The following is a 119406-nucleotide window of genomic DNA, read 5'->3' as shown; positions in this document are numbered from 1 at the left end:
CAGGTATGCGGAGCAGCTGAAAAGGGGCGTGTCTGAGGGCATTCCAGGGTGGGGAGGGCAGAAATGCCGGTACGACACATCCAATGTGTCGTACAGCAGCCTCCTCCCCTGTTCCGTCTTCCCACGGCTAGACAGCCACAATTGGCTGTCTAGCTGAAAATGCAGGGCAGGAGAAGTGCAGAGGGAACAATCCCCTCCATGCTTCTCCTGCCCTGCTGCTTTGGATAGGTGGCTGCCTCTGAGTTCGGAGGCGGCTGCCTATCTGGATAGGATTGCGCCCTAATTTAGCTAGCTGGGTGTTTTCGCCCGTCTAGCTGGGGGTGGGGAGGCTGGGGATGTGGCGTAAACCATCCCCTCCCCTCCCACCGGCATGCTCCCTTTCCCTCCTCTCCAAGCTCGTGTTTGTGAGCTCTTAGAGGCAGGTGTTGTGGTTCTCTCTGTGCCAGCTGCATGGGGGAGGGGAGCTTGGACTCCTGGGTCCGAGGTCAGAGCGCTGTCTCCAGTCTTGGATCCAGGAATCTGAAAAATTCCATGGCCCCAAGACACTGTCTAGGGCCATAGGATTGCTCTCTGACTTACTTAATAATGTTGGTTGGACCTATTCTTTGTGAGAACCAGAAACCCGGGCAATGTACTGTTTTCTTTCTAAGAACCAATGGCAGCTAAGTCCTTAACAGGACATTTGTCATGCAGTTCCTGTTGAAAGCATGAGAAATGTTCTTTCACATGCAGCACTTAGCAGAGAAATATTATCACCAAACATTCATAATTTTATATAGCTTATGAAAATCACATTTGCTGTAGCTACATTTTTTTAACTGTGAGATGTCAGTCTTGGACTTGCCCTGTTTCATTGTGTGTGTTTGCTTTTTGCAGGTTTCACAGCCAAATAGCTTTCAAAATATATGTGAGTGGTTTTAATTTTAAAAGTCAAAAAAGTTCTCACAACTCAATGTAAGGCAATTGACATCAACAAGAACAGATTTATTTTCAGAAAATATTTTTGGGAGCTCTCTAGCTGTTCTCTGAAACATTGGAAAAAAGGTTCTTATAAGCAGCTTTTGTACTTTGGCTGCATGCTGCCTGGACTTCAGGCTTCAAATCATTCTCTAAAGCAGGGGTGAGGTACCTGTGGGTCTCCAGATGTTGTATAACAATTCCCATAATCCCTGACTGTTTCCCATGTTGCTGCGGCTGATAGGAGTTAGAGTCCAACAAGATCTGAGGGGCCACAGGGTCCGCGCTCCTGTTCTAAAGCTATGGCAATGGCTTCACTCCACATTTCACTAAATGCCTCTGCTGAATGGCTCATGCTCAGAAACTTACTGATTATTCAAGCATTCACAGATAAACATCCCTGAGACAAGTCACACAGATCTTCTTGTAAATAATACGATATAACTTTAAACAGCTTAAGACTTGTTTTATGAATGTGCAAAAGAAGGGTGCAGAAGTCAAAATCTGATGCTGAATGAAGTCCATGCTCATGCACTACTTTGCCACTTCCTGAGGTAGTATGGTGAATGTCACAAGAATGGCTGGAATTTGTCTTTTTCATAGCATTACAAACAGAAGCTTGGCATGTCTGTTGGGTGCCACAGAGATAATTTAATTCCAAGAATTTCTTTTTTGGGATGTAGTTTCTTTTGAACAGCTATGGATTTAGCACATGCTGTTGATCCAAAGAAGAACAGTGTACAATTTCTCCAGGATACTGGAAAAATAAATAAATACTGTACCTCTGTCTCCTTTTATATATCAATAATATCTAAATAGACCTATGATTGACTGTACAGTGCTTGAGATACTTCCCATATGAGAGCTTGCATACCATTAAGTTTTCCACTCATAGCATTGGCACCATTTTAACCCTGGATAAAATAGTTCCGTATATTAATCCCACACCATGACATCTTCATGTACTGAAATAGACTTTTTAGGAAGTGAGACTGCAGGATGGTAACCAAGAAATCATCTGTATACCATGCCATGTGAATAATGCCTCAAGACAACGTACATTCATTGGTTCTGTTAACCATTATAGAGAAAACATCAGTCTCTCTCACATCCTAGCTTATTCATTCAAGTTCATTTTCTAATGGGAATTATTTCTCTTTGGACTGGCAAATGGGTGCATTTTTTCCTTTGTGGTTAGAGATATACTCAGGCCAAAGTTCCTTGCTGATCTGGGGCTATATTTTAGAGCAGCAGGTAAAAGAGGAGCTTGGTATCAATTGCAATGCTGTGAACTTCTCGTAAAGGAGACTGAAGTCACTTGCCTGCTGCACCATTAGAAGCTAGAGAACTTTCATGTTCTATCCTGATCCTAAACACCTTTAAAATGGAAGCCCTCATTAAATCAGTAGCATCTGCTTTCAAATAAATGGATTTAGAATCAGAAGACATTTTAGTTTCAAAAGATTTGGGATATTATAAAGTGACTAAAACATCTCAGAATGCAGATGTTTCTCTTTTTAAAAAACAACAACCCATGTTTATTTTGCCATCAACCAGATCTGCAGTACAAGTTTTGGCTGTATTGATGAATGTGAAATTAAGGACGCAATTCTACACACACCTACCTCAAAGTAAGCTCCATTGAACTCAATGGAACTTGTTTCTGAGTAGATATGTATAGGATTGTAATCAAAGGCTACACTCCTATGGACAGTTATGTGAGAGTAAGTCCCATTTAACATAATGGGACTTACTTCTGTGCAAACATGGATAGGCTCATGCTGCATGATGTCTGCTTGTTGTTTTTAACCAGCAGGAAGTATGTATTTCTAGCTTCGGCTATTGGGCGGTATAGAAATTAAATAATAATTAAAAAATGAACCCTATTCAGGAGGTCAAAAGTCTTAAGTGTGGAGGAGGGCAGCCCTGCCTTTCTGCCTCCCTACTTTCCCTCTGTTGAACCAGACAGTCTGAAGAGCGATTGTTACAGTGTTCAATGAATGTGGTTACACTCACCGTCAGTTCTGAGAGTGGACAATGGAGGGAGCAGGTCCAGCACATGTCCCCTCCAAGCTTAGACTGGAATGCCTGAATAGGGGCTCCTCAGTCTGGTCATAGACTGCCATCAATAGATCTAAATTCGAATAGGGCTATGTAGACCACCTGATTTGGATTAGTTTGGACAAAAAAGAAAACTTGTTCCCCCCACATCCAATCCATAGAACAGAAAAGTGGGGCATGCATTTCTAAATAAACATAAACAATTTTAATAACCCAACCCTCTCCTCTCCCCTCCCCAATCCAGCCGGAATAAAACCACAGTAAAACCACATGGTATGTTGAATAGATTTTTCAGGATAAAATAAACAGTATTTGAAACTGAGCTGCTAAAGAATGCACTTGAATTGTGAAGTTTTTCTGCAAACAAATATTTTAGAAAGAACTGCTTTTATGCATTCAGAATTCATTTCTACTCTTCCGCTGAATTCAACCTAATTCCAGTCAGGATGCAAGCATGTGAGTTGATAAGGTCACACCCATAAGGTCACACCCTGAAAATGACATCTATCTCTTAAATTAAGCTACCAATTGTTCCTCAGGAGAGAAAGCTCCAGAATGTGGGAGTTCTTTAAATTTATAAAATACTGAGAAACCCAATAGAGCAAGTCAGGAAGCTGTCCTCCGAGATTGTCACACTAGCAATGGGCAAACTTGCCCGAAGTGAATTCATTATTCAGAAAGTAATGTATTTTCCCGTGTGTGTTCAGATGAGAGTTTTCCTTTAATACAAACTCTTGTTCTGTATAATACAGGTTTTTGCACATGCTCAATATTAAGGTGCATCTTGGAAGCTATAGTATGGAATTGTGTAGCGCAGCATGAAGTCATGCATTTACCACATTATGTGCCCCCTTTGTGATATGTTGTTTTCACATGGCATGCCCACGTGATGATGTCATGTGATGTTTTCTTGCAGTCACCAATTGCCAATATGAAAATGGACCCCACTGAATCCTCCTTGTGGAGCCAGAGCTGTGGTAATGATGAGGGAAGCAGCTAAGGAGACTGCTGCAAGAAAGGTTTTGCGGGGTAGGATGGCTGAAATGGGCGGGGGGGGGGGGATCAGCAACTAAAATAAAATGATTTCTTTAAAAAAATTAACAAACCATGTTTTATAATTTCAGTATTTGGCTTGGTTACAAGCAAGATCTATGCTTGCAAGGACAGACCTTGGGACTGGCTGAGGGGAGGCAACCACTGGCAATTTTAGATATAATTGACTAGGAGTTGTAAGTTGAATGGAGGGCCCCCCCCCCCAGCACTAGAAAACTGTAGTATTTTAACCACATTTAGCTGTTTTTAGCCTTGATGAGTAACAAATTGATAATTATTTATTTTTTTGAGCTGCTAAACAGACCACTGCATGACGATCAATGAAGGAGATGGCTTTTGTTGATGCTAGACAGTTGCAATGATGTACCAGTGACACTACAGAGTTCGCTATGTGCTTATTACCTGTGTCTCATGACCTTCTATTGAGTCTTGCTTACTTGGAAATAGATTTCTGTTTTGTAGGTCATGGCCTGTCCCCCCAGTAACCTGAAGTTGAAAGAGTTAGCTGGCTGCTTTGTATGGTATTTATTCCCAAAGTTGTACAAGTATACAATATACTTAAAGTAATTATAAACTCCTTCCCTGTCAAATGACAAAAGAGTTCAGGCTGCAATCCTGTGCACACTTACTGGGGAGCAAGGCCAATTGAACTCAATGAGGCTTAGGTCTGAGTAGACATTCATAGAATTGCACTGTAAGTTAGACTCAGTGTACTTTTTTCATCAGGCTGCATTCAGTTTTCAGTGGGCAGAGCTCTGGTAAACACAGTAGAACAAAAATTTCTTTGAGATTTTAAGAAATTCTGAAACTAGCCTATTCACAATCACCCCTCACATATGTGCATGCACAAGCATAGCTGGACTCTTCAGACCCATGTGACATCCACCCAAGAAGGGGGCTCTGGCTCAGTTTGTAGTTTTGATACTTGGCATCCACATTTATCATCTATACCTACCCCCAAAGTGTGTAACCTGACTGGCAGTTGTGTCTATTCCTTCTGAAATACCTGTGCCAGTCAAAAGATCTATGCTTGCTAAATGTGTAGAAAGTTACTTTATAGATGAATCCTCCAATAAAAATCTGTTTCTTCTCAGGGTAAATTTAAAGATACTCAGTACCAACATACATTTTCTCCCAATGTTCTAAAATTAATAGCTGAAGTTGACTATGACTGTGTTTTATTGAAAGCAATAGGACCTGAGTTAGTCACTGTTAACTTTGGTTTCAATGGTCACAACAGCTGGATTAGGGCCACTACATTTAAAAAAAATTACATTTCATTATTCTTTACTATAAAGGAGATAACCACATCAAGTTTTCCTTTTTAACTTATGAAGTTCTTAATTATTGGGAGGTTGGGGTTGTCGTTTTTAGTAAAGTGCCTGGCTGTTTCACCACACGATGGGGCTGTATTATCAAGTTTTGTCTGACCTGGAACTGAGATAAGAATACAGTTAACCTCTTACATTAGTGGGGCATGTTCGCATCAGTGGTAAGGTGTACATAGACTAGCGCAGCAGCACTAACAAAAACCCTGTCCGATGTAGTAGTGGTCTCTGGCTTGTCTTGCTGGTATTGTCCTGTTTCTAATGACTGCACATCAGCTCGTTTTGGCAACACATTTGATTATTCCAATTTTAAGTGTTCCTTCCGTTTTCTGCATGTACTCTCGCAGCACTTTCCAAGAATATGGAAATGTAAAAGGGAGCAGATGTTGGGATTATTTAGGAAATATTCATGAATGGATGGATAAACTGTTTCTGTTGGTCATCAAAGAACAGACTGTGTTTCAGTTACAAACCTTTAGTCCATTCTGACACTCTTTCCTAGACTGTTTGTGTTTCTAGTTAACATTTCCTCATTCCGTCTCCAGTTCTATCCCTTTGTCACTCTTCCCTTTCGAGCCTGGAGACTTTTTCTTCACATCATACTGGGTGGATTATGCTGAGTGAAAGTTATACTGTGATGTTGTTGTTGTATCGTTATTACGTATTCTATCATTGTACTATATCTAGAAAATATCAATAAACTGTTATAGAAAAAAGAAATCCAGAGTTAACTGTGATACAGCTTCAAGTGTGGCTTGCCACGCACTGCTGTAAAAAATGCCAAACCCAACAATAAATAGCATAATGTTGTGTGTCTGATTTAATATCTGATTTGTGTCTGTTGATCCTCCTGCATAGGGACAGTCCAGTTTGGCCTAAGGAAATGGCAGATGAGCACTGAGTGCACATTACGTTACAAGATGTGAGGGTGAATGGGCCTTTGAAGGTATGGTGTTGCGGCCTGTGATGCACCACTCGAACAGATAAAGGAACAGAGGAGCCACTGGGGTTTGTTGCAGGGGCTAGTTCCTGGGTTTGCATTCCCACTGGATGGTCTATCGTTGCTGGTTAGTAGTTGCTTCAGGTTGGGGAACTTTCCATAAGCGAGGATAGGCCTGTGACAGGTAAGAATCACAGCCTTCCTCAACCTGGTGCCCTCCAGACATTTTCCATGAGCTCTGGCCACCATGGCCAATGGTCAGAGATGATGGGAGTTGTAGTTCCAAACATCCAGAGGGCACCAGTTGGGGAAGGCTGCTGTAGATCACTGATCGTGCATTCAGAGATGAACATCTCCCAAGCTCACTGCAGATTAAATCTCCTAAGATTCCCCTCCCCTCAAAAAAAAATTTAGAATGTCATGGATAATTTTTCTGAGCCAGTCCTCACGGTCCCCCCAAGCATTCCCCACTAGCCCTCACACCAGAACACATTCCCCCATTTCCAATGAAGATCAGAGGGAGGTCTTGCTTTCCCTCCCACTTTCTCTTTTGCCTTTACACATTGTGTAATAGCATACCAGGATGCAAAAGCTCAGAGGATCACGGGAAATGCAGTTCTCCTAGGGAGAGCTGCATCTCCCATAACCTTCTTCACCTTCGTGCCCCAGTACATTGCCAATCAGCATGTCACCATGATGGGAAGTAAGGGAAAATCAAAGCCAGAAAAGGAGTTGTAAAGTTCACCTCTCCTTTGAGGTAGTCTTCTATGAGCTTCTAAAGTTTGTTTCCAAGCCCAAGCTCAGAGGACTTCACCAGCATCCCTAGATGCATTGGAAAAGATTACAGTGAAAGTTGTTGATGACAAGCAGAGGTGTTCAGTTACTTTCTCAGCTGAGCCTGTCCTATAGTAGGTGACTCCTGGATATACATCTGGCCTTGAGCCGTTTCTCCTTGTCAATTTGTTTCTTTACGTTCCTCAGTTTTAGGACAATCCAGTTCTATGAGCTTATTCTTAATGTAGTTCTGTGAGATTCTAGTTCTGAGAGTTCATTCTTAATTCTTTCCTATGTCCTGTACAGGATGCTGATCAGGTGGTTCCACGGTCCATAGTTGATGCAGAATGTGGATTTTTCACATTCTGCTCATTTGGTATCAGGTGTAGCAGGTTGCACTTGGATAGAGTTTTACTTTGATTTAGTTTTTTAAGATTTTTTAATTGTTGTATATGCTGTTTCCTGGATATTCTGAGGGCCACTTTAGCTGAAAATGCAGCATATAAAATACCTGGGAAAAGTATTTATTTTAAAACTATATTGGGTAGATTATTTACAGAGTTCAGTCCAATTGTGATTTAAAAAATCAAGCTTTTGTTATTAGTAAAGTTGTTGGTCCTTATAATTGTAAAGATGTGCTTTAAAGTGTGTGGGCAATGCCTGGTGAAATTTCCAAAGCGCAAGTATTTTGGGAATAAGATTTCCAGTAATGGGGGAGGGGACTCTTCAGCTCCTGACATAAGCTATTTCCCCTGCCCCGCCCGCCCGCCCGCCCACCCGCCCGTCACTAGTAGAAGTATAGCAAAATCTGCTCACCCTGGTGCAGAATTTTGGTACACAGAACCTTACCTACATTCCCAAACCAGTTAGGATTTACTCCAGGATAATTCGACATTCGCTCAAGGGAGGAGTAAAGATGTCATGTCTGCTTCCGAGAGTGGCGCCAGGTTTCTGCAAGACCTTCAGGCGCCTTCACCATGCTTCTACAAGCTGCTGGGCTGGTGCCCTGTAGGCAACTCCTGTGCCTGCAAGGGAGGTGTTTCTAGCCCATGGTCTTCAAATATGCATAACTCTCTTGCTGTGTGTCAAACAATTGTTGCACTGTTTAATTTCTTTTTGAAAGAGAGCAGAGAGCATTCAGCACTAATGTGCGTTGCATACCGGCTGTGCTGCTTCGCACTTTCTCAGCTGTTGGTCCCTGACAGGCAGAAGCATGTGTTTTCTAAAAATAATTTCAAGAATACCCATCATCTTCCCAGTAGGAGAGTGTAAAGTAAAAGTTGTCGTGGTTGTTGCATGCGCAAGAATGCTCATTTTGGAAAATAACTTTGTTTTATTCATTGCCCTAACGAAGCAAACCCTGATCATGTGTAGCCGACCTCCCCCCGCACACCTGCTCATCCCCTGCCCAAAGACACTTGTGTAAGCTGAATAAAGTCTCCCTCAACCACCACTTCCCTATAGAAATACGGTACTAGGTGGGAGGTGCCGAGCCAGTCCATTTATAGAACTGGTCCTCTGGAAGTTGGGAAGGCTTTAAAGAGCAGGAGTGATAAGAGATTTGAGTCACTTGGAACTCTCTGTGTTACAAGCTCGGATGCCTTGACATAACAACAGGAGGCATGGAGACAGTGGAAGTGTTCAGTACTGACAGCAAAGGCAGGGGGCTGAAGGCAGCGAAGGAATTTGGGGCAGGAGATGTCATTTTTGCAGAACGCGCCTACGCTGCTGTAGTATTTGACAGGTAAGGAGGAAAAATGAGTGCATTGCTGTAAATCAGGGAGCGAATGTGTGAGGGAGTTGGGGTGGAACCAGCTGGTTGCAATTCATCACAGCCTGAGCAAGGAGACTGTTAAGACTCACTTATGAGAACATAAGGGAGAGATGCTTTGAGGATAAAGCTCATCTAGAGTAGTGACTAAGGGATTCAGCTGTGAGTCAGGAAGTTCCTGGTTGAAGCCTCATCTCTGTCATGAGCTCACCGAGTGGCTTTAGGCAAGGTATGGCCGCTCAGCCCCCCCGCCCTTGCAAATCTGCAGTATGGGAATAATACCTTACAGGGTTGTTAATAATGATTACAGAGAGAGAGAGTTACAGCTGGTTGGCCACTGTGCAAACAAAATTTTGGACTAGATGGGCCCTTGGTCTGATCCAGCAGGGCTCTTCTTATGTTCTTAGAGTACATGAGGAATGTGTCGCACTCTAAAAGTGCTATGGGAATCCTAAACATTTATTATCCATTGTCTCCCAATGGACATATATGTCAAAGGTGTGCATGTCTCACTTTGGTACTGTCTCACTGAGGCCGTCAAAAGCAGGGCTGTACCTCTGACCCGCCACCTGATAACACACGGCTCCTTCTGCCCCTGCCATCCATCCATTAGCACGAACACCTGAGGCAGGGAAACCAATGTGTGCAGACCTCTATGTGCAAAGCTTTCCCTGGGGCCTGGAGCCCTGAACAATCAGGGTCCAGGGATCTGGGGAGGCCTACACTTTGCCACCTCAGACATCTATGCTAACATGTGGGCTGTGGGGCTGGGGAGTGTCCCTTCACATGACTAGCATATGAAGGTGCTACTTGTGAAGCTCTTTACACCCTGCTTAGCATCTCCTTCCTAACAGGGGCCCTCTTTTGAATGGAGCTACGGTCATGAAGGACTAACAACATTGGCTCCACCCATTGACTTCCCCAGAATCAAGGGACCCGACAAAGGGTGTTTTTAAGCCTCCCCAGCGTGGACACCAACAGAGCCTTTGCCAGAACCCTCCATGTACTGTATTCAGGCACAATGCATTAGCTGTGCACTGTCCCCTTAAGTATAACCTAACCTCCAGAGTTCTCCAGCCCCGTTTCCCTTAGAGTAGAGCAGGGTATACACATCCCCTCCATGCAGCGAGTGAATGTGTGGAGAGGGCCACATGGGCTAGCCCCGTCCACCACACCACTGCCATGCTCCCCCAATGAGCATCTGTTTGATGTCCGTCAAAGGCTCTTCGCACATGCAGCTGCACGTGTACAGAGTTCCTCCATGCAAGGAGGGACCCTTGCCAACTCATGTCCCTCCTCACATGCAGGAGGTCTCCCCGCATTCATCTTCTTCTGAAGAATGTTGAACGGACCTTCTGCAAGGGAGCTTGGCAGCAGTGCATAAAGATGGGGGGGGCCTAGCTCCCACGGCCTTGCGAGTCCCTCCACGCATTCATTCAACATGTTCATTCAACATGTGTTCCCTTTCTGAGAAACCCTGTTGCAGACCTGTGTTAAGAACCTGCCAGGGAGTTGTATATAAGCAATTAAGGGCGTGATCCTACGCATCTTTGGACAGAAAGAAGGCCTACAACTGTCAGCATTCCCCAGCCAGCGGTGCTGGCTGGGGAATGCTGGGAGTTGTAGGCTTTTTTCCTGTCTAAACATGCATAGGATTGCACCCTAAATAACCAAAGCAGGTGGAGACCAAGTGCCACCATCAAGGTTCAACACAGTCCCCGTATTATTGCAACTCAGACTCTTACTTCAGGATATGGACAGAGGACTCCTTAAGTCTCCCTTCCAACGTATCCCAGTTTGAATAGCAATAGAGTTCTTCTCTTGCACGCTTCATCGTCTGAATCCTGTTCACTTGAGATACACAAGGGAAGAACTCAGACAGAGACTCTGATTTTGTCTACACTAAGGTGGTGGCATAAAGGGGCTTTTGCAGGCATCTTGACTCGTGGGAGAAAGTGGCTACGGTGCTGCATGCTAAGAAGGGCGGCCTTGGGATCACAGGTTGTGCCAGGGGCTGAGTGGGGTTGGGAATGGTGCTTGCTTAGAAGAGATTAAGATATTCCTTGGGAGGCGCAGAAGAGATTGAGGGTTTTTTAAATGAAGCAACATATGATATTTTTAAACAGCTATTTAATAACTTATTTGCTTGCTAAAAACTAAACTCACACTCTAGTGTAAAATAAGGGCAAAAATGTTGCTTTAGGTTTATTCACTACTTTCAAAAAGTTTGCTTTTTAAATAAAACTGGAGACAGAACAAATACTCAGCTTAAGAATGAACCTTGAAATCTACCTGGTTAAAGCCCTGGTGTAATTTGAAAAGATGCAGTTTAAAACATTGAAGTGAGTCTAATAAAAATCTATTTTTAGTTCATGTCTTTCATGCCCACTTTGATTTTTTTTTACTCAACAGTTTTATTTCAGGTTTTCTAGATAAATAGGTAAGATATATTTGAATATCACATATAGTATAAGAATGATTGATTGTGTAATTCCTGACCATTATGGTTATAACAACCAGCTGTCTTCTGACAAAAGGGCTATGAGCTGATGAATCTTAAGGTTGTTATATATCCATTGCTTGATTCGGAGTGGTGAATATGCCGATATAATTTTCCTATGCTTCTGTACAATTGTAGAAACTATGGCTGCTTGTTTCTCTCCCCCTTCCTATGCTGAATCCCTGCTTTTGATGAATGGATAATCCGACTCATTTGCTTAATTTGAATTTGAATGGGCTTTCCTTCACTCATTATTTCCTTGGATGTACACTTCAGTTATTTTACGTATACTCCCCAAAATGCAAAATGTAAGTGTAATCAACATGTGTGGTACACTCCAAGAGAGAGAAGGTGAACTGCAGCTCCTGATCAAGTGTATTCTTTAGGACAAACTTGGGTTTGCTGCTGTAGTCAAATTCTGCGTCTGGTATTCTGAATTCTAGCCCTCATTGTGATCATGTAAAACTTTCCCGTTAAGATATTTGTATTGGGAGTTTACATCAATTCATAGGCCCTGTTCAGATGCGCACAGGTGGACGGTGGTTAGGGTAACTACAGGTGTAGTGAAACCACGACATGTGCACCAGTCATGCGACTGGGAACCACACAGCACCACATGTTTCCCATAACCCCCCCCTCCATAGTTACCATAATCATCCTCCCGCCAGCGGTGATCCTAGTGGCCCTCACACTGCGAAAACGTGCGCCAGCCACTCCATCTGTTGCGACACACCAGCAACCATAGATGGAGTCTGCGCCAGCTAGAGCATCGCCGGAAGTGTGGGATGCTCTAGGTTGCTATTGCTATGGTCACGGCCTAGAAACTACCAGGAGCCCATTTTAACCACCGGAGAGCCCACCACATGTAAAGGTAAGCCACCTGGGGCCCCGTAATCCGGCTGCAGGGGGGTGGTTACCCAGGGTGGTTTCGGAACCACGGTTAGCGGTTTTTTCTCCCCCACATGTGACATGCTAAGCCACTGTGGCTAGGGCAAATTCCCTAACCATCATGGTTTGGTGTTACGTGTGAACAGAGCCATCGCTCCTTATCTCAAGATGGCTTTGATATTACCTGCAAATGTCAAAAAGAAACTGAATAAGTCACTCCTCACCCTCTTTTTTGGTGCTTTTGGGTAACGGCCACAATCCAACGCAGGGTGCTTCTAGACATAGGGCTCCTAGCACTAGCAATTGGAAGGCACTCTGCAGTGATTCTGTCTTTTTTTTTAATTAATTTTCTGTGGTAGGAAAATAAATGGAAGAAGTGGTAGGAAAACATGGAAGGGCTATGAGTGGAAGATGATGTCATCTGGACCTGCCATAAAATTCCATGAATGAAGCACAAGGATGGTGAGATAAAAGCCTCCTCTGGAAGCACACTTAAAGAACCTTAGTACTGTACTGAGTTGTGGCCAATGTCAAATGCAACCCCAACAGTTCTCAGAGTAAAAAAGAAAAAAATGAATGAAGTGCAGCAGAAAAAGGTTGAGGCTGTCTCAGAACATTTCCAATGAGGCTATAGGAAGGATGTTTCTATCACGCTCCTCATCCAATGTTTAAGTCAATACCTAATGAGTTTTGCCAAGATACTGAGAGAACATCTTCAGCTGACAAGTTATCTCAATAGCTACTAAATATTAATATGAGTTGGGCCACAATCCTTACTGTTTCGAAGTGATCGGATAGAAAAAAAATGAAGAGATCACATTAGAATGTCCCACACGTTAGTGGCTTTTGAGGAAAGAGCCAGCCATGCATTCCCAAATCTTTTAAAATTGCAAGGTTCTAAAAGCAATCCATGATATGACCACATGTCCCAGTAGTTCAGCCTCTCCACTGAGGGTAGCCAGTCATTTCCAGAATGCAATGTACTGGAAACCTAAGAACACATTCTAATGCTCAGCTCTGTCTCTAACATGTTGGCAACTTATCCTTGCAGCTCACATTACACTCAGGGCGTTTTTGTATGTGCAGTGCTGCTATAGCTGTTTGATGTGATGCAATGAGCTACTGTCCTGTATCCAAGAAAAAACTTGCATAATTGCTTATGGAGATTATGATGAAGAGATCTTTAATGGATTGTTTATTATTTTATTTACTGTATTTTTATACCACCTCTCTGGGACCAACCAAGGGAGTTTACAAAAAGTTCAAAACATAAAAACCATAGTCAAAACATAGCAGAACCTTAAAAACAACAATAAAGCCATCACGATTTAAAAAGCCAAGTTAAAAAGATGTGTCTTGACCCCTTTTCTGAATGCAAAAAGAGTAGGGACCTGTCACAACTCCACAGGGAGTGTGTTCCAGAGTTTGGGGACAACACAGGAGAAATATTACTATTTTGTAAAAATATAATTAAAGTAATATTGTATGTGATTTTTGGAGGTAATGGAAAAAGTTGTAGTATATTGTTTGAGATTAATGTTTATAACTTTTAACCAAAGTACAACTATTTTGTATAACATCAACCCAACTAAAACTAAAGGTTGGGTTTCCAGATGGAAGCAATTGCTCCAAGATATTCTTTGGAAACTTCACACATAATGATAAACTTCAATTCGCTCTTTTGTGAAGGACAGGAAATTCGTGGATTGTAGCAATCCACCTTCACTGGGTTCAGACAACATGGTAAACTGCACTAGCAAGGGTGATTAAGCAAATCTGGCCAGCATGTGACTGGCATGCTCAGCATGGTTAACAAGCCACTGTGGTTTGTTAACTGCCTGGTGATCATACAAACCCGCCCTGTGTCTTTGTCCAATCTGAAATGCAACTGAAATGCTTTTGGATTACATCAGAACCACCTGATTCACATGGTTATTAGCTATACTCAAAACACAGGGGGTGCTGTTTTTCCAAGGGAGGGAAGGTGGTTTGGCCAGAGTAACTTTTCAACCAGCCTCTTTGGTTGGTTGAAGCTAGAAAATGTAGGAAATAGCTGGGAATAGTTTTTCACAGCCTGAAGGCAAACATCACCTGGCAATCGTCACAGATCAAGATGCTCTTAAAGGCAGAGTTACAGAGATCACTTGAAAAGCTGGCAACTTTAACATTATGCCAGATATGGAAAAAAGCCAGGTTTCAGCACTGGGGTCATGCAATATTCATCACTACAAAAGTGGGGTGAGGTAGCCTTGCTGCATGGGACATGGCTGTGGGTCATAGTACAGTCCTATGTATATCTACTCAGAAGTATGCCCTCTTGAGTTCAATGGGACTTACTTGCAGGTGTGTGTATAAGATTGCAGCCTCAGCGGGATTAACCATTTCCTGCATTTTAAAAAACCATAAAAGCTTGGCTGTGTGCTTCATTGTTGAAGAGAAGAGGCACACCTCCAGGAACTAGGATTTAAAGAGGGGGGATGTTCAGAAAATGGTGGGGTTATACTGTGATAGGGTTAGCCTTGCTGTCTGCCAGGCTCCCCACCTCCACCCCAATAATTTAAAAATCTATATGAGCACTTGTGATTATATAGAAAATTTGAATTTTCTATATAACTAAGTGCTCTTTTATTATATTTTGTTAAACTATTAGCCCAAGGTGCTGTGAAGAGATGGCATAGAAGCTGGACGAAATAACATGTATAACATGTATAAGTAGGAAAAGTTCATGTCCCTGAAGTAGTGATCCTGAGCAGCTGAAGAATGATTTCCCCCTTTCAGAAGCTGGTAGTTACTTGGGGAGGGGGGTGTCCCCCATTAATGCCAATGGCGGATTCACACCAATACAAATGCTAGCTTTGGAGGACTGCAGCAGGGGAGGAAAGTGTTATATTCCTCCTCCATACATACTGCAACCCCAATAATGATCACCACCACCATTATTCACATTTTTAAAAAATTCAATGTAAAGGTGCATTTAATGTCATATCTGGCTTTGTCCTTAGCAGCAGAACTTTTGCTGCAATATCAGATGAAAGTTTGTTTGTTTGTGGAGCTGTATGCTACAGGGAAAGAAGAAAAATCCAAGATGTTTCCTACAATACAGCCTGAATTCAAGAGAGCTAAACAAATGACCCCAACCACAATCCCTCCTAGGACGGCTGGTCTGCCTGGATCCTTAGGCTAGTACCCTGGCCTCCTAGGGCTGGGCCATGTTTCTCAGAGTGGGCAGCCCTGGTCTCGGCTCATGTAGTGTCATGTACCTGGGTTGCTGTCTGGAGGAAGGTCAGCCATCCCACTAATGTCCCTCTTACTGCAAGGTGGCATCCCACAGAGTAAGGTTCCTGGGGAGGGGTGAAGTCCTAAATCTGTAAAGCCTGGGAGCTCAGTTAATCACACTGGCTTCCAGAGAATCTGACTGTCCTGCAAGGTACGGCTTCCTGTTATGCTGCCAGCCACAATAAGGGGGCACACACACTGTTTCTTGGGTCAGCTCACATCCTGTTTCTTTCCTCTTGGGTTTCCCTGCCCACAAGCCCATGGTGAGTGCTGGAAACACACACAGAGATGCTGCTTTGGGCCTTGTATGATCTGGGAAACCCTCTTATGATGGTGGTTCCTAATCACAAATATACAATTAATGTGGTAAAAGCCAAATTCCGTTCACAGGTATGGGCCATCCTGGGACGGGTAAAGTAGGGCTAATAATCACACTGTAGTACAGGGGTGAGATGTGACAGATTCATGACTCCCAGTCAGGAAAGTGATGGTCTGGGAGTGTACCCCTGTATCTATGTGATACAGGGCTGCAAACCTGTTGCGTTTAAAGGTATGCCACAGCACAATACATGAAGGTTCATACACTGAACCACCCCATCCCCTATTGCATTTATGATCTAGGAATCATCTGCTATCAAACCCACTCCTTTTCCCTTCTGCTGTTCCAGCTCCTTGCTTCCTGTCCCCCCATGGCTGGAAAATTGCCTTATCACAACTGGCAGCACGACAAGAAGCTGTAGCACCCTACATCTACCCACTTGGCCAGAGTTGCTGGGTTCCCTAGCAACATCTGCTGCCATTTCACTGCACCATCCACACTATTCATCAATTTATTTGTTATATGTATATCCTGCCTTTCCTCCAAGGAGCCCAAGGTGGCTTACATGACCTTCCTCTCCATTTTATCCTCACAACAACCCTGGGAGGTAGGTTAGGCTGAGAGTCAGCAACTGGCTCAGAGTCACCCAGTGAGCTTCATGACTGAGTGAGGAATCAAACCCTGGTTTCTTCAGTCCAACTCTCTAACCACCTAACTATTCATCTTCTAAGCTATGTGTCTGGCAGTTTCTCTACGCCCAAGTAGAAAACCCTGGGGTTGTGGGGTTTTCTTCACCCAAGTGCTTGGATGGATTGAGGGGTGATGGCAGCAAACAATAAGAAAGTTGGAGAGAAGCGATGCTGGCGATCAAGACTTGGCTGTTTGCAAGCAAATACAGGGGGTGACGCAATAGAAAAGTCACGTTGGCAAGCAAACGGTCAAGAACACAGGTTTCAGTCCAAGGAGGTTTAGGCTAAGGCAGGAGTGGTCAAAATCCAGGCAGAGGTTAGAACGCAGGCAGGCAGGCAAGCAAGCAATGAGGATCAGGCAACAGCAGAACTGGTCAAGGTAACAAGAGAGAAGTCAAACATAGTAAATCAGTCAGGTGCGTTATGCAGTTCAGAAGCAGGGGCGTTGAGCAGCCCAAAAGGTCAGGAAACAGCATCAATCACGGCACAATTCAGGAGGCAAGGTGCACAGCAGAGGCTAGATGGACCAAGTCGTTTTAGCAGTGGCTGGGTTTCCAGTGAAGGCTTTTAAGCCCAAAGCCAGCTGGACCAGACCCAGAGCTCAGCTGCAGTAATCAGAGATCCCCTTTCAGAGCCCTGGTCCCGAGTAGGGGTGCACGAAAGTCACTTACCTGGTCTCGCAGCTTGCTTTGCAGTGGGGGGGAGGCGCTTTGCTGCTCCCCCCGAAGTTCAGGCCGGGGGGGGGAGGCTTCCCTCCTCGCCCGGCCGAAATTCAGGCTGGGGGGGGAGGCTTCCCGCCTCGCCGAAATTCAGGCCGGGGAGAAGCGCCCCATCTCCCCGGCCGCGAACTTCAAAAGAAAAAAAAAAATGCCCCTGTGATAGGCTACGTAACGATTAATGTAGCCTATCACGGCTAGATCTGCAAAGTCAGCCGTGATAGGCTACGTTAATCGTCACGTAGCCTATCACGGGTGACTTTGAAAAAAAAAGCGCGTATGGCTAATGGTGGCCCCCATAGGGAGCCGCCATTCGCGTTCCTTATTTGGTCCCTGTAGTCTACGTAAAGATTTACATAGACTATGGCGAAAATAAGGGCAACGCTATTTTTTTTACTTTGCTTGTAATGGCGGTGGCGGCAGCCGGTCGAAAGACCGGCTGCCGCCCCCACCCCTGACGAAGACCTGCTGAACCGCCGCCGGGAGGGACATTTGTGAAAGGTAAGTCCCATCCCGGGGGGGGGGGGCAGAAGTTCTCCCCGAACAACCTTCGGAGGACCGAATGCGTTGGCGCTCGACCCCCCGAAGTTTCGGGGAGAAATTCTCCCTCATCCCTACTCCCGAGGAGTCACTTTCTCCTGAAGAGACCTTTCCTGGAAGCAAGCCCTCTTTCACACAGAAGCCCCACCAGCCTGTTGCGGTGGGCCAGGGGGCTGCTCAGCCCCTGCTTCAGAGGCAGGGCCCCTTTCTCCTGAAAGGGATGGCCCTGCAACCACCTCCCCCAAGGGCTCAGGCTCCTGTGGGTCCAGTGGCAGTCCCTGGTCTGGGGCACGCTGGGCTTCTGGGGCCTCTCGCTCCTCCTCTGAGGACTCCTCAGGGCATGGTCACTTGCTGGCCAGCATCTTTTAATAAGTTGCTTATCTGCAGTTTTTACATGTACCTGTATTAAAAATTAAATTATTTTTCAAAATCTGCTACCTGATTAATCAGGGACACCTTTTGAGTAAAAGTCTCTTTGATTGATGTAACAATTAATTGATTAAACACTGCCGCTTCATTACTCAGCATAGGCAATAGTAGGCCAGACGGGGCCAATGGCCAGACTGTGCATAAGACAGCTTCATTTGTTTCAAGGTGGGTTGCAGCACCATCACCACCATTTTGCTTTGGTTTGTTTATATATGTACATGGTCAAAGAGCGAAAGAGAAAAACAGGTGCACACAGTGAAAGGAAGAAGCCATATACAGTAGGCCAAGAGGGTCTCATGCTGCATATTGTGATATAAAAGGTGGGTCCTTCTGGGATCTGAAAAGATGGAAGAGTGCTGTTGCTGCTGCAGGCAGGCTGGGTAGAAGGACTGTGTCTCTTCTGTTATCCTGGAACTGGATGAATGTTAAATAACAACAGTGGACACTTATTACTAAACTTGTTTCACTCCTTGAGTGCTGACAAGATTGATGGATGGATGCAGTCTATTTTTTCCCTCCCGGGAAGGTGCTGCAGCCAAGACTTGGAGGCGGGCAAGTGGAATCATTGTGGGTTTCACGTCAGGGACTCCAGAAGAGCAGCATTCTTCTGTGCTACCTTTGCTCTTCAAGGCCCCCTCTAGAAAGTTTTTTCTTTCTGGCAGCAGCAAAGATGGTTTGAGCTGCAGTTGTTTTTAACCAGGCATCTGTCTCCTTGTTGCCATATAAGGAGAGCAAACACTGCAGCACCTTTTCACCACACAGACTTGACAGCTGATAGAAACCAGTCAGGTCCTTCTGACAGATGCCCAACTCCTCTGCGTGCCTGGTCATTCCTGCAAGGATGCTGCCACTGGTCTGCTTTGTGCCGCTTCTCCAGAGCAATCTGATCACTCCCACTGTAAATCTGCAAATTTCACCTGAGATTTATACCTTGCATATCATGATCTCATTTGCAGCTACCAGCCTTGCAAACCAGGATTACCTTATCAAGCTTGGACTGCTGGAAGAGAGGGATGGAGATACATATTGCACTAGATTAGGGGGCAAGCTACGTAATAGGCAAGATACGTGTATTTCATCAACCCTTTCTTGTCACCCACTTCTCTCCTCTGCCCCCATTCTTTGAGCATGCTGGAGATGTACTTCTTAAAGCCAGCCTACAGAAACTCGTTAAGGGCAAATGTCTAAGTCCTGTGAAGGATGGAAGGATACACATTCTAAATGGATCCAGCACTAAGGTCTGATGCTGAAGGTAATTGTCAGGCATTTAAGTAATTCAACAGGGATTGCTTCTAGATGGCACTCTGCTTATGGTGAAGAAGTGGTGTGAGGATGAGACTTGAGTCCAGAGTTGGAGCATGCTATTGCAGACTTCCAGAATGTGGCCTGGACAATCACCACAAAATGAGCCCATGACAGAGACATCTCAACCCCCTCACCACAAGCAAAGGGTACAGGTTAAAAGGTTATTTGAGAATGAAGAGAAGTGCCCACCCACAGGGGGGTGGGGGAAGCTGGATCAGCTCTGAGGGAAAAGATGATTGATTCTTTAAAAGGTTTGGTCAAAGGTGCAACCATGGGGGCAGAGGTGGGAAGCTAACAGGTCTAATGTAGCTGGGGTGTGTGTGAGTGTCTTTGTCTTCCCTCCAAATTCTGTAGGGCAAAAGATGTGCCCCATGATATCCTGATGAGCAAACTAGCTCAAAGTGGGCTAGATGAAACAACTATCAGGTGGATCTACAGTTGGCTACAGAATCAGACTCAAAGAGTGCTTATCAATAGTTCTGCACCTAGGAAAAAGAAACCAAATGCACAGTTACAAGATTGGGGATACATGGTTCAACAACACCACAAGAGAGAAGGATCTTGGAATTGTTGTAGATCACAAGCTGAAAATGAGCCAACAATGTGATGTGGCTGCAAAAAAGGCAAATGCGATTTTGGGCTGTATTAACAGAAGTATAGCTTCCAAATCCCGGGAAGTAATAGTTCTCCTCTACTCAGCATTGGTTAGGCCTCATCTGGAGTATTGTGTCCAGTTCTGGGCACCGCACTTTAAGAAGGATGCAGACAAACTGGAGAGAGTTCAGAGGAGGGCAACAAAGATGATCAAGGGACTGGAAATAAAGCCCTATGAGGAGAGATGGCAAGAACTGGGCATGTTTAGCCTGGAGAAGAGAAGACTGAGGGGAGATATGATAGTGCTCTTCAAGTACTTGAAAGGTCACAGAGAGGAAGGCCAGGATCTCTTCTTGATCAGCCCAGAATGCAGGACACGGAAGAATGGGCTCAAGTTAGAGGAAGCCAGATTCTGGCTGAACATCAGGAGAAACTTCCTGACTGTTAGAGCAATACAACAATGGAGCCAATGACCTAGGGAGGTGGTGGGCTCTCCCACACTGGAGGCATTCAAGATGAAGCTGGACAGTCACTTGTCAGGGATGCTCTGACTTGGATTCCTGCATTGAGCAGGGGGTTGGACTCAATGGTCTTATAGGCCCCTTCCAACCCTACTATTCTATGATTCTATGGACCTCCTCAGAACAATCCTGGATTTTAGCTCTGCATCCACAGCTGTTATTAACTGACTCCAGAAGCTTTTGTTGTTTTCATTTTCCAAGCCTCCTCACGCAACATTGACACACACAGCTTTCAACCCTAAATGCCCTCTTGTCTCAGTACCACATTATGTTTGGTACTGGGCCTGTTTAGGTTGTTCAGTATTTGCAAATCAATTACATCCATGAAGGTTTTATCATTGTCCCAACCATTTTGTTGACTGGTGTGTTCCCTATTTCTCATAACTCAAGAATACATTTCATTTGATGGCATTTGAAAGCATTGGATGGGATATGATGGGCTGTTTAAGGCATCAGTTGAATAGTTTATGGTTGCCACAGACATTACAGTTGTTTTTTGGAATGGTTGTATTTTAATGGATAATTGTTGCTGCTGTTTTAAATGTTGTATGTTTCAATCTGTTGTAAGTCCCCTTGAGTCATTTTTTTTAGAAAGGTGTCTAAGGGGGTGTCTCCATGACAATGGAAGGAGAAGCAAATGGTGGCTTATCCGGATTTTTCAAGGAACCAGCTTTGCACAAGGCTCCACAAACAAGTGCATCACACCATTCTAAGTCGCTTCACAGGAACATACTTCCAGGTGGGGTGGGGGGATTGGAATGAACGTCATCAGACTGGCAGGGGCCACTCAACCAATACGAGAGGCTCCCCCTCACATCCAGGCTCTACCCCTGTCTGCTTCCCCTGAAGCTCCCATAATGCGAAGGATCAAAGCCTCACATTAATTCCTTACAGCAACAAAGCAAACGGTAAAGAAACTCATCATGGATATTTAAGGAACAAGCCTCATTGACCACAATGGGAGTTACTTCTGAGGAGACACCTGCTTCCCCAACCTATGCCCAGTTCCACCAATTTTTTAAAAATTTCTTTCCCTCTAAAACTGCATTAGCAAGCACTACCCCCATCTCACTATCGTGCATTTGCCCAGCAATACCTACACCCCCATCTCACTATTGCACAATAGTGAGAGGGGGGGTATAGATATTGCTGGGCAAATGCGCAATAGTGAGATAGTGGGTAAAGGTATTGCTGGACAAAAGCGCTATTTTGCTTTAATGCTTTACTTAAAAAAAAAAAAAGTTAAGAGGCTGCCCAGAGGCCGAGCACACCTATACTTTGCAGTGATGGCCACCAGAATTTAGTGGTAAACAAAGTAAATGCCATGGGGTTGCTGAGAACTCTGATGGCCAGCCCTGAAATTGTGGCAACATCATGGAAACACCCCTTGACAAGGCATCAGTAAGGTCACAGCTGTGAAAGACACCCCCCTGGGCAGGGAAATCATGCTGGGGTAAATGCGGAGGGTTGGTGCACATCACAACAGAAGTGCAGACAAGCTGAACTAAGGAAAATAATCAGACTAAAAGTAGTCTCAGAACAACCAGTTTTTTGGCACGAAGATCTGGGGTGGCAGACATCATGTGGCCCAAACAACCTCCAAACGTAGCAACCTCTCAGTAATTAAAGTGTTTACTTGAAAGTATCACTTGAATACTCAAATGCCATAATTCCAAGTGTAAACCATGTACTATAACAGAATCGGAAAGGAAGGCAGAAGCTGGCTTGCAGCTGTTGTGTCACCTTTAACTAACTATCCCCTGCATTTAAAATGAAATTTATGGAGACAGCTGGTTCTTGTGCAAAGAACAGCTGCAGTCAACCCATTGCCTGTTGACAGAGATGACAAAGATGTTTCAAAGACATCTAAAAAAGTGCCATGTTCACATAAAAGGACAGACTGTTAAAAGTCCTAGAAATGCAGTTTCTTCTGGGGCTAAAAGGTGACTCAGAAATAATTGTATAAATAAAATAAATACCCCATATATTTGTAATATGAATGTATTTGTTTCTTTATTAATTGCTATACCATCCAATAGCCAAAGCTCTCTGGGTGGTTCACAAAACAAAACATAATGTAAAGATGCAATTACTAATTGAACCACTTCCATCGCCCTTGTCGAATACGACTGAAGAGATCAAGACACTATACAACACAGAGGCACTACCTCTTGTCCTGTTCCAGAGCTTATTTGAGAGCATGGAGGGAACAACTCTCTCACCCTCTGCCAGCACTGCCAGTTCTATGCAGAAGACAATAGACATAATCCCTGATCATGGAAGAGTTGCAGTGAGAGTTTAGCCTAAGTATGGGGATCTGGTACCTGTAAGCCAAATCCAATCCCAGTGCAATTCTATCTGTAATCAAGATGCAATGAAGTGATGGTCTACAGATTCAGTGATACAGAAAAGAAAAACTGTTTTCAGTGTAAGAGTCCACACTCTCAAGTTATATCTCTCTTTTGCTTGTTGAATGCAATGTCCTGGCCATGTATGTCCTCTGCGACTCTGAAGGCCTTATAGATGACACCAATTTCATTAGAGACTCTATACTGAGCATCCATTACAAGTTTGGCTTCTGTGGCAAACTCTGCCCATCTGCCTGCATATTAAGATCATCAGAGGAGGCTCTTGTCTATACTCCTTCTATAAGAGAAGTACATTTATCATCGACAAAAGAGAGGGCCTCCTTTATGGTGGGAGGGTGCTGGGTGGGAGGATGCTGTTGTGCTCATGCCCTGCTTGTGGGTTCCTGGCCGACAGCTGGCTGGCTACTGTGTGAACAGAACACTGGACTAGATGGACCCTGGGTCTTATCCAGCAGGGCTCTTCTTATGTTCTTATGTGGTGATGTCCCAACTTTGGAATGCCCGCCTACAGGAGGTGTGTCTGGTACCAATGCTATCCTCTTTTTGCCACCAGATTAAAAATTTTCATTTGTGCAGGCATTTTAAAACAAATGTACACAGTTTTATATTCTAAGATTCAAATTAGTGTCCTTTTTGCTGGTTGAAATAGGTTTATGCCTTTGGATGTTATTGTTTGACAATTAGATTTTAGATTGTTTTTATTGTATTGTATGTAAGCTGTTTTCATTGTACTATTTCAGGTCATTTTATGTACACCACTCTGAAATTATTTTTGGGATGAAGGCATGGTTCAAAATTTCCACTTCGCTATCAGAAGTTGGGGGAAGGGAAGGATTGGGGCAGGGGGGAATGCAAGTGGGAGGGTCTGCAGCAAATGGTAGAATGGGTAGAAGCAAGAGAGGTGGGTCAATGGGAAGAAGTGGGTCTGGAAGGGTTGGAAGGGAGTGGATGGGAGATGAGGGAATAGGAGAGAATCCTTCCCCCCTCTCCATCTAACTTCTCATTCTGCCTGTGATAGTTTCATGGATTGCTAGTTTTTAATAACTGCCCGTAAATGCATGGGTGCAATATTGAGAGGGGTGGCACACAGATGCATAAAACATGGAGTGCTGAGACTATGGGCTTCACCACATCAGGCTTTTTATCCCACAACTTACTGGGGCTTCTACTTCCGGATTCTTTGCAGGATCCTATTTTAATCATTTTTTTTACACAGCCGGTTTTTCTTTTACTGCATAATGCCATTTACATAGGTGGGTGGAGCCTGCCGGGATGTTATCGGATGTCAGCACATGTGCAAGTCAGTATTGTCCTTGTAGAAGCAAGCAGTAACACTTTTCTCATTTGAGTATATAGTGGGAGAGGGGACTGAGTGGAAAGCCATTGCAACATTGCGGGTGTTCAGTGCAGCAGCGGTCTCTGCCATGCTGTACCGATGAAACGCCGGTATACTGTACCTCTGAAGTTCCCACTGTTGTTCCCAGGAGTGGGATGGTGAAGGGTCAAGGGAAGGTGACACACCCCCCCCACCCCTGATCATCATTACTAGATGACGTCAACCCTGCACCTCCCAACACCCTCCTACACAAAGCATGTCATAGTGCGATGTCAGCAATACATGGGCAGGTGATGGCAGATCCATTGCGTGGCTGCAAATAATACCACATTTTCCGTGTACGGAAATATCACAGGGAAAACGGGGAAGGCACAGGACAGCTGCTGCAGGCCGCTGCTGTGAACTGCACATGGGAAATACTGTGAACGAAGTATGACAATTACGCACACGCACACACACACACCCCACGTGAAGGAGCCCTATATCTTGAATGATATTTCCCCATCACAGTTGGCTGGTACATTGTGTTTCATGTTGAATAGTTTGTGGGATGGAGTGGACTTGACACATAGATTTTCTTTCTCCAGCACTAAAATATTTTGGGCAGGGCCCTTCCAAGGCAAACATCTCTTCCATTCTGTTCTTTTTTGGAGGAATCACTGGTCAGTTTGGGAGGCTGTCTGCTGTGGCACCTGGCCAAGTAAGCCTTAGAATGCACTTCTCAGGTGGCTACTCATGATGCCATTTCCCCCTTTTCAGCCTCACTCACCTCGTCTGCCACACTTGCTTTAAGCGGCACGCAAATCTCCACCGCTGTGGCCAGTGCAAGTTTGCCCATTACTGTGATCGGACCTGCCAGAAGGATGCCTGGGTGAACCACAAGAGTGAGTGCTCTGCCATCAAGAAGCATGGGAAAGCACCCAACGAAAATATCCGGTGAGTGGAATAGCATTGACTTAAATAGCTGGCAAGGATGGCTTTGCTCACTGTCTCACTTTCACACAAGCTGAGGCACAGCCAAAGGGTTCTTTAACCCTTTCCTCCCCAGGTCTTAGAATTGGCAGAACCCTTCTGTTACCAACCTGAGTCGTTAGCTCTCATTTGCCTGTGTGTTTTGCCATTCAAACAGAGGAGGTCGACTGCATGTATAATGTGATATTTATTTTATTCTATTTTTATGTCATGATTTATTTTTTATGACATTCGTATGCCACTCCATAATATAAAGTTTTCTGGGCGGCTTACAATAAACCAGGGGTCCCTAAACTTTTTTGGGGCCTGTGGTCGCATGTGATAGTTTGAGAGCATTGTGGGCACTCTCACAGAATGGTTGCCATGGCCAGCGGCGTGGCCATTTCCTCATTAACAAAATGGCTGCAATGGTGGGTGTGGCCAGTCACAAAGCACCTGTTTCTCTGAAGGCAAACTGGTGAGGCTAAAAGTAAAGTAACTTGACCAAGAAGCTGAGGTGGAGCCCATGCCCCAAATGCCAAATCGCATATTTGTCCCCACAGAGCACAACAAAATACTCATTTCACAGAAGGCAAACTGGTGATGAAACACTAACATTCCCCCCACACACATACATTCACCAAAAAGAAAAAAGCCAGGCAACACTCGCATACAAAGTACACGAAAAAGACATCCTCTTGCTCCCCACTCCCTTCTCTAGCCCTCCCCTCAGGAGGCTCCCTACCACCCACCCAGCTTACTTCACACAAACCACTAGGCTGCAGCCACCCTCCATTTCATTTTCTAAGAATGTCTCAGGGACCCATATGGGGCTCAGAAGCATTCTCGGAAATAAAGATGGTGCTGGAAGATGGTGCTTCACTTTGCAGCATGCCAGCCTCCCAGCTATTGTTATTTTTTATTTTTAAAAATCTAACAATAAAAAGAAATCAGGATGGGCAGGGAATCTGGCAGGCACCCAGGAAGTTGTCTGCAGGCACATTTATGCCTACAGACACACATTGGGCCCCAGCGATAAACAAACAAAAACAATTTAGATACAAAACAAAATAAAAGACTGTAAAATCAAAAGCAGAAATACATACAACAATAAAACAAATCAAAACTCACAGCAATCCCAGAATTAAAATAGGATTTTAAAAGTGAGAACCCAAGCTACATGAATTATTTAAAAGGCCCACATGGAGAGAAAGGTCTTTGCCTGGCGCCAAAATCCTGCAAGGATGGTGCCAAGTGAACCTCTCCTCACCCACATTCACTGAGCTCTTCTTCAGAAATGATGGCTGCACCAATCAGCAGCCCACTTTCCCCCTACAAATTCCCCTGGGCTTGAGGCTGCCTCATGGCACAGCATCCTTCTCTGGGGCATTCTATCCCCAGAAATGCAGCTGGGCTGTGAAGAGCAGCCAAGCCAGCCTTTCATTTTAGGGGTGAAAGAAACACATCCTCAGCCACCTCCTGTTTAAAGGTAAGAATGCCACCACCCCTAAAAGTTTGCAGAATTAGCCTGACCCCCTGAAAGACACCAAATATCCCCCCACCTATACAGGGATCTAATAGTGACAGAGGAGGAGAAATGCCACTAGCAAGTGCACAGACTCCGCTTCTGCTGCAATCAAGAAAGACATCTTGATGCTTTCCGGTTTCCATCTTTTGCCTTTACCTTTTGCCTGTAGCTGCCAGGGTCAGCAGCTGGAATGGTGGAAACCAACATCCAGACTGATGCCTCGGGAGAGAAACACGTGTGCTCAACCCTGCTGGAAACAGCACCACCAGGAACCAGCCCACACTACAGCATTAGCTGAAAAAGATAAAGACCTTGAAAAGATGTCTGAGAAAAAAAGGGCTGAAGACTTGCCCCGCTTCCGCTCTATGACAGCCCCATTGATCTGCACCCTGGAGCAGACATCCTCTTTGAGAGCATCTACTCACTTCCTGTCCCCAAATGCAAAATCTTGCAGGAATACTTCCCCCAAAACAGGAATGGGAGTTTAATCTGAATATGTGCTCCTCCAGCTAGGGCACCTATTTTCTTTTTGGCCATAAAAAGGTGCAGTGTTATGCCTGTTATGACCCTGACCACGAGCGGTGGCCTGGATATGGAGGGGCCAGTTATGTGAGCCACTAGCACAGACAAGTGCTGGGCCTGGACCCTGGCAGTGAGCCTGAATCCAGCAACCAGGAGACACCTGCCCCGCCCAAAGGCCCCAGAGACTAGCCAGGATTTACTGAGATGCCAATATCCTCTTGCCCAAGGACCTCACACTCCACAGAGCCCGCTCCATAACACAGGCCAGGCCCCCAACGAGAAATAGGAGGGAGGCACTGGAGTGCTAGTGCTCAGGCCACAAGGTTCTCCCCTTAGGGTTTTCCATTCCACAACAAGAGGGTGGAGCCTCTGAGGGACATTCAGGCCTGGGATGTATTTAAGGGCCCACTGGCTGTTGTCTGCTTCCTGTGCTTTGTCCAGGGTCCCGAAAGATCTGTCTCTTACTGCCTTGTTTTCCATATTCACGATCGTGGAGAGCTCCCTGCATGCTTGTTTCTTGCCTCTCTCCAGCAGCCCCAGAATGCTTATTGGACCTGCGCCTCCTAACCCATCCATGAGCTTGGCCTCACCGAAATTAGACAACATCTCTTATATTGAGTAGTGGGAACTTAATCACCTCTTTATTAACAACTGTATCCCCAATTACGTATTTTTGAACACCTGCAAGGGATCCTAATGATATAGGGTGGGATATTAATGTAATAAATAAATAAATACATGCATACATACATACATACATACCAAGTTGGTTACAGAGGTGGACTTGTGAGGGCCCCACAACCTGGTGTGTATCTAGGATGAGGATGAATGGCAAACCATGTTCTGCTTGTGACATGGGCCATGGCCCTTTTGAGTATGCCATAATGCTGTTTGGTCTATACACAACCCCTGTAACGTCCAGATCTTAATGAACAATGTATTTATGCCTTTCTGAATTGATCTGAGGTTGCTTCTTTAGACAACATTTTGATTTCTACAACCTGGGAAGAGTATGGCCATAGTATATGCTTAATGCCTTCATCCTAGAATGGCTTCAGCAGCACCACCTTTCTTCAACATTAGAGAAATGTGCCTATGACCAGGAAGAGGCAGAATTCCTGTGGTACCTGATCTCTCCCTGTGGACTTTGAGTCCTGAAAGGTGAACAACCATCGCTGCATAGGCTTTGCCCTTAGACAGAGAAGGAATCCAGCACTTGTGGGTGACGGGGTTGCCAACTTGTACTACTGGTTTGGCAGCAACTTCTCTTGTGTCATTTCATCCATCACTGAACTCCTGAAAATGCAGGGCCATTTTCTCTGGAGTATTGCAGCACAGGAGCTGGCCAACCTACTGAGCAATGTCTTTACTTTCACCCTCATTTTGGTCCACCCACACTTTTAGGGCTAAGCCAAGGCAACCATTTGTGGTGTAAGGTGATGCATCGAGTCAGGTTGTGAAGGGTGTCGCATCCCAACACTAAGGGCTCCACAACCTCCTCCACTCACACCCCTTCTACCCCCAAACTGACCCCAGTCCATTTTTAGGTACAGGTCAACAAGCTGTTCTTAATCTTTAAACACTCAAAGAACTTGGGAGCCAGGTACCTCCAACTTCTCCCACATGAACCTGTTCAAACACTGAGATCATTTTCAGAGGTCCTTCTCCATGTCCCTTCCCCAAGCCTTTGGAGGAGAGGTAGGCAGTGACTTGAAATACAGCCATTTAACCATGGTGCCCCTAGAACACCCACCTCAGGAAAGACTGCCTGGGTCTGAGTTTGATGTCTTCGGGGCACCAGCTGAAGGCCTTTTTTTTTTTTTTTTAAATCACCAAGCCATTCTAGATCTTTTCATCCTTCAGTTTTTGTATTGCTTAATTGCTGCTGTTCTACTGTGGTTTATATTAATTGTGTTCATTGTTTTAACTTATTTGTAAGCCCCTCTGAGTGCCCTTCTGGCAAAAGTAGCAAGATATAAATGCCTTAAAGAACAATTGTTAGCCATTATGACTGCTCACTGGATTTAAATTTTGTTTGCCAAGTGATCAGAAAATCGCTGTTGGAGGTAAAGGGCGTAAGTTCCTAAAAAAAAAAAAAAGCTAGGGGATTTTTTTACTTTTCTATTGTCCACCATAATAAGTTATTAAAAAAATATGTAGATCCATATTAGGGTACTACCTTTATTAGGCCAAGTTGTACAGGACTCTTCATGAGGTCAGGTGGTAAACAAAGCAAAAGGGGGCAGGGAGGAAAAAAGTGGCTGGTATTGAAGCCATGTGACTGCATTTAGTCACAGTCTTAAGAGGGACATTTAAATTAGGGTCTACCGGGAGCTGTGAAGGTTTCAGGCTGTGCCTAGGACTGCTGGGATGAAGAACCAAACAATGGTTGCTCCCCCATTTTTAAAAATATAACATCCCGCTGTTACTTGGAACTGTCTCCATCGTTAGGTGAAATACATAGGTTCCTTGGAAAGAGAAGTAGGGAGAAACCAGACAGTTTTTATGTTAACTTTCTTTATGAGCATTATTTTTAAAGAGATTCCTCTGATGCTTAACTCTGAAACAAGTAGATGTTTCAAAAGCTACTTGAGCAAATTAATATTGTGGCAGAGTAAGAAATCAGAGGCAGATAGTTTAAGCCCTAGTCTGGAATTGCCATTTGCTCTCTGTCAGGTTTAGCCACTTCATTTATCAAGCATCCTATTTATAGGAGCCGGGTAAAAATACCCCATTGTGATACATGAGACAGGAAGGTATTGTGAGTTGCAATGGAAAATATGCTTCCAGCTAGAGAATTAGTCCTTCTGGAAGGTTGCCAACTCTGAGTGTATTTGTAGAAAAAATACAGCTGATTTCCCCCCCACTCTCAACCCCATCGAAAAGAAACTGCTTCGTTAGCAGGAGCTGCCCTAGAGATTGTGTCACCCCATGCAGCTGCATCCTACAGTCCAAGAGGTGAACCCTAGCTAAGAACATAAGAACATACGAAGAGCCACGCTGGATCAGACCAAGAGTCTATCTAGTCCAGCATTCTGTTCACACAGTGGCCAATCAGCTGTCAACTGGGAACCCACAAGCAGGGCATGAGAGCAACGGCACCTTCCCACCCATGTTCCCCAGCAACTGGTGTACATAGGCTCACTGCCTCTGGTAGTGGAGGTAGCACATAGCCATCAGCAGGACTAGTAGCCATTGATAGCCTTTTCCTCCAGGAATTTGTCCTACTCCCTTTGAAAGCCATCCAAACTGGTGGCCATCACTACACCCTGTGGTAGCGAATTCCATAGTTTAACTATGCGCTGTGTGAAGAAGGACTTCCTAGGTGTGTATGATCTGAGTGTTCCACCCCTGGATCTTCTGCAACATTGCAAGAGTTCCTGAGGATGCACTTCTCAGATTGTTCAGTGCTTGATTCCAGCACTGTCTGGTTCTGCAGCTAGGTTGTCCCATGAGCCACAGCATGCCATCCCCCCTGCCCCATAGACTGTGTCTACTAGAGCTTGCTTTGTGTTGTGTTTTTGTAGCCAGATCATTCCCAGTATGATCTTTGTTACTGCCCTATCACAAGCGGATAGACACAGAAAAGACAAAGAGCCTCATGGGATGCCATTGGAAGGTGGCTACTTCCTAAAGGGTTTTCCTAAAGGGTTCCTTGCTCCACTGCAAGCAGCAACTCTATTAATAGCTTAGCTGCCATTTTGTGACACCCACAATTCTCCAGACTTGGTATTGTTCTGGGACATTCGGGGCGGGGGGTGGGGATGTCAGCAGATGCACACACATAACCACACACAAAGTGGCAAAATGGCCCTCTTGGAATATAAACATAGGAAGCTGCCTTATACTGAGTTAGACCATTGGTCCATCTAGCCCAGCATTGTCAACACTGACTGGCAGTGGCTCTCCAGGGTTTCAGGCTGGATTGTTTCCTAGCCCTATCTGGAGGAGCTGGAGATTGAATCTGGGACCTTCTGCATACAAAGTAGGAGCCCCACAACTGAGCTACGGCCCCTCCCCACTATTTTGGGCAAGGGGCAAAATAAATGTTTGCATTTTCTCAGAAAAATCTCTTCTGAGAAATATCTAATTAGCTGAGCTCTAAATGATCCATACAAAAACATGAACGCTTCCATTGAAAAGCTCTTTTCTTGCTTTAGGATTAGACAACTTTAAAGAGCAGACAGGTCTATGAAGAACCATGAGCCATAGTCACTAAATGGAAACTCCATGTTCAGAGTAAAACTCTGAATGCCAAATGCTGAGGCCCAACATGAGGGAAGGCCTTTATGATCTGCTTATGGGAGGTATCTTGCTAGCCACATATGGGAAACAGTATGGACATATGCTAAAATCTACAGCTGTCAATCAATTAAAGATGTTTAGTGGATTCAATAATCTTTTAATTTAATACTAGGGATGTACGAAAGTCACTTACCTTTTCGCAGCTTGGCTTCGCGGTGGGGGGGAGGCGCTTCGCTTTCCCCCCCAAAGTTCAGGCGAAGCGGGGGAGGCTTCCCGCCTCGCCCGGCCGAAATTCAGGCCGGGGAGAAGCTCCCCGTCTCCCCGGCCGCGAAACAAAAAGTAAAAAAAAAAAATAAAGACCCCGTGATAGGCTACGTGACGATTTATGTAGCCTATCACGGCTAGATTTCCAAAGTCAGCCGTGATAGGCTACGTAAATCATCACGTAGCCTATCACGGGTGACTTTGAAAAGAGAAGAAAAAAAGCGCGTACGCAAATGGCAGCGGCCCATGGACGCCGCCATTTGCGTTCCTTATTTTGGCACGTCTAGTCTACGTAAAGATTTACGTAGACTATGGCAAAAATAAGGGCAACGCAAATAGCGTGCCCTTATTTTCGCCGTAGTCTACGTAAATCTTTACGTAGACTAGACGTGCCAAAATAAGGAACGCAAATGGCGGCGCCCATGGGCCGCTGCCATTTGCGTACGTGCTTTTTTTTTTTTCAAAGTCACCCGTGATAGGCTACGTGACGATTTACGTAGCCTATCACGGCTGACTTTGGAAATCTAGCCGTGATACGCTACGTAAATTGTTACGTAGCCTATGCACGGGTGGTTTTTTTTTTTTTACTTTAGCTTTTTTTCTTGCAATGGCGGCAGTGGCAGCCGGTCAGGAGACCGGCTGCCGCCCCTGCCCGCACTGAACTGCCGCCGAACCACCGCCGAACTGCCTCCGGGACCTGCCGCCGGGAGGGACATTCGCCAAAGGTAAGTCCCCTCCCGGGGGGGGCGGGGGGCGGAGAATTTCACCACCGATTTCGGGGGGCCGAATGCGTTGGCGCTCGGCCCCCCGAAGATTTGGGGAGAAATTCTCCGCCATCCCTATTTAATACATTTGCAAATTGCCAGATATGTGATTATAGGTGCCATTTTGAGATACGCAGCGAAGTGTAAGATCACTTTTTATATTACATTGTAGATTATCACTCATTGTCAGAAGGAAAGTCCACCTTTAATATTCCCCTTTTCTTTTCAGTCCCTGGGCCGATCTACATTGCGCCTGCCATCGCAATGAATTCGGTGTTCTGTCGGGTTAAACGCTCTCGCATTAAAACGTGATTATTCACACTCACCCATTTTCCCCGTTGCAGTGCTTCATCGAATGCACAAGCTCGGTTCACACTTGAGCGCTGTGCTGTTTTCCTGCTGTTTTCCTGTGCGTGCTTGTCTGATCTCGGATGCTAAGCGGGGTCAGCCCCGGTCAGTAGTTGGATGGGCGACCGCCTGGGAATCAGGCTTCCTGCACTGAGCAGGGGGTTGTTGTATCCCTTCAACTGAGACTAAGTTTTACCCCCTCCTATCCCCCTGCTCCGGATGTTTTTTAAAAAATTAAGGCGTTATCCTCACAGAATTGGGGCTTCTCCACAATGTTTTTTTTTTCTAATTCACGCATGATCGTCCAAGCTTTGACATTGTGAAGCTTCGCAACTTCGAATCTTTGGAAGATCATGCCTGAATTAGGAAAAAAAACATCGCAGAGAAGCCCCGATTCTGTGAGGATAATGCCTTAATTTAAAAAACACACATCCAGAGTGGGGGATGGGAGGAGGTAAAACTTAATCTCATTTGATGGACACTGAGCCCATAGAATCCCAGAGTAGTTCTGATTCTGAGGAAGAGCAGTCGCTCCTGGGAGAGCAGCGTGCTCCTCTTTTCCAGGGCCAACAGCTGATGGAGATTCCTCCCACCAGCATTCCTAGCTTAGATAGCAGTCCTGGGAGTGACAGAGTGCGGGAAGCAGACTTGATGGACGCACGACGCCGACGCAGAGAGCGGCGCCAAATGGAGGGCGCAGAAAGGAGGCGTAGTGCTCGTTTGGCGCGCAAACAACGACTGCGCCCAGAGGATCCAAGGGAAAAGGGGAGGGACTCTCCCTAGTCCTTAAGTTCAGGGGTCTGCCAGTAATTCCCTTTCAAACGGGGACCAACTGTTCCAAACTAGGGCATAGGTACTCTGCTGCTCATATCTAGTTGCTAATGGTAGAGTTGTTAAGTTATAAAAGAGGAATAAAGCTTTGAAAAGAATACCTTTGTCTGTGCCTGGACTTGGCTACTGGATTAGACTGAGAGAGGCCTCCAAGGAGCCCTTGACACCTGATTCCCAGGCAGTCGCCCATCCAACTATTGACTGGGGCCAACCCTGCTTAGCATCCAAGATCAGCCAAGCGCGCGCACATCCAGCCCTTTGCTTGTTGCTGAGGAAACGGGGGCTGCTGAGGAAGCTATGCGATTGGTAGCCAGAAGAAGACATGGGGCCGTCGAGAGCTGTGACTGGACAGGAGGGAAATACAAACACCGCTGCATATGGACAGGCGGGGCAGGGGACTACAACTGGATATGGTAGCGAAGGCAGAAAATCAAAGCACATTAAGGGGAAATACCGGGATATTAGGGTATTGAAAGCAGGAGCGCGGAAGTGGGAACTTCCAGTTCCAGTTTGAGGTGGCTACTGCGTAGTGTGAAAGGTGGGCGGTGAAACCTCATGGGAAGCAAAAAAAGGCAGTAAGTGTAGATCCAGCCTCTGAGTAACCAGGATTCAACAATTACACTCACCAGGCTTGTCATGGCGAGCGTGAGGAGTGAAGAACCTTCCTCCCGATGCTGAAGCTCAGCGGAGATCATCCCGGCAGTGACTTCCAGCCCTGCTCAGCTTCAGGTTGGGCAGCAGGCTCTGACCGCTGCCCCCCAGCATCAGCTTAAGCCCAAGGTCCCCACCCCACCCCCCTAGGGATGATGAGGAGAAGGCTTTCAGCCCCTGCTTGGCACTGTGGCTCAGAGCCCTGGCACAGAGCATCAGCTGAAGCGCCCACTCTCCCTGCCTCTGTTTCACACAGGGAGGGGGAATCTCCTTCAGCTGTTGCTAGGCATCACAGCTTGAAGCCCCTTCATTGAACAACAGCTGAACCCATAATGCTCCCTGCCTGCCTTTCCCTCAGGAAAGGTCTGGGGGGTGCCTTTGCTGTTGGGACCCTGAGAGGAAAGCAAAGAGAACCACAATAGCATCACATTAAAAAAAAAAATTGTGCCCTTAACTTGCAGCCATGCCAATTAAGAAATTCACTTATCAGTTAAACTGTTGGCCCTATCAACAAAAGCAGTAGTTGATCAATCTAGTATTGAAACTTCTTAAAGCTTGTAGTTTTGCTTATTACATAATTGTCCCACTCTTCAGAATAATAGAAAAGTAACCAGTTTTTGTTACTGATTCTCATTGATGCCCAGTGGATAAATATATATTTTTGGCCTACTAGGTTGGCTGCCCGAATCATGTGGAGAATAGAGAAAGAAGGAGGAGGCCTGACAGAAGGCTGTTTAGTCTCCATTGACAACCTGCAGAACCACGTGGAACATTTTGGAGAGGACGAGAAGAAGGAGCTGAGGATTGACCTGGAGAGTTTCCTAGAGTTCTGGCCACCTGAGAGCAAGCCATTTGGCATGCAGTACATCTCTCATATACTGGGTGTGGTATGTCCACCTAGTCATGCAGGCCTGGGCCAATAAAGGAAAAGCTATTTATTAGGGGTGGGGAGCCACAAAGCCCACTTTGTGGGCTCAGATTATGGGTCATCTCACCTCCACGATTTGGGCTGGCTTTGCCCCATTTTCTGAAGTTTCAAGCGTCATCTCTTTTGATTAGAATGAGAACATCTTCCAAATTTCAGACAAATAAGTGCAGGGGGATTTGTGTAATGGAAGCCTTTAAAGTTTGCAGGCTTTTGTTTTTAACAACAACACTGTCTGGGAAATAGAGTTGCCCCTGAGAATGCAGATGCTGGGTGTCCCTAATCTAGAAAACCCCATATCCCCTAATCTGTTTTGCGCTTATATTTTGTGAGAGCAGATAAACTGCAATGGTTTCACCCTGAGTGACCAACGGGGCCTGCAAGCAGTTGGCGTAGGCATTTTCCCCAACCTTTGCCTGGCAAATCATGACTGTTGGCCCAACTGTACTGTCATCTTTAACAACGGCAAGTAAGTACTTTCCTTCTCTGCAACAATCTGATGGAGTAATGTTGTCACTCTGAGCTGAAAGATTGCCTGAATCTGTTGATTGATGTTTAGGAGCTGCATAGAAATACATTTTCAGAGAATATTTAGTGTGAAGACTACTGCCATGGGTGTGAATATTTCTGTTGGTTTATGGCATTTCAGTGGAGCCTATTCTCTGATAATTCCCAGAAACAAAATGTGTTTAAAGATGGAAAACAGCAGGATCTACTGACAGGATCTACCGAGAAAGGGGCAGGATCTACTTGCCTGTATAAAGCGAATGGGAGCTGTCTGAGAGCATTACTGTACAGCTTCCATTTATTTTAATGCAGTTTGTTCCAGGAAACGTCCCTGTGGCTTTTGCTCAAAGTGAGTAATCTGGAGTATCAACAACCCTGCAGAACAATCATGGATCTTGACAGATAATTTAAAAATGGTTAAGTCTGATAATGTGAGCAAGCTCCAAAATGAAGCTACCAAATTTTATCCTTAAATACTTTGACTTGTATTTCCCCACAAAACCCTGTTCAGTTAATCTCTAATAAAATTTAGCTCCCTTTGAGCATGCATTTCTGATTTTGCAGCATTGCTACTCACAAAAACATTTTAAAGGTAAAGGTAAAGGTCGTGTCTGACTCTAGGGTGTGGTGCTCATCTCCATTTCTAAGCCGAAGAGCCAGCGCTGTCCGAAGACGCTTCCGTGGTCATGTGGCCGGCATGACTGAACACCGAGGTGCACGGAACGCTGTTACCTTTCCCGCCGAGGCGGTACCTATTTATCTACTTGCAATTTCTTGCTTTCGAACTGCTAGGTTGGCAGCAGCTGGGACCGAAGACGGGAGCTCACTCCGTCACGTGGCACTCGGGTCTCGAACTGCTGTCCTGCCAACTCGAACTGCTGTCCTGCCGACCTTCCAGTCTGCAGTTCAGCGTCTTAACCACTAAGATAAAGGCCATTGGGAGCTGTGTTCTTCCTAAAAACAGAGACGTGGCAACAATCAGGTTTTGAAAGAGCTGTTGCTAAACAGCCCTGGGACTCATGACAGAGACAGCAGGGTAAAAAAAGCATAACTGAAATGTCACCCTCTAACCCCCACCCCCACAACCCTCTCTTCACAGAGACTAGGCAAGAAGATGGTTGGCAGATAAACAATGCCATCATCAAAATCTCTACAATAAAGAGGAAGATGTTTGCACCTTCAACTTTTTTTTTCTAGAAGTATATTTTTATCCCATTAAGAAATCTCAAAACAGTCAGACTTACAAAAGAATATTACAACAAAAGTGGATCACAATATGAATAGAACAGCAATGGGGAAAAACATACTGGTTCACAAAGTAGACAAATATCGCATATCAAGTGCCAAATAAGGGCATTCGAAACAGCTTGATTTGGCTTGGCGATTCATCTAATTACTGCTATCAGAATATTGGTCCGTCCCAAATAGCACATTTATTAACGTCTTCCCCAGAACCAGAAGAGAACATCCACCAACTAGCATCAAGCCGCAGATCCCAAGTTCACCTTCTGAAGGCCTAGCCAAACGTATCACCCAAATGTGTGATGAAACAATTTGAGCAGCTTCTTTTTATGTGTTTGCTTTTATCAGAAAAGTGGTGTTGGGAGAGGTCTGTGCTGGGGTGATGGTGGTGGTTGCTCAATCCTGCCTACAGCTTCTCCAATCCAAAGTATTCCCAAACTGCTTCCCCCCTTCAAATGCACGTTTACCATCATAAACGCAGGACAGAATCCACAGGGGAGGGGATTTGTAGTGGAGAAGCAGCAGCCAGGGGAAGGGTTAAGGATCCTCTTCCCAGGTTGGTTCTGTGCTCCAAATGACTCTCTCACAAAGCAGCTTTTCTCTTAAAAACAAAAAGGGTGGTCGCCATTTTGTGGCGCACGTTTTTGTGTAACCTTTAGTTAGGCCCTCAACTTCCCTACACACCTCCCCCACAGCCATATTATCTCCTACTTTTTTCATACATATGTTTTTCAAGAGATGTTACCTTACTGGGAAGGTTAAGGTAACCTGAAGAAGATTTTACCAAAACGCATCAAGCATATTATTCTTCCATTAAGAAATATTTCTCAGTACCTTCTTTGTTGTTGCTGCTTCCTTAGTTTGGGCACTGCCCTTCTTTTCCCCTCCAGGTATTTCAGTCAGTCGATCCTTCTTCTAAACTGGGGTTGCCTGGAGGAGAGACCCATCCTTCTCCAGTTTAAGTGTGGAGACTGTCTTCGCAGGCCTGGACTGGAGGAGGGGCCTTTCCCAGTATTTGCTGCCCCCCTTCCCTCAGTGAGAAAGTCTGAAATCAAAGAGACTTGCTTGTAGGGTGATGGGGTAGAATGTAATCATAGCTGCCTGGAAGTAAGTTCCACTGTGATCACCACCACCTTGAGGGCCCTTGTGGTGGAACCGTGGGATCAGAGTAAATCACTGGCCCAGCAAGAGCACATCTGCCCCAAGATGCTCATTCAGGCCTGCTGAACCTGAAGGTTGAAGATCTAAACTGGACACCAGTATGGTGTAATGGTTCAAGTGTTGGACTGGGAGCTGGGAAATCCAGGTTCTAGTCCCCACTCGGCCATGAAGCTCACTGGGTGACTTTGGGCCAGTCATAGACTCTCAGCCCAATCTACTGCACAGGGTTGTTGCTGTGAGGATAAAATGGAGAGGAGGATTATGTATGCCGCCTTGGGTTCCTTGGAGGAAAAAAGGTGGGCTATAAATGCTGTTAAATAAATACATAAACTCGACTGATCTGCTCTTTGAATTGCAAAAGACTTGGATTTCCTCATAAAAGAAAGATGAAAATGAAGGACCACTATTTCTCTAGTAATTTCAAAGGAAAGTTCCCTTTTCACATTCCCCATAATTTTCAAACTTAGTTGTATTTATTATTTGTTTTAGGGGCAAAGGTGGTGAGTTATCCCCTTGACAATTACACAAAACCCAATAAATCATCGCTCTAAGCAAGTTGCTCACTGAATTCCCCCACCCTGCTCTCACTGGCCCTCATGTTTTAACAGCAGCCTGACACATCACACAAAGCAAATACACAGATACAGTTTTCCTAGCAGGACATCTATTTCAGAGCAGAAGGGAGTTTAGCCTGCTTAAATACCTGCAAGTCAGGCTGCTGTTAAAGGCACATTATTATTTTTTTCCACACTGCCTTTTAGGAGAAGCCCCCACAAGGCAGCTTACAATTTAAAAGGTTAAAACCAAAGTAATTGAGCAGAGCTTGCAACATATAATAAAAACAGATAAAATGAAATATAAAGGGCCAGTAATGAAATCAACAAAATGCTTGGCAGAATAAAAATACCTAGGGTCTGCTTAAAGGGAGAGGCACCTCTACAACCCATCAATAGCCTTGTAAGCTATACAGTCATAGAATCATAGAATAGTAGGGTTGGAAGGGGCCTATAAGACCATCTAGTCCAACGCCCTGCTCAATGCAGGAATCTAAGTCAAAGCATCCCTGACAGATGACTGTCCAGCCTCATCTTGAATGCCTCCAGTGTGGGAGAGCCCACTACCTCTCTAGGTCATTGGTTCCATTGTCGTATTGCTGTAACAGTCAGGACGTTTTTCCTGATGTTCAGCCAGAATCTGGCTTCCTTTCACTTGAGCCCATTATTCCGTGTCCTGCATTCTGGGCTGATCGAGAAGAGATCCTGGCCTTCCTCTCTGTGACCTTTCAAGTACTTGAAGAGCGCTATCATATCTCCCCTCAGTCTTCTCTTCTCAAAGCTAAACATGCCTAATACTTTCAGTCTCTCCTTGTAGGGCTTTGTTTCCAGTCCCCTGATCATCTTTGTTGCCCTCCTTTGAACCCTCTCCAGTTTGTCTGCATTCTTCTAAAAGTGTGGTGCCCAGAACTGGGCACAGTACTCCAGATGAGGCCTAACCAGTGCTGAGTAGAGGGGAACTAGTACTTCACGTTCATAAGAGAGAGTGTTCTGTCTTAGGACTCCAATTTGCAATTTGAGACGCATCTTTCCCTGCTGCCTTTGGTTTGGGCATGTCGCTTTAAAGCTGAATGCTAGCATTCGATATACTAAATGTATGGATTCCATTTGCTTTTTTAGTGTTTGTACCTCTGTAAAATTGCAGATGTCTGTTTTTTCTTTCAGTCATGAGGCTGTAAGATCATTGTTCCACACCCAGATGAGGTGGGTTGGTCTTGAAAGCATACTGCTCCCCCTTTGACCGCTCCCCCTCTCATCCTGCATCAACACCAAAGTCCTACAGGCAATAACAACCAAGCTTTAAAGAACCCTGTTAGTGCATCATTTCACTGTTTCTACCACCTCTATGCAAAGTCCCACTAAACCCAACCCTTCATTTTGTAATCCCTGCATTTTGTAGTGTATTACCAGTGGTGCAGGTAGGACTGGGCCTTGGGGCCAAAGTCCAGAGCCCTGCAGCCCAGGGGGGCTCAAATGACCACCCAGAGAACCCAGTGGTGTTGTTGTTCTAACGTATCAGGAATGTTCACTGTAAAGCATAAATAACCGTTGTGGAGATAGAAGATAAATGTTAGTTGTGTGTTTCACAACTGAAATAATACACATGGCCATCTAAAGCCCCCATCACCACCCCGATCATAATGTGCAGGGTCCAAGATTACCTAGCTGCACCACTGTGTATTACAGTTTTTAAAAGGATAATATTAATTATGACAATCATCCCCCTCCTTCTCTGACAAACCTGCCCACACACCTTAATGCCTGTTCCACCTTATCTTTCTGTCCTATCCTTTCAGCATGAGAGTCTATCATGGTAGTAGTTGCAACCCAAGTAAATCCAATGACCTTTTATATCACTAGCAGACATGATTGCCTGACACACTACATACTCTGATTTTGGCTGCATTGAATGCAATGGATTACAATGGCAAACTGTTTGGCACTGATTAAAATGACACATCAAATACTCTAACGGTATTGATTACAAAAGCCCTTGGTGTTGTATTTGAGCAGTACAATACCGGATGATGGTTTAGCTAGTTCCAAACCACAGGGTGGCACCTGTTTTGATTTGATGGCTTCCAAGCAAAGATCATTTTTCTTGGTGGATCCCCTTACTATATTTGGGACACAGTAGGTGTAGATTCCATGGGGACAATCCAGCCAAAGTTATGTACTTTTTTTTTTGGTAACTATCAGTGTTGATGAATTTTACATATTAACCCATAATACAATACATGTTAGCTTCCACTTACTTCAATGGGACATTTCAGCATATGGTTAATTCTCCCATTGAAATGGATGAGTGTGTGCTCATTTTGTATTCCTCTGATAATTGTTTTCACTGAAGAAACAGGGTGTGTACAGATGTATCTAAAAACAGAGGCTAGCATTTTTTTTCCCTCTCGGACTTGATTTTCTCCTGCCTTCACACTGCAGATGGCAGATATATTTGCCTCTGCTGTGAACACGGTTTTCCATTTTGATCCTCCCCACACGCTTCAGGTAGGCTGTTCACTTTTTTAAAAAAAACAAGAAAAAACTAATTGTTTAAGCGCAGTGCGCTTGTATGTTTAAAAAGCTGCATGGTAAGAAAGGATCATGACATCAAAGTCACTAACCAATCAATATGGTGCACAGATGAGTTCTCCTCCAGCTTGCAGAACCATTTTTCCCTAAGCTGTGCCCTGGGAAGGAACAGGTACACCTGATGACAATGTGTGGAGTGGGCTTCCAGCATACATCAACCACGTGTTTTTAACTATGTTTGTATGCACCCTAAGTGATAAATCTGATCATTCTTCATCACTTATTGGGGGCTTTCATTTTGAAAACACTGGAGATTTAAAAAATAATAGCTTTAGAATGTTCAAAGTAGTGCTGTGCCAAAAATTTGTCCCGCATTTTTTTCAACCATTCTCATTCAATTTGAGAGAGAAAAAAAATGCTTCCAAAAAGAAATTCAAAGGAGGAGAAATTTTGGAGACAGTCTCATGGGTTGCGTTTGGGGGTCTTGGGCTTACCTTACTTATGAGGTGGCTGAGAAATGTGCATGAGTGTCCTGTCTGTCATTGTACAGTAATCTCTGTGGCAGCCTATAGCCTCCTTGCCTTCCTGCACTTCAGTTAAAGCCATCGTGAGGAAGATAACATGAGGCAATTCCTCCCATGGGCCTTTTTCAGTTCAGAAAGTGCAGGTGGCCTGGGAGGCTGCAGAGCAATGGAAAGATGTGTAATAGAGAGAGAAAACACACATAGTGCCCTTGACCACCTCACAGTGATTAGGTACGCTCAAAAAAGAAATTCGAAATTCTGCCTCAAAAAAGTAGAAGGCTCAACACAGTTGATGCTGTTGCCACCTACAGAAGCAGTACAATAAACCAAAAACTCTTGGGGAAAAAGAAAGAAGCTGTGCTACAACTCCTGCCAATAGTGAGCCCTATCTGTGAGAAACTGTTGGAGAATTTCTCCTCTCCTAGGAGAAATACAGTGGAATTGCCCCCCCACAAATAGGCTGGAGAATTTTGAGAGGCCATTTGTGCACAGCTCTAGTTCAAAGCACTTCACTTCCACCGTCTCAGTAATCCTTACAAGACTCTTGTAAGGTTGGTCAGTGTTATTATCATCGCCATATTGCAGAAGGGGGCTGAGAGACAGTGGTTTGCCAAAAGCCACCTAGAAAGTTTAGGTGAGATTTGAACCAGGAACTTCCTGCTTCACTTTTCAGTCTCTTAGGGCCTAACTACCCATTACATAGTAGTAGAGTAGCAGTCCCCTTAAAAAAAAAAAAAGTCTTAAAGCCACAGCTGTATGTATGGGAAGAGAAGAGGGGAATAAGATTGTGGCAGTGGCATTGGAGGGAGAGGAATTTAGCCCTTTCCATATGCTTTCTGCAGATAGAAATAGCAGCATCAGGTGAGTGGTCTCAGTTGGGGAAATGGTGTGCGTTGGGGGAAGGGTAACCCCACCTTCAGCCCTGCTGCACTGATCCAATACACCCTCCCTCCCCAATATAGCTGCTCTAAAATAAAATATTACAAGATTGGACAATTCAATCACAGCTCTCCTGTGTAACATGTAGTGTGGCTCTTAGCTGCTACACTGCATTAGATCACAAATAAATAATCACTGTAGTTTAAAAGGGTACAATGTATCCTTGGGAGTTTCATATTCAAAACAAGCAATTTCTCCCAACTTTGAAAGCTGAAATTATGCAGTATTTGCTACCTGGAATAACAATGATTAGTCAAATTCAGTCTTGTTCTGCTTTAATTTGCATGCAGGTTCTTTCTGTTTACTTGTCCTTTGTAAAATAAATTAAGGATTTTATTATTTCATTTAAAGTCTTGTAAAAAAAAAAAAACACCTTCAAGGAACTTCTGATGGCATCCCTTTAAGTAGCAAGAATTATATATTCATACAGTTCTTGCATTTTTTAGATATGTAGAAGAGTGCCAGTAGTTTTGCATGGTTAAAAGAACTGTGTATTTATTTCTTTTTTAAGGACATGCTTTTGAATACCAGGAGATGAATTGAGGGCCAGTTTATATAGTCAGCGGAATCAAGCACCTGCAGCAACAAGTGGTACAGACTAAAGAGGGGATAACTGGCAACAGAGGGGGGCATGCTCTCTCTGTTGCAGGCAGGCCAGTCAGATTGCTTGACTAATTCCACAGCATGAAATTATGTGCTCAGAAGTGTGGTTTCAAGCTGTGGGTTTGTCTGGGCTGGCCAGCCAGCCAGTTTATGGGAGGGAGTGAACCCCACTGCAAATGTAAGGAGTTTTTGATTGCAAAGATATGGGGGAGGGCAGACTGGTAGAGTGGGGCAGGGCAAGAGGGCTATGGAGACTTTCTGGGGTTTTCTGAACATTCCTAGCAAATAGTTGCAACATCCTTGGGATTTGTTTTAGTATTTGCCAGAAAGTTCTCAAAAACCAGATGGCTTAAAGGGAAGCAGGGGGTTGTTTCTACATCTGTAGTACAGGCCAAGAAAAGTTCTGCCCCTTGATTCAGCTGGTTGTCTAAAATGCCCCTTAATGGCAGATATGGCATGGTTGAAAGCTTCTTGAATCAAAGAGTCTTCACAACTGATACTAAGAGCACATTATTGTTTATTTAAGTGTGTGTGTGTGTTTAACTATATTGTAGATATAGTTAATGTGGCATGTAAAGAAACATTCTTTTAAATAAGTTAACTTTCTATTAGAAAGTTGTGGTTGAATTTGATTGCTCTGGCAGATGTGCATTATCTTGTTTCTGTAAATGGACATGACCAGAAAGACGTGCATTATTGGTCTTCCAATCAATGACTAAGGGCCTAATTAATTGTTCTGGGCTAGCACTGCTGAAACTAAGCTGGTACAGATCTGATCAATGCCTGTATAGGCGCTTCATGCATGCTGCTTGGAGCTTTTCAAAGAAAAGCAGATTATCTAAGCATAATTTTTTTAAAGGTATTTGAATGCAACATTGTTGGAAAGACTGCTGCTGAAAATATCTGTCTTCAAACATTCATAATTGGGTTGGTTTTACATCATTCTGCCAACTAGGGGAATTCCAAAACTTAAGTGTCCCTAATGAAATGGCCATAGAGGAGAAGAAGGTTGGAGTGGTAGCACCTATGGGTCTTTGCAGCAACCCAATGATGTGCTAATATTGAAATCTTTACTTTCCAAATCTTTCAAAACACATTCTTGCTTATGGATGATATGATACAAGTGCGTGTTCATATTTTTCTACTTGTTCCGCCCTTGAGCAATGAAAACAATAGCCCAAATGCTGGTACTCCCATCAGGACAATCTTTTGCCTAAGCATTTCACATATGTTATCCCAGGCCTGATTCAGCGGGCCTACAGAATTATCTGAAGGCCCATATGTTAAACTTCTCAAGCTAAAAGGGTCTGTCCCTGAGCAATGCCTGAATAGAGACTACCTGTGAGCCATGTGCAAGCAATTCTGAGCTCCTTGGAGGAGCAGCTGGGCGCTAATATAATAAACTAATGGTATCCTTACGGTGAACCTGTTGCCCAACCCCACAAACAGGTGTGGTATTGGTTCGACTACTTACCATATAATCCATCTGATCCAGATATTACTGTAGGCCTGTGGAGCTCTGACCATATGGAAGTGATTTTTCAGTAATAAGCATGTCACAACACTATCTTCAGCTGAAGTTCTGGTTGAAGGACAATGAGGAAATGATGCTGAAAGTGAAAGGGAAAAATGAGAAACCAAACACTAGGAATTATATATCCATGCCTGTAATATTATAGTGAAGGCTGTGGCTGTGTATGCTATATAGTGCAGCAAAAAAAGAGAAAGCTTTTAAAAAGAAAGGAACAATTATAGCCCTTGTCATTGTGAGAAAGTTGTCAGCTTTCTAAGAATCCCAGCATTCATTAAAAAAAAAAGTTTCTAGCCCTTGTAGTTGTGAGAACTTACTCGAAACTGGGCAATGCATGCAGAAATCTTAGTGGTTGCAGAATAAGATTTCCCACATGGCCAGAGAGCAGGGCTACAGCAATACTCTGTACAGATGTGTGCCTTTCCCCTTGACTAGCAGAAACAGGACAAGCATACAGAATAGGAACACTGTGCACTATAATCATGCAAAATAAGAGAGACAATAAAAAATTACTAGATTTGCATAAATTTATACAGGGTTGTCAAATCCAGCTTTTCTCATTACAAAAGTTACCCCGGTGCAGAATTTTCGTTTTGTGCACAGGATACGCAGTTTTGGGAAGCATCCCCTTAAGTCCAGACATCATTGAAGGCAGATAGACCCTTAAGGGGAGTCATTCCTAATTTTTGTCAGTGGAATCCCATAAGGCAGTCAGTGTTGTTTATCTTGTGCTGCCTCTTTGCTTGTTTGAAACCAGGACAGAGCAGGGATGTGCGAATCAGCAAAACATGAGTTTGCTGAAGTCCTCCAAATTCTGTCTCGAAACCTGTTCCGACTTGAATCCATATCAGATTGTGAGCTTTGTTCTTTTCTTTTCATGTGTGTAATGAGTTGGCTGGTGAGCAGAACATGTGGATTCCACAGTTCCCAAAATGTATTAAGTCTTGTATGTTTAACTTAACCAGCAGTTTATGGTTAAGAAAGCAGGCCTTTAACACAGGTTGGTAATTCACAGCCTGCCTTGAAACTGTTTATGCCAGCTAAATTATGTCATTCTGAAGGAAGAGATGAGGGTGAATGGCCTTGAATCTCACAGAATTGTTGGGAGACTCCCCCACGGGCCCCACCCAAAAGGCAATAAGATTCCCAGGCTAAAAGTTTTGAGAACCTTTGGGGTAGGAGAGAAGCCCCCAGTCTCTTGTGTGTGTGTTGGCCTGTTGGTGAGAGAGAGGAGGGGGAGAGGCATTGCTCATGGGCTAGAAGGAGGCATCTAGCAGAGAAGCTTATAAGATCCAGTTTGCTGGCCTGCCCTTTGGTCTCGCCCAAGGAGGAATATGCATGCTACCGGCCTAGAGAAACTTGTGGTCCTGCGGAACAGCTTCCCCATCTGTCTTGGGGACTCAGATAGACATATCAGCTTGTGACAAGAGTGCCTTCTTTGTCAACTGAGGGGAGGTGTGAACTTTCTTTGTATGTGCATATTCTGCATTCATTTTCTATCAATAAACTGTCATCTTTTTGGACAAGTGGCTTGTTTCATCTTGGTGATCAAAAGAATCTAACTGATGACTGGGACCTGACAGAATCAGAACCCGAACCCAGATCCAACACAGCATGAAAATCTGTGTGTATTTTAATGTGTATGTTTCCAAATGTACACGTCAGTTGTGTGCGCCTTTGAAATGTATACATTCTTCTCCTGTTGATTAAAGCATATTTGTACACATTTTTCAAAAGTATGCATTTTTTCATGCACATTTTTCAAATGTACACATGCTGTTGAATGCATTTTTCTTGGTCCACAAATCACATTGCAAGCTCAGAAATGTGTGGATTTTGACCACAGATTGGATCTGAGTCCATGTTTGGTCCAGAAGATGCATACTGGGTAAATCTTGATCAAAACTGAACTGAAACAAATGTCTCATGCATCCCTAGGATAGAACTGCGTGCATTGGGTAAGATCTCTGCAGGGGAAGAGCTGACTGTTTCCTACGTAGACTTCCTCAACGTCAGTGAAGACAGAAAGCAGTTGTTGAAAAAGCAGTATTATTTTGACTGTACCTGTGAGCACTGTCAGAAAGGAATCAAAGATGACCTGATGTTGGCTGTGAAAGAAGGGAATGAAAAGGTATGTGGTTGACAGTGAAGGCAAGGTGTTGACTCCAGGACATTTCCAAATGTGAGCCTCAGTGGTACACATCCAGTTTCAGTCAGGAATTTGACAAGGAAGTACCAAAATGCAGTCTGCTAGTTTTCTGTGTCTCTGAGCACGTGGCTAGAGTTGCTGATGAAATCCATCCAGGGCTGTCATTTTTAGAGTTTCCACCTTTACTGAACCCTTTCCACTCTGATTTGCTTGCTGAGAAACCTCTGTGCATTACAAAGAACCTAGTTAAGCAACCAGTTTTCCAGGAAAGCTTGTCCATCGTTACTTATCATTTCATTGAGGAAGCCCTGATAAGTTTCCAAGGAAACCAGCGGCTCCCCATTGGCCATGCTGGCTGGGGATGGTGGGAGTTGTAGTCCAACACTTCTGGAGGGTGCCAAGTTGGGGAAGATGGTGTATATAATGGGGAGTGGCACTGATCCCACTAATGTTGATCATATTTTTCCTGACATTTTGCTAATAAGAGGGTAACTGGCCTTGCCAACTGGATGCTTTTGAGGGAGTCTGAAAAGGCAAGAGAAAGAAGCAAAGATCCATTTTTCCCCTTGCCTCTTGCAGCCATCCCAGGAAGTGGTAAAGGGCATCATCCAGTTCTCCAAGGACACCATGGAAAAAATTGAGACAGCTCGTTCAGATGGGATATATCATGAAGTAAGTCACAGAAGGCAGGGCCCTCTGCTTTTCCCCACTTCCTAATGTTTTGAGGGGGTACAGAGCAATCTTTTCCCATGTACATGTCACTTTACAGCTAGGGGACATGGAAGATATATTGGAGTTGTCTCTTTTTAAAATGTTATTTTCACACTGTCAGTTTGTTCACTCTCCCATTTGCCCACCTGAAAGATGGTTCTCATTGACTGGGGGGAAGCAGTGGTAGAATACATGTAAAGGATCACTTAGTGCTCCAGTCCAGTGACAAGTCTGGATCTAGGAACACCCACAAACTATGTACCTGACCTTTAGGGGGAGTGCAGCCCTATCCCAGAACAGGTTTAACTGTACCTGCACTGTTATACAATCCCTGACCAACGGTACCTTGTCTGGATTGACCTTCAGTTTATTGGCTCTCATGCAGACCGTCACCTTATTAAATAAAGCTTATTTAGATGTAAAGGAGAAATAGAGTTGGATGTCAGCAGCAAGTAACAGAAGGTTACGAGGCCCAGAATCAGTATATGTATTGCTCACAACTGGATTGCAGCTATGATGAGCAGCATTTTCCCCAGATGTGGGAAAACACACCTTGAGAGAACCTCTTTTTTTTCCTCCCCAAAATGCCCTTTTGAGGGTGACACTTTTCTTTGGGCCATATGGCCAGTTAGGATCTGGGGGGTCAGGCTTATTTTCACTTGTAGATTTAGTACCAACTAATGAAGAAATTAGCTTTGACGCTGGCCCTTCTAAAACTTCTGGCAATTAACCAAGGTTGGGAAGCAGGAAAGGAATATGTCAAGAGGTGTAAGGGCTTTCAGAAGACAGAGTTATAAGACCTCCTTGATGTACTATGGCTTCCTGAACTGGCATTCATCTAGTGCTGCCTTCCCCAACCTAGTAGCCTCCAGATATATTTTGACTACAATTTCCATCATCTTCAGCCAGCAGCATGCTGGCTGGGGATGATGAGAGCTGTAGTTCAATACATCTAGAGGATGCCATGTTCAGGAAGGCTGATCTAGCATGATCTCATACTGTCTGTTTGGAATGTATAGTTAGTGTATCAACATTGTGCCAAAAAGAACTTTCTTCTTCAGTTATTTCTGATGAGCAGTGGGATATTTTGAATACGTGAAGTACGTGGTTACTGAAACAGGCTATCAAAGTGTCCCCAACTCCCCTGTGAAATTGTATGTTATATCACAGCTCTGCACTGCAGAGACAGACTATTCTGTCATGTTCCTCTCTTTCTTGATTTTGCTCTCTATGCTTGTCCTAGGTTGTAAAGCTGTGTCGAGAGTGTTTGGTGAAGCAGGAACCTGTGCTGGGAGACACAAATCTTCACTTGCTCCGGATCCTCAGCATCTTGTCAGAAGTTCTCTCTTACCTCCAGCTCTTTGATGAGGCAGCCGGTTACTCAAAACGGATGGTGGATGGTTACATGTATGTGACAAAACTCCCATCTTTTCTTGTCTCTTCAGTAATACAATTAGTATATCCAGTAACTCTTATTTTTATTTAAATACACTATCCACAATTGAGACAGGGTGTGTGTGACAGAGAGAGGGAGGGAGGGAGGGAGGGAGAGGCCGACCTTCATTTATATGGAAGAAAGTAACATAGTCTACTCAGGGGCACTAACAGTGTGGGGACTAACCTGTCTCATGCTTCTGGTGACTTCAGAGTCTGGAGTAGGAGGCAGGCTTCCTTCCCCCTCTAACTGCTTCCCAGATTGAAGCCTTTCTACTTAATCCCATACAAATTAATGGGAGCCATTGTTGAAGATTAAGTCTGTCCTCGAATACCCCTGTCTTTTATTCCCTTTTTGTTCATAGTGGTTCCTGCCATAGAAGCCCCATTCCTAGAACTTCCTAGGAAATGTTCTAGGAAAGGACAGTAGCCTTCAGGCACTGCTTCTAAGATGCTCTGGGGATGCTCTAGGAATAAAGCTTCTATGGCAGGAACCATAGAGTCCATTCCTACAGTGTTTTTCCTTTTTCTGTTTTTTTTTTTTTTCCTGGGGGATTTGGGGGCTGCCTGCAGGGCCCACTTTTTGCACCCCTGGTCCAAAGGCATGACATGATGCAGCAATCTCACTGATGGGAGACTATCTGGGAACCCCCATGTATGCCATCTTGTGCTTTATGATTGATGAAAAGTGGGATGTAAACATATTGTTTACATAGGTATTTTCCATTCTGCTGAGCTTAGGTAGAGCTGGACATGAAGGAGCCTCCTGGCCTGCTCTTTGCTCTTCTCACATCAGTGCCCTCAGTGATGAATGTGTGGGGCAAGGGATTGTTATACCATTCCTTCCATGGGTGGAGGAAAGGGTGGTCCAGACCTACTTTTTCAGACCCAGCCCTCCCCAAGCCTGATGAAGCAATGCCTTCAGCTGGCTAGAAATGCAGGCAAAGGCATGTAGAACTTGCAGATGTTGATTTGCAAATGTAAAGTAGCTTCTTTGTCCCCTCAGGAAACTTTACCACCCACACAATGCACAGCTTGGGATGGCTCTCATGAGAGCAGGAGTGACACACTGGCATGCTGGCCTCATTGAAGTGGGGCATGGGATGATTTGCAAAGCCTTTGCTGTTCTCCTGGTGACACATGGCTCCACCCATCCCATTACCAAAGATTTGGAGGTAAGTGGCCACAGTGGTAGGATGAAGATCTAACCGGGGCTTATTTTGCCACATTCAGAGATTATTCCCATGAAGAACAAATGGGGTTGAAGTGCCTTGAATCAGTCTTGCTCCATGGGGCAAATTGTTTGTAAATCATGTCCATCAGCTATAGCTATGCAGCTTTTTTCACATGCATGCCAAGGATTGCTTGGGCTTGCAATCTTTTTAGGGTTATCAAATAGAGCAGTCCTCAGTGCACAAACTGTTCTGTCAGTAAGGTGACTCATGAGATCTCAGCTTTCATTTAAATAAAGTCTTAGAAGCCAGGAATAACTGAATAAGACAGGGATGGGCAACTTGTGGCCCCCCAGATATTTTGACCTACATCTCCCATCAGCCTTAGCCAGCATAGCCAATGGTGAGGGATGGTGGAAGTTGTAGGCAAACACATCTGGAGAGCCACAAGTTGCCCAACCCTGGAATAGGATTTCCAGCAGTAAGAGATGGGCCTTTAGTGCCCTATATAACTCCTTAGCAGAAGCAATATTAAATGAACATAATTGATACGATAGCAGAGTCTGGAAGATATATTGGATATATTGCTTTTTTGTTTGGTTTTTCAAGAGAATACACATCCTATGGTTAAAATGTTAGCAATTTGTGATAAGAATTAGGCTTTGAAGTTGAAGGGCTTCGCCACAGATCAAAAGCAGGATGGGATCCTGACTAGCAGGAACAGAGTTGTATATCTCATGGGGCCCCACCTTGGTTTCTGTCCATTCAGGCAATGCGTGTTCAGTCCGAGATGGAGTTGCGCATGTTCCAGCAGAATGAATTTATGTATTACAAGATGAGAGAGGCAGCTCTGCAGAATCAACAGATCCAGATCATGCCTGAGCCCACCAATGAGATTTCACCTGGCATCTTCCAGAAGAAGCAATAACAGGTTCCTTTGCTAGCCTGGAGATGTATCATCATATGCTTGCAGCAGATACAACATCCGCCCTTTTGGTTCTGAACAGGAAGAAAGTGACATGCCAAGGAAAGTGGAGTTTGGTTCTCAGTGTTTGGCTCTCCTCGGGACAGCTCCAGCAGATACCACTTTTCTACGTGCCCAGCATGTTGATTTAGAAACATTTCACAGAAAGTGTCAAAACCTCTATTCATTAATAACAACAATGAATAAAGTTATTACAATAATACATAGCTTCAACACTTATTTCATTCAGGCGGGGCTGGTTCATATACACAAAAAACATCATTTTACCCCAGTTTATTCATTCATCTGGGGACAGCACTGAAACAGTGTGGTGGGGGACCAGAGCATTCAAAGAGGGCGAAGGTAAGTGTGCACAGTGCAAAAACCCCTCTGCTCCCCCAATCAAATGTCTGGCACCTTCTTGTAGGTTCTGGGTTTTATAGTCTCCCGCCCTGAGGAATACAAGGGGCCGCGGTGGCTTAGTGGTTAAGATGCTGAATTGCAGACCGGAAGCTCAGCAGGACAGCAGTTCGAGACCCGAGTGCTGCATGACAGAGCAAGCTCCCGTCTTCAGTCCCAGCTTCTGCCAACCTAGCAGTTCGAAAGCAAGAAATTGCAAGTAGATAAATAGGTACCGCCTCGGTGGGAAAGGTAACAGCATTCCGTGCACCTCGGTGTTCAGTCATGCCGGCCACATGACCACGGAAGCGTCTTCGGACAGCGCTGGCTCTTCGGCTTAGAAATGGAGATGAGCACCACACCCTAGAGTCAGACACGACTGGTTGGGGACACCTTTACCTTTTTGCCCTGAGGAATACATTTTCTTCAGATTTCCAAACTGTTCTTCATCTTCTTTCCTCCCTCCCTCCCTCCCTCCCTCCCTCCCTTCCTTCCTTCCAAAAATGAGACTTGAGGTTATCAGTAGTCTGCCTATTCATGTTTGATGGCTAGATTTCTTGAGGTCTGGTATGGTTGCAGCCATGCAGCTTTCTAAAGTAATCAGTAAGCTTCTGCTTCCATTAATGAACCACTTAGTTTGCTTTTGGGGAAAAAGAATGGCATTTTTCACATAATTATTTTGCGTGAGAATCTTAGAGGACCACTTAAGTGAATTCTGTCACTGAATATCAAGTTGTGTTGTTACGTGATGTGCTCTAGTTAGACCCATGTACAAACTTGCACACGTGCTAACAAGACTCACACACCTGCTTATAAGGAATCTTTAGACATTGGCAATATAGCGTCTATGGCTAAGAAGGCGATTCCCACCAAAAGAGGTTCACACTCAGACACTGTTGGAGAGGATAACACCACAATGGCACATTTATTGGGTTATACAAAGATTCAAATACACAAGCTGGTCTTGGGGGAATTAGCTGAGCAAATGGATTTAACATTTAGGACCAATTGGGGATGCTCCTGCCTTCACCAAGTTATGCTTTCTTTGGTGGGGAAATTAGCTGCATTCCTGGTGAAGCTGAGCTCCAGGCCTAAAAATAGTTTTCAAGACCTGGAAGGAAGGAGTCTTCCTGAGGCTTGATGTGCGAGCGCGCACACGCACACATATACAAGGGGTGGAGGCTAAGAACTAAGAACATTTTTCTCCCTCTCTCAAAACACTAGAACCCGGGGTCATCCTATGAAGCTGATTGGTGGGAGATTCAGGACAGATAAAAGGAAGGACTTCTTCACACAGCACATAGTTAACTATGGAATTCACTGCCACAGGATGTAGTGATGGCCACCAATTTGGATGGCTTTAAAAGAGGGTTGGACAAATTCCTGGAGGAAAAGGCTATCAATGGCTACTAGTCCTGATGGCCATGTGCTACCTCCAGTACCAGAGGCAGCGAGCTTATGTACACCAGTTGCTGGGAAACATGGGTCAGAGGGTGCTGTTGCACTCATGCCCTGCTTGTGAGTTCCCAGTCAACAGCTGGTTGGTCACTGTGTGAACAGAATGCTGGACTAGATGAACCCTGGGTCTGATCTAGCAGGACTCTTCTTATGTTCTTATGCTCTTAGTTCTTTGGCCCCAGTACAACCTTTACTTGTATACTTCTGGTAATGGATACATATATAGTAATGAAGATATAGATGCAATTACACCAGCCTGACAATTACATATACTTTCTTGGAATATCATGGGCTGGGGAAACAAGTTTTATGATACAGATTTTGCAATTTATCTCCAACAATTTTCTTTGTTTACAGGAAACATGGGCTCATGGAACTAATTTACCATCCCTTCAGGGATTTCATTCATTTTCTGTCCGAGCTGTAAAAATTAGTGTAAAAAGTCATGGTAGTGGTGGTCCTACTATATTTATTTCAGTTGATTTGCAAGCTGATATACAACCATTGAATAGCATTTCTCAGCAGTACATACAGGTCCTTTTTATTAAGGGAAAGGATATACGTTCTTTTATCTGTATAACTGTCTATTTTCCACCTACCCTGTCCAGTGATTTAGGTCCTAATAGCATTTGGAACAGCTGATCTGAAACCCTGACCCTTCTGGAGTTCCAGGATCCCAATATAAGATTTCTGCTATGTGGGGATTTTAATGCAAGCATTGGGGTTGGCCTGTTTAAACAAGTGGATGGCACTAACTATGGAGGAAGCTACCAACATTTACTTACAGAGTTTCCCAGGATAAAACTATAAATAAGTCAGGTTTGAGGTTACTAGAAGTTTTATTTTTGCATAACCTACAATGCTTGCATGGAACCTGTTATGATAAGACTATGGGCACCCATACCTATTTGACTAACAGGGGTGAAAGTACAATAGATTATATTTATTTATTTATTTCTATACCGCCCAATAGCCGAAGCTCTCTGGGCGGTTCACAAAAATTAAAACCAAACAACACACAATAAAACAATTTAAAATATATAGAACATTAAAACCACAATATAACAATACAACCACAATAAAACCTAGCAGCAGTGCAGGAGTTTAAAATACAGATTTAAAACAACAAAGATAAAAATTTAGAAAGCAAAAATGCTAAAATGCCTGGGAAAATAAAAAGGTCTTCACTTGGTGCTGAAAGGAATACAATGTAGGTGCCAGGCGAACCTCACTAGGGAGCTCATTCCAGAGCCGGGGTGCCACAACAGAAAAAGCCCTCCTCCTAGTAGCCACCCGCCTCACTTCCTTTGGCAGGGGCTCACGGAGAAGGGCCGCTGATGATGATCTTAAGGTCCTTAAGGTGTATGGCATTCTTATATGGCAGTTTCTGTCAGTGGATTGCCTGACATATACAGTTTTGAGACTGACAACAGGGTTGAAAGTGATCACTTTCCCTTGTTGCTAACAGTTGATCTCCTAAATCCCTGTCCCCCTTATTCTTCCCAAAACTTGGATGAAGTTCATTTCAGGGAAGGGAGAATATGCTGGTCAATCAACCTCAGGTCCTCTATTTCTCACACACTGGAGAGCATTACTTTTAAATTGCCTCGCCAAGGAATCCTGAACTCTGATTCAGATACTTTACATGCTTATCAAACCATTATCCAAAATCTTAGACCTAAATTGGTTTGTAATAAACAGTTCAATCCTAATAGGTTAGTAATTAATAGATGGTTTGATCAAGAATGCAGAGCTGCCAGAAATATATTAATGAATCGCTCTTGCCAGGCATTTAGGGATAAAGTGATTATCTCTCCAGACTACTTAATGTCTCTGAGGTCATCTTAGAGGGCATTTTTAAAACAAAAAAAGGAGGTATATGCTAAATCGCAATGGCAACAGCTAGGTCTGGCTGTAATGGAAAAGAAGGAGTCCCAGTTCTGGGATATTGTTTCCTTCAGTATGGGTGCGGTTAGATCTTTAATAGTTGGGCAAATATCGGCAAGTGAATGGCATACTTATTTCAGTACACTTTATGGATCCACCCTTGTGGGAATTAACTCCCTCACTGTTACTGAAACCACTAATTTATTTCATTGGCCGCCTGTTACTGTAATTGAGATAAAGAATCTTAATCCCTAACTCTGGGGAAGGCCCCAGGAGAAAACATGATGCCCTCAGAAATATACAAGTATTTCTCTGACGGTTGGCTTCAATATTAGCCAAAGTGTTTGCTCAAATTAACAGTACAGGTATGTTCCCAGTCGGTTGGAAGAGTATTGTTGTCCCAATATATAAGAAGGGTGATAAGCAGGATCCTAATAATTATCGACCAATAAGTCTTTTGACTCTAAGCTATATTGTAAAATGTTATTAAACAAGCTGGAGGATTGGGAGTCTTCTAATGGTATTATCTATTCAGAACAGGCCAGGTTCAGGAAAGGCCAAAGTACTATTGATCTTTGCCCGACTCTTTACTTTTTAGCCCAGCAAGGCATTGCAGGACCTACTAAGCATCTTCACGTTGCCTTTGTCGACTTAGCTGAGGCCTTTGACTCAACTGATAGAGAGCAGTTGTGGCATAAATTGGCCAACACTAATATTGATAAACATCTCTTGTTTTTGATTAAGGAACTCTATTCCAATACAACTGCTAGAGTAACAGTGGGGATTTCTGGTTCATTAACTGAACCCATCCCCACCAACAGAGGGGTTAAACAAGGGTGTCTTTTGGCTCCGCTGCTTTTTAATTTATATTTGAACTATATACTTTTAAAATTATCTGGGTCAGAATTTTTTCCTCCCGCACTTGGGTCAAAAAAAGTTTCTATTCTCCTATATGCTGACGATATAATGTTATTATCACCCACTCATATAGGTTTAAGTAGGCTGCTGTCTAAGCTTAGTGAATATTGCACTACAGAAAGGTTAAATATTAATTATGCTAAAACAAAGGTGATGGTGTTTGGAAAGAGACGTTCCCACTTCCAGTGGTCCATTGATGGCCATTAGATTGATCAGTGCCAGGAGTTTAAATATCTTGGCATTCATTTTACAGAAAATCTTTCCTGGAAAGCTCATGCAGAAGCAACTAAAGTAACAGCCTTAAGAATTATTGGAGCCATACTTAAAAAAATTTGTACTGCAGGAGGTAGTTTAGTTGATCTAGCTCTGAAAAAATTTCAGAGTAAGGTAATTACCCAAATTTTATATGGGGCTGCAGTTTGGGGTTGGGATGACTCTCTAATGGTCAAATTGGAGGACCTTCAAAATAGATTTCCCAGGAAACTTTTAATTTTGCCTCCTGGCACTCCTGCTGCCTTGGTTCGGGCAAAGGTTGGTCTTCCCTCCATTAGAGCTCATATCCACTGTGCCTTAATTACTGCAGAACCCTAAAAGAATCTTCTGTTCGGGTTCTGTCTAATTATGAACAGCTGCTAAATTGTAAATTTTGGAGCTCAAGATATTATAATGTACTACAATCCTATTTCATCTCAGTTGATAAATTTTCTGCTCTGAATTCAAAAGAGAGATGTCGTGAATGTATCTTTGGTCACAGTGTTTCCCTGGACAGACAGGCTATTAATACTCAAAATGTTCAGAATGGTACAGGTTTTACAAATATGACCACCAAAGAGCCACCTATTTGACAAAGCTTACTTTCCCAAAACTTAGGCAAGCTTTTACGTCTCTTTGTTTTCAAGCTATGCCAACAGCAATGATCAATGGCAGATATTCTCACATTCCTCTGGCTCAACATTTATTCATTTGTGATGCTCCAGAGACTGAAGATGTACCACATTATTTGCTGTCCTGCCCTTTATACTGTGAACCAAGGTCTAAATTTCTCAGCTTTATTTTGTCTTGTCTGTACTGTAACTCTGTTCCAGAGAAGATTTTCTATCTTTTGTCTGATACAGATTACACCATAACTCACAAGGTCTCTCTCTTTGCTTTGGCAGCATTGAAAATTCATGCAAAATTCATTTCTGACAACACAGTTGACTGTTTTGGAAATGCCTTGCTTTAATGGTCTTTTATCTGCTTTAACTTTCATATCATAATTATTCATTTAAATGTGGAAACAGTATATTTTTAAATGAATTCAAATGCATTTTAAATAATAATCTGTGAATATATTTTAGTTTTAACCATTTTAGATTTTGAGCTGATGTTGTATATGCCCTAATATGTTTTAGTTGATTACTTGTTCTGTATATGTGAATGGCCTATATGGCCCACTACTAAATAACTGGATTAAACAACTGGCCACAACTTTTATTGGTTAGAGATTAAATAGATTTGGTGGGGGAAAACGGCATGGATAATCAGGCAGCCTGTATGCTGGCTGATGCCACCAACCTGCAGATCGGGAGGCTGGAGTCTTGAGCCCACCATGGCATAAACCATTTTTGTGAGTCCTTCCTGTGCCCTGGGTGTGTGAAAGCCTTGCCAGCCCCCGGGCTGGGTTGGGCCTTGACACCCCCACAAGATTACTTAAGAGGATCCCCACCATTGGGAAGTGGTGAGCCCATTCCTGCTTCCTCTAAAATAAATCCACCCCAGTGCCTCAAATGCTTACGACCATAAACTTGTGATGTAACATACAGCAAGAGTATTTGCCACACAACCTGGTACAGCGGTGATTGGAAGATCTATTATCATCATAATCTAACATTGCTATTCTCACTACCGGAAAGTAAAAAACCCTGCCTGGCCAGGCCTACCGCACCTGAAGGTAAAATTCTTTCTCAGCCCTGCAGCTGCCAGGCTCTGTCCATAGCAAGATGACCTACCCTTTGGGCAGTGGTGGTGAAGTCTTCCCTGACTACTGGGTGCAGCCTGGGCTGCAATTTATAACAGAGTGGCACAGAGAAAGTTCTTCCTCTGGTCTGCCCCTGAAGTCCCACCTCCCACTGAGCCAATCCTTGCCCTGATTGGCTCCCCAGGCCAGCAGCCACGGCAAATTACCATGAATGATGGCGCTCCCACCTCCTGTTCCCCTGCTGCTCATCTGCCCAAATTTGGGGCTCCCAAGTAATTCGGGAGCTTTCACATGAAGTCCTGTCTTTAATTTGTGTAGATCTGGGCAAGATGATTTGCTTTTCCATCTAAATTCAGAAGCTGCTACTAAAGATGAAGGAAGAAAGTCATGCTTCTATTTTGTCTGTGATCTTTTTGAAGCGGGGGGGCAAGGTCATGGTTCATTGCTGATATGAATTACTGACAATGTAAATTGGCAACCACTTGTAACACTTTTGTTGAGTGTTGCTCTTTTTTCTGATGTAGCTCCTGTGTATCAACAGCTACATGTCAAGCAGAAATTTGGTAGGAGAAGCTTTACCCGTCACTGCTTTTCCATGCTAGGAAAAGATTCTCCTGCTGAATTTCAGCTAGTCATGCAGTTGTTACAGGCAAGGACCAAGGTTTGAAACAAAATTAGCAACCAATACAGTGTATGTATGCTGTGGCACATTGCTACCTTGCTGATAGTTTGAAGATGACAAATTTCCTTACTCCAGGACCATGTCTCCACGACAACGGAAGGAGAAGCAAATGGAGGAGTACCGGATTTTTTAAAAGAAATCAGCTTTGCTGCACTTTGGTCCATGCAGGGCTCCTCGAGCGAGTGCTTCGCACCAGTAATAATCACTTCACAGAACATACTTCCTGGTGCGGGTGGGGGTTGGAGTGAATGTCATTTGACTGGCAGGGTCTGCTCAACCAATAAGAGATGCTCCCCTTCCCCCCTGTCTCCTGAAAGTCCAGATGTACCTGCATTTCAGGAGCAAGCCTAATTGAGCACAATGGGAGTTACTTCTGAGTAGACACACATGCTTGTGCTGGGGAAGTGGGGGAACACAGGGATGGGGAACCAGCCCCCTTTCTAATCTCAGGATCTCTATAAGGAAGGTGTGAAGTAGTTACTTTCTAATGTAATAAACCAAACAATGGAGAATCGGAGCCTCGAGATGGCATTTTACAGCATTTAGGGAGTGTGCGCTTTAAACTGTGCCATTTCAACTGCGGGGGATCTCTGTAAATTTTGATGTGGGCATTCAGAGGGCAAGCCTCATTGAGTACAATGTGGGTTACTTCTGAGTACACACACACATACTTGTGCTGGGAAAGGTGGGGGGGGGGACATGGATGGGAAACCAGACCCCTTTCTAATTGCAGGATCTCTATAACAAAGGTGTGAAGTAGTTACTTCCTAAGGCAATAAACCAAGCCATGGAGAATCGCAGGTTTGGTAAAGCGCTTTACAGGCTTCAGGGAAAGTGCTTTAAACTCTGTATTCAATTCAGGGGGATCTCTGTAAATTCTGATGTGAGCATTCAGAGGGCAAGCCTCATTCAGCACAATGGGAGTTACTTCTGAGGAGACACTAATGGGTTCGTTCTGGGAAAGAAAGCAGTAGGCCCCTTCCAACCCTACTATTCTATGAAACACTAGGGATGTACGAAAGTCACTTACCTTTTCGCAGCTTGGATTCGCGGTGGGGGGGAGGCGCTCCGTCCCTCCCCCGGAATCCTCCCTGGGCCAGCTCTGCTCCACGGCAGCTCCGTGGAAGTTCCGGCTGCGGACGGGCTGCTGCAGACGCAAATGGCGGCCACCGTAGCGGCTGCCATTTGCGTCCAGCGAAGCTGCCGTGATAGGCTACGTAAGTATTTACGTAGCCTATCATGGCAAGCCAAAAAAACACACAAAAACCAGCGTACACAAATGGTGGCAGCTACAGCGGCTGCCATTTGCGTTCCCTATTTTTAGCCGTTTTAGCCTACGTAAATATTTACATAGGCTATTACGGCAAAAAAAAGGGGAATGCAAATAGCGTAGTGGGCGCTATTTGCGTTCCTTTCCCCCCCCCCCCGCCGTAATAGCTTACATAAATATTTACGTAGGCTAAAATGGCGGGGAAAAAAGGAACGAAATGGTGCCCACTACGCTATTTGTGTTCCCCTTTTTTTCGCCATAATAGCCTACGTAAATATTTACGTAGGCTAAAACGGCTAAAACTAGGGAACGCAATTGGCGGCCGCCATAGCTGCCGCCATTTGCGTACGCTGCTTTTTTTTTTTTTGGCTTGCCATGATAGGCTACGTAAATATTTACGTAGCCTATCACGGCTATGATGAAGAAGTGAATGGCGGCCGCAGGGCAGCCGCCATTCGCAAATCAGCCCAGACGGCAGCAGGTAAGTGCTCTGTTTCGCACGCCTTTCATGGGTTGGGGGGGCGGGGGCTTCGTTCCGCCACGGATTTCAGGGGGCTGAATGCACTGGCATTCGGCCTCACTGAGATCCGAGGCAGAATTCTCTGACATCCCTAGTAAACACAGGGATGGGGAAACCAGCTCCCATTGTAACCCAGGGCTGTGCAGGATCACTGTAACAGCTGTGATTTGGTTATTTCTGAAGGCAATAAACCAGGCCATGGAGAATCAGAGGTTCGGTAAAGTGCTTTACAGGCTTCAGGGAATCAGCGCTTTAAAATTTGTATTTAAATTCAGGGGGATCTCTGTAAATTCTGATGTGCACAAGTCTCATTGAGCACAACAGGAGTTACTTCTGAGTCGACGCTAATTGGCTTGTGCTGGGGAAAAACGGGGGACAGGAAACACCCCTTGACTGGGGTCATGGTGAAAAGCACACCCCTGGGCAGGGCTAGCTTACCTGAGGTAAATGCAGGGGTTGGGGCACACAACAGCTATACCACAGAGAACCCGACTTAGGGAACAGAATTGGACTTTAAGCGGTCTCAGAAAATCTGGGTTTTCCCTGATAAGCTCCAGGGTGGCTGCTGGATGGTCATGTATCCCTAACGACCTCAACATGCAGCTGGTTCAGAGTAAATTGCTGGTGGAGACACCCCCAACTTTAGTGCACATTGGAAAAACAGTGGCTGTGACAATATCATGAATAGAATATTTAGACTTGCCAGTGAGCAGAACTTCACTTTGGCTATCTTCCTTGCTCCTTGCTTTCCTGTCTGCTCTCCCCTCATTCCAAAGATAAGATGAGCAAAAGGATTTCCTTTTTCTCTTTCTTGTTCTTGGAACAATTGGACAAACACTGCAAATGATTTCTAGATGATCCTTGATACTTCCTATGGCGGCAAATATTTATTAAAGACTTACATATATCCCGCCCTTGAAAAAAAAAAAGTTTTCCCCAGGGTAAATAACAAAGAACGCAAAGGCTAACAAGATCCTTTTGGAGAACTGACACAGTTGCATTCTAATGGCCCACGTTGGACATCCAAAAGGAAAAACAACAGGCCAGTGAGGTAACCATTTGTGCCGCAGTTCTAAACCATGTACCATGACTCCACACTCCAATCAGCTGGATTCCCGGTGTGTCAATCATCACTTTGTAGTAGGTTTGAGGAGATCTACTCCTCAAAATATACCCATGGAGCTTTCTGCCCATCTATATTGAGAAAGCGAGCAGATCCATCTGCCTTATTTGAACTATACATTTCATATCCTCTTAGGACCTGCAGGCTAGATGACAACGAGGATGGCAATGGAAACGTTTGTATAAATGTAACTTTATTGTACTACTTTTACACAATAAAAGTATAGGAGTGTTTAGATTCTCTTACTGATCCTCTTGTAATGAATGTCACCCAGACTCAGTGTCTAGAAAAGAAAAACAAGAGCTTTAATCTTCCAGGATCATGTTCTGCAGATACTCAACATCCACAAATTTGACTTACACATAGAAAAATACCTTCCAAACTGAAATAAACCAACCATATTTCAGATTTAAAAATAAAAATAAAAATGCAAAGTCAGAAATGCACACCAGTGCGGTGTGTGTGAAATACAAAGCCATGCAGTGACTAGAGTCCAGGGTTTGGATCTTGATTAACATCCAGCATCTTTGGATACTGGAGATTAACACCTTTGGTCAACTATGAAATACCTTGGGTGGCCTTGGGCACATTGCTACCCCCATCCCAGCATAACCTATTACACCAGATAAATTATTGCAAACCACTTGGAAACATGAAATAGAGCTAAATAAAAGTACTGTAGAACTTTTGTAGGCTCCCTTAAATGCCCATTTTGGAAAAAGGCAGGCACATAAATACAAAAATCATGTAAACTTTATTGTTGCATTATTATTGTTGAATGTAATGGAACTGAATGCATATTCTTCCTCATTACCCTCACCTCCTTTTCTTTCCCCACCCTCCCTCACTCCCTCCCTCTGTTGCCAATCCTGTCTTGAATTTTAGACTAAAGATCCTTATTCTATAAAATGTAGTGCATATTGATGGTGCTTAACAACAACAACAACAACAATGAATACAATTATTGTTATTATTGATGTTAATACATTATTATTAACAGTAACCGGATACTTCTAAAGCTTGAGCAGAGCTACGCCGCTTTAGAGCAGTTGATGAGGTCTCTGGGTTCTCAAACATGTAGACGGCCTTTGCACTCTGCTTCTTGATTTAAAACATGTATATCCTGCCTTTCCACAGCAGATTGCAAGATGGCTAACCAGAGTAAAATTAAAACAACATAATGAGAAATAAAAACAAAACACAAAAAAAAGCAGAATAAAGAAGCTGCAAGTTACAGCAGCTACTAAAACCTATGCTATCTACCATATGCAAGACGGATGTCCTTGCACCTACCCACCCTGTGCACAGCCCAGCACAGCACAGCCACCGTGCATTCAATATAGTCTCCAGATGGGCAGGTGCATCTGTCTCCCTACGTGCATATGCTGCATACACCTGATCTTTACACCCACAGTCCTGGACCTACTGCACACTAGGTATACACAGATAAGCCAAGAATATTGTTTCACTGGCCATGCTGGCTGAGAACTATGGGAGCAGTAGTCCAGCCAGGCTGGGGAAGGCTGGGGCAGAGCAAACATAATCCACCCTACTGTGCCTTTGGGCTCCTCTTCCCATAACGCTGAAGATATAACCCCGCTCCAAACCCAAAGAACTGAGGCAGGGCCAGAGATAAATGTTTGCTGTCAGGGACAGTATATTCTAACGGGTTATGCCTGCTATCCTCCTCCCTTTTTGCTGCATTTATCTATGAAGAACTATCTGTTCAGTCTGTTCCTATCCATGTTATGGTGGCTTAGGAGGAATGGCCAGGGAAACTGTTGCTCCCCGCTCCCCCGAATCTGGTGACCAGGTGCCCTCTTTTATACGGACAGTCCTCTATTTGAAGGCCTGCCAGAGGACCATCCTCTACTCAAAGGTGCCCTCTATTTGAAGGGCTGTCCCGGCCAATTCCAGTTTAAAGATAAAGAGCCATAAGAACTGTTACCCATCAACAGTCAGCACCTGGACAATGGACTGAACAGGCAGGCACACCTGGTCTTTGACATTTCATAAGTGGCCACCCTATACTGCTGCTTGACACAGTTGCCTCACTTTGTCTCATGGCCGGCTCTGCTTTTTCTTACTAAAATATGTAAATTCCACCAGAATTTGAAAACAAAAGTTCCCAGCCCTGAAGGTGGCAGAGGCAGGTCAGGCCACAATGGTTTATTATGTCTGACCCTGCTGTTCTAGCTGATCTTACGTTGATGATGGTGTCTCCATTTATTTCAGTGACTGACTTGATGTCCTTCAGGTTGACGACTAGCTTATTGTTTCCCTCCATTTGAACAATGGACTGTGGGAGAAGAGAAGAAAAGAAGTGTTGTTTGGGCCCCAGTTCAAATATTTACATTCCGATTTCACAGCTTGTCAACATGTAATGAACTATAGATTTCTTCCACACATGAGATTTGGCCAATTACTTTTTATGTGAACTGCAGCAATTTTTCAGTATGGCTGAGAAATTTTCTGTTTTCGTGAAGTGGGGTATGTACATAATCAAGGCACAGGATCTCATTCCTGCCATCAAAAAATCTTCATATTAGCTTCTACCTGTTTAATAATAGGTCTTGAATAGGGATGTTAGAGAAATCCACAATGGAACCAAATGAGTTCAGATTTTTGTGAATCTAACCCATGGATTCCACAGCAGACCAACTTTTTCCCTGCTTGGCAGATTCCACAGACTTGTGGACCGTTCTTCTGACTTTACTGAATTTTGCATAAATTTCATCTGTAGAAAAATACACAAAATTAAAAAAAACCAGCCAAAAATGTACAGTTCCCCATAGGCTACAGCGTGGAAATGCACATTTGGGGGGAATTTTTGTATGTCAGAATTGACACAAATTCAGAAACTTAATCCAAAAAGCTGAGTCCGTTGATGGATGGATGATGGAACAAAAGGCGCCTGACAATCCGCAAAACACAGACAGAATGGATTTCACACAGTCTGTCCATCCCTAGACCTGAACATTCAGGACCTGTGTCCTCAGAAGAAACTGGTTTCTTGTTCAGACAACGAAGCCATGCATTAAGTAAAATTGAGAGAGCCCACCTTGATCTTCTCTCCTGTCGGGGTCTCCAGCTCGGCCTCCTCTCCAATGGTAAACTCATTTGTCAGCACCTTGCTGCCAGTTGTCACCGTGACCTTGAACTTCTTGCCGTCCTGCACAATCTCTGAGATGCTTTTGGCATCCTTGCCCTTTTCTACTAACTCATCAGGAAGACCTGAACAGAGGCAAACCAAGAGCCATAAAGGTACGGCCCACAGGACATTAACAAAGACGGTCAGTGAGGTGGCTGTCAACATCTGCAACAGATGCAACTGAACAAAAATTGCCCCTGACAAAAAGAACAAATCCAGAGTTAAGGCAGCACTATGGCAGAGATGTGTGTAGAATGAAGAAAAAGCCACTGAAAGTTTATTGTGGGAAAAGATTCTATTGTAATGTCTGTCTCCTATAGCTAGCTTTGAATGGTTAGAAATGTGACTCTTCTGGTAATATGTCAAACAGTGTTGGACATATTAGTTAAAAGACAATGCTGATGGAATCAACTATTGAAGCAGTTTCTATTGGTGAGGTTACAATAGATTTGAACTCCACACTCTTCTTTTCCAGGCACAGTATTTCAGCTTCTCTGAAATATCCTTTGTGTCCTTCTTAATATAGTCCAACAAATATATACAGGTTGGTCAAAATGTTGTACATCATAGGGTAATTGTGGTAAATATCTGAAGTGTTGAAATCTGTGTGGGGAACACAAGCAGTGTGTTGGACCATCCCATACATTCAGACTGGCAGAAACACAAGAAGCGTTGCCAGGTCTGGTTTAAAAGGCAATGGCCCCCTGTGTGAGGACAGAGGACAGAGCCTGGTGGAATCTGGCAAGAGAACAGAGAGGGACATACATCTGAGCAAACATACCTAGGGTTGCATGTGAGGGGTCTTCGGGTTCCCAGGCATTATTATTCATATTACGCTTTCTGTTATGAGATTGTATATTATTCGGCCCCCTGACTGATGATGCTCATGACTTTGAGAAGTTCTACAGCCACTGGACACAATCCAGTGGGAAGTTCTCCTACACAAGTCCCACTGAAATGAGCTGGAGCTGAAGGCACTCCCCTATTCTGTTGCAGATCTCATTCATTTTGATGGGGTTTGCACAAGAGAATTTCCTGCCTGGGAGCTGCAGGAGGCAGACAAAGAATTCAGAGATGGACAATCAAACAATCTGCATGGAACTGAGTCTCCACACAATACTAAGGTCAGAGGTTGGCAGTGTGCTTGAATTCTGCTTTCATCCACATGTGCAAAGTGAGTATTTGTGCATTTAGAGGGGAGCCATGGCTGGGCAGTCTCCATCCTCACAGGATGTGCTGGTTTTCAGTGTATAGCAGGATCCCTCACTGGGCTGAGTGAAGGAGAGGCAGATCTGGGGCATCTCTACACCAGCCTAAAATCCTGCATTTAAATGGGGCTTTCCGCTTCCTTTTTAAATGCAGGATCACAACGACTCCCTTTTTCACCCACTTCCTTTCCCCGCCCTTCTCCCCATATCTGAGTCTTCCATTATCTGTCATTGATCTTGCTCCTCTTCTTGCCACTTTTCCTCTTTTCAGGGAGGAAATTGAAGCAGAACACAATGGGATAACTTGAGAGCTCGTTATCTGCAATCTATTTTAAAAAGGAACAAAGGGCATTTAATGCAAGAGGCTTGAATGAGCACAGTGTCATGTAAAGAGCCCACATACTTCCATGAAGGAGCAATCTCAATCGCAGGATAAAAGCTCAGTGTGAACCTGCTGTTTCCACACTCCTCATACAACCGAACCCTGCGTGGGTTTGCATGCCCAGTAGAGTTGTTTTGTACATAGAATGGCTGCACCCTAAGTGAGAGGAAGTAACTCTATAATGTCCAAATTATGGAATATACGTACACATACATACATAATCTTGTATGTAGTGCTTTAGAGCATTCAGATTGGCCCAAATACACTATCTCTGCATCTCTTATTACACGCAAGGCCTGCAAGGAAGGTCAGTATTATTATCATTATCTACACGTTGCAGATGTGAGGCTGACTTTGAGAGAATAATGGCTAAACTAAGACCACCCAGGGTGTTCATGGCTGAGGGGAATTTACAGCTCTGAGGACATTTTCATATTAAATGAGCCTTCCTGGTGCTGTTTGTGTTAACATCTGATAGGTGATCATACAGGAAAAAAGATAATTTATCCACAGTACAAATGAGCATTCTGGACAATGTAGATGTCCCACAATTCACATTATATCTGGCTGAAGTAAGAGCATCTTCAAGCATCTTTGATGAAAATGCCCTTAGCCACTATACCAAACTTAACCCCTTTAGGCTTAGAATTGGATAACTGTGCATCAGGTTAATTCCTCATTTGTGGCTGGTTGTTACCACAGATTTTAAGATGACATGTTACCACTATGCTCCCTCCAAAATTTAAAGATGTATAATCTATAGTACATTGCACTTTAAAGCAGAAAGAATGTAAGTAAGAGGAAAGTAAATAAACTGGACAAGTTTGATAACAGCCCAGTCTACAAGAATGACATTTTAGACAAATGTAACATAACATTTCTTTGCCCTTTCCTGCTTGGTGTTTAATTTCAAATCCCCCCTTTTAAACAAACTATGAAATGGGGATGACAGCAAGGCGGGGCAGGGAGCAAAACCAAGTTAAGCAAATGAAACACTTACCAATGGCTTTCATGAATGGCACAAAGTTTTCATGGGATTGGAGTTCATACTTTCCAGTGAAGTTCATGATGGTGATACCCTGCGTGTGCTCAACAGAACAGAAGATCTTTCCCTGGGAAGTCACATCTTCTTTTTATAAGGATCTCTTGCCTTGGAAATTGATCAGAGGTTACATGATCTCATTCTTTTATGGCTTTAATCAAACATTAACTTTGTGACTGATCGACGTTATCACTTAAACCATGTCTAAGTTAAGAAGCTACATTTTCTATTTCTACAAAGACTGTCGTGAACTGCAGATAGAAACCACACATAAAGAAGCACTTGTAAAAATTAGGGCCAAAGAGGAATTAAATGACACTGAGCTCCAATCTGCTTTCTGTTTGGAACAAGCGCTAGAAGTGTTGAAAATACTTACCAACAGGTAGAAGACTATGGAGGATACATACTAAGTGTTGCAATTAACATTACACATTTCCCCTTGGGTTTAAAATTAATTCTTTAACATTGATACTGATGTTGGAATCTTTTAAGCCATTTTCTCTTAATTTTTAATAGATCTACTGGCATAAACTGAACTATATTAGCATTAAGGTAGAATCAATCTATTGTTTATCCCACTGTGAACATGTCTCCACTGCAAAGGTATATCGATTTTACACCAGTTCAGCTGTCGTAGCTTCTTCCAAAGTCTCTTGGGATTGCAGGTTGGTAAGTATGCCAAGGTTGACAGTATTCCAGCTGAGCTATTTAAAATCCTAAAAGATGATGCTGTTAAAGTGCTGCACTCAATATGCCAACAAATTTGGAACACTCAACAGTGGCCACAAGACTGGAAAAGGTCAATTTACATTCCAATTCCAAAGAAGGGCAATGCCAAAGAGTGTTCGAACTACTGTACAATTGCGCTCATTTCACATGGCAGCAAGGTTATGCTCAAAATCCTACAAGCTAGGCTTCAGCAGTATGCGAACCGAGAACTACCGGAAGTACAAGCTGGGTTTGAAGACACAGAGGAACTAGAGATCAAATCGCCAACATTCGCTGTATCATGGAGAAAGCAAGAGAATTCCAGAAAAGCATCTATTTCTGCTTCATTGACTACACTAAAGCCTTTGATTGTGTGGATCACAACAAACTAGCAAATTCTGGAAGAGATGGGGGTACCAGACCACCTTACCTGTCTCCTGAGAAACCTGTACGAGGGTCAAGAAGCAACAGTAAGAACCAGACATGGAACAAGCGATTGGTTCCAAATTGGGAAAGGAGTACGACAAGGCTGCATATTGTCACCCTGCTTATTTAACTTATATGCAGAGTACATCATGAGAAACGCCAGGTTGGATGAATCAGAGGTCGGAATTCAGATTGCTGGGAGAATTATCAACAACCTCAGATATGCAGATGATACCACTCTAATGGCAGAAAGCGAAGAGGATCTAAAGAGCCTCTTGTCGAGGGTGACAGCGGAGAGTGCAAAAGCTGGTTTGAAACTCAACATTAAAAAAACGAAGATCATGGCATCTGGCCCCATCACTACCTGGCAAATGGAAGGGGAAGAAATGGAAGCAGTGACAGATTTTATTTTCTTGGGCTCCAAGATCACTGCAGACGGTGACTGTAGCCATGAAATTACAAGACGCTTGCTCCTTGGGAGGAAAGCTATGGCAAACCTAGACAGCATAGTAAGAAGCAGAGACGTCACCTTGCCAACAAAGGTCCGTATAATCAAAGCTATGGTTTTCTCAGTAGTAACCTATGGCTGTGAGAGCTGGACTATAAGGAAGGCTGAGCGCCGAAGAATCGATGCTTTTGAACTGTGGTGCTGGAGAAGACTCTTACAAGTCCCCTGGACTGCAAGGAGGTCAAATCAGTCAATCCTAAAGGAAATCAACCCTGAGTGCTCATTGGAAGGACAGATACTGAAGCTGAAGCTCCAATATTTTGGCCACCTAATGCGAAGAGAAAACTCTCTGGAAAAGACCCTGATGCTGGGAAAGACTGACTGAAGACAAAAGGAGAAGGGGACGGTAGAGGATGAGATGGCTAGATAGCATCACTGATGAAATGAATATGAACTTGAGCACGCTCCGGGAGACAGCGGAGGACAGGAAGGCCTGGAGTGCTATGGTCCATGGGTTCACGAAGAGTCGGACACGACTGAACGACTGAACAACAACAACAACAACAACAACAACAAGAAGAAGTATGCCGAGACTTCTGTTAGCTGCTCTGACAGTACAGTTCCCAGAGTTCCTTAGGAAGAGGGAATGGCTGTTACACCAGTTTAACTCTATGACGTAGATATGCCCTGAATGATGACTTTGAGTATCCTGCTTGTGATAGAGATCCATGCCAAAGATAATTGGAAATGTTAAATATACCTTGAGGTAATGAACCAACAGCATCCTTTTCAAATCAGTTTTGCTGTATTTGTGTAGATTAAGGGCGCAATCCTATGGGGACAGGCGGCTGCCTCTGAACTCGAGGGTGACCACCTATCCAATGTAGGGCAGGAAAAGCACAGAGGGGATCATCCCAATTTCGGCTGTCTAGCTGCAGGAAGGTGGAGCAGGGGAGGCGACTGTCGGACGACACATAGGATGTGCTGTACCGGCATTTCTGCCTTCCCCGCCCTGGAATGCCCCATTTTCACCGCTCTGCACTCCTCTTCCGAGCACAGAGCGCAGGGCCGTTCCGAGCTGCCTGCGAGGCAGTACAGGAGGGGGGACGGTTGGTTCTCCGGGAACCAACCTCTGAGCACAGGCTCCGAGGTCAGTTCCTGGAAACTGACATATCATATGGCAGTCTAGCCTCTGACTAGCAGCCATAGGATTGCTCCCTCTGGGCTCCAACGTGATTTGGAACCACAGAGATCTCCTTCATGTGACAACTGCAGAAAGGCACTGAAGCCAAATGTGGAAAGACTGTGACAAGATTCTGTTTTAAACGTGCAAGTAATGTACAGTGATAGAGTTGTGACCAGGCTGCATTACCTGTGCCCCAAAACTAATAGGGGAGACTGATATGTGGACATATTGCATTGTTCATCTGGGATCCATTGAATTGGCTGGATGAGTCTTTTGATGAAGATGTGTACCCCCATTTGAGCATCACCAGTTGTTGTAAAGTGAGCTGGATTGGGGCTTCTGGTGCAGTGGCATTATTACACACCAGGGCCCTGTGTATTCTATACAGCACATAGGTATGCTAGGAAAACCAACCCCTGATCTTATAACTAGAGCTCCCATAACCCATGTTGCTGCTGCTGTTGGTATTCTGTGAAGGAAAAACGTCAAAGTAGTAGGAAGAATGTGATAATGAAGCAGCCGTTAGTTCTCTTGTTCTCTGAAGATGCAGTGGTTGAAATGATTCTTTGACAAAAGCAGGTGTACGTGCTCTAACACTGGGGAAAGAGTAATGTCTGCAAGCTGCCAGTCAGGCGGTTTCAGCTTGGCATGTTTCTTGTTTAACCTTTCTGGAATGCTGTAGAGTCCAGAAAATGGCAGTTAAGCTTGTTGAGGTTATGCTGAATAAAGCCTTCTCTTATTAAAACAGTTGCAGCTTTCCTGTGTTTTCCACAATATTACAGAGAGAAAGCAGGAATTACAATAACAGATATATGTTTTTAAAGAACTGGACAGCGTGGGTGGGGGTAGATAGTTGTTGCTCATCAGTGATGGCATGGGCACTAGCCAATAAGAGCCCTTGACAACCACACTGCACACATTTGGTGACAGTGAAAACACTAGCAGCAGGGGGCAAGGTGGACCCAATATTCCAGGGTTTTTTTTGTTTTTTGTTTACTTGAAAAAGAGCAACAGAAGCCCAACATTTAAACATCATCTGGACCGCTCATTATAACTTAACAACAATTGCACCCTCTAAGTGCAAAGATCTGTATGTATCCTGAAAGTGCTCTATGCCTTCAATGTTTTGCCTGTAGCCTGGAGACCCATGATAGTTTTTACAGATAATTGAAGGCAGTTTGAAAGATGGATGGATGGTAGTGTTATATAGAATCATAGAATAGTAGGGTTGGAAGGGGCCTACAAGGCCATCGAGTCCAACCCCCATATCATCAGAAAAGGTGGGGTTTGTTCTTTTAAGTGTCCCTTACTGGATGGATGGATGGATGGATGGATGGATTATTTATTTATTTATTAGATTATATAGCTGGTTATCTGGCTGGCTACCCAGCCACTCTAGGCAGCGCACAATACAAATAGCACAAAATACAACACATTTACATAATCAACTGAACAAAACAACACTGCTGTAAAAAAAACCCTAACCCACCCCAAATGCTCGCCTGAACAGCCAGGTTTTCAAAGCCTGGTGGAAGCTCATCAAAGAGGGGGCATGGTGGAGGTCACCAGGGAGGGAATTCCACACAGTGGGGGCCACCACAGAAAAGGTCCTTTCCCTAGTCCTCACCTGCCTAGCTGTCCTTGCTGATGGGACAGACAGAAGGCCTTCTAAGGCCGATCTCATTGAGCAGCATCCCTGGTGTTGCTGGAGGTGCTCCTTAAGATAGACTGGGCCGGAACCATGCAGGTTTTTAAGTTCAATATCAATACCTTGAACTGGGCCCGGAAAAAAACTGGTAACCAGTGCAACTCCTTCAGCACTGGAGTGATATGGTCTTGCTGATGGCTGCATTTAATCAGGTGAGCTGCCGCGTTCTGCACCAGCTGCAACTTCCAAACCATCTTCAAGGGTTGCCCCACATAGAGCACATTACAGTAGTCTAGACGAGAGGCGATTAAGGCATGAACTACTGATGGGAGCAGATGGTTAGGGAGGTAGGGGTGCAACCGCCATATCAGATAGAGTTGGTACAGTGCTGCCCGGCACACCTGAGCCTCCATGGACAGCTGGGAGTTTAAAATGACCCCCAGGCTGTGGACCCCATTCAACACCAGGTCAGCATCCCCCAAGCTCCCCTTGTGTCCCACCAAAAGTACTTGGATTTTGTCAGGGTTCAGTTTCAGCTTATTCCTTCCCATCCAGCCACTCGCCAACTTCAGACATTTGGACAGGGTTTCTACAGCCAACCTTGGCAAGGATTTAAATAAGAAGTAGAGTTGCATGTCATCTGCATACTGGTGATGCGGATGACAGATTAGATAGATAGATAGATAGATAGATAGATAGATAGCCAGCCAGCCAGCCAGCCAGCCAGCCATGATGGTCCTGAATTTTTTTTTAACTTTTCATTTTATTTTGCTAAATAAGTGGGAGAACTAAAAATTTAAGCAGACTTAGCTGAATCAGTTTGGAAATTAGTTCAAACTTATGGGAAAATTGTGTTCACAAACTTGTAATTTTCCAAGGCATCAAAGAAGTCATTTGGGTCTTGTTATTTACAAGACCCAAACATCACTAACTTGATTCCCCTCAAAGAGTTTCAAAGAAATTGCACTATTCTATCCTGCAAGTCTAAATTTAATTATAGATGTAGTCATTGGCTGAATATGCTGATAATCAAAAACATCAACAACCAAACTGGACAACATTTCCAGGTTTTAAAATTGAAACTTGAATAACTTTGCATTCGAAATCTGGCCTGCAAGAGTCCTCCAGACATGATATCCTGGCTTTACTTCATGTACAGAAACATAACTTGGCTGTTACTAATCAAGGGAAGTTTCACAGAAGGCATCACAATGTTATGACTGTATCACGACAGTTCAAGATAATTCCCTCCCCCCGATCCATGTCCTGCTAGGCCACAAAATATTAAACTACCAACAAATTTGGTGGTGCTAGGTTGTGTTACATTTTCTAGGTGAGATTACTGCTATCGTTGGCAGTTCACAATATTCAATGCAAATATCACCGACCCTCTATGTGCCCGCAGTTGGTATATTGTTACTGAGGAGTTCAGCTTTGCTGTCTTTTCAAGTATCAGCCTAGCATATTGGCTCCAGACCAGCGTTTTGGTTGGGGAGGTTAACTAAGCAAATCCTTAGGGACAGCCAGGGCAAGTAAGTTGCCGCTGGTATCTGCTGACCTCTAACTACATTAATCAGTAGATGGTACTCTTGCCAAATATGAATGGCAGAGTGAGACCCCTGGATATATGCAGACACCTTCCTTCTGCCTAGTCCCTAACCTAACCAAGCTATCCAGGGAACATCCTCAATTGGCCAGTCCAGTGGCCTGGTGAGGGAAAACACCATGCCTGAGCTGTTGCCGCTACTGATAAACACATTAGCACCCATTAAAGTCAGGGGCATGAAAACATATGAAAAGCCCTGCTGGATCAGACCAAAGGCCCATCCAATCATCAGTGCTGGTTTTAACCTATAATGCCTTACATGGCTCTGGACTCCGGTACCACAAGGACCGCCTCTTCCTTTGAGAACCTGACCCGCCCATGAGGTCCGCTTCAGAGGCCCTTCTCTGTGTGGCCCCATTTGAGAGAAGCTTGCGGGGTATCACTTTGGGAAGGAGTGTTTTCTGGGATAGCCCCGTGTTTATGGAACTCTCTCCCCAAGAAAGCTCAACTGTCATCTTTTCAGTGCCAGACAAGCGCCAGCCTTATTTTCCCAGGCATCTGGGCATTAGTTATGGCCCAGTTGTTGTGGGCTGCTTTTGTGATGTTCATCCTAGTCTGTGAGGAGGAGAAGATTTTGTGTATTTGTGGACAAACGCTTTTCATATTGTATTGTTTTTAGAATATGTTTTTGTGATATTTATTTTTATCTCTGTTATCGTGCTGCTTATAGTTTATCTTGATTTGGTTTTCCCCCCTTTCCTTTTCTTCTTCTTTCTGTTATATTTTATTTGTTTGTTTATTTATTTTACAATATTTATATACTGCTCCACATCAAAGATTTCGGAGCGGAGAACAACAAGATAAAAGAATAAAACCCCATAATTAAAACAATTAAAACATTTTAAAAGAACAGATTCTGGACTTAATAAACTGCAGCTGGTCACTCAGGGAAGGCCTCTCAAAATAACAATGTCTTCAGGAGATGCCGGAAGCAACACAATGTTGGTGCCTGCCTGACCTCCAAAGGCAGAGAATTCCACAGGAAGGGGGCCACCACACTGAAGGCTCTTTTCCTGGTGGACTCCAACCAGGCCATAGGTCTGTGCAGAACCACCAGGAGCAAGCCCTCTGATTACTTCAGTGGCTGGGCAAGTTGGTAAGGGAGAAGGCTCCCTCTCAGGTATCCTGGTCCCAAGTTGTTGAGGGCTTTGTACGCTAGTACCAAAACCTTAAACCTGGCCCAGTAGCGAATAGGCAGCCAGTGTAGTTCCCTTAGCAAAGGAGTTGCACACTGAAAAGGGGCAGCTCCTGACAACAGCCCAGCTGCTGCATTCTGTCCTGGCTCCGGCTTCCAGACCAGCCTCAAGAGCAGCCCCACATAGAGCGCATTGCAGTAATCCAGTCTTGAGGTTACTAATGCCTGTACCACTGTGGCCAAGCTATCCCTGTCCAGGAGAGGCCATAGCTGGCGAACCAGCCGAAGCTGGTAAAAGGCACTCAGAGCCGCAGTGGCCACTTCGGCTTCCACTGACACTGATGGATCTAGGAGTACCCCCAAATTACAGACCTGATCTTTCAGAGGGAGTGCAACCCCTTCTAGAACAGGCAATGATCCTATCTCTCAGACGCATTATATTAATCATAGATTTCTCTATTGCGTGTGTAAGTTGCTTCGGGACTGCTTTCTGCAGTGGGAAGCGATCCATAAATTTTAATAATAATAACAATAGTCCAGCCTCCTGTTTCCCATAGATAACTCTGGGAAGCCCCAAAGCAGGACATGAGGGCAACAGCCTCTGCCCACAGTGTGCACACAGAACCCCATTTTGCACCCCATTTGTGTGCCTAACATTCATCACCCTTGGCAGGAAAAAGGAATGCCACTAGCTTAAGGGCACCCCTTTCCTTTGATCTAGGGAAAAGCCCTCCCCCAGGTAACCCTGTAAGAGAAACCTACAACCAGAAAGTGACGTTCAGTCTCTGTGCAGCTTCAGATGGCCAACTTCAAGGATGTCCTGTTCCAGCCCTTCCCGAGTCAGCTTCACTCCCTGTTTTCCCCAATGCTCCTCATCTCCCTGCTCCATTTTTATTGTTTTACATTCAGTGTGGTTAGGGATCCACAGGGAACACCCAGCTTGACAGTGCCTGTGTTCCCTCTTCAAGGCCCTTTGCTAGAGAAAAGGCTAGTAAAGGGACTTGAGAGGACTCCACTGGCCTCCTACCCAGGCTCCCACAAGAGAAACCACTTCCACGTCCTGGTGCCAAAGTTAATCTCATTATCTACAGCATTTCCCCAAAGAAGCTTGGGAACCCCTCCTCCTCCACTCAAGGAGAAGTAAAACAGCAGTGTTAGAAGAGACAGATTCAGACAAAGGAGAGCTGTGAGTTGTTTGAAGGCACTTTGAGGGTACAAGACCTCTCTGAGGGCATCTGATTTGGGGGTGCAGATCTGCTGCCTTGTAGGAAATTGCCTTGCAGGAGCGCCTATTTGTCTCCATGTATGTTCTACTTGTATATTTACAAATAAAGCAAATATTACAAAAATGCCATCACTCTCCTCCAATGCTCTCTCATCCAAAGGAAAGCAAATTCCAATAGCACAGCCTTTGCAGCTCCTTGGGCACCCATATATACCTGTATCAGCAGAATTGCCTAGTCACTCCACGAGTGACCTTCGACTTTGCAAACTGACTACATCTTGGCTCTTGCCCTTTGGCCTCAGAACAAACATTGCTGCTGAGGTGTCTTTACAGCTCTTTGTGAAAAGTTTGAGTTGCCTGTTGAGACATCATGACAAAGGTGTTACGGTGTTATGGAAAAATTTCTCAAATTCTCCGTTTTTCCTCCCATAGGGCCCCTTGACTTTATCAACCCACAACATGGACTGGGACATAGGGATGATGATGATGACACTATTTATTTATTCAATTTCTTAATCGCCCATCTGGCTGGGCACCTGGCCACTCTGGACAATGTACAGCAATACAATTTTAAAACAATAAAATTCTACTTTAAAACATCGTATTTCTAAAAATACCCTAACCCACCCCAAATGCCTGCCTGAACAACCACATTTTTAATGTGTGGCAGAAGCTCATTAAAGAGGGGGCATGGCAAAGTTCCCTAGGGAGGGAGTTCCACAGAGTGGGGGCCACCACAGAGAAGGCCCTCACCCTTGTCCTCGCCAGCCTAGCTGTCCTGGCTGATGGGACAGAGAGAAGGCCACCTGAGGCTGATCTTGTTAAGCGGCCTGTCTGTTGTTGCTGGAGGTGCTCCTCGAGATAGGCTGGGCTGGAAACATATAGGGTTTTAAAGGTCAAAACCAGCACCTTGAATTTGGCCCTTTAATCAGGTGAGCCACCGCGTTCTGTACCAGCTGCAGCTTCTGAACCGTCTTCAAGGGTAACCCCATGTAGAGCACATTACAGTAGTCTAGATGAGAGGAGATCAGGGCATGTACTACTGATGGGAACAGATGGTCAGGAAGGTAGGGTGCAACCGCCATATCAGATGGAGTTGGTACAGCGCTGTCCGGCTCACAGCTGACACCTGAGCCTCCATGGACAGCTGGGAGTCTAAAATGATCCCCAGGCTGCGGACCTTGTCTTTCAAGGGCAGCCATACCCCATTCAACACCAGGTCAACATCCCCCAACCTACTCTTGTCTCCCACCAAAAGTACCTCGGTCTTGTCAGGGTTCAGCTTCAGCTTATTCCTCCCCATCCAGCCACTCACCGTCTCCAGACATTTGAGCAGGGATTTCACGGCCAACCCTGGTGAAGATCTGAACAAGAGGTAGAGCTGCGTGTCATCCACATATTGATGACACCGCACCCCAAACCTCCTGATGATAGCCCCCAGCAGCTTCACATAGATGTTAAATAGCATCGGGGAGAGGATGGAACCCACGCACAAGTGAGTGGCCATGGGTCGGAAACCTCCTCTCCCAGTGCTACCCTCTGGCACCTGCCGGAGAGGAAGGACCAGAACCACTGTAATATCATGTCTCCAATGCCCAGCCACTCGAGGCGGTCCAGGAGGATACAGTGGTCAACGGTATCCAAAGCTGCTGAGAAGCTGAGGAGAACAAGGAAGGAGCATTCACCCCTATCCAAAGCCCTCCTCATATCATCCACCACGACAACCAAGGCTGTTTCTGTCCCATGCCCAGGCCTGAAGCCCGACTGAAATGGCTCTAGATAATCACCTTCTTCCAAGTGTGCCTTCAACTGCATCGCCAGATACATGGACAGATACTAGACTACAATCTGCTTTATAAGCCTTGTTATCCTTAGGCAGTAATTTATATCAGAGGGACAATTTTGTGCACATTGATTTATTTGCTGATTTGTAAGCAGATCCAATAAAATATGTTTCAAAGAAACAGACGGGGAAACACTTTCTCCAATCCATTTGCCTGTCTGATCATCACATTCAATATTTTAGCTCCAGATGGTTGCAGAATGCAGAAAGCATTAGTATGGCAGACACAATAGTGTGTGCAGTGTGTTAAAAGTCCAAACTGGACTTGGAGGTCCGTGCCCAGCTGCCCTCCAATTAAGCTCTGGACATGTGGGTAAGATTCAACTCAATCTCCAGCATGCACGCTATAACGCTTAACCTTGCTAGCAACCCAAATTCAACTATTGCTTAGTATCATCACAGCAGACAGTTCTTAAATAAATGGCTCCCCATAACCCTTTGGTTGTACATGCACACACTTGCACAACTATTCCAGAACTTTGAATTGGGTGCAGTGTTGTGTACCCACCAAGGGGTGGAGTATGAGGCGGGTTAGAGGATGGACTGTGGGTCTGTGGCAGGAGAAGAGGGAATGAGAACATCTTTCTGTTTGCCCCTGTAGTTGGTGATGGACGATACAGTGCGCTAAACACATGTGGCGGTTATAGTAAGGGCTTGAGGAGCTGTGCATGGAGGTGGATGTAAAAGCACCTCTCCCAGCTGGAGCATAGGCAGCGGCCTTCTACTGAGTCAGCCCCTGGGTTCATCTAGCCAGTGTAGTTGACAGTGACTGGCAGCAGCTCTACCAGATTTCAGGCAGGTGTTTTCCAGTTTTACCTGGAGATGCCAGGCCAGGGACTGAACCTGGGATCTTCTGCTTGACCACAAAGGAAGCACATGACTTCTTCACCTTGCCATCTTCCACATGTGGGATGACAAGCTCGGGCCGAGCTCAACCATCTGGCTTCTTAGGGTGCTACATGGTTCAAGCATGCACTCAGTGAACTGCTGCTGCTGGCTTCTGCTTGAAAAGATACAGTCTTCCTCACAAAACTCTAGTAACTCACAATAGTACTGAGCCAGTGACATGTTATACTGTTATCAAAGCATCCCAGGTTCAGTCCCAACTTAGCCACAGTCACAGCAGTCACAGCAACAACAACAACAACAACCGGCTTCCCTGGTGTTTGCTTGCTTATCCATGTGCAACCCAGTCCTATGCATACTTACTCAGAAGTAAGTCCCACTGTGTTCAATGGGGCTTGCTCCCCATTATAAATGTGTACAAGATTGCAGCCTCCCCCAGCCTGTTACCCTCCAGATGTGTTGGACTACAACTCCCATATTGCTGGGGCATGATGGGAATTGTAGTCCAACACATTTGGAGGGTGCCAGGTTGGGAAGGCTGCCCTGGTGCCTCGTTGCTTTGTCTGCCTGCCTCTTTTTCTCAGGAAGGGGAAGAGATCTGGGTTTCATCCACAGAGATAACAAATCTAGAGGAATGTGCTTCAAGAATAATATGCAGTACTCTAATACCGATAATAGTATAAAGTGTTTAGTGGAGGCTGGTGGCTGATTTCGGTGGGGCTGGGCATCCATTCTGCATTTCAGTCAAAACCGTCCAGAACTCTAAAGCAGCTCTCCAAGGGCTGAACCCTAGGCCCCAAATGGGCTCAGCACCTTGGAGAGCTCCTTTAGAGTTCTGGATGGTTCTGACCGAAACTCAGAATGGACTCTCAGCCCCACCGAAACTGGAGCCACCAGCCTCCACTGAAATTATTTCATCATCCTCATCATCGGGTCTCCATCCAGCACTGCAGGTTGGTTATTATTTGAACGCAGCCAGGTGCAGCGTAACCAATGCCATGCGAATGAGAGCAGGGAACCATAGATATCAGTATGGGAGCGGGCAGTGGGGCTGGTGGCTCCGATGTTGGTGGGGCTGTGAATCCACTCTGGGTTTCAGTCAGAACCAGCCAGAACTCCAAAGGAGCTCTCCGAGGTGCTGAAACCCAGCCCCAAAGTGGTTCCAGCACCTCGGAGAGCTCCTTTAGAGTTCTGGCTGAAACTCAGAACGGATCTGCAGCCCCCCCGAAACCGGAGCCACCAGCCTCCACTGGGAGTGGAGTTTTAGCGCACAACTCCTCCTATCCGAGGTTTCAATCGAGAACCCCAAATGTAGCTGTGCGAAGGATGCAAACGTTTCCTGCCTCTACAGTTTCTCTCATTGCCCTTCACGGCGGGATCAGTGGGCGGGATCTCTGCTGGCCAGCCGGCCAATCAGCTGTTCTCACGGTTGCAGGGGGCCCGGACCCCGACCCAGCTTCGAAGGTCACGCTCGCACGCCCCGCGGAGGCCGGGGTAAGTCCCCGCCAGCGGGGGTCGGGGGAGCCGGTAACCGCGGACACCGGCGGGGAGCGGAAGAGCGCGTTGGGGGAGCTTGACCCGAAGGACCGTGGCAGCGCGAGCAGCTCGACGACATTGGGCCCCGCTTTGTGTCGTGTGCGCGCAGTGACCTGTTGCGTGTCTTCATTTGAAAACCGAGGGGTTGGAAAGAGCCAATGTGGCGTAGTGGCGAGAGTGCTGGACTGGGAGTCGGGAGATCCAGGTTCTAGTCCCCACTCGGCCATGGAAGCTCCCCGGGTGACTTCGGGCCAGTTGCAGACTCTCCGCCCAACCCACCTCGCAGGGTTGTTGTTATGAGGATAAAATGGAGAGGAGGAGGATTATGTCCACTGCCTTGGGTTCCTTGAAGAGGAAAAAAGGCGGGATATAAATGTAATAAATAAATCCATGAAAGAGTATTCGTGCACTGTACTTGCCTGGGGTGCAATTTGTGCCTCACCAGGGCTCGGGTTTGATATCTCTTTTCAGCCTTGGTATGAAGTATGCCAGGATAAGAATGCTCCTGATCACGTGCAGAGTGTATTTATGTTGTCACCACCACTACTGAGTAGTGTTGAGGACTCAGAATCTTCATGAATTTGGGAAGGGTTTTCAGATCAGAGGTGTTTCTAGGAATTACTAAGCACTGACGTTGGTGCCCATTGGCAGCGGAGGCTGGGGGCTCCAATGTCAGTGGGGTGGTGAATCCGCTCTGGTTTTCAGTCAGAACCAGTCTAAAGGAGCTCTCCAAGGTCCACCTTGGAGAGCTCCTTTAGAGTTCTGACTGAAACCTGGAGCAGATTCATCACCCCACTGACACCAGAGCCACCCACCTCCACTGCCCACTGGTTCAAAACCAGAACACACACATGCACGGCTGAACAGCAGACTTCCCAACGACAACACTTGTGCCTCACTTTTTGCTTTAAACAAAGACTCAAACCAGATTAATGTCAAATCAAATTCAATAAAAATTAAAATAAAACAACAACTAAACAGTACAATCAGCAGCACCAAAGCAGCCAAACATCAGGAGTGCTTCCAGATGAAGGGTTCTTAGCCCTAACAATTACAAAGCATTGTTCAGCTATTCCAGCTTTTTCTCCTCAATGGACTTTATGTGGTAAGAAAAAAGACAGAAGAACCTGTGGGAAGTACGGAAGGGTTACGAGTGGAAGACAATGTCTTCTGGACCACCACCACCCTGGTAAAATTCCATGAATCAGGCTGGATAATGGCATGACATAAACCTCATCCAGGAACACCCCAGACCACTGTTGAAGCAAGAATTTCTGTTCACTGCTTTTCAACTTTTCTTCTTCTTTCCATTCTTCTTGAACAGACTAGATGTGCTTCAACATTGGAGAGCAGGAACTTTAACCTGGAGCTAGTGTTCTTTTAAGTTCCATTACATAGCAGGCACAGTTGTATGAACATTTTCTGTTGAAAACTTTATGAAATGGTGTCACAGAAAAGAGAAGTATGGACCTAATGAACGCTACTTGCCACTTTGTTGTTCAGTCGTTAAGTCGTGTCCGACTCTTCGGGACCCCATGGACCATAGCACGCCAGGCCTTACTGTCCTCCGCTCTCTCCCGGGGTGTGCTCAAGTTCATATTCATTGCATCAGTGATGCTATCTAGCCATCTCATCCTCTGCCGTCCCCTTCTCCTTTTGCCTTGAGTCTTACCCAGCATCAGGGTCTTTTCCAGGGAGTTTTCTCTTCGCATTAGGTGGCCAAAATATTTGAGCTTCAGCTTCAGTATCTGTCCTTCCAATGAGCACTCAGGGTTGATTTCCTTTACGACTGACTAATTTGACCTCCTTGCAGTCCAGGGGACTCGTAAGAGACTTCTCCAGCACCACGGTTTGAACGCATCAATTCTTCGGCGCTCAGTTTTCCTTATAGTTCAGCTCTCACAGCCATACGTTACTACGGGGAAAACCATAGCTTTGATTCTATGAACCTTTGTCGGCAAAGTGATGTCTCTGCTTCTTACTGTGCTGTCTAGGTTTGCCATAGCTGTCCTCCCAAGGAGCAAGCGACTTGTAATTTCATGGCTACAGTCACCGTCTGTGGTGATCTTGGAGCCCAAGAAAATAAAATCTGTCACTGCTTCCATTTCTTCCCCTTCTATATGCCAGGAAGTGATGGGGCCAGATGCCATGATCTTCATTTTTTTAATGTTGCGGTTCAAACCAGCTTTTGCACTCTCCGCTTTCACCCTCGACAAGAGGCTCTTTAGATTCTCTTCGCTTTCTGCCATTAAGGTGGTATTGTCTGCATGTCTGAGGTTGTTGATAATTCTCCCGGCAATCTTAATTCCGACCTGTGATTCATCCAGCCCGGCATTTTTCATGATGTACTCTGCATATAAATTAAATAAGCAGGGCGACAATATACAGCCTTGTCATACTCCTTTCCCAATTTGGAACCAATCGCTTGTTCCATGTCTGGTTCTTCCTGTTGCTTCTTGACCCTCGTACAGGTTTCTCAGGAGACAGGTAAGGTGGTCTGGTACTCCCATCTCTTTAAGAATTTGCCAGAGTTTGTTGTGATCCACACAATCAAAGGCTTTAGCGTAGTAAATGAAGCAGAAATAGACGTTCTTCTGGAATTCTCTTGCTTTCTCCATGATACAGCGAATGTTGGCGATTTGATCTCTAGTTCCTTTGTGTCTTCGAAACCCAGCTTGTACTTCCGGTAGTTCTCGGTTCACATGCTGCTGAAGCCTAGCTAGTAGGATTTTGAGCATTAACTCTATTAGCCTTTGTCCTGCTTCATTTTGTACACCAAGGCCATCCTTGCCTGTTATCCCAGTGATTTCTTGACTTCCTGCTTTAGCATTCCAATCCCCTATGATGAAGAGGACATCTTTTTTTGGTGTTAGTTCTAGAAGTTGTTGTAGGCTTTCATAGAACCGATCAACCTCAGCTTCTTCAGCATCAGTGGTTGGGGCATAGACTTGAATTACTGTGATGTTGAATGGTTTGCCTTGGATTTGTACTGAGATCATTCTATCGTTTTTGAGATTGTACCCCAGTACTGCTTTTCCCACGCTTTTGTTGACTATAAGTGCTACTCCATTTCCTCTAAGGGTTTCTTGCCCACAGTAGTAGATATAATGGTCACCTGAATTAAATTTGCCTATGCTTGTCCATTTTAGTTCACTGATTCCCAAGATGCCACCTCCTGTTTGACCACCTCCAGCTTACCTTGATTCATTGATCTGACATTCCAGGTTCCTAAACAATATTGTTCTTTACAGCATCGGACTTTCTTTTCACCACCAGACACATCCACCGCTGAGTGTCCTTTCGGCTTTAGCCCCGCCGCTTCACTCTTTCTGGAGCTACTTGGAAATTCCCTCTGCTTTTCCCCAGTAGTATGTTGGACACCTTCCGACCTGAGGGGCTCATCTTCCGACGTCATATCTTTTAGCCTTGTGATACGTTCCATGGGGTTTTCTTGGCAAGGATACTGGAGTAGGTTGCCATTTCCTTCTCCAGTGGACCACATTTTGTCAGAACTCTCCACCATGGCCTGTCTGTCTTGGGTGGCCCTGCATCGCATAGCGTATGACTTCACTGAGTTACGCAAACCCCTTCGCCACAACAAGGCAGTGATCCATGAAACTCTTAACTACAACTGATCTTAAAAGGACTGCTTGTCCTAGGTCAGGCCACCAGATGTGAATGTGGCAGATGCCACTGCTGTCAGCTTGAACACTCCAAGGCCATGGCTGGGTGTAGGCTCCAATTATGCAGAAAAGCAGCACAATTCAGCTTTCTAACCCTTATGGTTACAGAGATATGCTTGACAGTGTGCAGACAATGGGCCTGTTCAAATGGCACAGCAGCAAATCATGGGTTAATTAATCCACAATTTGCTGGGACATGAGACACTTCTGCTTTGCATAAACAACCTACAAACACCCTGTTTGTAGCCTGTTGCATGATGTGCGAACCTGGACACTCTGGGTTCTTTATGGGTTAAACAACCCAGAGTTAACCTATGATTTGTTTTTAGGTTAACTTTGGGTTGTTTAACCCATAAACAACCCAGAGGGTCTGGGCCTGCATGTCATGCAATGACCTACGAACATACATAGGTTGTTTTTCAAACTGGAAATGGCTCATGTGCTCCGCACATCCCCTGCAAAAATGATTTGCTGCCATGACATGCAAATGAGGTTAATGCCTGATGAAACTCACAAGCCAAAGGAAATGCTGAATAAGTTTTCCAGGGGTCAGAGGGTTGGAGTAATGCCCTGGATAGCTTCTTGTCCCTCCCCGTGACTAGCAGAAGCAGAATAAATTATGTAAAATAATACAAATTGAAGAATAATGTGTGCAGAATTGGATAAATTGTTCACACATAATTTATACAGAACATAGCATGTTTTGGGGGTACAGAATTTGGTGTGGCCCCGTAACTGTATTTGTCTGACCAAAGCTCTGTGCTTCTCAATAGTCCACTTTGGGAGGCCCACTCCACCTGTTCACCCAGACCAGCTGACGTTTGGCCTCTCCCAGTATTGGGTAATGAATTTGCTTATTTTCCTCTTCTGTCCCCATTCCAGTTTCCTCTTGTGTCAAGCTTGTTAGATTGGTAAGCCATTATTTTAAACTGCAAATCACCTTGACCACTTTGATGGAAAGGCAGCACTTAAATATCATCTGGCAATTGTCTTCTGCCTCATAAGCAGTTGCGCATCTTAGAACAGTGTGCAAATAAGTAAAGATGACCCGGAAACCAACGCTGATGCCAAGCAAGACCAAAGGAGAGGTTTCCCTCCAATATCCATCATGCCTTCTCAATGAGCAGTTGTGCACTTCTGCTGTTGGTGACAACATGAAATCTCATTCCCCGAGAGCAGCTGCAACCTCCAGCTCAAACCGGTGCTGTTCTGGCACTTTGTGAGTAACCTCTGGGAATCAACATTCTGATGTTTTGGCATTATAAGCAGAAGAAATGGCTATGCACCTTAATGAAAAGGTGGGAAAGACAGCAGCATAGGATAATTGCCACTGGGAATTTTCATCCAATATTATGGAAATCCTTTCCTCAAGCTTGAATTAATTCTTTTTCTCGAGTTTGCTGAAGAGAGGTAGATAAGATAAGTCAAACTATACATGGTGCTAAACATGTGACTTGAAGTTGCAGGACTGGGTGTGTGTTTTACTGGAAGCAGCAGACACGGAGCGGGTTTGGGATCAGCATCAAAATCAAGACTGAGGGTGTCTCTACATTAAGCACAACCCCTGCATCCTTACTGGGGCTTTTTGCTTTCTGTTTCTTTGTGGAATTAGGATGGGCTCCTTTTACACAGCAGACACATGGTTTGAATCGAGGGAGCGCCTCCCTCCCCACTTGGCATGTGTGCAAAGGAGCGGTGTGTGTGTGTGTGTCTTGTTTCTGTTGCTTAACTTGTGCTGTACTGTTCTCACAGCCCCTGGGAAAGCTAGCACTTACTTCTGAAAATCTGTCCCATCCCCCCGTCCCCCGCTTGCTAGATATGCCTGTCATTTTATAGGACAAAGACTCCTGTCTGTCATGAGATATACTAATATTTTTCAGGTTCTCCGGCCTGAAGATAATCTAGTGCAATTACTGTGTATGTTGCTGGAACCAGGAACAAAAACATGAAGTACATCAGCAGCCGAGGAGGAGCGGGAATCGTTGATTTTGAAGGTGCTCTGTTTTCTGGGTATGCGAGAGATGGCGGCCTCCTCATGCCTCAGATGCTGCCGGTCCTGGACTACGCCACCCTTCGAACATGGAGCACCTTCTCCTATCCAGAACTGGTGAAACAATTGTGCTCTATTTTCATCTCGCCTGAACTCATTCCAAAAGCAGAATTGGGAGGTAAAGTAAATCCAGATAATTATCGAGATGAGGGAGTCTTCAAAATTGTGACAGTATTTTAGATTTAATCTGTTGACAATCTTCTTCAATCACTTCAATATAATGTGACTTACTTTCTGGTGACTTACAAAAGTGGTTAACACATTGACAACTTGTTATTATTTATATAACACCATCAGTGTGCATTGTGCTTTACGAAGTAATCTATAATAATAGAAGGGGGTATGTGTCTGTATGTCAGCACCATAGCACCAAGACCATGAAGCCTAGACACCTGAAACTTGGTATTCATACTAAGGGGACCATAGGGGTGTGCACTTCATGGTCATTTGGTTTTTAAAATGCATTAATCAATTGTAATTAATTTAAATGGTTCTCTGTGTTTGAAACTTGCAGTACCATCTTCAGTTACTGGGTGGCAGAGCTCCCAACCAGCACATGGCTGTGCAGTCCATACAGTTTGAAGCCAGGGGAGATTAGTAGTCCAAGGGACAGAGTTATATGGCTCCCCCTCCCAACTGCTGTGGGACAGCCCTCCTCAGGGGAATGGAATGGATAGACCCCTCCCTTTGTCTTGCAAACCCCCAAGAGAGCTTCGACTAATGGGTGGTATAGAAATATAATAAATAAATAATAGTAATAAATAAATACACCATGGCAGAGATGCCAGTGGGCTTCACTCAGACGGGGCGGGCACAACATGTCCAACTCTGACAGCTGCATAGGTTCGCTTAAAGGCTTCGCTGTATCAAACGGAAGGCTATTTCTACCCGTGCAAAGCTGCATCTCTTCGCTAGTGTGAGATTAAAACAAAACACACAGGACCCTGCCCTCAGGAGGAGTTCACAATCTGAAACATGCAAGACAAATTCCAGAGGGGTAGATAAGATAGGTCAAACTATACATGGTGCTAAACATGTGACTTGAAGTTGCAGGACTGGGTGTGTGTTTTACTGGAAGCAGCAGACACAGAGCGGGTTTGGGATCAGCATCAAAATCAAGACTGAGGGTGTTTCTACATTAAGCACAACCCTGCATCCTTACTGAGGCTTTTTGCTTTCTGTTTCTTTGTGGAATTAGGATGGGCTCCTTTTACACAGCAGACACATGGTTTGAATCGAGGGAGCGCCTCCCTCCCCACTTGGCATGTGTGCAAAGGAGCGGTGTGTGTGTCTTGTTTCTGTTGCTTAACTTGTGCTGTACTGTTTCCTCACAGCCCCCAGGAAAGCTAGCACTTACTTCTGAACAGATGTATGATTGTGCTGTAAGTCTGTGATCCTAGGCACACTTACTTGGGAGTAAGCCCTATTGAACTTAATGGGGTACTCTGCATCAACAGAGGACGTCGATTCTGAGCTTGGTGGGGTGGGGGATCAGATCTGTCTCCCTTCGCTGCAGGGAGGCATTTTACCCTCTTCTCCCTCCAATCGAAAAATGTGCTCAAGCATTTACATGGCAGGCACATGGTTTGAATTGAGGAAAGTCCTTCCTCGGCAACTTCATAGCGCTACGGCAGCATTACACACTGCCGATATGGCGCCATTAACTTTTATTACTAGCTTATCTTCGATCTTTTTGAAAGCAGGATAAAGGGGGAAATGTGCAGGAGACATCCTAGAAGCTGATGATGTCATGTAAAGGACGTGCAAACTTCCATGAGTGACTAATCACGAGTGTGCAAGAAATTGATAATGTAGAGATACCCTGAGGCATACAAGGAGGCGGTAGCTGTACGTATTTCCTTCCAAGTTGCATTCCCAACAAAAATCTGCACAAAGCTGCTATTAGCCCCAGGAGAGAGCCCCCATTCACTCCAATCTATTGGTTCTTTGATGTGAGGGGGAAAAGCTAATCCCCCTCTCCCCAAGTGTCGCCTGCTCTTTCCAGTTTAAAAAACCCATAACACAACTTAAAGTGACACATTTAGTGTCATATGTAGCCCTTAGTCTGTTATAGCAAAAACAACAAAGGGACAATTAAAAATGACATGATTGGCCCTTGTGTGCTTGTTTTGTATTTACTAAATAGCAGCTACTGGGAGCTGGGAATCTGACCTGGCACTGGGATATGAGGAGAGGGCAGTTTTAACCCTTTGGTCCTCGTGCAGATCGCCTCCCCACCCATTGCTGACGTATGTCCCTTGGGATCCTTGCCAATAGTGTCAATTTCTAGATTTTTCCAGAAATCTAAACCTGGTGGTCTGTGGCATTTGATAATAATCTCATTTGACTTCTCTTCTTCCAGACTTGATTGATAGAGCGTTCAGCATGTTCAAACACAAAGATGTTGTTCATCTGTCGAGACTAAAGAACGGATTGAACGTTTTGGAGCTTTGGCACGGTGTGACATACACTTTTAAGGACCTGTCCTTGTCCTGCACAGGGCAGTTCCTGCAATACTTTCTGAAGAAAAAGAAGCAGCATGTCACCATTCTAGTGGGTACGTCTGCAGCTAGAACCAACTTATGGTCTGGTACAGATTTGGGCTCAGCTTGAAGAACGCTGTGTGCCTTTGCTCCAGATGCACTTGTCACTTCCAGTCTCTGGCCAGGAAGTGCCACACGGAATTTTGCTTCGGCTGTTGGCCACTCTCATGTCTTCTGTAACCCTCTGATTGGTCCTGAGTCTGGCCCAGCATTGTGGATCTCTGCCCTCCCACAATGCGCCCTCTGCATAGCTGCATTGACACCAGCACTCGTGTCAAACACAGAATACTTTTTGTGGATAAGCATTCGCTGCCACAGGAAGCGGTGATGGCCACTGGCTTAGATGGCTTTAGAAGAGGAACAGACAAATTGACGGAGGACTGCTCTTGTTATCTGATTATAGCTAAACGGAACCAATGGACAAGGGTTGCTGGGGGGGGGGGGCATAGACGAGCTTGGGCTGCTGTTGTTTTCATGCCCTGTGTCAAGATTCCCCTCATGACCTGGACCCCCTGAGCAACTCCTTAAGGATCTCTTGCCTCCTTAAGAGTCCCACCCTCCTTCTTTTAGACTTCCCCTTTCCAGTAACGTGGGGTTTAGGCTGTAGATATGGGGTGATTGGCACTTCAGACACCTGGCTGTTAACCACAACAGTTGACTGGTAAATTTAAAGCAAGCAAATCACAACTAATGCTGAGTGATACAAAAGGCCTTAAAAGAAAATAAAAGCTGCAAAACGCAAGTTCCTTTACCCCAGCTGCACTTAGACCTTTCCAGGGTGCTTCTTCCTGCTCACTCTTCAGACTCTGCTCTCACTTCAGTCTCTGGCTGTCTCTCTCTTACTAGCTCTCTCGCTTTCTTTATATACTGTCCTCCCTCATGCCCTCCTTTGTATACCCTCTTCCCTCAAAACCGAAAGTACTGCTTCAGTACTGCTGAAGAAATGAATTTTAACTGAGGAATTGAAACAGAAACTTCCCCGGAGAAATGAAACTACTCATCTCAGGGTTACCCCCCCCCCAACAGAAAACTCCAGGCTTCTAAGCCTGACCCATTTTCCTTATGCCTCTGTAGGCCTCAAACATTCACACCCTGTATCCCAGATGCATCTGACTGGGTGCTGCTGGAAACCAGTTTCTTGATGAGATGGCCCCTTGCCCTGCGCTAGGGGCTCTCTTAGGTTAACAGCTGGATAGGTAAGGCATTGGTGGAAGACAGCCCCCCGCCATCCTTGGAATTCCCAGTGGGTGGGGAAAGATTCTCATCCACAATTTCCCTCAGTGTGTGAATAAAGCCTTAGAAGGTGAGGATCCAGGCCACAGACTTCTCACCACCAACATGCCACTCACAGAGGTCTGCAAGGCCCAAGGTTAGCTCAGTTATACTTGTTTTGGCTCAAGTACAGAGCTGTTGGCTGCCAAGCAAAGAAAGATAGTTGCCAAGGGCTGCCTCTCCTGCCATTTTGGCAGAGCAGAAAGGGAATAAGAAGTCAGTGCCACTCTTTTACTTCTTTAATCTGCATCTTTTGTTCATACATTGTCAGTTCTTGCCAGCTGACCCACAACTAGCAAGCAACGGCGGCAGTAACTCACTGGCTGGTAAGCAGGGACATAAGTCTGTCCAAGGCTAGGAAAGGAGGCAGGACGCCCAGAGCTGGGGACTTTACCAGTTCAAACAAAGCCAAGACAATGTGGCAGAGAGAAGTCATATTTCCAGTCCCAAGCCTAAACACAGAGATTCACGAGCAAGGCTGAGTTTCAGGTTTGGGGTCAAGGCGGGGCTGACGAGATACGGCATGTGGAAACAACGTTGTTCTCCAGCACCTTGCCCGTTCCTGCTTCTTGCTTTTAACTACAGCATCCTGGAGCAGCTGCTGGCAATCTGGCCTCCGGGAGCCTCTCTGTCTTAAATGGACAGAGGCTCGCCTCCATTGCTCTTTTACATGAAGCCGCCTTCACTCTGCTGGAGGCAGTGGAACTTCACCCTCTGAATCCTCTGGAGAGTCTGGCTGCAGCTGGGCATGGCTCCTCCACAGAGGGCTTGGGGGCTCGGGCTGCTTCGGTGCTAGTCCCTTCCCCCGGGTCTGGAGCCTGCCATTGCCCCTCGTCCTCGGAGCAGTCCTTGGGAGGCATGACACACAACGGTTTTGTACAGACTGACCATCCTGGAGTCTCAAGACAGATTTGCCCACAGAACAGGGTCTGTGAAGCAAGTGGCCACACTGGCCAGGCTACTTCTCTTGAGCTGTCAGCCTCCCCCAACCTGGTGCTCTCCACATGTGTTGGACTACAACCCCCAGCATGCTGCATGGGGCGATGGGAGCTGTAGTCCAACACATGTGGAGAGCACCAGGTTGGGGGAGGCTGAGCTGAAGCCTGGTTTTCAGCCTAAGATGTGGAGCACCGCCAGGGCCAGGACAAGGGAAGGAGAAGGCCAGTGAGAAAAAAGGCAACACATCGACCGACAGAAAGAGAGAGAGAGAGAGACACACAAAGGGGAAGGGAAGGAAAAGGAGTAAAAGAGGAAAACACTGATAAAGCTAAAATTTAAAATAGTAGCTTTAAAAAAACTAAAAGTTTTTAAACTTTTAAGAAAAGTTTTAAAACTAAAACTTTTTAACAAACGGGTTAAAATGGATCCCAGGAGTCAAAAGTTTGAAGGCTACTGATCTAGGGGGCTGATCTTTTAGACTTCCATTAAGTCTTTAAAATGCAAAGAGTCTTCAATTATTTTTTTGAAACAGGGATACTGGCAGCTCAGCAGTTGAAAGTGTCAGGGGCGAAAAGAATTTGGACATAATTGTTCTGCTGCCACATGGTCTCTGCAGCCAAGTACAAGAACTACAGATGACAACAGTAATGGAAGAAAATGTCCACGTGTTTCTCAGTGAGTCATTTGATGGGCCTTTTAATTTAGAATGCTTCAGGTTTTTACTATCTGCCACTGAATCCATGCAGTTTGGCTTTAACCCATTCTGCAGTGCCAAGCAACTCACACAATAAGGCCTTTATCCCTTGGCAGCAGAGTGTTCTGGGTTATAAGCATGATGGGAAAAGGGTGGGTTTTTTGGTCAGGTTGCATTTCTAAAATAATTTGGGCCGGATGCCCAAGTAGACATAGGGCTATTGTGTGCCCATCATTGGTCACTCAATAAAGTCTGGGTCCTTTACACAATGTCATCAACCTCCAGGGCCTCTCCTGTTCTTTCTTACCTTTATCCTGTTTTTTTAAAGATTGGGCTAATGCAGCAATAAATTTTAATTCACTTCAATGGCTGTGTGTAATTGCTCAGTTCCACTATACCACAGTGTCATGTAGTGGCTGTATAGTGAAACATATAGAACTTTCAGACTAAGGAAGTCTCCGAAAAAAAGCACGTGTAAGCATATGTAAAGGAGCCAATCTTAATTCCACAAAGAATACAAAAGCAGAAGCCCCACTAAAGGTGTGGGATAAAAGCCTGGGGTAAAGAAGCCCATTGGGTTGTTATTTGCTAGGTCTATAAGCTAGAGCAACCTTCCCAAACCTGGTGTCCTCCAGATGTGTTGGACTGCAACTCCCAGAATCCCTCAGTCAGTTATGCTGGCTGGGGAATTCTGGGAGCTGTAGTCCAACACATCAGGAGGGCATCAAGTTGGGGAAGCCTAAAGCGACTCTAACAGAGCTGCTGTTGCAAAGAAGGCTAGTTGGTGCTGTTGCTCTCTGTGCAGTTTTATAACCTAACAACCCTCAGGTAGCAAGACAGGCCAAGAAACGGCGGGTGGTGGGGCTGAATGGCACATATTGATTTGAACACCAGGCTTCTGATTCTGTGTAATTGTTCTGTGCATCTTTCCCAGACCTCCTGAGTCTTTGCTGTCAGCCAAGTTTCACCCATCATTTCACCCTTCCTGGGACTGGAGACAGCAGAGGGGAAGCTCCTTTGACTGGTGATGCCATGGAGCTGGGGAACAACAAGAGTTTGGGGTTTTGTTCAAGGCTCATTGTCATGTAGATGGAACATGATGCCTCTTGTTATCTAGTTTCTTAATTATTCTCTTTCATAGACGTGCAGGGCACAATCACACTCAAATCACAGAATGGCTGCCAAGGTGCTAGCTTGTACACTACTTGGTATTGGGAAAACAGTTCACACAAGGCAGATCCACTTTGAAAAGGAGGTGGGGACTGACTGACCAAGACTTGAGACGGGTCCTTTTGCCAGGACTGCTGATCTTTTCACAGCCCTCCTCACCTTTGGGCTGGCAACAGAGAACTAGAGTAAGGCACACCTCTGTCATGCCTGCTCATTCTTTTCCCACTTCACTCTCCAGCTGAAGGAAATAGTGATGAGATAGATCAGCCAATCAAAGAATTGTTTGCAGATGAAGATTTTTCAAGAAGACACAACCTGATGAGCCTGAATTCGATCAACTGGTCCAGGATTCTAGTGCAGATTGCTCATTATTTCTATGCATACTTCCGGTGCGCTCCAACCATGGATGCTATTCCATTGCCAGTTGTGGAAATTGTTGTTCCAACTGGGGGTGGAGGAAATTTCACAGGTTAGTGAACAAAGTCCAGATGAAATTCTTTCTCGAGTCTAGATGAATCAGATTTATTGCACTGCAACCATAATGTGAATCGTCAACCTCCAGGGCATCTCCCACGCTTTCTGACCTTTAGCCTGTTTTTTTTAAAGATCGGACATAATGTGGCAAAGAATGTTAATCTGCTATATCGGCTGTGTGCACTTGTGCAGTTCTGCTATACCACAATGCCATCTAGTGGCTGTATAATGAAGCATATAAAACTTGCAGACAAAGGAAGTCCCTGAATCAAAGCACATATCCACCTGTGTAAAGGAGTGGATCTTAATCCCTCAAGGAATCTGTAAGCAAAAGCCCCAGTAAAGGTGCAGGATTTTAGGTTCATGTAGAAAAGCTCTTAATTGGTGGGCTGAACCTGCCTGAAAGTTGTGTCACTAGAGACAAGAGGAGTTGTAAAATAAGCACCTCCTAAAATACAATTTTTAATTGTGCTGCTTCAGTGGGAACCGAGCTTTCCTGAACAATCTGGCCCAATTTCTGTGTTTTTTTTAACTAAAAATTCCAAACAGTTCGTCATGGCTCCTGAAGCTTCCATCACTTGGCTGTGTTAATTGTCATAGATCCAGGATGGATCGGCACAGCCAATTTCTACAACAAGAAAAACTACGTTATGCAAGCTGAGCAGAGTGCAGGATTTGCAGGATTTTGCCGTTGTACCATTCTGCATAATGTATTCTGTTTTTCTAGTCATGGGGATAGTCAAGATACCTTAGGGTTAAATCTCAATGTTGCACGAGCGGGCTTCCGCTCATGCAATGGGATTCCCCTTGCTCTCCTTCCCCCCACAGCCCCCTGTGTCCCTGTCAAATCTGTTCTGGTGTGTGTGTGTGTGTGTGTGTGGGGGGGTGTCCCCCAACCCTCTGGCAAATTTTGGAGGCGTGCAGGTGGCGATCAGAGAGATTGGTTCAGCCCGCAGTTTCTGTTCCACTGGCAGATGGCCAGACTTGGATATAGGACGCTGAAGAGACATTTCCTGACCATTGAAAGCCTTATTCGGTTGCTTTTCTGGATTCTGAGATTTCACTAGGCACTGGCCATGCACTTTCAAGTGTACATTTGCCACCATAAGGGCTAAAATCATGCATTTTTCCTTAACGTGAATGCTGAATCTCTTGGGAACTTTCTGCAGCTTTTCTGTGCCTCTGTGCAGCCTTTCTGCATGGTGTGCAGCCTTCCGCGTACTGTCCTGACCCTGTATGGCCGCATGCTGAAATGGATCGTGTTTCCACCGGCTTCCGGTTGGGCACTGTGCTGAGGCTTTCTTGGAGACGGGCAGATTGGCTCCAATGAAGCGCATCGCTCTGTTCTGTTCTGCTGCTGTCCAGAAGGAGCATTGCACCTCATAGCTGCACCACAATAATAAAGGGACCACTGAATTACGATTTGTGTCCTGGAACTCTGGAAGCAGATGTTGTCATACAGTTCTGCAATGGAGGTTTCATTGACTCTTCTGCTTTATGTAAGCCAATTTGTCCCACCAAATTGCTATTCTTTGAATTGCTATTCTTTGGTCTAGCTGGATGTATTTCACAGAAGATGGGGCTTCCCATTGAGCTGGTGGCTGTGGTAAATGACAATGACATTGTGCACAGAGCCATCCAGCAAGGTGATTTCTCATTGTCCAGGACTGTGAAGTCAACACTAGCTTCCGCAATGGATATTCAGGTAAGCCTCTGGTCAATGGGAGGGGCATGTTCTCTCCCATTTAGCAAGGTAGAAATTTGAGGATTAGTTGAGCCTTAGTCACTTGGGCCGTTTCTACCTAAGGCATTTATTGTGCGCTCATGATTGGCCTCTCATGGATGTTTGTGGGTCCTTTACATGACATCGTCAACCTCCGCGACGTCACCCGAGGTTTTCCACAGTTATCCTGCCTTAAAAAAAGGCTGGAGATAAGCTGGAATATTTTTTAAAAAAACTACCATTCCCACAGTGTGTCGTGCCGGTGTACTGTGATAATTCCACCACTGGATGGTGTTGTTTCATTGAAAAACATAGAAAGCCCCAGCAAGGCTGCTGAGAAAGGGCGTTTTCAATTCCACGTCACGTTCGTTGTCTAAAGGAGCCAATCCTAATACTGCCATAGAAACAGAAGCAAAATGCTCTGGTGGGGCTGTGGGATTTTTCATTAATATAGAGATACCCTTAGATTCATGCTGATGGGCCACTCCAGCAGCTCTGCTTGGAGACCAGCATCACTTGGCTTCCCCCTCCCTCAACTGTCACCTAGCAGCTGTCATTCCATCAGGCTACTGCAGGGGGAACAGAGAGAGGGGGGGAAGCTGGGACCACTCCATCTACTCTGATGAGAGACCAGCGCTATTTTGCTCCTCTCCCTAAAGAGTTTCCATTCAAGCTGGTACTCATAAGAACTTCGTAACATTATGAATTGGTACCCGAGTTTGCTTGTTTTCCTCTATCCTCATTCCTTTTTCCATTTGTGTTATATCTTTTAGTATGTAAGCCTTCAGGCAGGGACTTGTCTTGTGTTTAATTGATATTCTGTAAGCCACTCTGGGAGCCTTTTCAAATGAAGCACAGGGTAAAAATGCCTTAAATAAATAAATTCTATCACTTTGCCACTAGCCTAGAGAAGGAATTACCCTCATCCCCATTGCTATAGAACGGGAACACTTCTTCCTCAACTTTGTGCTAGAGCACACCAAGGTGTTTTCAGAGAACCACAGCTGTGTGCTATGAGAAATGCATTTATTGAAGGCTCTGATGAGGACCTGGACATCTCTCCGTTTCAGTTTATAACTTTTAAAAAGTTTCACTTACATACACTGAAATCCCTTTCTTAATACTTGATCATTAGACTGCAATTATAATTAAAAGCATAATTACTGATCATTGCTTTTATTTTCCTCCCCTTCCTCCGTTATTTCTGTTGAATTTTAGATTGTAAGCTAATAATATTTAATAATAATAATAATAATAATAATAGTGGCATATAGAGCCAAATTTGTAAATTTTAAATAAGAATGGTGATTTTGAAAAATTCTTTCTCAGGATGTATGTATGAATGTGAAACATTAATTCAATTAGAATATTGAGCACATTTTCCCATTGGTGTGCCAGTGATCATCTGTAAGGCTAGCAATCTGAACTTACTTGGAATTCCATTCCATTGAAACCAGTGGCATTTATTTTAAAGTAAAACTGTAAGGATCAGGCTGCAAGTGTCTGTGCTTCTGTGCAAGTTTCTAAGCCTCCCTTTAGAAGATGTCATATTATTATTTAGTAGAGAGATATACAGCTTACCATATTTTTTTTAACTATATTTCTCAGTGACTGTGTATCAGGTGTGTCATCTTTTCCTTTTATAGGAACCTTACAATATGGAGAGGATCTTTTGGCTACTGTCTGGCTCAGATAGCAATTTGGTCAAAAGTTTGATGGAAGAATTTCATACTGCTAAAAAAGTTCAGCTCCCATCAGAGTTGCAAAAGAAGGTTAGTTTTGATTTGACTTCTACATTCAAGGATTTTTGGATGTGCTTTCTTTGGAGCCTCCCTTCCTCCCTCTTCAGGATTCATGATTCATTCCTTGGAATCTCATCCAGATGTATGCATACCACAGAGTGAGACTGGCTTAACCCTCTCTCCCTGAGAAATTCTAGGAACTGCAGTTTTATGGGTATAAAAGTGTCTTCAGCTTAGGGCACTTTTACATCTTTCAGGCTGGAGACAGGGAGTGGTTCTAAGAGAGAATGTCAGAGCCATTGTTGCCTGTGGCACACACACAAATTACTTTTGTTGCACCCACAGTCGCAGACCTTGCAGTTTTTGTCAGGCTTCAATGAGGGATGAACTTGCAAGCCTGAACAGACCTTCAAACAAATTCAAAACTGAATTGAATTGGGACTCTTGTTTGGTGGACAGCCAAGGAGCATATGAATGGCAAATTCTGAAGTGTGGTGTAAGAGTGTTGAACTTGGGACTGGAGGAAGCTGAGTTCAAGGGAATCCTCCACATGTATTTCACTCAGTGACCCTGGACCAATCTCCCTCCCTCCCTCCCTCCCTCCCTCCCTCCCTCTGCCTAACCTACCTCACAGGGTTGTTGAGAAGGTCATATGAAAGAGAGAAACCTATACACACTGCCCTGAACTCCTTGGAGAAATAATCAACCAACTGTGGCATTTATTGGCTGGGTGGGTGATACTTTCAATTTCTATATGTGATTGCAGCTCTCTGAAGTTCTGAAATCTTGCACAGTCTCGGATGAAGAAATTGTCCAAACCATGAGATGCTGCTGGGAGGAGAACCACTACCTCTTGTGTCCCCATACAGCTGTTGCTGTGTGCTACCATTATAAGCATCCCATTCGCCATCCAAGCATGTAAGAAGATCTTTATAGAAAATTACACTCTTTGCAGGATGTAACTGCATGCAAACATTTGAAACTTGTCCCTGTGATTGGCCTCCATAGCTGAGGATTGGAGAGTGGCCAATGTAATATCAATTTTTAAAAAGAGATCCAGTGGGATCCAGGAAATTACAGGCCAGTTAGCTTAATGTCTGTTCCAGGAAAATTGGTGGAAAGCTTTATTTAAAATAACATTATCAAACATACAGAAGAACCAGTCTTGTTGAAGGAGAATCAGCATGGCTTCTGTAAAGGTAAGTCCTGTCTCACTAACATTTTGGCAGTTTTTTAGCATGTCAGCAAGCATGTGGATAGGGGTGATCTGGTAGAAATTGTATACTCTGGCCTGCCAAACACTCCCAGGATAAGATGAAGCAGATAGTCGGAATAAATGGACAGTTCTCACAATGGAGGGATGTAAAAAAGTGGGTTCCTGCCAGTATCTGTTTAGGTACTGATGATTTTTAAGTTGTTCATAAATTATCAGGAGGTAGTGGGGAACAGTGAGGTTGCTGATGACACCAAATTATTCAGGAAGGTAAAAAGAAAAAAATGGACTGCAAAGAGCTCCAAAACTCGGTGAATGGGCAACAAGATAGCAAATGTGGTTTGATGTAAGTAAGTGTAAAGTGATGTACGTTAGGGCAAAAGATCCTAACTTCCCATATATACTGATGGGATCTGAGCTGGTGGTAACTGACCAGGAAACAGACCTTGGAAGTCATGGGAAAACATCAGCCCAGTGTTTTGCAGCTGTGAAAAAAGGTGAGTTCCATGTTAGGGATCATCAAGAAAGGGACTGAGAATTAAACTCCCAATATCGTAATGCTTTATACAGTCAACAGCGCAACTACACGTGGAATATTGCTTACTATTCTGGTTGCTGCACTTTAAAAAAAATTGCATAAATTGTATAAAGGGTAACCAAAATGATCAGGAAGCATGAGGAAAGGTTACAGGTCTGGGACTATTTAGTTTAGAAAAAAGGAGAGTAAGAGGGGTGGGGGACATGAGAGAGGTTTATAAACTTGGACAATACTAGAACCCAATGGGGTCATCCCATGAAGCTGATTGGTCAGAGATTCAGGACAGTTAAAAGGAAGTACTTTTTCACACACCACATAGTTTAACTATGGAATTCACTCCTATAAGATGTAGGCCACCTTCACAAGCTGATTTTTTAGTGTGATCGCTCTTCTTTACTCACAGGTTTTTGTGGGAGCTTTAAACAACACTGCTGCTGTCTTGCTGTCTCGCATTTTCCCCTCCCTCTTCCCGTATTATCTGAGTATGGGGGAAACTCGGCATTTTCTGTGCTTGCGATTGAAATCGCCAGTTCCTCCCCGTGTATTTATGCCTTAGCGCTTTGTCCCACTTTGTGTGTGTGTGTGTGGGGGGGGGGGGTGTTGAATAACATTGTCATGACAACAAATCGGGGGCAGGGGCAGGTCACTGACCGGGAGTGACCGTTTCTCTCTCTCATTCCATTGAAAGTGCCATTGAAAACTGTGTGGCTTGCTTCTGAGCAGGCATGCATAAGAGTGCACTGTAAGTCTACTTAGAGTAGCAGTCTTAAGGTCTCCCATCTCCTTCAATACTTGGAACTTCCCCCTCCCATTGACTTCACTGACTGCTTCTTCTCCCTTTTGCTCAGCAATTTGATGGGCTTTTTTCCTCCCAGGGAGGATGGGGGAGTCTCCCTTCTCAGCCATGCAGGAGAAAGGCTTGACAGGATTTCAGTGGGTATTAAAAGTGCCTTTTCTCCTCCCCTGAATAAATTCATCATGCAGAGCTTGGAATGGTCATTTTTAATGGTTTCTTCGTCATCGTCTTCTTCTTCTTCTTCTTTGTTATGGAGTTGTTTTAGATAAGGCAGTAATGAGGAGGTGGGAAAGGCGTTCTCCTTGCCTCCACATCAGAAAGAAACCTTAAAGTCAATTTGCTTCCAAGAGGCATTCCCTCAAAGTAGAGCTCCTGGCTTTGCGAATGGAAGGGTGGACCTGAAAACGTGGACCGGATTAAACACAATTCAAATCTCCCTACGGACCACAGAGCCAAAGATGCCAGACAAGGCACAGAACAGAGAAGGACAAGAGAAGGGGTTGGGGGTGGTTAATGCCTTGCCACCATGCAGGGGGTTAGCTGTAGCATCGCAAGTACACTAAACTGAAGGCCCAGCATGGCCTGACTTTGTGGCAGTGTGATGGGATCACAAGGTGGACTCTTGGGTGGCCAGATGGGCCTGCGCATCTGCCCACCTTACAGGGTCGTTGGGAAGCCAGAATTAGGGGGAAGAGCAACAGCAGCCTGGGGGTGGGGGGAAGCAAGCCAGTCAATGGGAAGCCAGAATAAGGGGGAGGAGCAACAACAGTGGCGGAGAGGGGGGAGGAAGGAAGGCAGGAGGGATGAAGGAGCGGAGGGAGGGGGCAGAGCCATCAATCATGTTACAGGAATGAATGATCAGCAGAGAGGGGAGAATCCAGCAGCCCCCTTGTGTCCTGATTGTAGGGATGTACGAAAGTCACTTAACTTTCCGCGGATTATGTCCATGGTGCGGGGGGAGTCGTTCTGTCCCCCCCAGAATCCTCGATGGGGGGGGGAGGTGATCCAGTCCTCCCCCCTGGAATCCTCGATGGGGGGGGAGGCGATCTGGTCCTCCCCCCCAGAATCCTCGACGGCCGGTTGTGCTCTGCGGCGGCTCCATGGAGCAGCTGGCCAGGCCCAGGCCAGAGCCGTCTGCAGCCAGATTTCCAGCTGCGGAGGGCTCTGGGTAAAAAACCCCACAAAAAACGTGTGCGCAAATGGCGGCAGCTATGGCCGCCACCATTTGCGTTCTATATTTTTCACCATCTTAGTCTACGTAAATATTTACTTAGACTATTACGGCGAAAATAAAGGGGAACGCAAATAGCGTAGTGGGCGCTATTTGCGTCCCTTTTTAATTCGCCGTTTTAGCCTACGTAAATATTTATATAGGGCCAGCCTAAATCCTGGAAAGGATCCGGAATTGCAAGGACCCATTTGTAGTGGGATAAAAGGCCAGGTGTGAAGAGAGCCTTAGTGATGGCCACCAACGTAGTTGGCTTTGGAAGGGGATGAGACAAGTTCATGGAGCAGCCTTGCCCAACCTGTTTAGGACCTCAATCCTATCATCCCCAGCCAGCATGGTCAATGGTCAGGAATGCTGGGAGTTGTAGTCCAGAACATCCAGAAGGCACCAGGTTGGGGAAGGCTGTCCTTGAAGATGTCTGTCAACGACTATTGGTCATGAAGGTTATGTGCGACCTCCAGGATGAGGGCCAACATGCCTTTCAATATCAGGTGCTGGGGCACATGAGCTGGATTGTGCTACCATGATCTCTTGTTTCCCATAAGCATGTGGTTGGCTACTGTGGAAACGGGACGCTGGACTCAATAGGCCCTTGGCCTGATCTAGCAGGACTGTTCTTAACATGTAAACATGATTACATAAGCTCTTCCCCCACCAGCACTGGGCTGTAGCTCATTCGGGGCTCCTGAGGTTTCTGGTTTGGGGCCCAAGGACAAGGGCTCGCTGCTGCTCAAAGCACACTCTGAACAGAAGAAGGGGCCACACAGGATTAGGCAAGGGCTGAGGATGCTGGGTGACTCTTAGTCATTTATTAGGGAGCACCCCTATGGGTTGTGCTCTCAGTGATTGTAAGCCCTCAAACTCAGAGGCTTGGGAGCATCCTGTGCGGGGTGAGAGGAGCCACAGAGCCAAAAATTTGTCTCTCCGTCCTCTTAAGTGTTGTGTTTTTCACCAGCCAGGCTTTTTTCCCCATCTAGCTGGGGCATTTCAGAGGGGGAGGGAAGGAGGCTGGCAGAGGCTCAGGAAAGCTCATATCCTGGCCTGTCTGGTCTCCGACTGTCCCTGCCCACCAAAATGCCCCCCTTTCCCCCTCTCCAGGGTTGAGTTCCCCACCTCAGAGAGCAGCCAGCGCGGTTCTTTCCTTGCTGGCTGCGAGGGTGTGTGTGTGTGGGTGTCAGATCTCCAATTTCCCCCTCCGAGGTTGGAGCCTTCCTCTGTCCTCAGATTGGGGAATCCAAACTATCCTGTGGCCCCTCAGATGCTGACCAGGGGCCACGGGATTGCTCCCTCCATGTATTTATACTCTGCCTACTAAGCAGCAGTTCTCAAGGCTGCTTACAACATCTCCAAAAACAGATTTAATCAGCAATGGGGAGGAAACGCCTCTAAAATGTTGTTGAAGTGGGACTCAGCAGGCAGGTTTCATTGGGCGTTGCTCTAAGGAGCAGATGGTGTGCACAGCACCATCTTGAAGTGCTTCTTTCCCACCCTGTCTAGAGACAAACAGTGCATAGGAGAGTTAGTAGGCCCTTTTGTGCCAAGTGCTGTAGGTCTCCTGCTCACTGTTGTATCGAGATCCAACCTCCTTCAGAAACACAGTTTAGCAGCAGTTCAGATAGAACAAGAAATTAAAGAGTTGTTTTGCCTTCTGAATCAGCCAAAAGGATCTATTTGTTTTACAAAGAAGGCGCTGGGCGTATTGACACATTACTGTTCTTTCGGTGCACAGCTAAAATATTTTAAGTGTACGCGTAGAATCATAGAATAATAGGGTTGGAAGGGGCCTACAAGGCCATTGAGTCCAACCCCCTGCTCAATGCAGGAATCCAAGTCAGAGCATCCCTGACAAGTGGCTGTCCAGCCTTGTCTTGAAGGCTTCCAGTGTGGGAGAGCCCACCACCTCCCTAGGTAATTGGTTCTATTGTCGTATTGCTCTAACAGGCAGGAGGTTTTTCCTTATGTTCAGCCGGAATCTGGCTTCCTGTAACTTGAGCCCAGTATTCCAAGTCCTGCACTCTGGGATGATCGAGAAGAGATGCTGGCCTTCTTCCCTGTGACAACCTTTCAAGTACTTGAAGAGTGCTATCATATCTCCCCTCAGTCTTCTCTTCTCAAGGCTAAACATGCCCAGTTTTTTCAGTCTCTCTTCATAGGGCTTTGTTTCCAGTCCCCTGATCATCTTTGTTGCCCTCCTCTGAACCCTCTCCAGCTTGTCTGCATCCTTCTTAAAGTGTGGTGCCCAGAACTGGACAGAATACTCCAGATCAGGCCTAACCAGTGCTGAGTAGAGGGGAACTAGTACTTCCTGGGATTTGGAAGCTATGCTTCTATTAATGCAGCCCAAAAGAGCATTGGCCTTTTTTGCAGCTATATCACATTGTTGGCTCATATTCAGCTTGTGATCGACAACAATTCCAAGATCCTTCTCGCTTGTAGTGTTGTTGAGCCACGTATCCCCCATCTTGTAACTGTGCATTTGGTTTCTTTTTCCTAGGTGCAGAACTTGGCATTGATCCGTATTAAATGTCATTCTGTTGTTTTCCGCCCAGCGCTCCAGTGTATCCAGATCACTTTGAATTTTGTTTCTGTCTTCCAAAGTATTAGCTATCCCTCCCAATTTTGTGTCATCTGCAAATTTGATCAGCATTCCCTGCACCTCCTCCTCCAAGTCATTAATAAAAATGTTGAAGAGCACCGGGCCCAGGACTGAGCCCTGCGGTACCCCACTCGTTACCTCTCCCCAGTTTGAGAAGGTCCCATTGATAAGCACTCTCTGAGTCCTATTCTGTAGCCAACTGTGGATCCACCGGATCGTTGTTTCATCTAGCCCACTTTGAGCTAGTTCGCTCATCAGGATATCAGCTTCACAATGTATCGTCAACAAGTGGGGGCAAACCAGTGTTTCCAAAGTTTTATGGATTACACGCACACACACACAGTCATTATAAGCTGGTGTAGCTAAGAGACTGAGCTATGAATTGGAAAGTCCCTAGTTCAAATCTTGCCTCTGCCCTAAATTCACTGGGGGCCCTGAGGCAAGCCACTCTCTCTCAGACCTGGGCCTTCCATCTGCAATACAGCAGATATAATATTGACTTACCTTACAGGGTTGTTGTAAGAATTACAACTAGATAATGCATGTGAAATCCTTTGAACTCTTGGAAGTACTATACAAATGTTTGGTAGTAGTAGGAAAGAAGGCAGGATTCATTGTGGCTCTCTCTGGAATGGATTTTTATTAACAAATTGAGAGTAGCATCTGCAATGGCAACAAAGTCTAACAAACATAGTGACGAGAACATTTTTGCGCTCAGGAGCTTCCTGTCTAAATTTCAAAGACGTTTCTAGTGCAATCCTATACACGTCTGCTCAGACGTTTCTAGTGCAATCCTATACAATGTCCCACTTCTTTCAATGAGGCTTCCTCCCAGATGAGTGGGCAAAGGATCGCAGCCTTAGGCCCTTTCTACATGAAGCATTTATCATGTGCTCATGATTGGTCACTCATGGACATTTGTGGGTCCTATACACAACGTCGTCATCCTCCAGGGCACCTTCCTCTCTTTGCAACCTTTTGTTTTTCATGACAACAAAAGGCCAGCATTTTCCCTCCTCCCGCTATGAACCAGGGTAAATATATGCTGTATAATGAAACACATAGAACTCACAGATAAAGGGGGGGGGGATGCACGTGTAAAGGGCCGATCTTAATCCTGCAAAGAATCAAGAAGCAGAAGCCCCACTAAAGTTGCAGGATAAAAAGCCTTTGTGTGGCAAAGCCCTTCAAGTCTTGCTGTGTAAACATCTCTTCTTCTACCCCAGTTCCAGATGCTGCTTGGCTCCTGCCTCCCCCGTCAAGTTTGAAGAAGCTGTTCTTAAAGCTGATCTCTCCCCAGTGGTGTCCGCTGAGATAAACATGTTGAAAAATAGGGAGACCAGATCCTGCACCCTGAAGAGAGGCAAAGACTGGGCAAAAATACTGCGGCATCGAATAGAGGCAGCTGCAAAGCAAAGAAATCATATCCTAAGTTGAAGCATTGAAATAAATAAATAAATATGGACTCTAAGGCTAGAATCAGCCTTATGGCCTACCTTAATCAAAGCCTCTTCCTGCTATACAAGGCATATAACGGTGGTGGACACTGCTGCTTTTGCTAATCAGTAAAGAACAGTTGTGTCACAATAAACGTGCAGAATCTCTTATTTGTTAAAAGTGATGAGCAAGGTTGGCATTTAATGCTAAGAAGGGATGGGAATCTTGCGCAACTTGGAGACAGTTTTTAAAAGCACCGTTTTAAATAATATATATATTCCTGCCTGTTAGTGGTTCAGCTTCATACATCTGACGAAATGGGCCAGAACCTACAAAAATCGCAAAGTGCACCTTGGTGCACATTGCAGGGGTAGGTTGAATGCATGTGGAAGTTTGCAAATCACTTGGGACACCCTCACATAGTCTAGATGGAGCAAGTGGGATCCCCTTGAGGGCAGTGGGGCTGCTCACTTGCATAATTCTATATTTAAGATAAACGACTCTTCAGATGTGAGATATCAAATATATATTTCCCCAAACATCTTTGCCTTAAGGGCTAGATCAGCCTTTCCCCAAACATCAGGAGAGCACCAGGCTGGGGAAGGCTGGTCTTAGCTGTGATGATGATATGGAACCTCCGTATCAGGAAGGCAGTCACCTTCAAGTCCAGTTTTTGAGCGCCCTGAAAATGTTGTTTCAGTCAGAATGCTGGACCACACAAACCCTTTGGCCTGATTAATTAATTAACTAATTACATTTTTATTCCAGCCTTCCTCCAAGATGGTCAGGCCTTCCAATCCCATATTTTATCCTTGAAACAACCCTGTGAGGTAGGTGAGACTAAGAGAGAATGACTGGCCAAAGGTGGGCTTCGTGTCAGATACTGTGATGAGCTGTGATGAGAGAAATCATGCCCAGCCTAGTATAGTCTGAAAAGGAATAACAATTTTAAAAATAGGTGTGTGATATGAATGTTGAATAATATGCATCCACAAGGGGGCAGCGCAACCTAAGCTTTGACTTCTTTATCTCTCCTGCTTACTTGCTCTAAACTGAAGTAATTCAACAAAACCTCCTGGCTTTAACTCCATGCTGGGAAACGTTTCACCTGCTAAGTTTTGTGTATGTCAGGCAAGCTACTTTTAAAGGAACAGGAGCAGGCCAAGAAAAAAATTACCTAGTGGTGGCAAAGCGCCCTTGTGCACTAAGATCCCCGTTCAGATTCCAAGAGGTAAAGATGGCAATCTTTGCACTTGAATGGGTTCCACTTTAGGGGAACCCACTTTGGCAACATGTCATCTGGTGCCCTCTTCTATTCCATGCCACAAGTACAGGCCTTTGCTCTTTCCCTCTTACTTTCTCCCCCTTCCTCTTCTAGACTGACTAGAAGCAATAGCGCGTGTGTGTGTGGGGGGGGCATAATCTGGTGTCCTTCCATCCCCCACCGTGTTTTTACTGCTGTTGGAGCACATCAATAACCAGCATGGGCAAAAAAGAGGTTTTAACTTATAAAAAAAGGTCATAAAAGAACATGACCTCACTGCTTCAAAGAAAGGAACACAAAAAGGGAACAACAACACCAGCCCCTAGCCTTGCTCTTTCTCTCCCCTCTATTTTGCTATTCCCCCCAGCCCCTAGCCTCACTCTTTCTCTCCCCTTTACCTTGCTATTTTCCCCCAGCCCCTAGCTTTGCTCTTTCTCTCCCCTCTACCTTGCCACTCCCCCCAGCCCCTAGCCTTGCTCTTTCTCTCCTTTCTACCTTGCTATTTTCCCCTCCCTTCCAGCCCCTAGCCTTGCTCTTTCTCCTCCTTCACCTCTTTCACTCACCATTTCTCCCCCGCCCAGCCTCTGGCCTGGCTCTTTCTCTATCCCATTGCCTTGCTGTCCCTACCTCCTCAGCCTCTAGCTTAACTATTTCTCTCCCCACCTCTTTACCTCACTGTTCCTCCCCCTCCCAGCCTCTGGCTTTGCTTTTTCTCTCCCCCTTTGCCTTGCTGTTTTCCCCATCTCTCAGCCTCCATGTCCCTGCCCACCCACTACCTCTTTAGCTCACTCTTGACTAGCCAAGACCCCCACGGCAGCCATTATGTGACTAGCCACATCCACCTTTGGAGCCATTTTGTGGTGGTGCCCACAGCAGTTTCTCAAATTCCCAAATGTGCCCATGGTCAAAAAAGGTTAGGAACCCCTGCACTAAGGAGCAAGTCACATCAAACTTAACAGGATCTACTTCTGAGTAAACATGAGCAGGACACCCAACACTCTCCAGCAGGAGCACAAATCAATTAAAAGTTTTTAAATGTTTAAAAACAACAACAACGACGACCTTACTTCCCCAGAAGAAAAACTTGTTTGTTTTTGTTTATTCCTTTGATTTTGTTTTTACTTGAGCCTTTCTGTGGGAGTTAATCAGCACTCTAGCATGGAGTATAACATTATTAATTTATCTTCTTCTTCTCTGGAAGAAAACATTTTATATCTTCATGTTATTTTGTTAAAATGTTGGGATATGTTCCAGAAATAAAAGATGAGAAGAACTGTAGATTTTTAGCAGTGGCACTCTGCTAAAAGGTTCCATTAAGCTGGGATGCCATACTCTGGGGAGAAATTGGGAAGGGGGAGAATTCTGTAAGCAGACCAAATTTAAAGTCTGCTGGACACAAGTTGTAGAAGTCTTAGGCCCACATAAGGACATAAGAAAAGCCATGCTGGACCAGACCAAGGATCCATCTAGTCAAGCATTCTGTTCACACAGTGGCCAACCAGGTGCCCACGGGAAGCCCACAAGCAGGACACAAGCACAACAGCACCCTCAACACGAGGGTGGTTAATAAGCCATGGTGGCTTGTTAACGACCCTTCACATGCTGGGTCATTTCCCTAATTACCCTTGCCTGGTGTGGGTTGTTGTGATGTCCAAACCTGGTGAAGGTGGCTTGTTGGGGTGGTTAACAAACCACCCAGAAACCATGGCTTGTTGTAGGGTTGTGAGGTGGATGATAACCAACCCAACAAGCTACCCTCGCTGGGTTCAGACGACACAAGAAGCCACAGTGGGGTATGTGAATCGGCAACCTGACACCCATAGGCACGGTAACCCACTTTGTCGGCTGCAGTGATCATGTGAAACAAGTCTTAGAGAAGCATGACTCTTTGAAAAATACTCAGTTGAAATGTGGGGTAATTCCCTCTGATGAAGTCAGCACCATGCTGAATTATGTGGAAAAAAATTGCTCTACTTGTTAATTGAAGAACAAACCAAATAGGTTGCCAAAGGAGCAATCCTGAAATTTGTTGTCACAGAAAATATCATGGAGGTGTTTTCTTGGTTCTTGGGCAGAAGTTAATGGATGAGATGAAAACTGAGCAACTCAAAATGTCTGCTTTAACAAAGCTAAACAACAAGAACCTTTCCTACTATTCCCTGTGTGTTACAAGACAACCCACCCTTTACACCCTCCTGCTTTTGTATTTCCCTGTGCTATTGCTAACTTGTTTTCCTTGAACAAACAGATCCTTCAAATTTCACAATGGTAGCAGTAATGAATATGCAACATTGCAAAGGTCATGGTGGGCACCTCTCATACTGTGCAATAAAGCCTAGGGTGTCCTAGGATTACTAATAGTGCAATCCTTTACATGTCTACTCTGATGTAACTCTGTTAATTCAGTGAGGCTTACTCAGAGGCAAACTGATACAGGATTGAGGCCTAAATGGTGCTGGTTCTTACACATGGGTGGGTAGGAGTGAAGAAAAGGGAAGGATGTCCAAGCAGTTTCTAGACCTATCATTCTAAGATTTCCTGGGAAAAGATAAATTTGAAATACAATTAATAAGCAGAAACCAGGATTGGTTTGTATTCATAAACAAGGATGTTTCTGACTTAACAGAGTGACCTGTCTTTGACCTGATGCGTTCAGTGAAAAGGGACAATTTTGTAATGCTTGTTTAGTAAAACTGACTTTCCCTCACATTAATAGTTCAACTTACTCTCTCTATAGCAATTGTTTTCAAAGACCTGGTTCACACATGCATGTACTTGACACTTCATAATGTGCGAACTAGGGGTGTGAGAACTTCCCGCTGCTCGCCTCTCCTTCTGTTTGTCGAAGCACTCAAGCGATCGACAATCACTGTCGATCACTCCACGAACTGATCGCGCCTCCACCAATTTTTTTTTTGACTTGGTGATTAATATGCGCAAAAAAGGGGATGTTGGCACACAAAGCCTTGAATTTGCGCACTTTAAAATCTCTGAAATGTGCACTTTCAGCTACATCTGCGCAACATTTGTATACAGTATTGCTCAATCATCCATTCTCCATTGCAGTGATTTTGAGGAGGAGGGGACATGAGGAGTGTTGAGTTGTTGCGGCGATGTGCTAATTTTTTTCTCCTTCAGACGGATGATGTGAGGCAGGTCCCCGTGTTTCCTAATTGAACAATGATCTTTCAGTGTAATGAATGAATCTGACCATTTTTCATTCTGTAAGCCATTAGCATGATGAGTCATCTCTATGACTCATTCATTGACTCTGCCACCTCTCCTCTCCTTTGTTTTGCTAATGCATTGACATTTGACAAGGAACCTGGACGCTTCAGTCTTTTGTGTCTGAGAATATGCACAATTATATGCTGGGGAAGGTCAGGGGTCAGTTCAGTTCAGTTCTATCGCAGATTAGCAGACATGGGAATTTTGGGAATGAAGCTCACTGGGTGACTTAGAGCCAGTCACAGACTCTTAGCCCAACCAACCTCACATGGTTGTTGTTGTGAGGATAAAATGGAGAGGAGGAGGTTCATTAGGTAGAACATGGGAAGACCCACTCACTCAGAAATCATCAATACTGTTCATCTACTAACTGAGGGCAATAAGCAAAATCACCTCTCCCTTGTTTTAAGAATGCATTTCCATAATAAAGGATGGGCTGGGGCAGGTGTCTGAGTACCTCATTCATTCTCTTTAGCTGACTGCCTGGGGATATAACTGAATGTCTATCGACTATGGTCAGTCAGATATTCATTCACATGCCTGGCTGTGGAAAGGGCAGGGGGGAGGGGGACTGATTTAGATGCATGCTGGCGCTGCTGTGTCTAAAAATGGAATACCTCTGGCCCAGAAGATGTGTGGGTTGCAAATATCACGGCTTACTGCAAGGACGCAAATGGCGGCCACTATGACGGCTGCCACTTGCAGCCACAGCAGTCCGGCAGTGGCTGGAAGTCCGGCTGTGGCCGGCCCTGGCCGGTGGCTCCATGGAGCTGCTGTGGAGTGGAGCCGGCTGGGGAGGATTCTGGGGGGAGGGACAGAGCGTCTCCCCCCCACCGCGGACTGACCAGAGCGGAGCCAGGTAGGGATTTCGTACATCCCTACTCAAGCTGCAGTCCTGCCCCTTCAGCCTGTGCTTTGCCTTTGCCAGGGGGGTCATAGACCCTCTTTTGGGAGAAGACTGAGCCAAAGTAGGAATTGGGCACTTCCGCCTTTTCTTTGTCATCATGTGTTACCATTTTGCCATCCTTATTTAATAGCTGAACCGCCATTTCTTTCCTCTGTCTTTTACTATTCCAGTAGCTGAATGAAGCTTTTCTGTTGCTTTTAGCATCCCTTGCTAACCTCAGCTCATTCTCAGCTTTAGCCTTCCTGATGCCATCCCTGCAATTCTGAACTAACAGTTTGACCACTTCTCTCAATCAGTACAGTTTTTTTGGTTCATTTGGTATAACGTGGGAAGACCCACTCGCTCAGAAATCATCAATACTGTTCATCTTCTACCTGAGGACAACAAGCAAAATCACCTCTCCCTCGTTTTAAGAATGCATTTCCATGATAAAGGATGGGCTGGGGCAGGTGACTGAGTACCTCATTCATTCTCTTTAGCTGACTGCCTGGGGATATAACTGAATGTCTATTGACTACGGTCAGTCAGATATTCATTCACATGCCTGGCTGTGGAAAGGGCAGGGGGGAGGGGGACTGATTTACGCACATGCTGCTGTGCCTGAATGGAAGAGGTGCCTTTCCTTCTCTATACCTAGTAAGCAATACCTTTGCTTGAGAATGTTAAACTGTACACCTTCTGACACAGGTTTTATGGGACCGGTGTATGGCATAAGTCACTGCAGTCATCCCAGTGCAATAAGAGCAGGTTGGAAATGGAATTAGTATAATTGTGCTCCTTGGTTTGTCCTGGGCTCTCTTCCCTCACCTGCAATCTTTCCTGTCTACACTGGGATGTCACAGAGCCAGCCATACAAGGGAAACTGGTGTTCAAGTAGCATGTGTCCCCCCCCCATGCACACTCCCCATTGTGTAGTGTATTCTTCATGCAAACGTGGAGGAATTGCCCCTTGTAAAAATACAGCTAGTTGGAAGGTCTGCCTCAGAGCATGTTGAGAGAGAAAATGCCATAGGTCCCCTGTACTCTTCCTTCTTTCAGGAATGCATTGTATGTTTGTGAGATGCCATGGTACCCAAATGCCCATTCCAGCAGCAATCTGACTATTTGTTATTGGCGAGGAGAATACTTTTCAGAACATATAGGTAGGAGGATTGGAGAAATTCTTGCTGTGCAGAAAAGGCCCATTTCTGTCTTCTCTTACCAAGATGTGTTGTTGGTTAAATTCCTCACACTCCGATATGTACAACTCCAGTTAAATCATAACGAGAAATGAGAAAAAAAGGAGAGCTTTTTAAAAATGCACTGCACATTCACAAGAAACTCCAGCCCTGCCCGGCAATTCTTCCTACTCATGAAGGTCTTCCAGCTGTTTCCTATGAGACATCGGGACCCTTGTTTTCGGGGGGGGGGGTTGGATGGCTTCCACACTGAGACAGATGCACAGAAATGCAAGAAGCTTAATTGCAGAAAACGGGGTTTGTGCGCAAAGCCTAGCTTAGCACCATTAGGGATGTACGAAAGTCACCTGTTCGCGGATTATGTTGATGGTGGGGGGGAGGCATTCCGTTCCTCTCCCCGGAATCCTGCCCGGCCAGCTCCGCTCCACAGGAATTCTGCGGAGCCGCCGGCCGGCTCCGCCAGCAGCCAGACATGCAGCCGCTGGCTAGCACGGACACAAATGGCGGCGGCCGTAGCCGCTACCGTTTGCGTCCCTGCAGTCAGCTCTGATAGGCTACGTAAATGTTTACGTAGCCTATCTGACTTAAAAAACAATAACAACAACGCGCATACACAAATGGCGGCGGCCATAGCCTCCGCCATTTGCGTACGCGTGGTGTTTTTTTTTAAAGTCAGACGTGATAGGCTACATAAAGATTTATGTAGCCTATCACGGTGTTGTTTTTTTTAAACCTAGCCGTGATAGGCTACGTAAATCTTTACGTAGCCTATCACGTCTTTTTTTTTTTTTACTGGAAATGGCGGAGGCGGCAGCTGGTTGGAAGACCGGCCGCCGCCGCCAAACCGCCACCGGAGCCGCCAGAGCAAGTCTTGTCCTGGGAGGGGTCAGGCTGTTCCGCCACCGATTTCGGGGGGCCAAATGCACTGGCATTCGGCCTCCCCAAGAACCGTGGTGGAATTCTCTGACATCCCTAAGCACCATAGAATCATAGACCCATAGAATAGTAGGGTTGGAAGGGGCCTACAAGGCCATCAAGTCCAACCCCTGCTCAATGCAGGAATCCAAGTCAGAGCATCTCTGACAGATGGCTGTCCAGCCTCGTCTTGAAGGCCTCCAGTGTGGGAGAGCCCATCACCTCCCTAGGTCATTGCTTCCATTGTCATATTGCTCTAACAGTCAGGACGTTTTTCCTGATGTTCAGCTGGAATCTGGCTTCCTGTAACTTGAGCCCATTCTTCCGTGTCCTGCACTCTGGGATGATCGAGAAGAGATCCTGGCCTTCCTCTCTGTGACAGCCTTTCAAGTCCTTGAAGAGTACTATCCTATCTCCCCTCAGTCTTCTCTTCCGAAGGCTAAACATGCCCAGTTCTTTCAGTCTCTCTTCATAGGGCTTTGTTTCCAGTCCCCTTATCATCTTTGTTGCCCTCCTCTAAACTAGGGATGTACGAAAGTCACTTACCTTTTCGAAGGGTGACATTCGCGGTGGGGAGGAGGCGCTCTGTCCCTCCCCCGAAATTCTGGCCAGGGGGGGAGGCACTCCGTCCCTCCCCCCATAATTCTGGCTGGTGGGGGAGGCGCTCCAACCCTCCCCCCCGAAATTCTGGCCGGGGGGGAGGCGCTCCCCCCCCGAATAATGGCCGGCCAACTCCTCAAATGGCAGCGGCTGTAGCCGCCGCTGTTTGCGTCCCTGTAGTCAGCTGTGATAGGCTACGGAAATGTTTACGTAGCCTATCAGAGCTGATTTAAAAGAAAAAAAACGCGCGTATGCGACCATGGGCGCCGCCATTTGCGTTCCTTATTTTGGCACGTCTTAGTCTACATAAACATTTACGTAGACTAAGACGTGCCAAAATAAGGAACGCAAATGGCGGAGCCCATGCGCGTGTTTTTTTTTCCCTTTTAAATCAGCTGTGATAGGCTACGTAAACATTTACGTAGCCTATCATGGTGTTTTTTAAAAATCTAGCCATGATAGGCTACGTAAATCTTTACGTAGCCTATCACAGGTTTTTTTTGTTGTTGTTTTTTTTTACAGGAAATGGCCGCGGTGGAAGACCGGCCGCCGGAGCCACCGCCGGAGCCGCCGCCACCGCCGCCGGAGCCTCCACCGCCAGGAAGATTCGCCGAAGGTAAGTCCCGTCCTGGGGTGGGGGTGGGGGGGCAGACCGTTCCGCCACCGATTTCAGGGGGCTGAATGTGCTGGCATTCAGCCTCCCTGAGATTCGTGGCAAAATTCTCTGACATCCCTACTCTAAACCCTCTCCAGTTTGTCTGCATCCTTCTTAAAGTGTGGTGCCCAGAACTGGACACAGTACTCCAGATGAGGCCTAACCAGTGCAGAGTAGAGGGGAACTAGTACTTCCCGGGATTTGGTAGCTATGCTTCTATTAATGCAGCCCAAAATGGCATTGGCCTTTTTTGCAGCCACATCACATTGTTAGCTCATATTCAGCTTGTGATCGACAAGAATTCCAAGATCCCTCTCGCTTGTAGTGTTGTTGAGCCACGTACCCCCCATCTTGTAACTGTGCATTTGGTTTCTTTTTCCTAGGTGCAGAACTTGGCATTGATCCCTATTAAATATCATTCTGTTGTTTCCTGCCCAGCGCTCCAGTCTATCAAGATCACTTTGAATTTTGTTTCTGTCTTCCAGGGTATTAGCTATCCCACCCAATTTTGTGTCATCTGCAAATTTGATCAGCATCCCTGCACCTCCTTCTCCAAGTCATTAATACAAATGTTGAAGAGCACTGGGCCCAGGACTGAGCCCTGCGGTACCCCACTCGTTACCTCTCCCCAGTTTGAGAAGATCCCATTGATAAGCACTCTTTGAGTCCTATTCTGTAGCCAACTGTGGATCCACCAGATCGTTGTTTCATCTAGCCCACTTTGAGCTAGTTTGCTCATCAGGATATCATGGGGCACTTTGTCGAAAGCTTTGCTGAAGTCAAGATATATGTAGGTATATGCGAAAGTGACTTACTTTTCCGCGGATTATGCTGATGCTGGGGGGGAGGCGTTCCGTCCCTCCCCCCAGAATCCTGGCCGGGGGGGGAGGCGCTCCGTTGCTCCCCCCCCGGAATCCTGGCCAGCCGGCTGTGCTCCGCAGGGATTCTGCGGAGCCGCTGGCCGGCTCCGCCAGCAGCCGGACATCCAGCCGGACATCCAGCCGTAGCCGCCGCTGTTTGTGTCCCTGCAGTCAGCCGTGATAGGCTACGTAAATGTTTATGTAGCCTATCACGGCTGATTGAAAAAACAAAACAAAACACGTGTACGCAAATGGCAGCAGCCATGGCCGCCGCCATTTGCGTACCTTATTTTGGCATGTCTTAGTCTACGTAAACATTTATGTAGACTAAGACAGCGAAAATAAGGGGAACGCAAATAGCGTAGCGTCTACGCTATTTGCGTTCCCCTTATTTCCGCCGTCTTAGTCTACGTAAATGTTAACGTAGACTAAGATGTGCCAAAATAAGGAACGCAAATGGCGGCGGCCATGGCCGCCACCATTTGCGTACACACTTTTTTTTTTTTAAAGTCAGCCATGATAGGCTACGTAAAGATTTACGTAGCCTATCACGGTGTTTTTTTTAAATCTAGCCGTGATAGGCTACGTAACTCTTTACGTAGCCTATCATGTTTTTTAGTTTTTTGTGTTTTTTTAACTGGAAATGGTGGCGGTGGCAGCTGGCTGGAAGACCGGCCGCCGCCGAACCGCCGCCGGAGCCGCCACCGCCAGGAAGATCCGCCCCAGGTAATTCTCGACCCGGAGGGGTGGGGAGGCTGGCATTCGGCCTCCCCGAGATCTGTGGCGGAATTCTCTGTCATCCCTAGATATATGATGTCTACAGCATTCCCACAGTCCACAAGGGAGGTTACTTGATCAAAAAATGAGATCAGATTCGTCTGGCAGGATTTGTTCTTGACAAATCCATGTTGGCTTTGAGTAATCACTGCATTGTTTTCAAGGTGCTTACAGACTGATTGCTTTATAATCTGCTCCAGGATTTTCCCAGGGATTGATGTCAGACTGACTGGTCTGTTGTTCCCAGGTTAATCCTTTTTACCCTTTTTGAAGATAGGGACAACATTTGCCCTCCTCCAGTCATTTGGCACTTCACCCGTCGTCCATGATTTCTCAAAGAGAATAGACAGCGGTTCTGAGAGTTCTTCTGCCAGTTCCTTTATTACTCTAGGATTCTGTTCATCTGGCCCTGCACCATGCTGCTGCAGCTAGAAAGGGAACTTCCCATTTCTCCAGATATATATAGTATACAATTCCCACTAGTGTGACAGTGTGATCACCACTATGGGCATATTTCTTTGGCTGTCCTTTTGGTTCTCTCACAGCCCAGTGGTCCCCCTGGACAAGCTGAAACACAAACACACAAAATGCCACCACAACCAAGCGACCAAGACCACACTGCCCTTTTTATTATGTATGTATGTATGTAGGTATTTCATTCCTATTCCACCCAATAGCCGAAGCTCTCTGGGCCGCCATTCACAAACATTACAGTCAAAAAGCACACAGTAAAACAATAATTTATTTCCCTATTGAAAAGCACTGCCCAAAGATATGCGCACGTATATTGATTTATGAATGAAGGAACTATCTTTTTCTTTCTATCTTTTCTGCCTGTGAACATATTCTCTCAAATGTTGGAGTAAAATTCTAAGTTTTAGGAGAGATTTGCCCCATAATAGCACAACCTCTTGCTGGGTGGCTATCTCAACTTGCAAGTGTTAAGGAATAGTACTTTTTAATTGCTATGCAGAAATTGAGGACAATGGCCCATTTCAGTCTGAATGAAACGACAGTCATTCAGGTAGGAAGGGGCTTGCTTGCTCTCAGCTTTTTCTTTTCCCCTCCTCAACGTCTCCCCACCCCCCACAACACCTGGATCTCTCTGTGGCTCTGGCATGTCTCAGTTCATTGGCAGCCGCACAATTCCTTTCCCGCCCAGAAAATGCACATATATGGAATCAAGTAAATGAGCAAAATTAGAAGGACCCTGGGAACCGCGCAATTTTTTTCCCTGCACAGAAAATGTGCATATATCCAGATGCGCAAATCGTGGTGTGTGTGCAAAAAAAGACGGGATAGCCATTGGAGCCATTCGCCAAGCAGCTGCTCAGCGAGGGCTGGGGAAAGCATGCGAACAGGATCGTCGTAGTACCCAAGACTTTGGGGGATTGCTCGGCAGCAGCTGAACAGTGCCGGGTGAGAGGGAGGGTTCGCGACCTCCAGTTTGGGAGGCCAAACTGCAAGACGATCATTAAACACGAAGCAGGAAATGAACGTTCGCAACATCCCAAGTGTGAACTAATTCCACTGAAAAGTATTATGTTTGAAATGATACAGAAGTTCTGTGGTGATTTGATCTGTGGTGGCTCATTCAGACACTCAAGTCACCATTTACTCATCAAGTGATAAGCAAGTGTGTGTGGACCGGACTAGTACAATTATTTTTTTATTATAAATTTCCTAAGGTTTTATACATGTATTGGATTCTGTTTATGGCTTTATATTTGATTTTGGCTGATGTAATGACTATAACTTAATTGGATTCTACTCTGCTTATGTTTTTGATTTGGGGATTTTAAAAAATTGTAATTCAAAATTTGTGATTGCTTTTATGCTACACATAAATAATCTCATTGCAGTATTGCTTAAGTGGACTGCAGTAACACCATATATGTGTTAGATAATAGGAATAACTCTGCATGCTTCCAGACACTAGGGAGCGATGGAGAACATGTTATATCAACAGCTGCTTGTCTTGTTCATCCCTCTTGCTGTCCTGTAATTTGATTGGTTCCTTTCTTCCTCTTTCCGTTTTGCCTCTTGCCTCTGCAACAAGTCCTCTGTCCCAGAGGCCAGCAAGTAACCATATCTCATGCCTTTGCTTACTTACATTCATACACCAAGCATTAGGGGGTGCTTGTAGTTAAACAGTGTTAGATAGCCTTCTTTGACGATGTGTATAAAAGCACTAATTGATTTGAACGTCTTCTAAACTAGCTCTAGCCTGTGTTTATTTCCTCGAATACTAAATGTGATGTTACCACACTTTCTTTGTATAAGGCAACTCTGCTGGAAGTCACACCAGACTATCCAACAATATGAGGAAATGTTCGTCTTCCACTCCTGCACCTCTAGCTGCTGCTGGAAATATTCTAGATATTTTAACTGGAGTATAATACCGCATATAGATAACATCATAAAAAAAAATTATTTGGAATTCATGTCTAATACATATCTAACAGTGCACTCCTACACATGTCTACTTAGAAGTAAAGGATTGCAGCCTAAGAGAATTTGTACACACATTCTCCCTCGTTCATTTGATATTATATTACATTTTCTTGCCAGTTTTGTTTAACTGCTTTAATTCCACTATTAGCTATATTCCTTAATATCTTTTTGTACCCCAGAATGCCATGGTTTTCCAAAGGAGGTATAATGTTCAGCCACCCTCTAATGTTTCCTGGTTTTAACTTTTAATGTGCAAATGTTGGAAAGATGGGGACTAATATTTTTCTGAGATAACTGAGCATATGATGAAATAACTCCCTGAGAAAACAAGTCTTTGGATTTTAACAAATAACCTTCAGACCAAACAGAATAATACTCCAACTCATCTGCTGTCCAAAACCCAATACTGGGGTCAGAGGGGTGTTTCCAGGTGTCAAAATATGTATTTTCCCCAGATTTTAACAATCATATTTCTAATTGCACTTTGCTGTACTCTCCCTCTTAGTTGATAGCTGAACCATATCCAGTCGGCTAGTGGGGGATTCATCCCAGTTGTTCTCCTATCCAGATCGGGATGCTTTTAAACATTTGAAACCATTGTTGCATTGCTGCAAGGATAGCTGCCTGGTAACAGCACACAATATTAGGTACTGACAGCCCTCCTCTACCTTTCTCTTGAAAGATTTGTGACTTAGGGCATAATCCTGTGTGTGGGAGTTGTAGGCCTTTTCTCTGTCTAAACATGCATAGGATTGTGTCCTTAATCTTAATGGCTTTATATTTCCATACATATTGACTAATTTTTGACTGATGTTAGAATCTTTTGTGGTGCCCTAATTGGTACTGTGAAAAAATAATAATATTGTAGGTAGTATCTTCATTTTTGTAACACCAACACTCCCCAACCATGAAACAGTTATTTTAGCCCACCTCCTCATTGCTTTAGTTTTCTGTAAAACCCGCATACTGTTATTCTCAATTAAATTCTGTCTATTATCTGAACATGGGGTCACGAAGAGTCTTAACGACTGAACAACAACAAATTATCTGAACATATTTCCTGAGGTTTTTAATATCTGTTGTTTTACATTTTGATCCTGCTGTGAAGTCAACCCTCCCTTTTTGGTCATCATCCATATTTAATTATACCTTTTTTATTTTCTTGGATTAACTTTATGTAACCCTTGGGTGGGCACCCGGGGACGGCTCAAATTTCTAGGGGTTATTCTTCCCTTATTTTTAGTTCTGGCTCAAGCCCCCATCCAGGAAACCTGGGACACCAATTTGGATATCTGCGTAGCAACTTTCCCCCAACACATGCTCTGAAGATGCATACAAGTAATGGTATTTATTCAAGGCAACAGTCAAGCAACAAGAGATCAGCCGCATAAACCAAAAATATCTTTTCGTCAAACACATCCCACTTTCTCCCAATGTCTAGATAAGCCAATGGAAGCCTGTGTCTTTTGGCCTTACTCACAGTTAGCCCAGGGATGTGGCTAATAAGTAGGGATCCTCTGGTGTAGGGTTTGAGAGCACTGGAATATTTTGCACCTGCAGGGGGCAGCAGTAACAGCAGACGCACTGCAATATGGAACTCCAACCAGCAGGTTGTAACAGGAAGCATAGGGTGGGAGAATGTTGCATGTCCTCTTATATCACATGGGAAATTTCAATGACTCCACAGCTCAAAAGGAGCTGGGATCAGTAAACAGCACTCATATAGTTCTATCCCCCTTAATCTTGTACAAACTGTAGCCCCCAAATAAAGACATGTATATGAGGGTTTTGTTGTTGTTGTTCAGTCGTTCAGTCGTGTCCGACTCTTCGTGAACCCATGGACCACAGCACGCCAGGCCTTCCTGTCCTCCGCTCTCTCCTGGAGCGTGCTCAAGTCCATATTCATTGCATCGGTGATGCTATCTAGCCATCTCATCCTCTGCCGTCCCCTTCTCCTTTTGCCTTCAGTCTTTCCCAGCATCAGGGTCTTTTCCAGAGAGTTTTCTCTACGCATTAGGTGGCCAAAATATTGGAGCTTCAGCTTCAGTATCTGTCCTTCCAATGAGCACTCAGGGTTGATTTCCTTTAGTATGGACTGGTTTGACCTCCTTGCAGTCCAGGGGACTCGTAAGAGTCTTCTCCAGCACCACAGTTCGAAAGCATCGATTCTTCGGCGCTCAGCCTTCCTTATAGTCCAGCTCTCACAGCCATACGTTGCTACTGGGAAAACCATAGCTTTGATTATATGGACCTTTGTCGGCAAGGTGATGTCTCTGCTTCTTACTATGCTGTCTAGGTTTGCCATAGCTTTCCTCCCAAGGAGCAAGCGTCTTTTAATTTCACGGCTACAGTCACCATCTGCGGTGATCTTGAGCCCAAGAAAATAAAATCTGTCACTGTTTCCATTTCTTCCCCTTCTATGTGCCAGGAAGTGATGGGGCCAGATGC

At 45.0% G+C, this 119406-nt stretch overlaps 3 protein-coding genes and 1 pseudogene across 5 annotated transcripts; 3 read left to right on the top strand and 1 right to left on the bottom strand.

Moving 5' to 3' along the window:
- Positions 1-8660: 8660 nt before the first annotated feature.
- Positions 8661-51637, top strand: SMYD1 (SET and MYND domain containing 1). Of its 3 annotated transcripts, XM_084860380.1 has the most exons (10): positions 8727-8857; positions 25126-25302; positions 35144-35357; positions 35734-35864; positions 40024-40062; positions 46924-47116; positions 47714-47806; positions 49089-49252; positions 50286-50454; positions 51221-51637. In XM_084860380.1, exons 1-10 carry the CDS (start codon positions 8736-8738, stop codon positions 51377-51379), a joined length of 1461 nt encoding a protein of 486 aa, XP_084716506.1. In that variant the 5' UTR covers positions 8727-8735; the 3' UTR covers positions 51380-51637. The 3 variants fall into 3 exon arrangements, with proteins under 3 accessions (XP_084716505.1, XP_084716506.1, XP_084716507.1); XM_084860381.1 differs by lacking the exon at positions 40024-40062; XM_084860379.1 differs by lacking the exons at positions 40024-40062; positions 47714-47806 and having other exon boundaries at positions 8661-8857.
- Positions 51638-53559: 1922 nt separating this feature from the next.
- LOC146344488 (uncharacterized) lies at positions 53560-55120 on the top strand (annotated as a pseudogene).
- Positions 55121-60356: 5236 nt separating this feature from the next.
- FABP1 (fatty acid binding protein 1) lies at positions 60357-67481 on the bottom strand. The gene is made up of 4 exons (XM_084860378.1): positions 67374-67481; positions 64694-64866; positions 63839-63931; positions 60357-61915 (listed from the first exon to the last, which is right to left on the bottom strand). The coding sequence occupies exons 1-4, from the start codon at positions 67438-67440 to the stop codon at positions 61865-61867; spliced, it is 384 nt and encodes a 127-aa protein (XP_084716504.1). The 5' UTR covers positions 67441-67481; the 3' UTR covers positions 60357-61864.
- Positions 67482-79869: 12388 nt separating this feature from the next.
- Positions 79870-104296, top strand: THNSL2 (threonine synthase like 2). Its single transcript, XM_084860377.1, has 10 exons — positions 79870-79980; positions 85586-85873; positions 88118-88316; positions 90492-90497; positions 91042-91184; positions 92612-92842; positions 94404-94552; positions 96217-96342; positions 97079-97230; positions 103910-104296. The coding sequence occupies exons 2-10, from the start codon at positions 85651-85653 to the stop codon at positions 104118-104120; spliced, it is 1440 nt and encodes a 479-aa protein (XP_084716503.1). The 5' UTR covers positions 79870-79980; positions 85586-85650; the 3' UTR covers positions 104121-104296.
- The last annotated feature ends 15110 nt before the right edge of the window (positions 104297-119406 follow it).

This window comes from Heloderma suspectum, chromosome 5 (assembly GCF_057233095.1).
Source record: "Heloderma suspectum isolate Gila_16-S chromosome 5, 16-S_ref, whole genome shotgun sequence".
Lineage (NCBI taxonomy): Eukaryota > Metazoa > Chordata > Lepidosauria > Squamata > Helodermatidae > Heloderma > Heloderma suspectum.
Note: the sequence above shows the minus strand (reverse complement) of the source record. Positions and strands in the feature narration are given on the sequence as shown.

Excerpts from the sequence above, each read along its gene's own strand:
- FABP1 (XM_084860378.1), bottom strand. The coding sequence starts at position 67,440 with ATGAACTTCACTGGAAAGTATGAACTCCAATCCCATGAAAACTTTGTG. Across the intron at positions 63,932-64,693 it reads CGACAGGAGAGAAGATCAAG|TCCATTGTTCAAATGGAGGG; the intron begins GTGGGCTCTCTC and ends CTTCTCCCACAG. Across the intron at positions 61,916-63,838 it reads ATGGAGACACCATCATCAAC|ACACTGAGTCTGGGTGACAT; the intron begins GTAAGATCAGCT and ends TTTCTTTTCTAG.
- SMYD1 (XM_084860380.1), top strand. The coding sequence starts at position 8,736 with ATGGAGACAGTGGAAGTGTTCAGTACTGACAGCAAAGGCAGGGGGCTG. Across the intron at positions 35,358-35,733 it reads TCTCTCATATACTGGGTGTG|ATAAACTGCAATGGTTTCAC; the intron begins GTATGTCCACCT and ends TTGTGAGAGCAG. Across the intron at positions 49,253-50,285 it reads CGGATGGTGGATGGTTACAT|GAAACTTTACCACCCACACA; the intron begins GTATGTGACAAA and ends TTGTCCCCTCAG.
- THNSL2 (XM_084860377.1), top strand. The coding sequence starts at position 85,651 with ATGAAGTACATCAGCAGCCGAGGAGGAGCGGGAATCGTTGATTTTGAA. Across the intron at positions 91,185-92,611 it reads AAATGTCCACGTGTTTCTCA|CTGAAGGAAATAGTGATGAG; the intron begins GTGAGTCATTTG and ends TTCACTCTCCAG. Across the intron at positions 92,843-94,403 it reads GGGTGGAGGAAATTTCACAG|CTGGATGTATTTCACAGAAG; the intron begins GTTAGTGAACAA and ends TCTTTGGTCTAG.